A 120444-nucleotide genomic window follows, 5' to 3' on the forward strand; every position below is an offset into this window, starting at 1 on the left:
ATGAGATCCAAAATAGAAGAGTCATTGACCTCAAGTCTTTAAAAAAGTAGATAACCCCATGACTCGTTGAGAATCAATGTCTTTAAAAAACCAAATAAATTTAACCCCAACAATACACGCTTCACAAAAAGATTGTTCACTCTCTCCCTCTCTAGTCTCATCTCCAATTTCTTCTTCATCTCTTTGTATCTTTGATAACAATCCTCGACTACCACTGATTTGCTTTTAAACATGTCAGATTACGATTTCTCTTCCTCCAGAAACCCATGCGCTTGTCATTGCGTCAAATTCATAATGAGTTTAGGGGTCCTAGCTCTGATCCTCTGGCTAACTCTTCATACCACAAAGCCCAAATGTTCCATCGGAAATGTTTACGTGCGAGGCCTCGACAAATGGTCAAGTCCAACAACAACGGGACGACGTGGGATAAAAATCTGTCGTTTCAACTCAATCTGAAGAACAAAATGAAGGATAAAGGCATTCTCTACGACGACATTACACTTAAATTCTATTATGGTACAAACACTAGTTACCCTATTGGTAATTATACATTTGATGGATTTAAACAAGGCAAAGATAAAGAAGCTTCTAAAAGTAGCATGATTGAGACTCATAATATGCCATGGGATGATGCAATTAAGGCTGTTTCAAACGGATCTAAGGCAATTTTTAGAGTTGATGTGAGTAGTAGAATTAAGTACAAAATTATATTTTGGTATACTAAGAAATATCATTATTTTGTGGAGAATAAGGTTGAAGTTGATGATACTGGTAAATCTAGTGCACAACAACTTCATTGTTGTTTTGGGGTTTTTGGACTTACATTATTTGTTTTATCATTTTTACTTTAATATATTAGTCTTGGGGTTCATGAAGGAGAAGAATCTTTTGACTATTTAATTTAGAGTACTTTTTTGTCATTCTCTCTTTCCAGGTTGTAAAGGACTTGTTCCTAGAAATTGCATTGGTTAATGTTCATATTTTCCTTTCTTTTTTAACAATTATTATTGTTGGGGATTAGGTTCTCCATGACCTGCAAATATGAGTTAGTCCGTGCTATATACCATCACTTGTAGTCTCCATCCAAAGCAATTCAAACAATCCTTTTGAAATATTGTAGGAATTCCCTACACACATCTAGGAGCACCCCTTCCTGCATATCCAAATAGGACCCTAGTAGGCAGGTCGACGTCCTATGAGTCCGTGTCCTTTGTATTCAGCTACCGATATATGGTTACTTGAGATTTTTTGAGATTTTTTTAGTACTTAAGTACTTCAAATGATTGTCCTCTTAATTGAGGTCTCGTCCGATATGTTTCCGAGCTGCTTTCGCCTGATAATATTAGCATACGACAGAAAGCCGATGTAAAAGTAGTCTTTTAAATGAGGAAACACCAGACAGACGGACCTCTACTAAAATACACGATGGTACCAATTAAATGAGGCGACCAAAAATAGTACGCCCCGTGAAATTTTTACAAGTCAACTAGATTGATCTAGTAACTGGAGCTTTATTAGAATTGGGCTAGAGATGAACATTATCAAGAGTTGGACTCACCCAATTACTTGAATTATTCATGGCCTATCCAAAGCCCACTTACCACAAGAGTCAGATGCGTTTGGATTTTGGAGCAGATGAGTTAAGATTCTTCACTTTGGAAAGGAGAACATATTCCCCAATTTTATTTCGTTTTCTTTTGAAGAATTTAACTTATATATTGATAACGTAAAGGATATTTACATTATGACTGTATTAATTTTCACATGGTGCAGGTAATCTAGCTTTATTTTTAGGTTACTAAATTCACTTTTTATGAACAATTATGTATTTATTTTTAGGCGATTTGATAATTTAAAAATTACTTTTAACATTATATAAGTGTAAATACAAAAGTTACAATTTTTTGTGCAACTCCAGTATATCACTCCTGTGAGATTCTTTGCGTTAATATGCGATGGTAAAAACCATGCATAGTGTTGTAATTACCATTAGCCTGGGGTGATTAATTAGTGTTTATTCATTAATTAAAGACACATTATTGTTGCATCTTGTGTTGTTAATGTAGAACAAACACTTATATTAAAGAGGTAATCTCCAATTATTATTTCTAATCTTCACATAACAAGAGCTACAACGCCTTATTTCTCTATGAGAATGTGAGGCAATTGCTAGGTGCATGTATATTTGGAGGAAGTGATGTAATTATGGTCCAACAAGTTGCTATAGACGTCCGACATGTTGGGAGAAGTAGATAGAAGCGCATTTAGAATCTAAAGTGTCGATGAATTCAGATTGAGTAATAACTTCAATTGAATTCATAAAATCCATCATCGATCTGTTTTTAAAGAAAACTGTAATAGTGAATATATATCATAGACCAGGATGTAGAAAGAGTAAATTCCCTAAAAAGGTCACTCATGTATTGAGAATTTGTCTTCTAATATCACTTTTGTTTCTTATAGGACTAGAATATCACCTAATTATCACTATTTTCTGCAAATTATACTAAACACGCAAAACTCCCATATCCTCCTAGTTAGCATGCCATGTCACATAAAATTCTATTTTCATAATAATAAATTTATTTAACTCATCCAATCCATTTAACTCAACTCAATCCAAACTCATTTAACCAACCAACCATATCTTATACGCATATAAACCAATTAGAAAACATCAAACAAGCGTAACATGGTCCCAATTGCTGTATGATGTTAAGGGGTTAGCGGAAGCCAAAAAATTCATAGATGCCAGTTTTTCCTATAGTTCTCATTGTTGTCACAGACATAAAAAGCTATGGTAGAAGAACTCAGATTTGAGTTGGGACTTGGGAAGCAGTTGATAAACAAGTGAACTAGCTAGATAGCCCACGGGTACGTAGTACCTGATTCAAGCTCAATCCCTAAGGAATTAGAGGTGTTAAATTGACGAGTTAGATTGATCTAAACGGATTAAAATGGACTGATTTAATAAATAAACAGATTATTAATTCATTCAAAAGTTACTTGGGTTGAGATAAAATGAGTCAAGATGAGCTAAACAATAGTCATAATCATCCAACCCCCCACACCCCATATAGTTTTGATTTCTTTGTTTGTTTTTTAATAAGTTATTTAATCAACTAATAATTTTTTTAATGGTTTCTAACAAGGCTAAATGGGTATAAGACATGGGTTGGGCGGTTAAATGAGTTTGGATCGGGTTGAGTTAAATGGATTGGATGAAATAAATAAATTTATTATTAAAAAAATAGATTTTTATGTATATATATATATATGTAATAAGAGAGAGAAGAAAGGTTGTATGTTTAATATATTTTGAGCAAAATAGTGATAGTTGGGTGATATACTACTCCTAACAGAAACGAAAATGATATTAGAAGGCAATTCTCAATACATGAGTGATCTTTTAGGGAATTTACTCGGCGAAGTATAGCCTTAGCCTATTAGGTATACAAGTTAGAATTATGCTATTAGCTTTTGTTTAGACTTCATTTCCATACTAGTAAATGTATCAAATATATATAAATATTTAATTACGAATACAGTAACTAAAATGAGTTATAAATTTGATAAAACATTCAAAACCTATCAGCTTTAGATTAACTTCGATTACGAAACGATCTTGACTTTATAGCTAGGCCAGTAAAGGCTTTGCCTTAGGCCCCATTTTTGGGGGCCCCAGTTTTTATCAGAATAGGTTAATAGTGTTTTAAAAAATATTTGAATTTTCTAGTAAAAATAACAATTTTTTTGTAAAAATTAAAAGTGGGAATGGGAAAATTAACTTGGGCCCTTATTTTTACAAAGAATGGGTTTCTATTGATCGTGAATGTTGTTTATAATATAATCAGACACTTTGGTATTGATAATTTAGACTTACTTTATGAATTAAAAATGTTACGGAAAATATAACAAGTCAAAAATAATATTCTAATTGATATACTTAGTTGGATAAAAAGACTTGATTCTTTTTCAAATGCATCTATTGCTTTTATACAAAATTATGTTAAAAGTTGCTTCAATGGAAAGAACTTTTTCAAAATTAAAATTTATAAAATATCACCTAAAATCAATAATGTCTCAAGAGATAGCTATTTTATCAATTGAAAAAACATTATTATAAAGAATCATTATAAAAAAGCTAGAAAGATATAAATTATATTTTTAAGCTTGGGCCTCGATTAATTTTTGAGCCCTCCAACTATGTTGAGCCGCTTCTTCTAAATTATATTTTAGATTAAGCTAAATGCGGCCAATTAAATGAGGTGGTCAAATTAGGGCGGCCCATGATTTTATTTACAAATCAATAGCTTGATCTAGTCTCGAGCTTTGTTAGAGGCCAATGAACTTATGTTGAGCGAAACGCGATAGTTTTCCTTATTTACAAAACATAACGATATATTACAAAACATGACGGATATATATTTTTCGTTTTTTTTATTTTTTTCGGAAAATATATATTTTTTATAAAAAAAATATTTTTTATATATATTTTTTTAAATATTAATTTTTTTTTTTTTCAATGAAGCCAAAATGAAAATGTGTATGTGTGAGATTTTTTAATATAATTTTCATATACAATTTTGACTATTGTATGATTGTTACAATGTTGTTGTAGTTGTACCATTTATATACAAACAATGTGAATGAAATTCTAAGTCTTGGTCAATTTCATTAGCATAAAATTTTAAGCATAATGTTTAAGTCTTGATTTTATTTACAAATTATATACAATGTTGTTGTAGTTGTATTAATTTTACGAAATCTAACATGATAAGCAAGATACAAATTTCATATTGTTTTCATACACACAATTTTGAGCGGAGCTTTGTACACATTTCATACATTTTTTACACTAAATTTTGAGCTTTTTAAGATGAACATTATCATAGAATTGGACAAAAAAAAAATATTAATTTTTTAAAAAAATAAAAATAAATTTTAAAAAAATATTTTTTTCAAAAAAAAAAAAAAAATATTTTTTTAAAAAATAATTTTTTAAGAAATAAAAAATAATTTAAAAATAATTTTTTTTTTTAAATATAAAGCATGTTTTGTATAGGATTTGTAATGTTATGTTTTGTAAATATAAAAAAGCTCCAAATATTATGTATATATATGTCATCTTGGACTCAACCCAATACTTGAATTATTCTTGGATCTTATTAAAGATAACCTCCAAATATTATATTAGATCTTCAGATAACAAGAGCTGCGACGCCTTAATTCGCTATGAATTTGAGGCAATGTTGCTAGGTGCATGTATTTTTGGAGGAAGTGATGTAATCATGGTCCAACAAGTTGAGATAGTTGGATGTGGGGAGAAGTAATGGATGTGGGGAGAAGTAACTACAAGCGAATTTAGAATCTAGAGTATCGATGGATTCAGAATGAACAATAACTTGAATTCATAACCCATCATTGATCTGTTTTTTTTTGTTTTTTTAAATATAGTGTGAATGTATATCATAGACTAGAGCGAAGCTATAGTATTATTAGAATGATGCTATTAGCTTTTACTTAGACTCTGTATCCGTATTCGTAAGTTTATTAAATATTTATAATATTTAGTTACGAATACAGTAACTGAAATGAGCTATAAATTTGATAACAATTTTCAAAATCTATAAATTTCATATTCTAGGTGGCCAAATTAGGGCGCCCCATGAATTTTTTACAAATCAATAGCTTGATCTAGTCTCGAACTGGAGCTTTGTTAGAACTGGGCTAGAGATGAACATTATCAAGAATTGGACTCAACCCAATACTTGAATTATTCTTGGATCTTATTAAAGATAACCTCCAAATATTATATCAGATCTTCAGATAACAAGAGTTGCGACCCCTTAATTCGCTATGAATTTGAGGAAATGTTGCTAGGTGCATGTATTTTTGGAGGAAGTGATGTAATCATGATCCAACAAGTTGAGATAGTTGGATGTGAGGAGACGTAACTACAAGCGAATTTAGAATCTAGAGTATCGATGGATTCAGAATGAACAATAACTTCAATTGAATTCATGACCCATCATTGATCTGTTTTTTTTTTTTTTTAAAAAATGCAGTGTGAATGTATATCATAGACTAGGGCGAAGCTATAGTATAATTAGAATAATGTTATTAGTTTTTGCTTAGATTCTATATCCGTATTAGTAAGTTTACTAAATATTTATAATATTTAGTTACGAATACAGTAACTGAAATGAGCTATAAATTTGATAACAATTTTCAAAATCTATAAATTTTATATTCCGACTCCGATTCTAAATATAGATGCTATTGCTCATAATAGAAAACAGATTTAGAAGAGACCAAACTTAAACAACAGTGAAAGCGAGTGAACAATATTAATTGTATTCTTGATAAGTGCATTAATTCTGAGGTTTATTATTTGATATTTTTAAAGACCAGGATTCTCAAAAAGTCTTGGTCAACTCCTCTTGTCCAATATACTTTCTTTATCTTATTATCTTCGAGGCGGTTGAAACTTCAAAGTAATTAAACAGCAAGTGCTACGCCAGGAGTGTGGGACTGACAGTGAAATTTCGTGGAACCATTCAATAATTTTGTTTTATTCTTTTTTTTTTCAACATGTTTTATTCTCTTTCTCACGAGTCACAACAACATTTTTTAACATATTTTGAAAACAAAATTTCAAATCCCAAATTCTGGCTAAAATCTGTTTTTGGGCCAAGATCTATGTTTTGACTTTTTCAAAAGTTTTAGAAACTATCCCAAACTTTTGTATTTTATACAAAAGCACCGTCTATTTATAACTCAACTAATTATCTATTTATGACTTTAATAATATTCATCCTCCATTAAAAGTATTTATCATGTTTAACGATTAAAAGCGATGTCTTATAAAGTGAACGAGCTAAGTTGTGCCCAAACAGTAGAAAAATAAATCCTAAGGAAAATTGCTCTGCCATATCTAGAAATCTGTTGCAAAGATAAAAATGGATCTTTGTATTGTAATTTGAATTGTAGTAATAAATGTGTTATTAGCAGTTGTTATTAAAATATCATGTTCTGCATAATTTGAGACTAGCAAATATGTATGTTTTGTACAATTGGGTATTCTTGATAATTTTTAAAACTTATGGGTATAAGTAATGTATCATGTTTCCTAAAACAAAAAGTGAAATATGTTTTAAAAATCTATGGCCAAATACATTTTCAAAACTTGAAAAACTTCACCCAAATAAATTTTTTCAAAACTTTTTTGGGAATCTATGGCCAAACGCTAGCTTAGTTGATAGTCCACTCATTGAAACAACAAATATAGATTTGAAAAACGGTAAAAAGACACGTTAAGTAAATACTTGGTAGGTAAAGTTTCACTTAGAAAGAAGAGTGTCAAAGGAATATTTACAAGTTAAGAGAGGCAAAATATGTAATAAGCCTAAAATCGAAAAATTAGAAGGGAAGCGTTTGAAGTAAATGACATTTTGTTTTTCTATAACGCCAAATATTTCTAACTAAATTTAGTACTAAAACAATTGAGATATCTTAAATTGAAGAAGTGTCAGATTTGATAACTGAAACACATATTTTATTTATAATTCAATTATATGTCTTTAAGAATATAAAAAATTAGAACCAGCTAAAGAAAGGATATCTAAAATCATTAGGTGCAAGTAATGAATTTTATTTTAGTTTCTCGAGAAAACGTGTGTAAGCTTTTCTTTTTTATGAAAACTGACTTTGGATTGTCCTTTTTTTTTCTTTTAAAATATTTCCTTTGTTTCCATTTGTGTGACACTTTCATTTTAGTTAGTTTCAAATAAATGATGCATTTATAATTTAAAATAATTAATTTTCCATTTTATCTTTAAGAGAAGTTTTTATAATCATATAAATGTTATGACATATTTAAGGTCATAAATTTTAAAAAGTTTTATAACTATACAAATGGTATGACATATGTTAGTCTATAAATTTCAAAACTATTTATTATTTTTTTAAATCCCATGTTGTTTCAAACTATATATGTTACACAAATTGAGACGGAGAGTAAGTTTTACTAGATTCTTGGAAACTACTCCAACATTGTTGAATTGTTCCATGAAATTTCACTGGCAAGTAGCAACCACTATCTAAGGGCAAGGAAGAAAATAGCAAACAAAATGAGGTCCAAAATAGAAGAGTCATTGACCCAAGTCTTCTTTTAAGAATTAAATAAGCAGAAAACCGCATGACTTGTTGAGAATCATGTCTTTAAAAACCACAGAAGTTAATCTCAACAATGTACTTCTCAAGAAAATTGTTCCACCACTCCCCTCTACTCTCATCTTAATTTCTTCTTCATCTGTTTTTCTATCTTTGATAACATTATTCCATTGGAAAATAGTGCATTCAGTTGAATGTGTTAAGGTCAAATCTTGAACTTGTCTTTAACTTTTCAATATGTCTTATTACGATTCTTCCTCCAAAAACTCATCATGTGCTTGTCACTGCTTCAAATTAATAGTGAGTTTAGGCGTCACAGCTCTGATCCTCTGGCTAAGTCTACGTACCACGAAGCCTAAATGTTCCATCGGAAATGTTTATGTGCGAGGCCTCGACAAATCAATCAACTCCAACAACAATTCAACAATGCGAGACAACAATCTGTCGTTTCAGCTCAATCTGAAGAATGAAATGAAGGACAAGGGCATCCGCTACGACGATATTAACCTCAAATTCTACTATGGTACAAACACCAGTCACCCTATTGGTAATTTCACATTTGATGGATTTAAGCAAGGCAAAGATAAAGAAGCTTTTAAAAGTGGCATGATTGAGACTAATAATATGCCATGGGATGATGCAATTAAGACTGTTTCAAATGGATCTAAGGCAATTTTTAGAGTTGATGTGAGTAGTAGAATTAAGTACAAAATTACATTTTGGTATACTAAGAAACATAATTATTTTGTGGAGAATAAGGTTGAAGTTGATGATACTGGTAAATCTAGTGCACAACAACTTCATTGTTGTTTTGGGGTTTTTGGACTTACATTATTTGTTTTGTCATTTTTACTTTAATATATTAGTTTTGGGGTTCATGAAGGAGAAGAATCTTCTGACTATTTAATTTAGAGTACTTTTTTGTCATTCTCTCTTTCCAGGTTGTAAAGGACTTGTTCCTAGAAATTGCATTGGTTAATGTTCATATTTTCCTTTCTTTTTTAACATTACTATTGTTGGGGATTAGGTTCTCCATGACCTGCAAATATGAGATCACTTGTAGTCTCCATCCAAAGCAATTCAAGCAATCCTTTTGAACTATCGTAGGAATTCCCTATACACATCTAGGAGCACCCCTTCCTGCATATTCATACAGGACCCGAGTAGGCAGGTCGAGGTCCCATGAGTCTGTGTCCTTTGTATTCAGCTACCGATATACTTTTCATGGTTAATTGAGATTTCTTGAGTACTTATACTTCAAATGATTGTCCTCTTAATTGAGGTCTCGTCCCATATGTTTCCGAGCTGCTTTCGCCCGGTAATATTAGCTTACGAGAGAGAGCCGATGTAAAAGTAGTCTTTTACGTGAGGAAACACCAGATAGACAGACCTCTTCTAAAACACACGACGGTACCAATTAAATGAGGCGACCAAAAATAGTACGCCCCGTGAAATTTTTACAAATCAACTAGCTTGATCTAGTAACTGGGGCTTTATTAGAATTGGGCTAGAGATGAACGTTATCAAGAGTATTTGGACTCAACCCAATTACTTGAATTATTCATGGCCTGTCCAAAGAGCCCACTTACCACAAGAATCAGATGCATTTGGATATCCCCCAATTTTATTTCTTTTTCTTTTGAAGAATTTAACTTATATGTTGATAACGTAAAGTAAACCCGTCAGCAGATAAACGTTAAAACGGATATTAACCGGTTCGATTAACGGTATCCCATTTTTTGAAACCGGAACCATATTCGTATATATATATATATATATATAAGTATATTCCTATATTTCAGGTATATATATATATATATGAAAAAAAATTTAAATTAAAAAAAAAAAAAAAAAAATATTATAAATTGGTATTTCATATATATATATATATATATATATATATATTAGGATATATATACTTTTTTTATCCTAAGTATACTAATACATATATTGATATATATATATATATATATTCTTACTATATTTTAGGTATATATATATATATGTATCGTATATACGAATTTATAAACTTAGAAAAAAATAATAAATAACATAAGTTATAATATATAAGTTATAAGTATATATATAAGTTATAAGTATATATAGTATATAACTTAAACATATATCTATATATATATATATATATATATATATATATATATATAACTTTTATAACCTGATATATATATACGTATATTCTTACTATATTTTAGGTATATGTAGTATATAGTGTTAACTTAAGCATATAACTTAATATATATATGTATACACAATTAAAAACAAAAACAAAAAAAGGTTATTTTAAAAAATTAAACTTATGCCTATAAGTCGTAAATATTTAAACTTTACTTATAAACTTGTATAACATATGTAAATATACCTTTACAATATACTAATAAATACTATAATACATATATATAATACAAAAAACAAAAACAAAAAAAGGTTTTGGCATATTTAACGAAGATCACACCGATCGGTTTGAAAAAATATTAAACGGTTCAAGGAAAATACTAGGTTAATTGTTGTTAATTTTAAGTTATTTTTAAGTTTTTTAGCATTCCTCGACTAATATTTCCTTACCGGGTTCGATTAAACCGGTTAACGGGTATATTTACATTATGATAATTCTTCCAAAGTTTTCCATTAATTTTCACATGGTGCAAGTAATCTAGCTTCATTTTTAGGTTACTAAATTCACTTTTTATGAATAATTATGTATTTATTTTTAGGCGATTAGATAATTTAAAAATTACTTTTTAAACTATATAAGTGTATATAACTTAATTAACATATATTACAACTTTTTGTATATTTAGCTCTATATATATATATCACTCCCGAATTAGTCTGGATGTAGTAAGAGGCAGTTAATTGTTAAACACGAGAACACCCCGCATAAGAAGATTAAAATGCAAGACTTTCTTAAAATTCATTATTCGAGTGTATATTTAGGGTAAATTTTACTGTGTTCATGTACATATATTAACTTTTGAACACCACAAGGATACATATATTTACGGTTATATTTAGGCATTGCTAAAGAAGACAGCTTAATTAGTTATTTTTTTTTTTTTTAATTTCGTTTTTTATATATAGTGCACGAAATACCCGTTTAAGTTTAAAAAAAAAAAAGTGAAAATCCTGGATCATTAGGTCTTATTTTTCGAACACCACAAAGTGAAAATCACTTAAATTTGATGTAGATATCTATCACTCTTGTGAGAATCTTTGCCTTAATATGCGATGGTAAAAACCATGCATAGTGTTGTAATTACCATTAGCCTGGGGTGATTAATTAGTGTTTATTCATTAATTAAAGACATATTATTGTTGTATCTTGTGTTGTTAATGTAGAACAAACACTTACATTAAAGAGATAATCTCCAATTATTATTTCTAATCTTCACATAACAAGAGCTACAAGGCCTTATTTCTCTATGAGAATGTGAGGCAATATTGCTAGGTGCATCTATATTTGGAGGAAGTGATGTAATTATGGTCCAACAAGTTGCTATAGACGTCCGAGTAATAACTTCAATTGGGAAACCCATCAAGTAGATAGTGAATATATATCATAGACCAGGATGTAGAAAAAGTAAATTCCCTAAAAAGGTCACTCATGTATTGAGAAGTTGTCTTCTAATATCGCTTTTATTTCTTATAGGACTAGAATATCACTTAATTATCACTATTTTCCTCAAAATATACTAAACACACACAGGGGCGGCTCAACCATATCGGAGGCCTAAGGCCAAACTCTAATGAGAGGCCTTAACTTTTAAAAAATTATATGTATTTATTTATCTAAAATTTATTTTTCTAGCTTTTGAGAGACGCAAAATTACTAATAATTTTTTAATTATCAATAAATAATTCTATTTCAATTGACAATATAGCTAATCTATTCAATTTTTCTTGAGGCATTGTTGATCTTAGGTAAGACAATTTCAATTTTGAGAATTTTTTTTTCGGATAGCTAATAAAACTAATAATATGACAATATAGCTACAATCATAGAACTAATAAAACTAATAAAAAATAGAAAGATAGAACCGATTCAAGAGATGGATAACTTGAAAAATAATTTTTCGTCTTCCAAAATTCACAATCCTTGAAAACTTGAAAAAGAAATCACTAGTGTACGATCAATTGATTTTGAGCATATATAGAGAATGGAGATTGAAGAGTTTGGTTGGAGATTGAAGAATAAAAAATCAAAGAGAATTTGTATTTGATAAGTGATGAGTATTGAGGAAAAGTTAAATAGTGATGAGAAAAATTAAAAAGTTAAATATAAAGTACAATAATTTATTAGAGAAAAGATGTATGAGCTACATTTTTGGCTTAATTATCACTAAAATATTGCCTTTATGAATAGTACTCTACATCTTTCTATATTCTAATCCCAAACGGTGACCTCTTCGTCCTTTTTTATGTTTTTTATTTTTTTTATTCCCATTTTTATGCTAACAAGATAGTCGTGGTAATTTTTTTCTCTAAAAAAAAGAAATACTACATAGTATAAAATAATGTGGGGCCCCCACAATTGTGGGGCCCTAGGCAATCGCTATGTGGCATAGGTTGAGCCGGCTCTGAACACACACAAACCCTCATATCATCTTTAATAAACGCGACATAAAATTCTATTTTCATAATAATAAATTTATTTAACTCGTCCAATCTATTTAACTTAACCCAACCTAAACTCATTTAACCAACCAATCCATATCTTATATGCATATAACCCAACTAGAAAATATCAAACAAGCGTAACATGGTCCCAATTGCTATATGATGTTAAGGGGTTAGCGGAAGCCAAAAAATTCATAGATGCCAGTTTTTCCTATAGTTCTCATTGTTGTCACAGACATAAAAAGATATGGTAGAAGAACTTAGATTTGAGTTGGGATCTGGGAAGCAGTTGATAAACAAGTGAACTAGCTAGCCCACAAGTTCGTAGTACCTGATCCAAGCTCAATCCCTAAGGAATTAGAGGTGTTAAATTGACGGATTAGATAGATCTAAACGGATTAAAATGGGCTGACTTAATAAATAAACAGATTATTAATTTATTCAAAAGTTACTTGGATTGAGATAAAATCAGTCAAAAATGAGCTAAACAATGGTCATAATCATCCAACCCTCCACATCCCACACAGTTTTGATTTCTTTGTTTGTTTTTTAATAAGTTATTTAATCAACTAATTTTTTTTAATGGTTTCTAACAAGGTTAAATGGGTATAAGACATTGGTTGGGTGGTTAAATGAGTTTGGATCGGGTTGAGTTAAATGGATTAGATGAAATAAATAATTTTATTATTAAAAAAATAGAATTTTATGTGTCATGGCCTGCCAACTAGGAGAGAAGAAAGGTTATGTGTTTAATATATTTTGAGCAAAATAGTGATAGTTGGGTGATATACTAGTCCTAAAAGAAACGAAAGTGATATTAGAAGGCAATTCTCAATACATGAGTGATCTTTTAGGGAAGTTACTCGGCGAAGCTACAGCCTTGGCCTATTAGGTATACAAGTTAGAATTATGCTATTAGCTTTTGTTTAGACTCCGTTTCCGTATTAGTAAATGTATCAAATATATATAAATATTTAATTACGAATACAGTAACTAAAATGAGCTATAAATTTGATAAAACATTCAAAACCTATCAGCTTTAGATTCTGACTCTGATTCTGAACAGTGCCGACTTTATAGCTAGGCCAGGAAAGCCTTTGCCTTAGGCCCCCATTTTTGGGGGGCTCCAATTTTTACCAGAATAGGTTAATAGGTTTGAAAAAATATTTGGATTTTCTAGTAAAAATAACAATTTTTTTGTAAAAATTAAAAGTGGGAATGGGAAAATTAACTTGGGCCCTTATTTTTACAAAGAATAGGTTTCTGTTGATCATGAATGTTGTTTATAATATACTCAGACACTCTGGTATTGATGATTTAGACTTACTTTATGAATTAAAAATGTTACGGAAAATATAACAAGTCGAAAATAATATTCTAATTGATATACTTAGGCCCCGTTTGTCCATAGAAACTCAAAAAAAATTTGCTTTTTTTGGAATTTTGGAGTTGGAGTTGTGTTTGGCTATAGTTTTTGAAATTATAGTTTTTGGTGAAATGTAGTTGTAAAAAAGTGAAAAAAGTGAATTTTTTTGAAAAACAAGTTTTTTGAGTTTTTGATATTCCGGAATACAACTTCAAGTTGTATTCGGAATTCTTATGGCCAAAAGCTGAAAAGTGAAAAGTGAAAAAAAATTCTAGAATAAAGTGAATAATTCTTATGGCCAAACGCCTACTTAGTTGGATAAAAAGAATTGATTCTTTTTCAAATGCATGTATTGCTTTTATACAAAATTATGTTAAAAGTTGCTTCAATGGAAAGAACTTTTTCAAAATTAAAATTTATAAAATATCACCTAAGATCAATAATGTCTCAAGAGATATTAAATCAATAAGCTATATTATCAATTGAAAAAATATTATTATAAGGAATCATTATAAAAAAGCTAGAAAGATAGAGTAAATTATATTTTTAAGCTTGGGCCTCTGATTAATTTTTGTCTTTGCCCTCCAACTATGTTGAGCCACCCCTGATTCTGAATATAGGTGTTATTTCTCAAGAAGCCAAAATGAAAAAATCAGATTAAGAAGAGATCCAACTAAACGCCGGGGGGGGGGGGGGGGGTGTTACCGATTAAATGAGGAGTCCGGAACAAAAACGGTGTAAAAAAAAAATTTTGAACCAAAATATCCAACAAAAAAATATGTTACCAATGTACCTTTAGCGCAGTATTTTACTGCGCTAAAGCACTTAACCGTAACGGTAGCGTTAAGTGCTTTAGCGCGGAAAAATCTTGCGCTAAAGGAGTTTTCTTTTGGGTGTCCTATAACGCAAGATTTTTTGCGTTATACTATAGCCTTGAAAAAATCTTGCGTTATACTCTTCAACATAAACCGATCGGGTTCCACCACTTTAGGTCCCCCGCCGTTTTAAAAAAAAAAAAAAAAAAAAAAAAGGAAACCGCCATTGACGGAGAAAAAAGAGGTGGCCCCACTTCCAAAAACGTCACTTTCTATTAAATTTCGTCCGGAAAGTTTAGATTCTCGGTATATTCAAGTCGAGGAGCAAGATTCTAAGTTCAAATTTTGGGGAAAAGCGGCGTAGAACTCGATTAAATAACTCTACAAAAAATCTTCGATTAAGGTTTTTTACTATGAACTTTTGTTATTATTTTGTTATATACATTATATTCTAAGCATGCTTAACATTTAATCCTTGCTATGTTTCAAAAAAAAAAAAAAACAATTTTTTTTTGTTCTTTTTTCGGATCGGGCGTGTTTTGCCAATCGTTCCGTTTTTTTTTTTTTTGGTTTAATTCAATATTTGTTAAATGTTTATGAATTGTTAATTTGTTAAATGTTTATGAATTGTTAATTTGTTATATGTTTATGAGTTGTTAATTTGTTAATTATTTATGAATTGTTAATGAATTATTATCTTGTTAAATATTAATTATGAATTTATTAGTTGTTAAATATTGTTTATGAATTGAAAGAAATTGATTGGTAATGAATTATTATGTTGTTAACACTTTGATTGGATGATTGTTATGTATTATTTTGACATTTTTCATATTGTGTCATATTGTATAGGACCAAATCAATGGTTACATAAAATAGGACCTTTCGTCGTTACATAAAAAATTATCTAAAAAAGTAACAATCAAAACAAACATTGTATTTAAATTAATAACATAAAACAATACAATAGGTAACAACCATCCAGATAAGTTATAAATGATTATGAATTGTTATCTATATAATTTTAAAAGCGTGAATATATATATGTTAAATAAAAAAGATTATCTAAAAAAGAATAGTTAAAGTTCTTCTTTTCATAAATACATAAGTTAACGATAAAAATGTAAAGATTATCTAAAAAAGTAACAATCAAAACAAACATTGTATTTAAATTAACAACATAATATAATACAATAGCATTGAATCAACCATCCAGATAAGTTGTAAATGATTATGAATTGTTATCTATATAATTTTAAAAGCGTGAATATATATATGTTAAATAAAAAAAAAATATCCAAAAAAGAATAGTTAAAGTACTTCTTTTCATAAATACATACGTTAACGATAAAAATGTAAAGTATGTAGAAAAATATGTGGTCGACGAATATACTCTTTTAGTCTAATTTTATCGTAGCTGTGTTTGGTTATTTGGTCAACTAAAAATATATCACATATTCAAAATAGAGTTCTAAACAAATATTACTGCTTGAATTTCGATTCTCAAACTAATTAACTTAAGATGATTCTCAAAAAAGTCTTTGCCATCACATATGTGTCCTTACTATCACATATTAAATTTACTGCATATCCATGTTAATTATTCACAAGATATAATACTACATAATTCACATATTCCCTACAAATTATTAATTAGTTAATATAATTTATCTTTCATTTCAAGAATAATGACTAATTTAGTTTTGTACAGATCGGACTCTTTCATGGATCCGAATGTTCCCCCGGGCCGATGTTCCCCGGGGCCCGATGCTCACGCGGGGCCCTCTGTTCACCGGGACCTGCGATAGATCGCATTGTCTTTACAAGACAATCATAGATCGACTTATTATGGGTCGGTACTATAGGGATATCTACTAGCTCCGCCCGTAGGCCGGCAGAGCTTGGGCTCTTTTACGCGAGCACCCCCACACCCTCGCGTCTTGGAGATATTGTTTCGGGGCGGCATCTACCGTTGCGTGTCCGTTGGTCGAGTACAACATGATTGGGCGCTCATCACAGCCATGGTTGAGCGGTGGAGGCCAGAGACACATACCTTCCATCTTCGCACTGGTGAGGCCACGATTACACTTCAGGATGTGGAGGTCCTATTTGGATTGCGAGTAGATGGAGAGCCATTATACACTCGGTACGAGCCTCCTCCTGGTCAGACGTGGGCGACAGAGGCTCACCCACTTCGTGCCGTGCTGTTGCCTGGGGCCGGTTTCGGGACGGAGTCGGGTTCGGATTAGTGCGCTACGCACTTTTTTGGAGGTCTTGATCCGGTTGATGATGGCACCCAGACGCTCGTTGATCGTCATGCTCGTTTGTATCTGCTATTATATTCGGGGGCATCTTGTTCCCGAATTCATCGGGTGCCTTTGTCAGCTTACGTTATTTGGTTTTCTTAGAGCATCTGGACCGCCTGGGAGACTACAGCTGGGGGGGGGGGGGGCTGTTTTGGCGTATCTTTACAGATGCCTGTGCCGAGCGTCTATTGGAGTTGTCACAGATGTGTGTGGATTTTTTGTCGTTCTCCCGAGGTAATATTTTAAGTATGCCTTTCCTTTAATGTAGACAAAACTCTTGAAAAGACGACTTAAAAATCGTATTTTCTAATATCGTTGTACGATTATGGGCATGGGAGAGGATGCTTGCCTTTTCGGCCGTACCTAGGCATCACCTCGACATTGACATGCCTTATGCGAGGAGGTGGACAGCGGGTTTTGATCGGGATGTGGATATGCACCACAGTATTCTACCATTCCGGGACCAGCTTGATCACATGACGGACGATGCGGTAAAACAATTTAAATTTACATTAATAATTTAATTAAACGTCTTTTCGACTTGGTGATCACTGATTTGTATGTATATGTTATGCAGCTATTTATATGGACGCCGTACGTTATATTAGATGGTTTGCCGACCTTAAGGTAGCGGTGTCGGGGGTTTGGATGTCGCGGTGTCCATTGATACACCCGGACATCGTAGAGAGCACATGCCGAGCGTGTCTTACGACGGTTGGGCGCGCGTATACCCCCTCACGTCCGTCATGAGCCTCGACACTACCCGCGGGACGATCGGGCTGCCGTTGATGATGATTTTCTGGCTTTCATGCATGTTCAGCTCCACGTTGGGAGAACAAAGGGTTGGGCACTTTTAGTCGTCGACCATTTGACTCCCATTCGGCATTACATGCGCCGGGTATCATCGATCACTCGATTGATCGACAACCCGCTTTGCGTCCCCACGGGGATGTAGGATACTCGGCACTCGCCGCGGCACGAGGCATTGGTAAGTTTATCGTATTTAGATTTATTTAATCGCATTAAATGTTACGTTTTAAAAAATAACTTTTTTTTTTTTTCTCGTTGAACACAAATGCAAACAAGGTGGCCGTACGCGTTTACGCATGTTGGGGGTTAGAGCATATGCCTTACCCCGGGGCTTGCGGCGAAGATGGTACGGATATCGGAGGATGGTATCCGGCGGCGAGGGCGAGATTAGGCGCATGGAGGAGCCTATTCGGAGGGCGACTATCGAGCGGCGCCGGGAGGAGGGCCGGGTGCTCCCGCAGAAGGAGGCGGGCGTGGCCGGGCAGAGGACGCCGTGCTCGCCGGGGACGCCGTGCGCGTAGAGGCCGCGGTGCGTCGCCGCAGGACCCGGTGGTGGAGGACACCATCCGGTAGATGAGGCGGATGAGGCCGATCCCATTCCGAGAGGGCGTTCACGGTCTAGTCCATCCGCGACCGTTCCAGGCCGGTGGCAGCTCACCTGGGGACTCACCTACGTTTACGCCGGCGCTCTTGCTTGCTAAGATACCTGGGTCGTCATCACAGCCGAGCCAGAATGCATACATGAAGGAGCGTGATAACGTTGATTGGGCGGCGTTACGCGCTTCATTAGGGCGATGAGCGGCCTGTGAGGAATTTAGAGGGACCCAGGATTCTTGACTTCGATGAGTTTTTGATCCCGGTTAGTATTTAAAATGCTTATTTGTTCATTTAAATTATTTATTTAAATATATATATATGTTACTCATTATTTAGTAATATTTTATATTTTAGGATTCGGCGCCAGCGGGTCCACCAGAGCCACCCACTCGTGCGTTTTCTCATGGGTCCGTCGAGCCGGCGGTGTCTTCCCATATGACCACCGAGCCGGAGGTAAGCTTTTTATTAAAATTTCTTTTTATTCAACATAAGGTCAATATTTAATATATATATTTGATTATTTAAAGTACTTATTTTAAATATGTATGTTACTTATTATTTCGTTATTTTGATATTTTAGGATTCGACGCCGGGTCCACGGGAGCGACCCATTCGGGCATTAAATTCGGCCTGCCGAGGCAGGTGTGTTTTCTCGTGAGACTACGAGGCGCATGTAAGTTTTTTACTTAAAACTACTTTTATTCAATATAAGGTAAATATTTATTTAATTTTTATAACCTTTACTTGGACTTCGAACAACATCTCGTCCAGGAGACTACCTCATATTCACCACCACACCCATCCGAGGAGCCTACAGACCCATCTCAGGAGCCTACTCAGGCGCCCGTTGACACACGAGTTTGATTAAATAAATAACGTTAATGTATTCAATATAAATAAAAATGGTACTAATTATTATATACTTTTCGTGTTCATCCTTCGGCGCACCGAGGTGGCGACTCCGGACGAGGAAGTGGTTGAGTCTCCGGACCTAGCTCGGCCGAGGTTCGAGCGTGCCGGCGGGAACAGATCCCAGAAGAAGCATGTTCTAGTCAAGGGCGCACGGGCCAGGGGAAGAGGAGATGATCATGACTTGGAGCGTCCGGTTATTAAAAGGAAGAAGGACGATGGAGACGATGGCGAGGGCGGTGGGGATGGCATGAGCCTTAGGCCTAGGGATAGTCTCCGGCATACTACATGTGGGACCCATCCACGATAGTGTTTATACATTAGTGTTATACAATTTATCGTAAATATTATATATTTTTTGCATATTTATATATATTATCTTAGTTTTTATTATTGTTTATAGTTTCACATCCTAAATTGATAAAAAAAAAAAAAAAAAAAGTGACACGTTCGAAATAAAGTTAAGCATTAATTTAAAAATAAGACGAAACCCTAAAAGATAAATAACGTAAAGCTAATGACTACAAGTCTTCAAACAAAAAGGACTTCGAGCACTTTTCAACCACTAAAACGACAATCCAAAGTATTGCGTATTCTTTATGTATTGAGCCTATCTTATTAATTGTACAAATATAAGTAGGGTTCTATATAAAATATTGAAGTTTCGGAGTATCAAAGCATGATTAATATACGGCTAAACTACGTAAAAAGGAGTGAAATGGAAAATGGCGGACTACTATAGCGCAGTAAAATAATGCGCTATAGCTAAAACCCATCTATCTATAGCGCATTAAAATACTGCGTTATAGGGGAGAGAAGACAACTCCTTTAGCGCAGTATTTTACTGCGCTAAAGGTACATTGGTAACTTTTTTTTTTGTTGGGTTATTTTGGTTCAAAAAAAAAAAATTTTAAGCCATTTTTGTTCCGGACTCTTAAATGAGGTGGCCAAATTAGGGCGCCCTATGATTTTTTTTTACAAATCAATAGCTTGATCTAGTCTTGAACTGGAGCTTTGTTAGAACTGGGCTAGAGATGAACGTTATAAAGAATTGGACTCAACCCAATACTTGAATTATTCTTGGATCTTATTAAAGATAACCTCCAAATATTATATCAGTTCTTCAAATAACAAGAGCTGCGACGCCTTAATTCGCTATGAATTTGAGACAATGTTGCTAGGTGCATGTATTTTTGGAGGAAGTGATGTAATCATGGTCCAACAAGTTGAGGTAGTTGGATGCGGGGAGAAGTAACTACAAGCGAATTTAGAATCTAGAGTATCGATGGATTCCGAATGAACAATAACTTGAATTCATAACCCATCCTTGATCAGTTTTTTTTTTTTTTTAAATGTAGTGTGAATGTATATCATAGACTAGGGCGAAGCTATAGTATTATTAGAATGATGCTATTAGCTTTTGCTTAGACTCTGTATCTGTATTATTAAGTTTATTAAATATTTATAATATTTAGTTACGAATACCGTAACTGAAATGAGCTATAAATTTGATAACGATTTTCAAAATCTATAAATTTCATATTCTAGGTGGCCAAATTAGGGCGACCCATGAATTTTTTACAAATCAATAGCCTGATCTAGTCTCGAACTAGAGCTTTGTTAGAACTGGGCTAGAGATGAACATTATCAATAATTGGACTCAACCCAATACTTGAATTATTCTTGGATCTTATTAAAGATAACCTCCAAATATTATATCAGATCTTTAGATAACAAGAGCTGCTAGGTGCATGTATTTTTGGAGGAAGTGATGTAATCATGGTCCAACAAGTTGAGATAGTTGGATGTGGGGAGAAGTAACTGCAAGCGAATTTAGAATCTAGAGTATCGATGAATTCAGAATGAACAATAACTTGAATTCATAACCCATCATTTGTCTGTTTTTTTTTTTTTTTAAATGTAGTGTGAATGTATATCATAGACTAGGGCGAAGCTATAGTATAATTAGAATAATGCTATTAGCTTTTGCTTAGACTCTGTATCCGTATTAGTAAGCTTATTAAATATTTATAATATTTAGTTACAAATACAGTAACTGAAATGAGCTATAAATTTGATAACAATTTTCAAAATTTATAAATTTCATATTCCGACTCCGATTCTAAATATAGATGCTACTGCTCATAATAGAAAACAGATTTAGAAGTGACCAAAATTAAACAACAGTGAAAGCGAGTAAACAAATATTAATTGTATTCTTGATAAGTGCATTAATTCTTAGGTTTATTATTTGATATTTTTAAAGACCAGGAGTCTCAAAAAGTCTTGGTCAACTCCTCTTGTCCAATATACTTTCTTTAATTAAACAGCAAGTGCTATGCTAGGAGTGTGGGACTGACAGTGAAATTTCGTGGAACCATTCAATAATTTTGTTTTATTCTCTTTCTCACAACAACATTTTTGAAGAATAATAAGACGTTTACACCATGTAAATGTATATATAGCATGGATTTTTATAAATATATTTGTTATTTAATTATAATTAGGTAATACATAAATTTATTTTAATATTTAATTATTAAATTGAATAATTTGATGTTAACAAATAAATGTTTACTATTTCTAGATCTCTTGTCTTTTCTCTTCAATTATTTCTTCGATTCATCTAATCTACTACTCATCTTTTAAGGTTATTGTACACATTTTATAAAATATAGGAATATTTAACAACATCAATCGTACTAATGTTTATTTGAATTATTATTTTATCTTTCGTTAAACGTCTCACTTAGCTCCCGTTTGGCCATAGATTTTGGGAACATATTTTGAAGATTTGTTTTCAATTTTTTGTTTGGCCATATAAATTTTAACAGATTTTGAAAACAAAATTTCAAATCCCAAATTCTGCTCAAACCAGTTTTTGGGCCAAGATCTATGTTTTGGCTTTTTCAAAAGTTTTAAAAACTATCCCAAACTTTTGTATTCTATACAAAAGCACCATCTATTTATGACTCTAATAATTCTATCTACCATGTTCCTCTATTAAAGCCGTATTTATCATGTTTCCACAATTAACGCAATATCTTCTATAAAGTGAACGAGCTAAGTTGTGCCCAAACAGTAGAAGAATAAATCCTAGGGAAAATTGCTCTGCCAATTGTAGAAATCCTTTGCAAAAATAAAAATGAATCTTTGTATTGTAATTTGAATTGTAGTAGTTAGTAAATGTGTTATTAGCAGTTGTTATTAAAATATCATGTTCTGCATAATTTGAGATTAGCAAGTATGTATGTTTTGTGCAATTGGGTATTCTTGATAATTTTTAAAACTTATGGGTATAAGTAATGTATCATGTTTCCCAAAACAAAAAGTGAAATATGTTTTGAAAAACTATGACCAAACACATTTTCAAATCTTTAGTTAGTAAATGTGTTATTAGCAGTTGTTATTAAAGTATCATGTTCTGCATAATTTGAGATTAGCAGGTATGTATGTTTTGTACAATTGGGTATTCTTGATAATTTTTAAAATTTATGGGTATAAGTAATGTATCATGTTTCTCAAAACAAAAAGTGAAATATGTTTGAAAAATTATGGCCAAACACATTTTCAAAACTTAAAAAACTCCAACCAAATCAATTTTTTCTAAACTTTTTTGGGAATCTATGACCAAACGCTAGCTTAGTTGATAGTCCACTCGTTGAAACAACAAATATAGATTTGAAAAAATGTAGTAAATGACTTTTTGATTTTCTATAACGCCAACTATTTCGAACTAAATTTAGTACTAAAACAATTGAGATATCTTTAATTGAAGAAGTGTCAGATTTGATAACTGATACACATATTTTATTTATATTTCAATTATATGTCTTTAAAATATAAAAAATTAGAACCAGCTAAAGAAAGGATATCTAAAATCATTAGGTGCAAGTAATGAATTTTATTTTAGTTTCTCGAGAAGACGTGTGTAAGCTTTTCTTTTTTATGAAAACTGACTTTTGGATTGTCCTTTTTTTTTTTTCCCTTTGTTCCCATTTGTGTGACACTTTCATTTTAGTTAGTTTCAAATAAATGATGCATTTATAATTTAAAATAATTAATTTTCCATTTTATCTTTAAGAGAAGTTTTTATAATTATATAAATGTTATGACATATTTAAGATCATAAATTTCAAAATGTTTTATAACTATACAAATGATATGACATATGTTAGTCTATAAATTTCAAAACTATTTACTATTATTTTTTTAAACCCCATGTTGTTTCAAACTATATATGTTACATAAATTGAGACGGGACTCGGAGAGTAAGTTTTACTAGATTCTTGGAAACTACTCCAACATTGTTGAATTGTTCCATGAAATTTCACTGGCAAGAAGCAACCACTATCTAAGGGCAAGGAAGAAAATAGCAAACAAAATGAGGTCCAAAATAGAAGAGTCATTGACCCAAGTCTTCTTTTAAAAATTAAATAAGCAGAAAACCGCGTGACTTGTTGAGAATCATGTCTTTAAAAACCACAGAAGTTAATCTCAACAATGTACTTCTCAAGAAAATTGTTCCACCACTCCCCTCTACTCTCATCTTAATTTCTTCTTCATCTGTTTTTCTATCTTTGATAACATTAATCCATCGGAAAATATATAGTGCATTCAGTTGAATGTGTTAAGGTCAAATCTTGAACTTGTCTTTGACTTTTCAATATGTCTTATTACGATTCTTCCTCCAGAAACTCATGTGCTCGTCACTGCTTCAAATTAATAGTGAGTTTAGGCGTCACAGCTCTGATCCTCTGGCTAAGTCTACGTACCACGAAGCCTAAATGTTCCATCGGAGATGTTTATGTGCGAGGCCTCGACAAATCGGTCAACTCCAACAACAATTCAACAATGCGGGACAACAATCTGTCGTTTCAGCTCAATCTGAAGAACGAAATGAAGGACAAGGGGGTCCGCTATGACGATATTAACCTCAAATTCTACTATGGTACAAACACCAGTCACCCTATTGGTAATTTCACATTTGATGGATTTAAGCAAGGCAAAGATAAAGAAGCTTTTAAAAGTGGCATGATTGAGACTCATAATATGCCATGGGATGATGCAATTAAGACTGTTTCAAATGGATCTAAGGCAATTTTTAGAGTTGATGTGAGTAGTAGAATTAAGTACAAAATTACATTTTGGTATACTAAGAAACATAATTATTTTGTGGAGAATAAGGTTGAAGTTGATGATACTGGTAAATCTAGTGCACAACAACTTCGTTGTTGTTTTGGGGTTTTTGGACTTACATTATTTGTTTTGTCATTTTTAGTTTAATTGGTTGAGAGTTCATGAAGGAGAAGCATCTTTTGACTAATTAATTATTTAGAGTACTTTTTTGTTGTTCTTTCTTTCCGGGCTGTAAAGGACTTGTTCCTAGAAATTGCATTAGTTAATGTTCATATTTTCCTTTCTTTTTTAACAATTATTATTGGTTGGTTCTTTTTTGTTTAACCATTGAGCATTTGAATTATTAGTAGCACAATTAGTTCTAATTCGTGCCGCGTACGTAGGACCTACGAAAAAGTTTAATAGTGGTTAATTTGAATTCGCCTCGCTTAAGATTCACTAATGGTAGTGACAAATCAAGAAATTTCGTTAAGGGTATTCAAATAATTAACCTATTTATGCAGTATAATATTCGACAAAAAGTGTCAAACTAATCACCCTTCGACATAAATAGCTACGCCTCTACATAAATAGCTACGCCTCTAACTAAAGAAGAAACACTCCCTAGTAGGTAATTTTTTTTTTTTTATAATTCGAAATCGAGTCTCTGTCATTAGGAATTGAAAGATTTCATCAATTTTATTATTTGATGCTTCTTTTTTGTTTTTGTTAGCCATCCAGTATTTGAAATCCTACTAGTTCGACTAAGTTAAATTTTATTACACTGTGAAAACCTCCAAACACAAATGTGCATTCATACATATATTGTCAACCCTCCAGGTATAGCTGCTTGATTCACTTGATAGAAATATAGTATTTTTAATAATCATTCATTGAGGTCGCTTTTAAAAATTCATTGAGGTTATAATGAAGTATTTATTTAAAATTTCATTGAGTTGGCTAATAAAAATTGAGATCTACTTCCAGGTCATATAATTAATCTGGTTCACGGGGTCGTCGTTGTTATTATTATTACTACTATTAATTTATTATTATTCTTAATGATAATAATTAAAAAAAATATTGCTCATGTTGTCAAGTTGTAGTAAAGTAGGTAAGAAAAATTACTATTTACTGCTCCTTTGTCCGGTCAAGCCTCTCATTGATTTACTAAAAACCTTAATACATAAAGAGTGACACATGTATAACTTTTTGTAAGAAGTATCGATATTTTTTTTAAAAATAAACAAATTATAACCATATAGAAATGAAAAGTTGAGAAGAGTAACAGTAGCAAATTCAGTCACGCAAACTTTGCAAATTATAGGAAAAGAAGAGTAACTTTTTGTTTAAAAAAATTATGATATAGATCTGTTTTAGTACTAAGATATATAATTGCTTTTCATAACTCTTTCTAGTTATTTATCACTTTAGTTAATGCGCAACAAATTTTGGTGCATTGATCTAAAGGAAATACTATTCTACTCCCTCTGGTTCCAATAAGTGTCCATTTACCTTTTTTATTTTGCTCCAAAATAAGTATCTACTTACATAAGCAAGAAGGATTTAATTATTTTCTTCCAAAGTTACCCCTATATAGATAACCATGTTTTTATGTAATCAAGAAACTTATAATAATTAGTAGTTAATATTTAATGAAGAGTAGTTTAGTCAAAATACCCATCTAGAAGTTAGTATTTTCTTAAGGCTAAGCGGAGACTTATTTTGAAACGAAGAAAGCATTAGTCAGACGCTATTAATCGGGTTCGAACCTTCCGACCTTGGCAGGTAAGAAGCTCACCAAATGAGCTAGCCTTCAAAAGCTCACCAAATGAGCTAGCCTTCAATCTCTTCAATGATCTTACTTAAGTGTCACGTATCAACAGTATTAATATTTTTTACTTTTCAAAAAATTTACTCCCTTCGTTCCAATTTATCTGACACATTTCGGTTTCAAGAATCAAATTTTTTTATTAGTGAATTCGGATATACAATGTTTAAGTTTTTGAAAAAATAATTAATATATTTAAAATTAAAAAAATACTATAAAACATAATAATTAATAATTAAAAATTTTAAAAATTAATAATCTAAAATATTTAAAGAGCATATGAATAAATTGCGGAAAAAAAAATTTATTCTTGAAAAATGTCACATAAATTGAGATAAAAGAGTATTTTATTAGCTAAAGATTGCATATGGCAATTGATTCTTTATAGATATTCAAATGGCCCACATGTGCCATGTTTATAGCCATAAACTATCCACGTGGACAAGAAAATCTCATACTAACAAATCAAATTTGCCAAACAAAAACAATCTTGAAAAGTTCGTTGAGGTTGTCCTTAACGGTTTATTATCATACACACAAAATCCCTCCCTCCAAAAATTTCCCAACAATGGCTACAGTTGAAATTGGGAACTTGGGTCTTGGATTTAGGCCACAAATTGCAATAAATCCAACTAGAAAATGGCCATGCAAGAATTTTTTTGGTCAGAAAAAGCAAAACAAGAAGAGAATATTGCTTGTATGTTCTGTTGCTGATAAAAAAGAAGCTAAAGTTAGTTCATTTAGTAAAGAAGAAAATGATTTAATTGAAGCTCTTATTGGTATTCAAGGTCGTGGTCGCTCTGCTTCTCCTCAACAACTTCAAGTTAGTTCACCCTTTAATCACAATCTTTATATATATACATTTATTTTTCCTGAATTTTGTTCAAATTTGTGGTATGTTATGGTTGGTGTTGTGATAATATTATATGTGTGTGTGTGTGTGTGTATTTCATTGGTTATCAAGTGGGATTGAATAGTTTGAAGCTATGTTGTTCGGATTCTCCAAAAATGTTGCAGTGCCTGTGTCTGATTCTTCAAACATGCACTACTTTTGGAGAATCTGCCACGCACACGTTGATATTTTTGAGGAGTCCAACCAACATAGGTTTGAAGTAGTTAGTATTAGATAAGGTGAATTATGACTTTGTTTTTTATTTCCTTGTAATGAACCAATGACGGGCAGAGGCAATCTAGAATTTGAAGTTTATGAGTTAGTACAATGACTTCAAGTTATTTTGTCTGTTTTTTGTTCTAGTTGTGCTCTGTTGTGGTTGGTGTTGTGATAAGGCTGATTTACACAAATGTCCATTTTTTGACCACCATTTAGATTTTGTCCCTATATTTAGAAGCTGTGCAAATATATACCTTGGAAATTATCCTTTCGGACAATATTAGACTAGGGTATAGTGTTTGCTCATATATTGCTCAACCTCAGACAAAGCATTAGATTGTAGGCTAATGTTTGTAATATTACATACAAAATTTTAGACAATGGTCTAACGATTTCCCATAAGATTTTCAGTTTGCTTAAAAGGAATTTTTAGACCATGGTATAAAAGGTCCATAAGTTGCAAGTAAAAGAAAAAGAGGGACCATCAACAAAACGGCTGTCCAATAAGGGACAACCTCCTTAACCAGAGGTCTCGGGTTAAAGCCCTGGGTATGGAAAAATCCTTAGTAGGGAGCGCTTCCCCGAATGGTCCCTATGCGGCGCGAATCCGAACATAGTAGGGCTCCAATGCAGGTACCGAACACCAGGTGAGAAACCAAAAACAAAAGTGATATTGTAACGCAGAAATCTAAAATGCATGGTCTATGAAGTGGATTGAATATTTTGAAGCATTTACTGTTACAGTGAATTCTGAATTTTTTTCTGAGATTGACATCTTTTAGGGTCATTTTGTGCAGTGAAAATATAATACGGTGATAAATCATTATTTAGAAGTAAATGTACATAAATTACTGATAAGTAAATGTATGGTTATGCAGGAGGTTGAACGTGCTGTTAAAATTCTTGAAGGATCAGAAGGTGTTTCTGAACCAGTGAGTATTGTGTTAACTATTTTCGCTTTCATTGCATTCGTCTTGTACCCGTTTCTTAGTGCTGATTACGATAATTGTGGCTAAATATGTGAGAGAAAAATATATTAAGAACAGTAATTATGCTGTAACTTTACGATGTCGTGATGTAATCAACAAAAAGGGATTTCAAAATTTGCAACTTTACAATTTCATCCGTGATATATTCACATGGGTTAATATCTATAGACGAGTTCGAGTTTGATTGAGGGTCGGTGGCAGCTGATGTTCACGACTAGGCCAGGATCAGCATCTCCTATTCAGGTTAGATGCTATACTTTTTGTGAAAAGATGTAGATTTCGAATTTATTTTTTTTCGGAATATTGTAAGGCGTTCCATAAATTAACTGTGAGAAAACTTTCAGTTTACTTTCATTGAATAGTTGGTAAGGAAGCAAAATTTTCTTAAAGTTACTGGAAATTGTTTTCTTATAATTCTTTTATTTTGTTCTGTGTAAGTGTCCCTGTAGATACGTCTTTGTAGTTTAACAAGAATGAAGAGTGGATGTCTAACAAGAAAGACGATATTCCTACATTAGCAGATAATCAAATTTGAGACTTTGTCTAAAATTGTCCCTATATTGAAGATTAAGAGTAGGTTCTATATTGTAACAAAATGAATATTTTTCCAAATTTTTTAAGTTGTCCTTATTCGTTCACCTTGGGAATTAATCATAACATCAGAAAATATCTTCTCTTCCTCGGGGCCAAAAGGTAGTAATGTTAAAAACCACTTTGCAGAGAACTTTTGTTGGGGTTGACTCATTCAGCGTATTTCAAGAAGTCTTCCTTAGAACGAACGACCAACGTGTATCCAACATTGTAAAGTTTTCTGAGGCAATAGGTGAGCTGAAAGTAGAGGTATGTATCTTTTATCGTTTTTCCTGAATATTGTAAAGTTTTTTCTAAAGCACTCAATGCCTGTCTTATCAAATTTGTCAGTTTCTGCTTCATACATGTATAGTCTGTCCTTTATTTCTTCCTGAATTCTTGGTTGGATAAAAACTATGTCCAATGATCTTGGCAAGGGTAAAATATTGCATCGTCAGTTAAAGTGAGATGAATGATTTTGGCAATGCTAAAATATTGCCACATTAGCGAAGTGGCGAGATTTATCACCTGAGTGTACTGAGTGACTTCGAGTGTGAAATGACGAAAAGAGAGTCACTTTTCTGTTACAAAAGAAAAAGAAGTGACTTTCTTGCATAGTTTCTATTATTTGAGTGACCTTCTTAGTAATCAACTCATCTGGCCGTCGTCTGAAAAGTTGAAACAATAGGTTATCACAATGCTTACATTCATATTCCAACTGGCTTTCTAGTTGAACCAACATTGTCGTCATTTATCACTTAAATTGTACAAATTTATCACATGGGCAAACACATAGTTTATCCTAAAGCAAAAAAGGAATCTTTACACAAATAGCCGGTTGGATTCACTGCTTACCTTTCCTTGCCAGTATACCTCGATTATGCACAACTACACACATATGATACATGAATTATATATGTATAATATATCCGCCGGCTATTTTTAGTTTAAGTGTGGGCTGGGTGGCTATCTAGGTTCATTCTTCAAGAGAAACGAGATGATTCTGCATGAGGTTATCAGTACAAGCTTTCTTTGCATTACCGCAGTTTCTAAAAGTGAACGAACAGTTCTGACAAATTCACTAACAGGACAAGCTTTATTTTTATTTTTTCTCCGATATGATCCGTTCATACTGAAATTCATCCTTCTGTGGGGTAGGGAAAAAAAAGTTGGAAGTTGTCTCCTATTTTAAACAGTAATTTGGCTCTTCAATATCTTACTGAATACAGATATTTTGTTCTTCAGGCACTTGCAACGATCAAAGATGGAAAACGAATTCTTTTCCAATTTGATCGAGCAGCTTTTTCGTTCAAATTTCTACCATTCAAGGTTCCGTACCCTGTACCTTTTAGACTTCTGGGAGATGAAGCTAAGGGCTGGTTAGACACTACATATTTATCCCCATCCGGGAATCTCCGTATATCAAGAGGAAACAAGGTAGGAGAACATCATTAGCTCCTCATTGTTTTTTTTTTCCTCTTTTCCTCACTGTTATATCATACATGGCATACTTCCTGCGCATATCCAGTAAACTGTATCTCAAATTTTCTTGTTAATCGATAATCAGCTAAGGAATTAAGGGCCACGTGCTATACTGCTATAGTGCAGGGAACTACATTTGTGCTGCAAAAGGAAGCCGGACCAAGGCAGAAATTGCTCTCATCCATTTCAACGGGTACAAGAGTGGAAGAGGTATATATATGACTAGCTTCCTATTAAATCCTGTTGTAACTTGTCTAGGTTCAATATAATTGAATAATAATTGGTGTTTCTTTAATAAAACAACAGGCGATTGATGAGTTTCTCTCCCTCAACCAAAACGTTGCAAATACTGAACTGGAACTTCTTGAAGGGGAGTGGCAAATGATATGGAGTTCACAGGTATTTGTTCAAGTCAAACTATTTCTTTCCCTTTAGAACGCCACAACTTTATCAAAATTGAAAAAAAAAAAATACTATTTCTGGACTTGCTTATCACTCGGACATACTTTTAGGTGAAAATAGCTTTATGCCACCCATTCTTTATTTATTTCAAATGTCACATTGTTAGCACAATTGAACAGCATATCATTCCCTACTTGCTTATTACTAGGACCAATAGTCATAATGTGAAAGATAACCTCAATACGCATTCTTTTCTACTATGGCACATGGACATAGTAGTATATGATAAGATGCAGTCCAAAAGAGCACAAGAAATGAGGATTAACACAAGCAATTGAAAGGTTGTAGCAGGGGCGGAGGGTGGAAGGGCCAAGGGGGTTCATCCTTGGCTGAAAATTGCACTGTTTATACATGGTAAAACTACTTTTGATGTATATATAGTAGTCGTTGAACCCCCTTTGGCTTCTTCGTGTGTTTATTTTTTTCATATTTTGAACTCCCTTAGTGAAAATCCTGGCTCTGCCACTGGGTTGTGGTAGATATTGAGATTGTCCTCCGTACAGATAAGTAACCTCTAAACAAAACCTGAAATTTGATAATGAAAAGAAAAATATTTAGACATTGCTTTTCTTCTGCATTGAGCTTTCACTATCAGTGCCCGAGTTGTTCTCGTGAAAGGAAAATTCCACTATGTAATCACTTCTTTTGTTCATTTATTGCTGCTAAAGTTTGGCCGTCTTCTTGTCAGGTTGAAACAGATAGTTGGATAGAGAATGCTGGGAATGGACTCATGGGCGAGCAGGTTCATAGGACTCTTCATGCCTTGTCCTTTATTTTTATTTTTCCAATCTACTTACCGTGTATGAAGGGGAGCCTTGGCGTAACTGGTAAAGTTGTTGCCATGTGACCAGGAGGTCACGGGTTCAAGCCGTGGAAACAGCCTCTTGCAGAAATGCAAGGTAAGACTGCGTACAATAGACCCTTGTGGTCCGGCCCTTCCCCGGACCCCGCGCATAGCGGGAGCTTAGTGCACCGGGCTGCCCTAATCTATTACTGTGTATCCTTGGCTATTTACTAATTTTATGTTCTGAATTCTGTGATATTCTTCTTCTTAGATTGTCAAAGCAAACGGACAATTGAAGTTCCTGGTCGACATATTGTTCGGGGTTAGGTTCTCCATGTCAGGCAAATATGAGTAAGTCCCTGCGACATTTCATCCAGTAATGTTGTTTCTCTAGCCAAAGTAATAAAACAATCTGGTGGATTCTTCTAGTTAAATCAGTATATTTTTCATCTGCACTTAAGATTTTTTAGCTACTTGAGTACTGTAATTATTATCACCAAAACCTCTAATTTTAGAGACAAATGAAGTGGATCTCTGTAAACCATGGCCTCTTTCCCAATATGTTACAAAACTATCATGCTGAAACATAGTGCACTGCTAAACCTTGAGTTGTATTCTTTCCTCATCATATATCTCTCGACACTCTAGGATTAAAATGATTATGGTAAAGCAAGAAAGAGTCAAGAAAACAAGAATAAATAGGTGTTCAATGAAGTCGGAAAAACTGTTAAAAGATTTATGTTTTATGGTTAAGCTCAATTGCTTGTCTCCTAATACAGGAAATCCGGTAGTAACACGTACGATGTCATAATGGATGATGGAGCCATCCTAGCTGGAATGTATGGAATTCCGGTTGAAATGGAAAGCAAGTTCACCATAGAAATACTGTAAGATATCGATCTATTGCAAACACAACATTGCCTTTCTAACTATTTTAGCTTAACTTTGCCATCATTCGTTATGCTAAGTAAATTCAATTGTTTTCATTTGTATAATGCAGATATACTGATGACAAAATCAGAATTTCACGGGGCTACAACAAAATTCTCTTCGTCTATGTACGCGTAGATGGATCCAACAAGAAGTGATCATCAAGATTTGCAAAGTTACATTAAGCCAATTTGCTATGTTAAAACTGCCAACCATAGTCAAATCTTTGTCAAAGTGTAACTTTATATTCAACTTGTCAAGCACCTTACTCCAGTTCATATAGTGCAATTATACAAATGTTTGTAGGGTGAAATCCCATTGGTAACTCACCATACTATTAGAACTTCCTCAATGTTGGTTTTATTCTGCTCCTAATTTTAAAAAATAGATGCCAAAATGCAGTGTTTTGACCTCTTTAGGTTAGTGTTTATTGTTGAGTGATTGCTCGAATATTTGGAAAGATGACTCGGAAGCTGTCTCTTTCTCGGGAAGTAAGACGAGATTACCACTTCCTTTGTTGATAAACTTACTTGTATTCTTTCTTTACCTTAGTCATTCTTTGTTAAATGATATATTGAGGTAAAAATAAACATTGATTAGTCATTGGTAATATAATAGATATATCGGACCAAGAAAGAATGATAAAAGTACAGTCAGACCTTTCTATAACGACACCCACATATAACAGCACCTCTATATAACAACTAAGTTTTTCCAGAACCGATTTTTTATGTTATATTTTACTTACTATATGACATTTCACCTATAACAGACAATAAAGCTTTATAACGATGCTCTCCTTTAAAATTATTCCCCATATAGCATCTATCTTCTTGTTTTGATAATATAATAACTAACCATCTTTATAAAAATAGAATATCTATGATTACCAATAATAAGTGTAGAGATTTTGACCAAATATTTGATCATTTAATGCACTATTTATAACAAAAAATATCATATGAATATATATGTTTCATCATTAAACGATTTTCTTTCATTATACAAAGTGTGCTTAAGCTTAGAATTTGACAATTAAAAATGAAAATTAGATTTTATGCATCTTTTTTGCCTATAACAACTAAATATTATTTAAATGTCAATGCTAAAGGTGTATAACAGTTTTTTATTTTTTATTTTTTTTATTTTGACCCCTCCCCCCAGGAGCTCTCTCCTTTGCTCCCTTGGTGACTCGAACTCACAACTTTCGGGTTGAAAGTGGAGGGTGCTTACCATCTGAGCAACCCCCTCTTATCAAAGGTGTATAACAATCATTCTATATATAACAGTTGAAAATTTTCGGACCCAACGATGCTGTCATAGAGAGGTTTGATTGTATATGCAAAAGACACATGTTATGTATTCATTAATTTGATGCAATTTTCTTTTTCTTCTGGACTTACCAGTGTGTATGAAGGTGAGGCTGTGAGGTCATATACCCACTTGGCTTAATATATACTCTATATATTTGACCGTGAACCCAATTATTGTTGTTTCTTGAGGTCGCCGTTAGAACTAATAAACTTCAAATCCTGAATCCGTCTTTGAACACAAGAGCATTTTTCGTCAAGGCGCGTTGTGTGTAAAGTTTGATTATTACGTAGAAAATGACATAAATAGTCCCTTATATTTGAGGATAAGTTCAAAATAGTCTCTTGAATAAACCTATGAGCATTTTATCCCAAACTTAAAGGACCAAAATTGCTCAGTAGTATATTTTAAGGATAACTTTGAACCTACCTCAGACATAAGGGACCATTTTTGTTATTTTTACTTAAAATTAATTGAAAGTATCACTCCTTCCGTCCCAGTTTATGTGTCACCATCTAACTAGGCACATGATTAAGAAAGAAAATGAGAATTTTTGAAATTTGTGGTTCAAAACAAGGCTAAGATATTTCGGTGGCCGTAAACTATTTCATAAGGTTCAATTATTTCTAAAAAATGTAATATTCTTTTTTGAACAGACTAAAAGAAAAAATGTGCCACATAAATTGGGTCGGGGGAGTATTTTATATTGATATTAAAGGTTAGGTTATATTTTTTGCATTTTATCCAAAACAATGGGATATATAATGATAATTCCTCAACTTAGCTCCATTTTCAACCCGAAAGCCCAAACCAAGATCCGACAACCCGATAAATACACACACACACATTGTAAAATCAAGAAATTTGATAAAATTGAATCTTTGAAGGAAAAGTACGTTCTGGGTCTTTTAGATTTTTAATATTTTTATTCTTATTCATAATTTGATTTTTTTTTTCTGTTTATTGAGTTGGTTAATAATTTTTAATTTTTTTTTTTAAATTTTATAGGTTTCTGAGATCTTTGAGGATTTTTGTACTTTGAAGTGCATGTACCAATGGAAAGTTCTGTAGTTGCAGAAAATGACACTAATGCCCCAGGTAAATTTCCTTAACAAAGCTAAAGTTTTTTTTTTTTTTTTTTAATTTGAATTTTATGATTTTTTTTTTTTTGCAAAATTATTTGAGTGGGTCGGGTTAGATTAGCTATTATAGCTGAATTAGATGATTTTTTCTCATCAATCATAGTCCTAGTGGATTGAGTTAACCGGTACCTGTGCTGGTGGGAGGTAGTAGGTACCTGTGAAATTAGTCGAGTTGCACGCAAGCTAACATTACGGTTACTAAAAAAAGAAAGTTAAGGTCTCAGGTTCAAATCTTAGCTGAGGCAAAAAATTTAGGTGATTTTTCCCATCTATTAAAGCCCTGGTGGACTGAGTTACTCGATATCTGTGCTGGTGGGGCTAGCAGGTAATTATTCGAGTTGCACGCAAGCTGAGACGGACATAGCAGTTGTCAAAAAGAAAGTTTAGGTCTCAGGTTCAATCTCAGCCGAGGCTAAAAAAATAATGTGATTTTTTTCATCTATCAAAGCCTTGGTGGACTGGGTAAAGGACTGGGTTACCGTGTTACCTGTGCTGGTGGGAGGTAACAAGTACCCGTGAAATTAGTTGAGTTGCGCGTAAGCTGGCCAAATTAGTTGAGTTGCGCGTAAGCTGGCCAAGACACCACGGTTATAAAAAATAAAAATAAAAAGTTTAGGTCTTAGGTTCAAATCGCAACAGAGGCAAAACCACTAGGTGATTTTTTTTCCATCTATCAAAGCCTTGGGGGACAGAGATACCAGGTACCCTGTGCAGGTAGGAGTAGCAGGTACCCTTTGGAATTAGTCGAGATGAGCGCAAGCTGGCTCAGACATCGTGATTATCAAAAAGAAAAAGTTTAGTTGATTCTGCTACTCGACTGTGTATTTATAGGCTTACTTCTTGAAAGCAATTTCCTGTAAAGAGTCTTAAGCTGAAGCACTGTGTGAAAGCACTATGGCTAATATTAGTCGAAACGGAAAGCGTGTAATGTAGTGCTGTGTAAAGGTTTGATTTTTAAGAGAAGGCTGCAGAATAAGCTGAAATGGTTGATAGAATTTGAGATACATGTTGGAATGTAAACATTGTAGCAATACTGCAATAGTTCATATTCGTTGAAAATTTAAATGGCATGGTGTGCTGGCTAGTTGACCACGTCCTTTCCAGCTTGCTGTTTAAGTTTCTCGATTTTTGGATTGTGGCCATGGGTGGTGAGGATAGTTGGCAGTTTGCTTTCAATTCGCTTTCGTGCATTTGATTTGGATAAATCATTGTCCCTTAATTTATAGAAAGTGGTTCAATTTGATCTTTTGGCTGAAGAAGTTCTCCTGGACTTTGGTTAGATGTGGTAAATTTTCTATGGCAATTTTCTTATGTACTATAGCTCTTAAGATTTAGCCTGTTCTAGTGTGTTTATATCCATGCTTATCTGGCTCACTCTTACTATTTAAGCTTCAGTTATTATCGTGAAGAACCAAAAACATTTATCTCGTTGATAACTACTTTGTGTTGAGGTCAAATATCACTCACAAAACATGGGTTAAAAAGTTAGCCATCAAAGTCAATTTGGGTTTCGTGCTTCGTTTACCCTTTTATTCTTATCAAGATGTTACTAACACATGGTTTAAATGTTTATTGAATTGTTGCTTTGTTGTCTGTTTCAGAGGATGATGTGAAGGAGAGGTGTTGGGACCAAAGAGAAGCACTACCGGACGAGCCTCGATGTGTTATATGTGGCCACTATGGGGAGTACATTTGTGATGAGACTGATGATGATATTTGCAGCTTGGAATGCAAAGGTATATTGTTGTCTCGACTTGCAAAATCGAGGCAACCAACTGGTCGTCCATGTCCTGTGAAGTTACCAGCAACTGATGAGTGCTATTATGTTAGGGATAATGATAATAAATCTGAAGTGAAACCACTAACAACTGATCAGACTGAACTCATGAGAAGGAAACTTGATATTCTTGTGCAGGGAGACAAAACTACACCGCCTCCGATCTTGTCATTTGCTTCTTGCAAGCTACCTCAGAAGCTTCTAGATAATATCGAAGTTGCCGGTTATGAAATGCCAACTCCTGTCCAAATGCAAGCAATCCCTGCTGCTTTAGCACGGCAAAGCTTGCTTGTTTCGGCGGAGACTGGTTCTGGTAAAACCGGCTCTTTTCTAATTCCTATAGTTTCTCAATGTGTAAAAGTTAATGAAGAGCATTTCCCGAACCAGCAGATGCCATTAGCTATGGTCCTCACACCTACTAGAGAACTCTGCATACAGGTAGAGGATCAAGCTAAGGTGCTCGGGAAGGGTTTGCTCTTCAAAACGGCTTTGGTTGTAGGTGGTGACGCCATGGCAGGACAGCTCCACCGCATCCAACAGGGAGTATCTTTAATTGTGGGAACTCCTGGAAGGCTCATTGACCTTTTAATGAAGCACGAGATTGAACTGGATACTATTTCAATTCTTGTTCTTGACGAAGTAGATTGCATGCTCCAAAGAGGTTTCCGTGAGCAGGTGATGCAAATATTTACGGCTTTGTCTCAACCTCAAGTGTTAATGTTTTCCGCAACAATTCCTAAAGAAGTAGAGAAGATGGCAAGCACAATGGCCAAAAAGGTCACTGTCATCTCTGTTGGGAAGCCAAATAAACCTAATCAGGCTGTTAAGCAGTTAGCTATTTGGGTAGACTCGAAGCGGAAGAAGCAAAAGCTTTTCGATATTTTGATGAGCAAGCAGCATTACAAGCCACCAGTTATTGTATTTGTGGGTTCTAGGCTCGGAGCAGATCTCCTTTCTGAAGCAATAACAGTAAGTACTGGGCTAAAAGCATTATCAATTCACGGTGAGAAATCCATGAAGGATAGGAGAGAAATCATAAGGTCATTTCTAGTTGGAGAAATTCCAGTTGTTGTGGCCACAGGGGTATTGGGTCGAGGAATCGATCTGTTGACTGTGAGACAGGTAATTGTGTTTGATATGCCAAATTCAATCAAGGAGTATGTGCACCAGGTTGGAAGGGCATCTAGAATGGGGGAGGAAGGTACGGCAATTGTCTTTGTGAATGAAGAGAACAAGAAATTGTTCCCCGAGTTGGTTGAAGCTCTTAAAACATCTGGTGCTGCGATTCCCCGAGAGCTTGCTAATTCAAGGTATTCTGTTAGCTCTTTCTCTGCTGGCAAAGGTCAGAAAAAACGAAAACATGGTTTCTGAAGATGTTGGTCTCCCTTCCCCCTCTGTTGCATAAAGCTCCCCGTGCTAAGAATTAAGAGTACTTATTAGACCTGGTGGTCAAAATTGTCTTGCTTGAACATTAGCCTCCTTTTATGTTCACAAATTCTCTCAGGCAACTGGATTCTGTCAGAGACACAGTATCTAGGTCCATAAGTATTTATACATGTATATACTGTGTAGCGTGCATATTTTACACGTGATGATTTTTCTCGTGCTAAAAGAAGATGTTTCTGATTTGGAACTGGAGAACTGAAAACCTGCTGGGGCATTTTGATTATTGAATTGATGGGCACAAAGGGTGTGCTTCTCAAAGCTGAAGCAGCCGCTGTTGCTTACTCATCCTTGTGTTGCTTTCGTCAATCTTCAAAGTCAATAAGGATATAAAGTTTTGGCGATGCTCGGTTGTATCTGCGGTTGGACTGGTAAACAGTGTCATTAACTGCTTACTGAAAGTTTGCTTGTCTAGCATAGCATACATAACTGTTTTTGAGAGATGAATGATATTCACCAATGTTCTCGTGTTCTTCCTTAATCAGTATATCCTGTGCTATCCAAGACTTTGCACGGTTGGCATCAGAGAGTATAGACGCTTTTGCAGAATCCTGATAGGACAAGACTGCTGCAGGTTTAATAGTGCGGGTAAATCAGGAGATTGTAAATGTCGAAGGCAGCTATCTACTTGTCGGTTAGGAGCAAGCGGGGGAAAAGGAGGAGATTTGGAGGCAACAGTTACTTGTTGAAAACTGTTGATTTTGAGATGCTAATACTAGTTGTCAACTGTGCACAAATGTTTAAAACACTCAATTTTCCCTGGTTAATAGGTAGACTTCAGGCGGATAAATGAGCACGTTACCAATTGCTTTGATGCTTGGAAGAGGCTTTTGATTTGATTCTTTATAAGAGGAAGCAACAATTAATTAAGTCCAAAAAATAGAGAAAATGGAGGAGAACTTCAACAAATTCTATCACATCTCAGTTGTACTGGTTTTGAAATTTAACTAAACCTCTTATAGCTTCTGTATAAATTATTGCAAGCTTGTGGTTTAATGGGGTTAATATCTTGCAAAACATTAGAGATCTTAAGTCTCAAGCTAGATGCCAGATCTTCCACAAAGCATAAGTAATAGATTCGTTTGAACATTAGCACATCTATTGCCTATGATTTGTGGAAGAAATGCATGAAATTTGGCATCTGGCTTGAGACTTAGGATCTTTAATGTTTTGCAAGGTATCAAGCCCATTTAGCCTGGAGCTTGCAGAAATTTATTCAGGAGCTATAAGAGATTTAGGTAAATCGCAAATCTATTATAAGGAGATGTGAAAGGATTTATTGGATCATTTTCTCTTGAGGATTTGTCGGAGTTATTAAGTGATGTGGCATGTTCATTGATGCTTCCACTTATTTTAAATTATAAAGGATCAAATAAAGCCTCTTCCGATCATCAAACCATTCAGTAACTTTGCTCATTTATCCGTCTGAGAGATCTGTATGTTGACAAAGGAAAATTGAGTCATATATATAATCATATGTGGTGCAAAATGTGGAGTGCAGAATCCTTGAATGGTATCGTGTTGTTTTAGATATTCCCGAAAGAAGATAGATGAACCATCAGAAACAAATCAATTTTGTCATGATTTTCTTTTTATGCTTCCAGACACAATTGTATCTCTAGTTTTTGTTTTTCTAACTTGAATCGTAGTACGGTATAAATGTAGAATGATGTTAGAGTTTGTTGAGAGTTTATAATGTATGATACACAAAGATCATTTACAAAAACACCTGCAGCTAACCTCTCACTTTGCAGCTACATCATATAGAAATGTTAAGAAATCAAAAAATTCTGTAAAAGACTCCCCCTTTCCTAGTTCTACTTTTTTCTTTCATTGCTTTCCCATGTCGTCGTTCTTCCATTTGCTCTTTCTTAAACACAAAAACCAAGATAAATGAAATTTTTTTTTGTTTGGGAGGTTGGATTGGAACATAGGCTGGAACACCACTTTATAAAGCAAGTAACCCAACTATGTACATATGAAATCACAGATTAGTTCACATCAAAGAGGCCATTCTTGAGTAAAGAGGGTTCCAATTTCTCCACAATTATTCACTTAGTAAAGTGATATATTTCATGTGCAGAGAGGAGTCCATGATAAGAACATTTGACACAACAGCAACCTTTTATCTCTTCAGAGGATCAGACACGTAACCATCTTAAGTACTCGTTTGTCCACATCAAAGAGGCCATTCTTGTTATAAAAGCATACACCCCTGAGACAAAGAATGCAAATGAACTAGCAAGGAATGACGCAAGAATGGTAAAGAAATACTGCAGACAAATAATTAGAGACACACAAACATGCTAAAAAATTATCACACCAGTAAGGCCTCTTTCTACAGCTCATGCTAATTACAGATCTAAGATTGTAGTAAAGACTAAAGAACTCGTTCACTTCAAACTAAAATAAGTTGGACTTAGTTCCTACTTTGAATATGGAAATCTTGACAATCATAAAATTTTCATCAGGCCTTCACTGGAGCAAACTCAGAGAGATGAAGTACATTGAATTATGTCACCTACTCTAACCATCGAGGTAACTGGAGCAACTCAGAGAGATGAGTTAATTATGTCACCTTTTTAGTTTAACTGGTAGTTTCTGGTAGAGGGAACAACTCATCTGAAACAAGAAACCCAGATACAGTTGCACAGAAAACTTGTAATTTTCCTGGGCTACTGTTAATTGATCTTACTCCTCCAACTTTAATCATTGACGTCTGGCTACTCAACAAGAACTTCATGGTAGTCAGTCAGAGATTTAGACGAGCAAATTAGTCTAGTGTGCCCTTCAACACTAATAAATAATACAAACAGAAGTTAATTCTTTTCCTATTTATCGAAAACTACATAAAGTTTAAGATGCCCAACAAATTCAGTTTAGCAAAAAGACCATTTATTCTCCAGTGAAGAGAAGCTGCCAACCATCTCAAGAGCCCAGAAACAAGTAAAGGTTGAGTGCCTCGAGCAAGGAAGCAGAGACCTGCTAAACTCTACCTGACATGAAACACTTCAAAAAGACTGTTTCAGAAATTCATCAGTTGCACAGATTGAGATTCCTCAGAAGAAACACATACTTGCTAGAGCGAAAGATATGCAACGATTAAACAGCATATAAAGACAGTTTCTATGAAAAAAAATCCAAATTTCATTCCAACTTCACAGATTATTACAGTCTGATATGATGTCCTGAGGAAGACACAAAACTAGTTTCCTTCCTACAAACAGCTCCAAAAACATAACTCTGAACAAAAGAAAAAAGAGAGGCCATATTACAGAATCTGCAAGAATGCTACATCCTATGCACTTGTGGAAGGTCTACAATCACAGCATACAGAACACTATTTCCTTCTTTTGTCTATAAAAGAAACGTCAAGGTTTATGTACTCCAAAAACAATGTACCCGACACGAGATAAAATGTCAGCCAAATTGCAAGAAAGAACTTCACAAAAAAGAGATTTACAATACTGAGGTAAACCTAGACAAGTCACCATAGTAAATGCTCTTCTTATCTGATCATTCATTTTCCTGGTTCTTCGTCAACTGTATTTGCCTGGACTACCAGTTCAACGTCAGGTCGAGAAGCCTTATCAATAGTTTCATCTCCAACACATGCATTATCTGATGAGTTATTCTTTCTTCTATTATCTTCATTTACTTGAGTAGCATTAAATTCTTCATTTCCTTTGTCCACTTTCTGCTTCTCCTGTACAGATTCAATAACCCCATCATTCACCTTGTCTTCCTTCGCTTTCACATCTCCATCTACTTCTTCCATGTTTTGTTCAACGCATTCCACATTATTGTCATCTCCAAAATGGGACTCTCCACGGCTTCCACTTTCCTCGGAATAATTCTCCACTACCTCCTCATTAATCTCCTCATATCCACAACCCTGCCTCTCAAGACTTTGCAATCTCCTCTTCAAGTCACCAAACTCTCTCTCCATCAAGAACAACCTCTCCTTCAAAATCAAATTCTCTTCCTCCAACTGAGCAATGTGCGAATCCTGATCATCTACACGGTTCTCCAAAACATTGCTATTATTCGGGTAAATCATCTCGAACCTGCTCAAATCATGATCCAATCGCCTTTCCACCTCCACATGTTCTTCCACATCGCTCTCACTTGATCCTCCTCCCTCCTCATCCTCCTCTTCCTCGTGTACTTCCATATCATGTCCTGGTGATCTCAATCTAATCAAACCATTCATCGATCCATACCCATCAACCCCCCATTCCTCCTTTGCCATATCCACCAGTACCTCCCTCGAGGGAGAAAATTCTGGGGTCGGCAACACTGCCGGAGTCACGGGACAAGGAGATACCAACGAGGCAATTCCACCACTCTTCTTTGCCCTAATAATATAGGATGACGTGTTCCGAGGAGCAAAAGGAGCACCCTTGTTACTACTATTATTATGATAAAATTTCTTCTTAGGGAAAAATCTCTTAGCTTTTAATCTATTCTGATATTGCAACTCATTAAGTGTTGGTGGGTTATATCCACCAAATCCTCCAACATTTCCAATATTTCCAACACCAGTCATATATCCAGTAGTAGCCATCAAAGACTTCTCTTTTCTCCTACCACTATCCACCGCCCTCCTATCATTCTTATTGACCTTTTTACCCTTCCAATTACTCCTAGGTCCTAAGTTTTTCGACTGTTTTCCTCCGGCAACAAATCCCGGACCTTTCATTACATTAGGATTTTGAAAGTTCATCTGTTCAGCTCCCATTGCCGGCGGCCACATCCCATAGCTCCGATTCATCATTGGTGGTGGTTGTTGTTGCATCTGTGAATGAAACTGAGGTTTATCAGAGTAATGCTATACATTTGGCCATGAAAATTATGAAATTTGCAAAAAAAAAAAAAAAAAGAGTAGTTTTTGTTTTCAAAATGAAAAATGAGTTATTTGGAAATTGGAGTTGTTTTTTGGATTTTTGTGAGTAATTTTGAATGAAAGTAAAAATAACTAGTTGGTGTTCTTCAAAATCCAGAATTCAACTCCGGAAAAAAATACTCCCTCTGTCTCAGTTTATGTGGTACACTTTCCTTTTTAGTCTGTCCCAAAAATAATGTAACTTTCCATAATTAGAAACAACTTTAACTTTAAAATTCCCCTTCTACTCCTAATGAAATAATTTATAGCAACACAAATGTGTAAAGGTATGTTTTAGACCACAAATTTCAAAAACCTCCCTCTCTTTGTTAAACTTGTGGCTTACTCAAACGACGCCACATAAATTGGGACAGAGCAAGTAAAAATGGGAAACTTCCAATAATATACAATATTATACAACATTATACCTTAGGAAATCATTATATATAATGTATCAACCTTGTATAAATGGTGTTTATACACAAAAATGTACTGCCTCCGTCCAATTTATGTGGCACCATTTGACTTGACACGGAGTTCAAGAAAGAAAAAGAAACTTCTAAAATGTGTGGTCAACAACACGCCCATATAAATGTGTAATGAAATCATCTCATAAAGCATAAATAAATAATGCGACATTCTTTTACGAACTAAAAGAAAATGGTTACAGATTTAGAGAGTACTAAACATGGTAACAAACTCAAAATATGGGCTAAAGCGTGTAAATTCATGGCCAAACGGCCACTTAATAAAAATTTTCATTATAGACCTAAACGATGTCGTATTAACACACTATAAATATTATTTTTAAATTATCGAATTAATTAACAAATTACCTGATGTTGTTGAAGATGTGGATTCATATTCATCATCATTTGTTGTTGTTGTTGATTCAACATTGGTAATTGATCCTTCATAATCAAAACCCTAACCCTACAAAATTCAAATTATTAAAAAAAAAAAAAAAAAATTAATACCAAAAACCTCACAGATCCACAAAAATTTCAAATTGAAATTTAAAAAAAAAAAATGAAAAAAAAGCGCCAAATCAATCGCAAATTAATCTAAATCTGTACCTTTCAGAATTATTGATTAATTACCAAAAAAAATATATATATAGACAGATTCAAATGTTTTTTTTTCTAATCGAATTGTTGATTTAACCGAACAAATTAAGAATTATTCAAGCAAATTTTGAGGATTAATATTTTGCAATTATTCTTTGATTAAAGAACTTTTTTTGTTTGCAGAATTTTAATGATGAAGTGAAGAAATGGATTTGGTATAAGGTGAGAGGGTTATATATAGGAAGCGAAGGAGATAATGGACGGTTAAGATTGTTTTGGTGATAGAGGAAGAGCTGGATGGATGACACGTGGTGATAAAAATAGAAACCGACTCTGTTTTGTTTGTTGAATTACAGAATTGCCATTGTGAGTTTTTTTTTTTTTTTTTTAAATTGTAGGAGGAGTCCATCTAGATATACATATGACAAATGAGTTCAAGGAAGTTTCACAAATTGCTTTATATACCTTCATTATGGTAACTTCTTTTATTACAAAGGGAGTCCATATATATGTGTGTGTGTGTGAGATAAATGACTTAATAAGTTTCACAATTTGCTTAATGTACCTTCATTATGTTATTGTTTTTGGTTTCACCTGTTGTCTGGTATCAACTTTGAAATCTGACTAATTCGAACTTGCGCCGCAAAATCTCATTTTTGGTAAAGTGCTCTCTATCAAAAGTAATTTCATATTCAAGTTATAAACTCGAGATATCATATTAGGATGAATATAGGATGAAAGAATATTCATCACTTTACCACAGCTTGTTGACAGTTTCTTTATGGTAATTATCTCTCTCTAGCCAAAATTATTGTTACTTTTACTATTTTGGGTGTCGAACAAACTTACAAAGTGATCTTTGACTAGTATTTTGACAAAGTTTATTGTCATTTACGAGAGAAATTGTCATTAGTGTACCTTTTGCTTAAATTCTACATATCTAATGTTGATCTATCGAGACAGGTGAACTAATCTACTTAATTATCCACTCTACGTCCACATTTTTTTTTTTAATTTTTTTTTCGCCTTGCTCCTATTAGATTATTGATGGTTCACCATTTTAACCTTTTTTCATTACACTAACTTACAGCTGAAGATACCAACTAAATTAGGATAAAAACAGTGCCAAAAGTTTTTTCTTGTACCAAAAGGCCAAGTTCAATAAGGTCCATTTAATAGTTGAACGAATTGCCCTTCTTTTGGGGTGGTCTTTAAATTTTGCGCCTCATATTTGAAATCTTTAAATTTTGCCCTTCGGCTAAAACTCATAGGTTCCAGGTTCAAACCTACACACAACAAAATTTTAAAAAAAAAATTCGCATAGCGCAGAGTTTAAATTTCGCGCATTTCCCCAACTAAGATACTGCGAAAAGAATTACCAAAGTTACTTATGCCTTATATGGGCGTACTTGGTATAAGATGTCGGTCCGGATAACTTTGATAATTCCTTCACAAGTTTATGCCCTGTCCCGCATAAAAGTTTGCCCATTAAAAGAGGTTCCCCCACCGCATAAATTTGTGAAGGAATTACCAATGCCGAACCCGCATACTTACGCCTATGGGCAGATTCTGGGTATTGGCATGCGGTCCGCATAACTTTGATAATTCCTACACAAGTTTATGCCGGGTCCTAAGATAAAAATTTGCCCATTAAAAGTATGCCCCCACCGCATAATCCTGAAGGAATTATCAAAGTTATGCCGGGAGCATACTTATGCCAAGTCCGCCCTTAAGGTACGAGTGCAGCGCTGTGTCCCATAAAATTTGTAATTCCTTAACAAGAGTATGCCGGTTCGATACACGCGACCCAAACCTTGTCTTTGCAATTTTTTTTTAATTTATGCTTGAGCGGTTCGAACTCGGGGACCTCATGATTTCTCGCGTGAAAGCTCAAAGTTGAATGCGAAGGGCAAAATTAAAGACCACAAATATGAGGGGCATAATTTAAAGACCACAAATATGAGGGGCAAAATTTAAAGACCACCCCAAAAGAAGGGTAATCCGCGCAAAAAAAATGAAATTTGTAAAGGAATAATTACGGCCAATATCCATAAGTGATCTAGTTTATCAAAATTAGCCCAATAATCCACTTTTTACCCTAAATATTTCTTCACCAATCTAGTTTGCAGCCAGACCACCACTTCATACCTTTCTCTCTCACGGCTCACCTCTCTTCTCTCTTCCTTCTCTTCATGCTACACCATTCAGACACACAAAATCACCATATACAGAAGAACCACCAAATCGAAACTCATATTGTTCTTTGAAATCCAGTTGTTTCAATCAATTAGAATTGACCAAAAATGTTAGAATTTGAACCACATACTCTAAACAATTTTTTTAGGTTTTCAGATCAGAAGTTGAAAAATGCAATTGGGTTCTAATTTTGCTTCATTTTTGTCTTTCATTTAATATTTGAAGTTTCTAGCATAACCAGGTGAAAATACGTTGGTGCCAAAGTGGATTTTGTTAGTCCTCGAGGGAGATGCATATATCTTGTATAAAAATATATAAGAGGTGTATATATGCACCATTATACACTATCATACATTATATATATATCTTTTATACAATGCTTATACAACTTTCTAGAATACAAGGTAGCATAAATACACTGTGTAACAATATATAAGAAGTGTATATGCACCTTTATACGATATTATATTCATACACTATATATATGTATATTTATACATTGTATATAGATGTGGCTTGGTGATGGATTTATAATTGGTTCTTTATCTTCTCTTCTCTATTTGGATTTTTCTTTTTCCCTTTGTTATTCAAAATTTTTCACATTAATTATTGTAAGTCGTGAAGGTGAATTATGGTGTTCTCTAGTGATTGTTGGGTAGACCTTTCCTTTTCTTTTTATTGCAGATTGGGGTTGTTGCTTCGGTGTTGTTGTCCTGCTGGAGATGCTTGGCTAAGGTGGTGGTAAACTAGATGTCCGACATGTACATCTCTGTCATTTCCCCATTTGTAGACTTTATCAACATAGTCAATTACTGTTTGCGCGAATATCCTTTTTTTCCTCAAATATATGATAAAGTTCTTTATCTAACCATTACACGTTCTTAATCCCAACTATTTTGCATGACTTGTGTATCTCCTGTTCTCATCGATTCAGACAAATATCTTTGCTAATATTAAAAGATTATTCTAAACCCAACGGCTGTGTGCTAGAGAGTACATAGCAATCCAGATTGGAATTTTTAGTCAAAAAATGATCATAGCCACCAACATCGGATGGACTTCAAAATAGTAGAACTCTTAACAATTACTCTACTTATTTCCCGTAGAAAAGAACATATGTACCTTGTTTTTCTGGCACAAACCATTTCTCACAAGAGGGAAAATCATTAGAATATTTCTCAATTAGGAAAAGATTAGACAGAATGCAAACAATCCACATAAAACTTCCAGCAGTCCTGTCGCCAGGTTGTGTCAACAACAACCCAGTGTAATCCCAGGTCTAAGGAGGGTAGTGTACACAGACTTACCCCTACCATGGGAGGTAGAGTGGAGGTTTCCGGTAGAAAGATATATATACAAACAATAAATCCAATTTCATTTTTAACGAGAAGGAAAACAGAAGATTCTTGTAAAAGTTTTTTTTTTTTTCCAATCAACTGATTGACAAAATCTAGTGGCAAAGTTGACACATCTCTTCCATTGAGTGTAACAGTAGATTGAACACATTTAGCAGAAAAAGTCAGCTACTCATGTAAGTGCAAATAATCAGTGGCAGCTCAAAATATAAGTGCAATAATAGTGAGGGAGCATATACAGTGCCTAGTCAAAATTATAATGGATAGACTACACCTAAAATAGCCATTATCTAATACTCATTCATCTGGTATAGCTCAACATATCCTAAAACTATACATTGACAGATTTACAACATAGATAAACGAGGAAAAGACTCGGTTCAATAATTACTAATAACAGAAAGTTCTCTACCAAAAACTCCTAAAACTGATACAACAATATGAACTGAACTACTTTTCTCTGTACAAGATCAGAGGAAGGTAAAGAGATTATAAACCAGTGTTCGGATTGTTTCCAGCAAGGATGAGAGATATCTCCAGCCCTCGACTGAACGCTTGGTTGAACATAAGCCGGGTTTGAAATGTTGAAATGAAGGGGAACCAAGAAAATAGTGCGATTGGGATGAAAATGAGCATCCCCATACCCGCATCATACAAACGAGCAACTGAACGGAAAGACTTCCAAACACCTATTTTCTTGACTAGAGGCTTCCATGCTGCAGCAATCTGTCGAATGACGAAACATGCATTTACAGGAAATTAATAAAGCACGGAAGGGATAAAGAAAGATGTGCAAAATCAAAGACAAGATCTGTATACAAGGTATAATGTCGTAGTTTCGGCGAACATTGGTATATTGTTCACAACTTGGCAGGGGAACTCGAATTTATCCTACTTTAACTTTTATCCTTCACGAGAGCACAGGATGGTCATACTGCAATCCGTAGTGATGTCAAAGCTACGAAATTACGGAAAAACCATATTCCACAAAAGCCTAGACTTTTCTAGTCTACTTCAAAACATTTCCACCAAGAAAGAAGAAAATAATATACTATGCTCTACACTTTGACAAAATACACAGACAAACAGCTCTTCACAGGTGCTAATCAGGTAGATGATGCTAACTCGTCTATCCAACTGAAACTAAGGGAAAGTTACTGATCCTGGCTTTAGATTTTGCACTTTGTTTGATTATTTGTATTTAGAGAAATTCTAAATATCAGTGAACGTTTCTATCTTTTTATAATAAATATATTGCGCAAAATGTTATCAATGTAATTACGGTACCAACCGTACCATAAGACATGTAATATATGCAAGAAGCAAGAGAAGACTGGATTTGGGGGAAAAGAGGACGTACTGAGAGAATTCCCCAGCCAGTGGGTATGAATGCTAAGATGCATGCAAAAACATCCGTCACAGTAAGTTCCGTCAATATAATAGCAGCAGCTAAACCAGCAAGGGCAAGCAAAAACGATAGGCCTTGGACAAAACGCAACACCAACTGGAAATTAACTGATATTTTTTGGCTGAAAGTGAACACCTGTGGCATCCCAAAATAATGGTTCTCGTTTTAACACCGTCAGACACAATTTGATAAAACTAAAAACATGTAACAAAACTTGGTTCAAACCTTGAAGAGGAGTAAAATGACAGCAAATGCAACCCATGAAAAACCGTACACCTGACAACAATAAATCCACAAGGACCAGCAGTCAGCAATCACTCAATAGACAGTTACTGATAGTCATATCAAAATTGATTGTACATGAAGACGGCAATGAGAGCAAACGTGGCAGAGAGTAACATCAAGAACCAGGTTTTCTCCGGCTCGGCCTCTCATTACTATGACTTCTAATGAAACGTGTGTGGTTCACAATTGAATCTATATACTTTATATAGATACATATCTTGTGCTTAATTAGATTGTAAGACCTAACAACGAACTTCGTTCCCTCATCAATGATTGAGTGGTAGTGAAACTTACTTCCACACAACATCAACTTCATTTTATTTTTTGAGAAAGACAACATCAAACTTTATGAGCAGAAACTTTGGGTAACAATGATTTGGGTTCTTCAGACCGTGGTAGATGAAAATTCTACCTGTGTATACTGAACATTTTACAATTTGATGACAACTAGGCCTTTCAAAAATAGATAATGGTTAGAATAAGCTGGCTCCATCAGTAAAGTAGGTATGCTTCAAAAGATGGTCCCCAAAAACACTAACCTAGTCTTGTAATTCCAAATTAAGGCAAGACAGGAAGGTATTAAGGAAATTTTTTAACAAAGACGAATATAAATTAGGAAAAGAGTAACAGTAATACCGTTAAAGATGTATTTGTTCCCTGAGCATCTAACTTGTAGACGATGCCATATTGGAATATAAAAAATCGTAAGCTAAGAATGGTCTCCATCACCCTCCCTCCAAAGGTTCGAATATGAGCCTGTCAAACAACACAAAGGTGACATCAAATTCCTTTAGAAAAATATGAGTGATATCAGGAATTGCCAATAGACCAAAGCAGCTACACATCAACAGTTAAGGAAAGAAGCATTAATGTACTCATCACACAATGAAGAAATTAAAAAAAAAAGGGCAGCCCGGTGCACTAAGCTCCCGTTATGCGCGGGGTCCGGGGAAGGGCCGGACCATAAGGGTCTATTGTATGCAGCCTTACCTTGCATTTCTGCAAGAGGCTGTTTCCACGGCTCGAACCCGTGACCTCCTGGTCACATGGCAGCAACTTTACCAGTTACGCCAAGGCTCCCCTTCCACACAATGAAGAAATTATAAAGCAGAATTCAAAGAATCACATGTCTCAAGCACATGTACCTATATTTCTTAAGCATTGTCAGTATTCCCACATCTAATTTTGATAATTTATATGCAGGGTCAAAAGCAAGAAAGACGGACATAAATATAATCACAAAGGGGGCAAATCAATCCTGTGTAATTAAGTTTGCCTGTAAGTAGGAAAAGCAAAAAATAAAAAATGAAAAACAAGAGTAACGACACAAGTCCACCCCCTTTTGGACTTCTTACAATCAGTTGTTTACCTTTATACTTTCCCCAACTCATAACAAACCAATATAAATTCTAGAAATATGCTTTAGAAGCATTTGGGATGAATTAATGAAGGCATTATGACAGCTAAATCGGTCATCAGTTGAATTTCAGACACCCACAGGGACATGACATAGGTGGCAAAGACCTATTTAAAGCATTTACATCAGCAGTTTAGTATAAAACTAAACTATCTATCAGGCTCAGAGAATTGATTACCCCTATTTTATTATTCATTATAAAATTGATGGAGAACAATAGTGAAGGTCAATAACTATTCATATCAAAGTATAGTTCATACCAGTTCTTCATCCCACCAGGCTTCCCAACTTTCTTCCCCTTTAACACCAATTCCACCTCTATAAAGGAGCCAGTTGGTCCAGTCACGGAAGTCTTCTACCGTCCTATAGAGGAAGACAAGAATGATGACAAGAAACAAGCAACAATATATGGAACTCCAAACATAATAAAGCATTACTTACTTCTGCCATTCAAATCCTGCTGGGTTAAACAAATATGGAGCAAAAAGCCAAGAAACAGCCAAGAACCAGCTGCTAACAGTGAGAAGTATGTAGGATAAAGCACCACCCTCGTTGTATCCGTAAGCAGCATATACCACCAATAGAAGTACAATTTCCATGCTGAAGGACAAAGATTCGTAAAACTAATTGATATTCCACAAGGACAGAAAAGAGCTATGACAAAAGATGACCACCTAGAAGTGTGCAGATGCGCGCATATGCACTCATACCAACACACATACAGAAGAGAGGGGGAGAGAGATACCCCTTGACGAAATGACTGCGGGAGTAGAGCCTATAATTCTCCGTAAACTTGATGTGTTTAACGACAAATCCCCTACCGGTTGCATGATACTGTTATAAAATAAAGTTTACTGATTAGTTTTACACCAAGAAATAAGAATATTTGAGTAGCGAGGAGGAGGGGACCTACTTTCGCACCACCATGGAGGATAGTCCGACCAAAGTAATGTGTCCTGGTGCCCAGGGAGAACGTGAAAAAAACAGTGCAGAGTTGAAACTGCATAGTGACAAAACCGACAACAGCCTGCAGCGACAAGAATGATCCCAGTCAGAGCAGAGAATGGACAGGCAGTTAGAGGACATGAAGAGAAACATAGAATACTAGATTTGAAATGTAAAAGACCAAAACTAAAAAGTAGCACAGAATTCTCCATAGATATCAGTGGTGTTCTCCACGATTTTATATTGAGCTATTGCAAAACCTTTTAGCAAAAGACTTGTTTGTTTAGCTCTTCAAGAAGTTTTTCTTTTTAATTTTAAAACTCTTATTTGAAGAAGTGGTTTTGAGGGTGTTTTTCAAGAGAAGTTCTTTCCACTCACAAAACACTTAGAGATCTTCAAAAGCACTGCAGCTACCAAAACACATTTTCTTTTTAAATAAACCTTTTTTAGAAAAGAAAAAATTGAAGTTGTCAAAACAATATATCTTTGAGAGAATATCGCTGGATCGATTTGTGGGGGTAAGATAAAAGCAGAAGGAAACTAGGAAGGTAAAGTAGGTGCAGCAAACAAGGAGATTATTTCAAAACGAAAGATAAGAAGCTAAAAAGGTGAAAAGATAAGCATCAATTCTTCCAGGATATAAGGAAAATACTCAATGATTACTGAAACAAATCTTTTAGCATTTCAAGAAATTGCCCAATTATTAGTCCATCATGAACTCATTTGGTAAAGTAATGGAGCTTCTTTAGGCATAACAGATCCAACTATGGCACAAGGACTTAAGAAACATACCCTTAGGAAACCTTGTTCCAGAATGAAACCCAGAATCATAGGAACCGCTGTAAAGATACCAATCTGAAAAAGGAATTGTGCGTTGAGAGCAGCGCTAAGAGCATCATTCTGTAATATATTAGCTCTATCCTGAATACTTGCACCAACACCAGATAATGCCTGAAAAAGAAAATGGCAGATTCAGAAAGAAACAGGCCACAAATATTAAATACAGATAGTTCTTGAGTAGACTAACAAAAGGTTCATACGAATAGCACGTAAAGGAAAAGATCAACAAGTCAAAAAGGCGTGAATGGAAGATCCACCCAGTGAAACTGAAGTGCCCCTCCTCTCCCAAACCCCCCAAGAATCCACAATTTGAAGAACAAGTTTATTTGCTCCAGAATTATCAAATGCTAACTGCACATGAGAATAAACACTAGTGCAAATAAATAAGTCAACTAAATGCATAAATCTTGACTTACCTTGAAAGATAAAACTGTGTAACCCTATCTATAATAGCTTAAACATCTGGAGTTATAACGTGTACCATAAGTACCTAAAAGTTAAAACTTGTCGGTACTTACCAAATATGCCTTGCCATAGAGAAAAGCGTAAAGACTAAGCACTGTCAACTGCACAAAAGTTAAAAGGATCTGTCAGAATTATCATCATATACCTGGAGGTGATAGCTGCAACAAGCATATATATATATATATATATATATATATAAGTGCAACCCAGAATGAACCTCATGCAATAAACTCTAAGAGATCATAAGTAACAACAGCGACTTATAGCATTAGAATGTGAAGTGCTACCATTGTGCAGAAGTAGTATCCGACAGTTGTAAAGTAGAATGATAACATTCTGAAGAAATCAAACAGCTGCCCAAGCCTGTAAATATCTCTACTTAGAACTTGTTCACCATTACCACCAGCAACTTTGCCTTCAAACAGTGCAATCTGATTGAGTCCGACATCTCGCCCCTTGCCGACCTGCATGGTCTTAGTTTAGGCACTGCAATCATATGTATTCAAAGACAGAACCGCTGGAAAAAAGTTACCTGGATGTACTCATGGTGAGTAATATTTCCCTGCCGTAGAGTTGAATTAAACCCTGCATTTACACTTGAAAACTGAGTATTTAAAAAATTTAAGTTCATTTACTGTTTGGCTGCTAATTTTGAGATGTGCCTTTTGGCCAATCTTTCCAAATAGTGATCTGAAAAATTTATTATGAGAGACTTTAATCAAGTTCTTCAAATTAAAAAAATAGAGAAAGCAGGTTTATGCGTCTTTGGTCGTAGATGGATTATCGACAATGCATAAGGTTATTTTTGTTTGTATTATGGCATAATTTTCTAAGAGTAAATTTTTGGTAAAAAACTCATTTGTTCTGGAAATTTTTAAAGCAGCTTATGATCATGCTTTCAAGGAAAAGCTACACTTCAGTTTCTTCCACACAACAGAAATCAATCTACTGCTACTCGAAAGATATCATTTTTTCAGAAACTTGTCCAGACACCTTAACTCGTCAAAGTAAATATCTTTTCTTATAAAAGAAATAAAAGCACTTCTAGTTTCACAAAATCTTAGTTAAACAGACTATTACTCATAGTCATGATACAATAAAAGCTAAGCTCATAACGAGGACATTGCATAACTTTTTATACACGCAGCAGATTATTAGGTCACTGACTTTTTCATGTCAGTAGCAGGTTGTAGATTTTAGAGAAATGAACTAGAAGTACAGGATGCAGTCTAAATTGAAGAAGACACAAGGGGACATGCTAGCAGCAGAGAAAAATCATTTGAACCTATAGTCTATAGTAATGTATATTAATCTAGGGGATATCCTCTTATATGAGAAAGCTTCTAACCAAGTGGATGTAAAGTGGAGACGCGCAGCACCCATGCTGGTGCAGTGCTAGGGAGCAAACTGGTTACCTGCAAAGATGTCTTCACTGATATTAATCACACGTGAGGCTTTGCTGATACCACCTCGAGTAATATGGAAAACTCTGTCAAAGACGTCTGGATGTCCATAGTGCATACGAACTCTGAAGAATTTCATAATCTGTCACAAAATGACTCCATTTGCAATAAAAATATCATAGTAAAATATGTGCACTCACTTCAAAGGATTTGCCAGAACGCGCTGGCCCATTGTCACAAAGCTACCTTCTTGGTTAGACATGAAGGATGCCAACGAAGAAACACTGAAACACATAAACCCATATGAGACGACTGTTTAAGAAATACAGACATAAGAATATTCATTAGGTCCAAAATTACCTGCCAGTGAACACATGCTCCCTAACACCAAGAATTGTCGGAGGATGAATGCCATAATCACGGAAAAACTCCTCGAGAAGATTTCTCACCTTCAGAGCCTCTTCAAAATAATTATCCTGTGGTGGATCAAGACAAAGTGATAGGTCAAGGTAAGATGGAGTATATCAACAGAAATGGAGTCACACATATTCTGTTATTGGGGATATGAATATGTAATTCGACTCTAACAATCAATGATGAAAGGTTTGTTTGCTTATCCGTGATTCGTAAAACCTATAAAGGCTAAGAGCAGCAACTCAAAAAACATACAGAATAAGAAAAAGAATGAAGAGAAAAGAAGGCTCGCTTGCAAGTATGCAACATCTCAGTATCGATGTGCAATCAAGTTGCAAAAGAAAATAAAATAAAACAAAACTATAACACTAACAAAATAGTACGAATGGAAAAATTAAGCGAGAATATCATAAGGACAAATACCAAGATAGAGGGACTATATGGAGGTGATACTAAAAGCTGATCCCATAAATACATGTATAAAATAAAGATGTTATTATAACAATGAATTACTCAAATAGTCAACAGAAAAGATAAATTTTCTTATTGGAACTGTAAAGAGTAATTAGAAGCGACTGAACTCAAGTAAATACAAAACACCTGGATGAAGATAGTTGGGATCAGCTAGAATCCTCATTAATAAATAAAAGGATAAAAAATAACTGGTCCAAGGTGCTGAAGTAGGAGAATATGGATTGGGTAAAGGGGAAGGAGGACCGATTGGGGGCACACTAGATTACCAAGAATGGGATATGGAGAGGCGAGCAGACGGAAGGGCAGAGACCCCTCAGAGAGAGAAGCTTAAACACTCAGATTGTGTCCAAGATGCTTATACCCCTCCTTGCCTTTGGAAGGGCATAGGAAATGTGTTAGATTCCTACATCGGTAGTGAATTGGGGACTTGCTATCATTATTATATGAGAGAGATGCTTCGCCGTCCTGCAATTTTTCCTGCTAGTCTGTCACTATCCAACAAGTTCGTCAATCAGTACTATGCACAAACCAGTACCACTGGGAGACACCTCTCAATTATGCAAACCAGCCTAATCAAGCCCACTACCGGAAAGTGCCTCACGCGCCTCAGGCGCTTCCACCAGCACCTACCTTCCAGCATCATGAGCCGACGCGTGTGGTCTTTTTGGCCACTCTCTTCACACAGTCGGGTCGCCTCATTCAAAAATCACACATCCAGGCAGTCACCTTTTCCGGCGAGGTCTCCCAGTTCCCAGCAAGTGTTCTGATTGATTTTCATTGTATTGTTGGGACTCGGTATCAGAGCCATACCCAGCCTGATACTTTGTTTACCCGATGTTGGGCCAGATATTATACTGTTCACTCTCAAGTTGGAAAGCCTAGGCGTGCGGGGATGTTGGATACCCACATCGATATGGGATGCGAAACTTGGTCTCCCTATATGGTCTCGGGCAATCCTCACCTCATGAGCTAGCTTTTGGGGTGGAGTTAGGTCCAAGGCTTATTTCTTATCAATATGTATATAATGAAGAAAAATGAGGTTAGATAATTAAATGGTTCCCAGATGTTGACAAAGGGCTGAACCATTTACTTCAAAGAGTTGCTAACAGGATAATTCTATAGATCTATTAAAAGAATTCTACACTTCATTTCATCACCATTCTTCACTATGGTGTTTTTCTCATCACCTATTTATTGCATGCCAAAGGAGCTCAAAAAAGGGCCATTTGCATGTTGTTATATTCATTAGATATATAGTACAGACTAACACAGCCAACAGAACATTAGATTCTTGGCTACCTGATTCATGTCAATTGTTTGCACTGCATTTCCACGAGTAAAGATAATTGCATGATTTTGATTTTCAGGTTTTCCTTCACCAAGTTTAGGATCTCCAGGCAATTTAATCGAGTAGATTTCCTGCACTCATGTAGAAGCAAAAAAAAAAAAAAAAACAAGTACAAGTGTTACAATTTTGAATGTACAAGGCAAAAAGCCGACCACTGAAAACGATATCTTCTCAAATAATAATTCAGTATCTTATATTACTCTACATAAAATTCCTGCAAATGGCTGAGGAAAGAACCAATCAGAAGATAGCACCTCTCATCTTACTTTTGATGGTTTTATAATAAGAATAAAAAAGACTACAGTCGTAGCAAATTCTTACTATTGTACTTCATATTCTTATGCTATTGTTTGTTAATCAATCATTACTCTATCTCCATATATCATAATCAACATTGCGATTGTCTGATCCAGTTTTTTTTTTTTTAAAAAAAAAAAAAACCTTATAAAATAAAGCACAAAGCTAGCCCTAGAACACTTGGTCCAAAAAGACATGACTTTTATGCTTAAGTGCTAATGACCCTGCAATCAATTCATTTTGCTTCCCTTCTCCTACTAACATCAAATTTGTTTGGTTTAGAATCCAAAAATCACCTTCAAAGGAGGAATATCCCCGTGGACCGTAGGTGATGAAGGACTCTAGAGGTAAAGCTTATACAGTGTCCAAGGCAACTTCCATTTAATTCTTTGCAAATGTAGCACCTTTTTCATTTTTGGATCAAGTAAATGTTGCACGTAGCCCATGATATTTCATTTTAGCCCACTTTTGTTGCCCACTTGAGTCCAGCTTGTACATTTCCTCAACTCTTTTTACTGTTTGGAATAACATGAGTCGAATAGGTCCAAGGCAATACTTAAAAGAACCATTTTTTTTCATTAGACAACTTAAAGAACTGGACAGATAAGGCTGGGATATACTCCATCTAGGGGTGTTGAAAGTTGCAATAACCAAAAAAAGGACCTCTAGGACTAATTAACTCCAGGTCCCAACTTATAAAACCATTTACGTCCTTTTCCCATGTAAGTAGGAATTTTTTGGTTTGAGCTACAACACAGCCTCATTTCCCCACGTTGATGTTTTAGAACCTCAACACAAGCTAAGGTAATTGGAAATATAGCAAAATCCTAACAGGAAAAGAACTCACTAAACAACACTACTAGAGCAGGCCCAGCTCCATTCAGACTATGCTCCAAATTCTAAAGAGCTGATGCAATTTTTTACTAACTTCCTGAACTCCAAAGCACAAATAGTTGCATATTTTTGCACTGTTCTTACGCATATTACATGCTAAAACAAATAGAACGAATTTTTAAGTAACGACTAAAAAGAAGAAGCATAATGGAAATGACATGGACGCCTTAAGCAGAAAGGATGGCACCTTATCTTTGCCGTTGATGTCAGCTTTTACAAGCTTTGAGATATATTCTTTATTCCCCCCGTCTTTAAGAGTTTCAACCTCATCAATGAAAGCAACACGAAGAGCCTCATTTCTACAACGGAAGTCGATCCCAAAGTCAGCTAAGAGGTTCTGACGTCAGCTCTAAAACAGAATATCCTATTCTTCTTGTTCATTTTTTTTTTTTTTTTTTTTTTTTGATAAAGGGAAAAACAAAATCTATCCTTACATTCATTAAAATCTAAATGAAAAAGTATCACCTTTGCATTAGCAATGCAATATCTGCAGCCTCAGGTTTTTGCTCTTCTTTCTGTTTTCCGTATATCTGGCAAGTGACAACATATGTAAATTTCAGATCTGCCTGTGCTCTTGATTCAGGAGACAAGTCAAATCCTTGAGGATCCGTAGTTTCACTTGGTGTAATTCCTGCTTCAGTATCTAACAAAGTACAGAAGATGAGAACTGGTGAAGGAAAAGCTAATCAACTAAATCATTTGTTTTTTGGGGGGTTTTCAGAAAAGCAAACCTCCAGTTATCATCCCTTCCAAATATGATTGAAGCATTAGTGCTTTCCTGTAGTACATCATTCCACGAACTGCAAAACTCCAGAAGGGTTGTGTAAAGGAAAGAAATTTATAAGGAAAACAAGCAGGTATGCAACTTTATCCAGGAAAGGAAAGCATGAGAACCTACCTAGCACAAGCATGCAAAAGGGATATTACTTAGTAAGTACCTATATACATTTTTAATAATCGTTTACCATCGATTACCAGTTTTAGAGCATTTGATCTTTTCTAATACACGTTTCAGTACCTAGCATCCTGAACTTCCACTCCTAAAAGTCTGCCTCAGCAGCCCATCCATCAACTTTTCCATCACAAGACACAGAAAGTTTAACTTTGAACTTCAAAAAAAAAAAAAAAACCAGCCCTCTCCCTTTGCATACTTTATCAGAAATTTAAGTCTTCTGTTTTTCAAAGTAAATATATGTTCAAGATATCTCTTGTACTAATCATGTCAAGTCATACATCCCTCAAGCAAGATCACTCTTTTTTTACCAGATAAAACCAAACAGGATCATCTTAAACTCACACTTCGTGAAACACCTACAGTTTATCCTTTCTGTTGAACAATTTGTTCCAATCATCTTGAATGTCTAGTATAATTCACATAACTTGTATTTTGACTCTGTCATCCATGCCTTTGCAGAAAGATTTTGGTAAAAAGACTTCCATCTAAAATCAACTGCAAGTTAATACACTCCGCATGTTTCTTAATATCTTTTGTTTCGAGTGCCACAATAAGACAAAGTATAGGTTAAACATTCCCTCCTTTGGAAAGGTGGAAATACACATCTTAGTTGAAAAAAGGGGAAACTATTTCTTGCTTCTTTTAACTATTACACGTTCTTCCTACTTCTTCTTCTTTTTTTTTTAGGTTTAGTGATTGTCAATTTAGTGATTGCCAATTTAACTTGTTCTTAGAGTAGGGAAGTGTCAATTAAGGATGCCAATTTTGATCCGTTAATGTATAAGTGTAACCTGTCCAACTTGTCTAAATTTAGATAATTGAGTGACTGCTATTAGTCATGCAAATGTTAAAATGGGTGTAATCTAAATCAAAACCACTTAAAAGGTTGAAACGTCTTAAAAGTTATTAGCTCAAAAAAAAATCCAGAATAGACTTTTACCATTATCCTGGGTTTAGGGTTTTTTTTTTTTTTTTTTTTTTTTTTTTGCTCGGAATAGCAAATAAGAGAAGAACAGGCAATGGCAACCCTACTTTCTTCCCATTTCTGGTTGTGGCTACGAAGAACTTTCCATCAACAAAACTGATAGATGTAATCATTTTTTGGCCAAAGTATCGATTTAAAAGATAGCGCCCTAACATTAGAAAGGAGAATCAGCAGTTTGTGGCTGAAAGGGGGTTTGGAAGGTGTAGGGTTTAATATTTATCCTGAAAATCTTTCATGAATTTGAATTCTGGAGATTTGTGCGAGTAATATACGATACTAGTTTTTTATCTTATGTATCAAACTACAAGTGAGCTTGGGATTTGTAACTCCGCCTATGTGAGCTTGCTTACATTGTCGGACTTAAACCCGGATAAAGAAGGAGGGTTGCAGTGGAGGGAATCCCCTGGAAGTTCCCCCCACCCCTTGAGTGGTGCCAAATAAATGACTACACGAGCCCGGATTTTGAGTATAAAGATTCCATTGACCAGTGAAAAGTGGGTCCAGCCAACGTAAAACTTGTCATTCCGTGTTGAATCCACATGATACACTAGTTTGGGATTGATGCGGAGTTGTCGTAGCAGTAGCATCAAAATAGAAGTCTCACAAAGAGTAAGACAGGCAAGTAGACAGCTTGACCCTTGACATTTTTAGTCCAAAGGAAACATACATGATCTATCCCAAACCTAAATCAGGTAAGGAATCAATTTGATGTAACGCCTCGACGTCATTCCTCAAGTCAGAAGTGTAGGTATTAAACATTGAAGGATATAGCATATACTGAAAATTATAGAAGAGAACAGAGAAATAAGAAGTACCAGTTCTGGCCAACGTTTGCCCACGGTATGAAGCCCAGAACCTAAGTTCAAGAATGTCATTTGGATTATCATTAAGTTCGTTCTCTGAGATGTTCTCATCACGACCAATTCGAGCAAGAAAGTTTTTCCATTCATCTGCATTCAACAATTTCTTTTTCCTCAGTGAAACGACAACAAAGAGGAGACTTACGTTCAAATGTAGTTTCTCAAGACAATGAGATGACTAATCAAGAAACAGTCAGAACTGCAACAAAAAACTAGTGTTCAAACAAAGACAACACGTACGAAGAAAACTACCTATGGTTTTAGACACTTAAAAGCCTCCTGAAGACGACAACAACAACAACAACAACATAGACAGTGTGATCCCACAAGTGGGGTATGGGGAGGGTGAGATGTACGCAGACCTTAACCCTGCCTGTGTGAGGCAGAGAGGCTGTTTCTAAATACATGTCTCCAACTAATCAGATGTAGACCTACAATTAGCTATAGATGATTAATTGAAGACGTTTGATTACAACATTCTCAATACACGTCACCAACAATCAGTTTTTGTCTTCTTCTCTGTTTCCAAAGATAATAACACGGGATACTATAGTTTCCAAGATCTAAGAACCAAAGGAGCATGTTTCAGGAAGGACATAGGCAAACAACAAATAAGCAAATACGAGTGTTCAAGAGTCAGCATCTCACACAGCATCCCCGCCAGAAACCCAGATCCTCAATGGAAAGAGGATAGAATCAATAAGACATATTTTGGATATTAGGTTGAATGTCAATTTCCATCATTTAAGACACCATCTACACTGACAAATCAGAAAAGAAAAGGAGAGCCATCAATAAAATGCATAGCCTACACAGCAAAGGACACAGAGACCAGAGTCATGTACCATGTGTTTCACCCAAAAAATTCAAAGAAAAAATTTCTTGGACAAAGACCATTAGATCATGCTTTTATCCTTCTATATAATTTCTTACATGGCCTAAAATATACCACCAAAAGTGTTGATCCCGACAAACAAAAGCTATCAAGATTACCGACTAATATAGCTTCAATCTAACTCAACATTGCAGGACATAAAAGACCGTAAATACGCATTTACCTAGGAAAGGATGCAAGTCAATTAAATCTTAACATTTTGGAGCTTGATACAATTCACATTTTATCTCAGAATTAGCAATCTTAAAGTTGACCTTAAAATACTATAGGAAGATATGTGTGTTGAACACTAAGAACCACAAAAAAAATTAGGACACTAAGAACAAAATTGTAAAAGCCAATCAGTTCACTGCCAATTAATTAGAAAGGAGGAAAAGAGCAACATCGCTTTTGTCATCAAAAGTAATGAGTTATATTAACAGTTTAAAAGCTCAGCATAAAATTGTATTCCGTCAGTTAAATGAAAAGCAGAGAAATAAGATCAATTGATGCGAATGGAAAATACCCTCTATTTCTGCTTACAGCTTTGCACAAAAAAACAGAGATTACCTGGATAAATCTTCTGGAGGTAAAACAGAATAGAAATTCCATCTTCATTTTTCTTAAGGAGTTCTGACATGCTGTAAAGAACGGTTTCTGAATAATATGGGGTGAACACACTGCAAGAGTAGAAATTTATCACACAACGGGTCTGAAGATGGTAATATAAACAATAGCAATGTGAAAGAACATACCTGAAGGATAACATCTCACGGACAGGTCTTGCTAAAGGCATCTCCATGAAAAGTGAATTGGTAAAAAACTCTAACCGACGCCTAGCCTCAAGATTCTTGGGTATGTTGGCAGAAGATTCTTTAGAAGTTATGAGAGAATAAAGTCTATTAATCAGTTCCTTCTGCATAATTTTTGTGCATTTTTAGGAACCTTAGAGTGAACTCAAAGAAAAAGGAGCAGAGAGGTGGCAGAAAAAAACTAACAGAACGGAAAAGGAAACCAGATGCAAGCCTACCAACTCAGCATCTCTCGGCCACTTTAACTTTGAGAACAACCGGCCTTCATTCCTTGCTTTTGACAACATGTTCCATGTGTCAAGGTGTTCTCTAAAATGACATCATAGTAATTATGCACCCGACTCAGAGTATAATAATCCCAGAAATATGATAAGTTATCCAAAGTACCTCATGTTGAAGCGAAGTACATCAAGTCGCAGAACATCATACAGATCTTGAATAGCTTTTACAGCCCCAGTTTCAAGCTCTGGTGTGTGCTCCTTTTTCTACGTGAAAGTATTTCAACAGTTCATAAGCAGAAAGGCAGAAAGATAAATATCCACTCAGTCCTTTTAAAAACTGACAATGAAAGAGGAACCTCTCAACTGAAATAAAAGGTCACCTAACAATGGACCCAAAGAAGACAATATGGAAACATATTGCATGTTTGCAGTTTCCTGATATGGAATAAAAGAAATATGCATCACCTATTGAAAGGCCTTCATGCATGCCCCGTAAACCAAGTATGACAAAGCATACCATGAACATGTGGATATGGGAGTGTTGGAAACTCATTAATTTCATCTTAACTACAATGAAGAAATAGGGTGCCCACACGGGGATGAGGGGACTGGCGTGCAGAGGTAGGACTTGGTGAGAGCAGCAGAGACTCGGAAGGTCACAGACCATGCGCAAGGGGAGACCCTTTGATTTGAGTCTTTGGACCATTTCTAAGGGAATATATTTGCTAAATCTGTCAGGAAAAGTAACAAGAGCTTCGCACGCCTCTTAGATATCACCAAAGCAGATCACTGATTTTCAAACTTAGTCCTAGCAAAAGTTCAATACGATCTACTCCCCAGTGTTGGTGATGGAAAAGACACCGGCTAATAGGAAATCCCAAAGGAACACAGTAGACCTTATGTATCATCAGTATAATAGTTATAAAACTTGAAAGAACATTTACCAGTATTCCCATTAGTGCAGTTACTTTCTGAATCACCAGTGGCAGCTTATTCAGTTCAACGTCCACATTAATATTCCTTTCAGTTATGCTCCCACGAATGTCCTCATCTATTCGTTTAACCCTAACATAGTAAACAAAGCAAAGAATATAAACTGACTATGCATAACTGTAACTAACAGTTACTTGCGTGAGTTCATTATAAACAGAGTGACTCTGACTAGTTTGAAATCTTACCACTTCTTTCCTTCATCATCTAATATGGATGTAAGAATAAACTTGATGGCGTAATAGCACTCTTCAACCGCATATTTCATGTAATCGTCCCTTGAAATCCTATCGTATAACTCATCTTGTGAGTCTTTACTCTCCACAGCTATATCTTTAGCAAGAAATATCTGCACATTCAGCATAAATGTAAAGATATACAGCCTTCGACATGACAGTTACCAGCATAGATCACAGTTTATATTAGGAAAAAAGAAAACAAAAGGAACTGTCAGCACTGTAACAACTGGTCAACCTTGCTAGCTAATAGGAAAAGAGGCCACTGAACTAAGGGCAGACTCCCAGAATTCCTAGGCATCAAAAGCTGTTCCATCTCCCTGAAATATGATAATCCATCCATCAAAATGTAAGAGGTTGAAGATATCAATTTACTAAGTAGCAAATAGAAGTGAAATAACAAACGACAGTCACTCACAAATTAGTAATGCAGTCTTCTTCCCTCAAGTTCTTGACAATTTCATTCCAGAAAGGTGCAAATCGAGCAGCATCAGCTTTGTTTCTTTCCAAAACCTGCTTTTTACAACAATATATAATTAAAAAACAAAATACAAACCTTTGAATAAACTAGCACGGAAGATAGTTTACAAGAAAAGCTCCAAGGGAAATTTTTCCAAAATAACCCAGAAAATCCTTTTCAAGTTGGCTAGCCCACCCCAATTGTGCTCGCTAGTGTTAAACTCGGGGGAGTATGGACCCGCCCCCTGTACCCTCTACTCCCACTTAAATATTAGGCTTCACTCAATGACAACATTCAAGCTCGTTATGTGCACCTAAGCCGCACTTCACGCGCTGCCTCCTTACCACTTAACCACACTGGGGGCGAACTCCATAATACATATTTCTAAGCATACGATGAAGTAAAATGTAAAATCATAATACCCCTGCTTTGGCTAACCATAAAATATAAGACAAAGAAGAATCCAGAAACAGACACTTTGTCAACGTATTTTGCACAATATCAGAAAACTCCGTTTAAGTAATTTTATACATCAAAAGCGAAAAAGAAGCTTCAGTCTGTGACATAAAGACAAACATTAAGTTGCACTATTTAATTGATTAGAAGGCAAAGCAGCTTTGGCAAATGTCAAATATTTGGTGAGATTTCGTCGGTATATTTTCGAACCATCCCTGTAACCCTTGATCAAAACCTCCAAAAGAGATTGAGGGGAGTATAACTTAACCTAAAAAAGTATACAGTAAAAGTACCACTAAAAAGGTCAGCAAAGCTAACAGGATACTAATTGCAACTGTTGCAAATTCAGCACACGAGCAGTTGTCCACTTATAAAACAGTAACTTAACCAAGTGCCACATCAGACATCAGTAAAGACAAATATCAATGCGAAATGGAAAATCAATAAACTCACCCGGCCAGAAGACAGGAGTGAAGCCCTACAAAACAGATAGGCATTTAGACCCAATGAGAAAAAGATATGTGAATCAATTAACTTGGTCATTCATAAATGATTAATTGCGGAAAATAAATGAAGACACCTGTTTCTAAGAGGCACGTGAAGACTATCCATAAAAGCCTCAGGAAATCTCTCAAAAAGTTTATGCATAGCATCCAGTGATCTTATCTGAATATCATCGTCAAAATATTGTTAGAGGCTGGCATCTGGAGTGATCCACATATGGTCTTACAATAAACCAGAGATTTGAATTGTCCCATTCATTACAAATGCGAATTATAAACACAATATATAAATAAAAAACTGCTTACCTCCCCAAGGCGATCTCGTGCTCCTAGAAGAAAGCCCCATACAGCCGATATAACAGTGTAAAATAGATGAGTGTCGAACAGGTAGATCTGCATTAAATAATACAACAATGAGATGATGATATAAAAGCTATTCAACAAGCACCTTTGCACCCACAACATTATCTGATTGATTACCAATTGGCAATAAGCAGTGACCAATCGTAAGTGCAAAGAAGTCATATGACCAACACAGGCCATTTATGTCACAAAAGCTCAAAAATTCAAAAAGCAAGATCCATGAATCACTAGGCGGAAAGTGATGTAAAAGGAACATAGAGTGCACTAGTGCGAGTATTCATCTTTGTTAGACATAGTTTGAGAGGAGGAAGATTAAATTTTGGCAGTACATTTAGTCATCTAATTTAGTTGCATGTACATCCCCTTCACAAGAATTCTCTGCAATTAGACTGGTACATCCAAAAACATCAAATTCATCTGAGAATACAAATTCCAATAATCAACCAAAGAAAGTCTAGCGTGTCCTATTGGCGCTCAACCCCAACATACCACATGCAACTTCACCCAGCATTGGCAGGATGCAATTTTAGCCTCCTAAAAAGTCCACAATCAAAAGAACTACCTATACAACAACAACAACAACAACAACAACCCAGTGAAATCCCACAACGTGAGGTCTGGGGAGGGTAGAGTGTACGCAGACCTGACTCCTACCAAGGTAGGACGGCTGTTTCCGAAAGACCCTCGGCTCAAAAGAACTACCTATACAAGGGGAAAAAACACCTGAGGATTGACAATCAAGCCGAAAGATTAGCACCTCATGCTTCTTCTTTTTTTGAAACTGGTAACTGTATCTAGATTCCATAATGAGCAAAACAGTACATAGGTTTTACTGAAACCATATTTACAAGAGCACTCCAAAAATCTACTGTCATGATTAGCACCTCATGCTTTATTCACCAAAGATGGACAAATATTTCCAATTACTGGCATACTTACCTGTTCTCATGCCAAACGAATATACCACCTTTCCTATTGGTGGACAAAACCAATGAGCCACTGAGGAACCCAAACAAATGTCGAAACTACAGTATAAACTAGCATTGCTTACCCATTTCTAACAAGTATATGAGAAAGCATACTTGTGGAATTTCTCATTATCTAAAAATCACAAGGCTAATTTGGTTAGTCGATTCAGATTGTGGCTATTGGCCCTCATATGATTTTCCATTAACATCCTCTTAACAAGAAGATACTACCACCTTCCCTATAGGTGTCCAAAACCAAAGCAGTTAGACAACCAACTATGGCGGACATGAATACTATGTGAATTGCAACTGAAAATAAAAATCATGAGCAACAACTACAAACCTGCGCGCACAAATGTATTATCTGAAACAAACAAGCTTACATCCAACCTCTCCCTTTTTTTTAACTTTAATAAGTTACCAACTTCTTTTTTGCAAGTTCAATGAGAAGAAACACATTAAGCAATATTGAAAGAAGCAGAGAGTTAACAAGATAATTGCAGTTTTAGAGGCTGTTTGGATGGGCTTATGCCTATAAGCTGTTTGCAGCTTATAAGCTAAAAAAAATAAGTTGGGGTAGTCTAACTTATTTTTTTGGCTTATAAGCTGAAAACAGCTTATAAGCTGCTTTAGATAAGCTAAGTCAAATGGGCCCAATTATTTTTTGAGCTTATTTTAAGCACAAAATGACTTTAAGCTGGCCAGCCAAACACTCAAAAAAGCTGAAAACAGCTTATAAGCAACTTATAAGCCAATCCAAACGGGCTCTTAGATATGAGGATTCCACTGCTAGGTGCAGAAATACCTAATCTACTGCCTAAGAAAAATATACAATTAAAAGTGTACCAGATGTTATTACACCAACAATATGAAAGCACAATATCTGATCTGCCTTTAAACAACAGAAGAGATTAAAACTTACAAGAAAAACTGGTGTCCATAGGCTTGCAACTGTAAGTGCATTATGGTTATCTGTCAAAAGAGTAACTTGCATTTAATGGAAATGGAGATTCAGATATGATACTCTCAATAAACCTTGACCACAGCACAGTGATGGCAAAGGATATTAGTATATACATAAATACTGAAATCAACAAAGATTCTAGAAAGAATTTCAATTCAACCATAAACTCATGCAACAACAGCGAGACCTACTTTTAGAAACAAAATCGTGCCAAGAATACTGCACAATATCCATATCCACTATCTGTCTTGTCGGCTTCACCAACGGCCTAATCTGCAACATGGAACCAAAGCTAAATCAATAAATCACCAAGAAAAGCTATTGATCAATGTCAAAATACAAACTGACACATACCAGTAGAAAATATGCAAAAGCAAATTTTGCTCCCAGGACAACAAGCCAAAAAATCATATACCTACACCAATGAAATTTCTCAGATGAGATTTCAGCACTGGCTGATTAACTGGATAAATCAGCTAAATAGTTATCATCAACCAAGCAACATGGAGAATAATAACTAGACCACAGCATTCTGACTAACAACCAAGAGTCGCATCACGAAGGAGTCTAGTTGCATAAATGAGAGGCCGCCTGATCGTAACAAATGCATAAAATGGAAAGGCATATAATTATACAAGCAAAAGTTCTCTGAAACTGGATAACAAAAATAGAACTCTCACCCAGGGGATTGGAGTGGAAAACACTGAAGTGATAGGAAGGTCATGCATTAATTCTCGCAATCACAAGAGTAAAAGGAACTAATGGACTGCCAAGCTACATACAAAATTAGCTCATATAACAAAGAAACAAATGATCCCTAGTCAGATTCATGAACGTCAAGGGCCAAAATTAGCTACAAGTGAAACATTGAGATAATTTTATAATTCACAACCCTACATAAAAGCAGAAGTGTTGGTACCATTCAGATGGCTACCCTGATTCAGAAAGATTAAGTTTGTCTTGCTTAAGCTAAAAGTACATTCAGCATAAAAAATGGAAGTAACCGATGACAGATCCTTTGTTCTTCATTTCTCTCTCTCTAAAGATTTTGTTGTTGTGGGAAAATGAGAACTCCACATCGTTAGAAAGAACATAAACACAACATAGGATTTATACAGAAGGCAGCAAAGATAAAAAGATTACTTGATGAAGTCAGTGGTTCTCTCATACATGCCCCGACCAACATAATAGTGTTCCTTCAGACAAAAAACGGATAGAAAATTACTGATTGAACATCTCACACAAAGGGCACCAAAGAGTGATCATCCTTCAAGAAAATCTGATTTAAAAAAAAGTGAAAAAAAAAAAAAAAAAGTGAAACCTGGTGCATCCACTTGATGAAACGGACCACAGACCAACTATCACATCGATTTGTCAAACGATGACAAGCTGGAAACCGCAGCAGAAAGCTGACAAAAAAATGAATTCCAGCATAGATTGCAAGAACAACAACATAAAGTCTGAAGACAGTTGAGTTGGAATTTTGGTTGCTATTGTCTTCAAGCGCCTTCCTGTCACAGAAAACATGAGCACACATTATTCCTGAATACAAAGGGGTGGATTGCCACAAAAGAAGAAAAAGAACGAAAAAGGAGAAGAATCAAAGTAAGAAACTTTGTGCAGCCCATAAAGAAAAAGAAGCAACATACACGTAAAGGAAACATATGAACACAGAAGCTACGCTGAACCAAGCAAAACGAAGGAAAATCCGACTGACAGCTACGTGTCTTGATGTAGAGTATGCACCATACATCATGATAACATCCAGAACACCTACAATAGGTAAATGCGTCAGCTACAGTTAGAGTTCAATACTCATAAATAAGGAGCACCCTTGGAGAACAGAGAAGCCAGAGAAACATACTCTCAATAAACTTCATCACAACATACGTAGGTCCAAGACTCAAAACTTCCCTCAGTGTTTTAGAATTGAATCGCCCATTATTGAAAGCAAGGATGGTCAGTCCCTGTGGATATGGGAAAAGAGCGGCAAACAAACTGAGTTAGGAGGAAATAGGCACTGAAGATAATCTCTTGAAAGAAAATAAATGCCAAGAAACAACACCCCATATCAAGCAATCAAACTGAAGTAGAGCAAACTTAAATTCCTTGCTCTCATAAACAAAGCAAAGTGAGTAAGATAACTGCTCACAACATAACAAAGATCCACAAGAAAAAGCAAAGGAAGAAGTTGATAAAATGCATTCTTAATCCTAAAACAAATAAAGGATGGGACGAAGTAACCTAAAAAATCACAAGAAACCGCAGATTAAGAGAAAAGAGGACATATCATCGGTATCAGTGACGAGTAGCAGACCTGAAAAAACATGAAAAGAAACATCCAAAGGCGATGAAAACTGTGATAAAGATGGAGAAAAGTCCGGTGCTCAACAAAAGAAGTTTTTCCCCTGCGCTTGCCACCTCCAGTTTTAAGAATGTTCTGTAACAGATAGAAAAAGGTAATCACAAGCTAAAAAATTTGAACCCAAGAAAACTATAAAACAGAAATTAGCAAGCTACAAGAGAACTATGTTTCGAACTATATTAATATTAAAAATATGTTTCACACTAGAGACGGGAAATACGTATGAAAAACAGTAGAGGACACATGCTTTATGTCTACTGATACTAAGGAGGCGTTTGGCCATAGGATTTGGGACCCCAATATCAAATTTTGATTTGAAATCGGCAATTTTTTATGAAATCTACACAAAACTTCAACTTCATTTCAAATATCCAATCCCCAATTCTCCAAAAAGTAGGATTTCAAATTCCAATTTGTGATTTCAATTTTTTTAAAATGTAAAACGTGACCACCAAGTTTATATTTTGTAAAAAAAACCCATTATTATAAATTTGCAAAAATTGACTCATGCTCGACGTGAAGAAATTGTTCATACCATGTGGAAGGTTTATATTAAACAATAGCTAATTACTACTATTTTTTGTTTTTTGGACCAGTGGATCTTTGTAAAATTATGTGTATCTGGAAGTTTGTAATAGCATGTCATTGCAAGCATTTATTTATAAAAGGAACCTGGACATATGCTATTTATTAATGTGACGCCTTAGGATATTCTGATACCTTGTTTATGAACTATGGCTTGCTCATTTGGTAAGATTGTATAAGAGTAGCGGAAGTTTTAATAGTTTTCGCAAATTGTGGGGTTTTCATGTTATGAAAAAAAAGTACAAAATAAGAAATCCACATTGCATGTCCAAACAAAATTTCAACTTCAAATCATGATTCGAAATCATGTCCAAACGGACCCTAATCCCTGGCCACCTAGATCTAAGATCAACTATTGTTGGGCACCCATAAATCTAAAAGGATAATGAAAAATTATGCAAATACACCCTCATTTGAAGATTACGATAAAAGATACTACACATGGAAACAGAAAAACTGCCTTTCAGAAAGAATAAACGGGCTATCCGAACAAACATCAAACATATGGAATCTCCCTCTTAAAGAAGGGGTTTATGTTCAAATCCCAACAGAGGCAAAATCACTAGGTGATTTCTTCTCATCTGTCCAAGCCTTGGTAGATAGAGTTACCTCGTACCTATTCTGATGGAAGGTAGCAGGTACCCTGTGGAATTAATCGAGTTGCGTGCAAGTTGGCCCGGACACTACGGTTCCCCACAAAAAGGAAGGTGTTTGTGTGTGTGTGTGTGTGTGTGTGTGTGTGTGTGGTGTGGGGGGGGGGGGGGGGGGGGGGGGGGGGTCGTTTTGGGTTTTAAGAATATTCCTTTTCAGTGAAAGGTTGCATAAGCTCTCATAATAGGCAATTTAACCAACCACATTGTGGGGCTTACAAATGAATCTACCATCCTTAGTACAAATACCCTTCTGGAGCAATATTTCCACTTACTTCCTTTCAAGAAATACAACCTACATTTCTTTGCAGCAGAATGTATACTACAATTACAAATAGTGGACAGGAAGCTCTTTATTTTCATGTTATAACCTGAAAAATTATACAAGCATACCTACAGCAATATCTAATAAAAACACATATCACTGTTTAACATGCATAATGCTACCAAGAGAAAATCTCAAACCTTTGATCTGCGTGTTGGCTTCAGAAAGAAAGAACAATTCGTCCGCCATGGCCAGCCAAGCTTGAAGCAATGACGGGACCTGCAGAGCAGTAGAAGGGTCGATGAGAAAGTTGAAGCAATGGGAGTCCTACACCCTTGGGAATAAAGCTTACCAGAAATACTCATTAAAATCATCATAGTTTCTCCAAGCAGAATGCGGTGCTCGGCCATTCTCATTGTTTCCAGCCTCCTGTAAGCTAACAAATTAATAAGCATCCCAAAGCCCATGGATTTTGCATATCACTATCAGCCCTTCCACACCTCCAACGCCCACAATTCCAGCAGGGAAAAGAAGGAAAACAAGACTAAGATCATGAATATTGAAGGTTAATATTTAGCTGGTTCTAGATGTTAATCTACAGGAGGGAATATTTAAGTCTCTTAAGCATTCCATAGTAATATGAAGCTCACAAACATGATATGTCAGCACTATAGATGTGTTGTTCCTGAAAATGCTTATTGATTAGACTCTTCAACATACAGATGGAAAGAGTAAAAAGCAACTTAACCTGGTGAAAGATCAAATCTGAAGACTTATAGTGTGTTCCAACAGTATCCTCTAATAGCGAAAAAAGAAAAGGAAAAATAAACTAGTGGAAACGGAAAGAACTGCGCTTGTTGTAGTAAAGGTAGGTGATTCCAACAGTATCCTCTAATAGCGAAAAAAGAAAGGAAAAATAAACTAGTGGAAACGGAAAGAACTGCGCTTGTTGTAGTAAAGATAGGTGATGGTTTTAACCAATTCACAAAGATGGGTAAAAGTAAGTAGGGATGACAAAACGTCACAGCCAGTCACGTATATAAGGAAAAGATGATGAAGGTAATAATCTGACAAAACACGTTGCACCACAAATCTACGAGGCTCTTGGTAAGTGTAACCCGACAAAACACGTAGTACCACAAATCAACCATTAGCATGTCAATTGAGATTTAAGAAGAGCAATATATGTCGAAAAGAATCTGAGAGGCCTTTATATGTATACCGATCAGTGTTTTAAAAGGCAGTTTCAAGGCTCGGCCCAGGGCTCGCCTTGGGGCAAGGCAATGGCAAAACGCCTCGGGGCTCACGTGCAGGGCTTAGTTCCTGTGAGGCTTACACTCAAAACGGAGCCCCTGTGAGGCTTACACTCAAAACGCCTGATTTTACGCCCTAACACGCCTAACACCTAACGCTCGGGGCTCGCCTAACACTTTTTACACAAATTATATGTTAAATTCCTTAATTAAAATCGTTGACCCTCATAATTCTTTAACAGATGGATGATACTTAACCGTTTACATCTATAGAAATAAGAAGATTGGGTTTAACTCCAATATCAAGTCGTAATATTGCATATTTAGTATTTGAGAACATCGTGAGGTTGAGTATCACTTAATATCTCTTTTAAAAATACATAGTTGAATGATACATTTTCACTTGTCATTGGTCTTTTGTCCTATGTATCAAAATTATCATAGTTTATTATTTCGCTATTTGAAAGTAATTTTATTTTTATTTCATGAAGGAGTTGCATTTTAATTATAATACTGATAAAGTTTATTGATTATTTTCTTATAGGGAGATAAAATGAATAATATGATAGTAATATTGTTTTAAGAAATTGTGTTTTTTTCATTGTTTCAAAGTTAAGATGTTTGACACATAATAGCTTTTATTTCATTGTATTGTTTATATTTGTAAAATTATGTTATATATATTTACAAGTTGTAAGTGGCGTATAATGGATTACTTTAATTAGTTTCTTGTGAGGATCAAGCACACATACATATAGGGAGAGAGAGATTTCATTTATTTATAATTTTTTTAATGTAATTTTACCTATTTAAAAATGTTTATTATAATTATATTATTTTATAAAATACTAAAATTAAATACGCATGGGGCTTACGCCTCACCGAGGCATACATAAAACGTCCCGCCTTACGCCCCCGCCTTTTAAAACACTGATACCGATGACAATGTCACCACATATTATAATAGTAATTATCAAAATCAAAAACAGGTTTGACAAGTTCGAGTATGCAGATGTATGCAGATACATATTTAGGAAAAGTTTACATGTATGAGTGTCTGTCAATTACATTTTAGAGACAGAAAAGTAGACTAAAATAGGGGAAGAAACAAAAAACATACCGCCGCAATGGCATCATAAACAGGGCGTATAACTTGATCAAGAAATGACACGCCATTATCAGACATGCAGCTCTTAGCTGGCGCTGCAACCTGTTGTCGTAGTATCTCCTCCAGCTCCCTTCCCATCTGTCATGAAATTGATTGTTCCCAACAAAGCAAAAGTAAGAATAAAAAACTTGGGATGACGTAATCACAATAATTGCTTCTCTTTCCGCCTTTGCCCTTTTTCATTTTTAAAAAATCTATAGCTCACCCTCTTAGCCCATAGTCCCGCATACCCTCCCACCAAAGAGAACACCCTCGAGATGAAGGGGAAATTACACTTAAGAAACAAACTTAGAACATACTGACAGGCCAACCCGGGAGTACTTCCATTATCACAAGAAAAAAACACAGGAAATGGAGATCATAAAATCGAAAGGATGTATACTCTATGGAATTTGAAAGTACATGAGTCAATAACTTAGCAGCAAGACTTCACAAATGGTCAAGAGACAAAAGGCACACCAAATTGACCTACATGATGAAATATGTAGCACAAGCATTCCGGAATGAATCGGATGTTAGCAGCTTCACCCCAGATTAAGAAATACAAAGAAATGAATAACAACTTCTTCTCCTTGCTAACTGCATCCAAACTGCAAAACCAGAAGCAAAGAATCAGACACTCAAAGCAGAAAACCAACAGTGTCAATGATAGTTATCGGCTATGTTAAGATGAAAGGATTTGTGCAAGTAGAAAAATTCTAGCAATTCTCACTGCATTAAGACGAAATAATTTTACATCGCAAGCTCAAAACACACTGGACGTAAAACCTTACTTGCTCCAAAAAGGTGGGGTGTCCAAATAGTTGCACCACTTGATATAGTTATCAAGGGACTTCAAGAAGACCTTCTGTACAGCAGCCTCATCCAATATCTAGAAGTTAAAGATACAAGTCTGGACTTAGAAATGAATTCATGAAGGTAATCGATAACGTGCCACCTCTACATCAACTAGATAAATAGAACAGTTGAAATACTATCTCAATTCACATACCCGGTTGTACCAAACGTCGCTAAAAGACGAAGAAATAATTGACAAGATTTCTACACATCGCCAGTTCAAGGTAATATAACATCAGCAATTGCCAATATTATCTTGGATATTGAAATTTAATCCAGATATCGTGGTTTGTTAGAGTGCCAACATTTGGTAACAGCAGCTGACAGGGGCGGATCTACGTGTTGTCAAGGGTGTTCACCCGAACACCCTCGGCAAAAAATTACAGTGTATATATAGGGTAAATTTTCTGTGTTTATGTGCATATATTAACTTTTGAACACCCTCGGCAAAAAATTACAGTGTATATTTAGCTTCTTCTTTTTTTCCGAACACCCTGAATGAAAATTCTGGATCCGCCACTGGGCCAGCTGAACCAAGACAGTGAAACTACCACGTCTCACAGTATCTATTTTCCTAGTTCTGTAACTAAGATAAAAGTGGATAAGCAGGGACAAGTAGGCCTAAACTGAATGTAAGCAAACTAATGAAACAAAATTTACAGCTCTCATCGGGATCATCAAGGAAACAACTTCGAGAGACGAATGGCTTGCACCTCATTGATGTTATATGATATGCAGAAAGTAGATGATAAAATGTTCTCGAGCAACATTACAACCAAACAACACCAAATCACAGCCTACAAAGCACCTTTATGTAAGAGCTTACCATTTAATTAGACAAATGATTTTCTTCGATAGACGGAGATTAAAACGGCTTAGTGATATAAGGTTCAACAACAAGAGAAAGCAAAAACACTAGCTGCATGTCCAAATGTAAATCTACTAAAGGTATAACACACTATAAAACCTACCGGTTCAGGTCCTTCAGGAATGCGAAGCCGGGTCTGCTCATTTGCGAGGAGGTGGACAATATGTTCTCGCTGATTGGAAACATTGTCTTGCTGCCAAATCAACAGAAATGTGATCACCAAAGCCATAATAGAAACTGGTGAAGATGAAACAAGCAACGGATGGAAATTGCAGCATAAAAGAAACAAGATAGGGCAAAAGTAAAACAAAGATTAACATGTTTGTATTTTGAAATTGTAAAAAAAAAAAAATAATAACAAAGAGAAAGAAGAAGCAAGCAAGTCCTGCGCCACAAAATCAAGCACACACACCATGAGCTCAAGAATTTATTTTGTGTGTGAGTAAAAAATAAGTATATTTTCTCAAATATGAAGGTTACTTGTCAAATAAATTAGTGGAGAGAAACTAAGACAACTACTTAAATGTGAGGCAAGAATTAAGAAGACAAAACTTGCTAAAATGATATAGTTCCTTTTTTTTCTTCGGCAAGCATTAAAATGATATAGTTAGCTTAGCCATTGCAATCCAATTTACAATCCCCCGACAATATAATACTTTGTAGACCTACATCTAATTCCGCAGTAGTATAATTCCATAAATAATCCGATCCAGTCTAGATATTGGAACTAGCATTAATGAATAACCCTTTGACTTTAACCATCCCCATTGAAGCAACTTCAATCTAGATATTGAAAAATCTAAATACTCATTTTCTATGCCAGTATGATTTCAAATTATAAAGAACGTTTTTATTGATGAGGAAGGATTTGAAAAAAAGGATAGAATCCATCATAGTTCGAAACTCGGGGGATAACTGATCCGTCACTTTTACCATTTCCACTTAAATACCAGGCTTTTGTCTGCAGTAAGGTTTGAACTCGTGAAGCGTATATAACCCAAAATCACAAGTTGCACTCTTACCCCTAGACCAAAGCGCTGGAGGCTAAACCACGCCAATTAGTAGGAATTATGTTTTAGCCATGTTAGTAAGTTTGCTTCAAGTCCTATGTTTCCTGGGAACCTTTTAATCTTGTGCGGTTTTCTATGCCAAAAGAAAATATGTAGAATATCTAGTACTTTTATTTTTACTTCCATTTTCTATAATATTGGTCTTATCGTCTTGAGATGAGGTTAATACAACATGATCGTGAGGATACCACATAGCCGAACCCACCTTATTTGAGATTGACACGCAATTGTTCTTGTGATTGTATATAGTTAAGAACAGTAATTAAAAGAGCCAGCAGGATGAATTTCACTCGTCGATCAGAAAGGGCTGTGGATTATGGAGCATACAGAAAGACACTTTGAAACAAAAACAGAAGTTTAAAAAGCAGTCAGTATACCAACCTGAAATCCAAAAGTATAATGCAGTAAATCAAACAAATCAATGCTCCTTGTTGATGGCAAAGAAAAATCTTCAGGTAATTTTGGTAGGCCTCTATAGTACTTCAGAGCTGATACTGCTGTGCGTACCTGACATTTAGCTGAATCACATCAGCACAAATAAGCAAGAGTTTTTAAAAAGTGATAGGGAAAGGATTATCAACCTCATTGAAAGACACAATTTTGTTTGTAGTCGAAGTGGTATCAAGGGGAATAATATTGTAAGCAATGTCCTCAGTCATAGCAGCATCTGATTCCATCATTCGTTTTAGCTGCATGCAAAGACACAGCACCAAAATGAGCATTTCAGATGCATGTGGAACAACAAGAATATAAAAAGATGAATGACTGCACACGCATCAGGAGCAAGACCAAGTATTGAAACTATTTGAACGCCCATGCATGTGGAACTGCACCAGCATGTAGAAACATATCATGCAATCGCCCAGAGACATTTCACAAGAAGTTTCAGTATGTGCTCTAGTCTTTACCACGTCAATTTTCAGATACATCTGGAATCTTAAGAAACGATGAACACTGACCAATAATTCCAAATAAGCTGCCTCGACCTCTTTTCTTTTCTTTTTTTTTTTTTTTTTTTTTTTTTTTTTTGAAGAATGGTAACAGTTTTTTTATTTATTTTACACCATCTTGTAGAATGAGGTCCGTTAGCAACTTGCTACTATGAATAGGAAGAAAAAATCAAATGCCATGCACAACTGATGAAGGGCTTGGAACATAGTACAGCTTGTGTTAATGTGGGTAATGTGGAGAGAGAGAAATAGGAGAGCTTTTGAAGGAGTGCCCTCGAGTTTCTCTCAGTTGAGGAGTACCCTCCGCTCTCTTATTTTCATTTGGTGTCAACGGAATTTTTTTATTTTTTGATCACACAACACTTAATAGGGGCAAATCTGAAAAACAAGGTAAATTTTTTCTTGATTTGATAAGTGGACACTCTTTTTGACTCAAGAAAAAAATGCTAAGTGGCCACTCTTTTTGATCCTAAGGGAGTAATAAAAAGTACCGAGAAGTTACAACAAATGGGATTTGGAGTACAATGGGTTAAATGGATGAAATTTTGCATATCGACTGTCAGATTCTCAGTCATCATCAATGGTTCTCCAGAAGGATTCTTCTCTGCTCAGAGAGGTCTCAGGCAGGGTGATCCCTTGTCACCTTTTCTTTTCATAATAGCTATGGAAGGTTTGAACAACATGGTCAAAACAGCCAAACTTAATGGGTGGATTAAAGGCTTTGAGGTAGCCATGAATGGACACAACATTCAGGAGATTACGCATCTTCAATATGCTGATGACACCTTAATTTTTGTGATGCAGAAGTGGAACAACTGAGAACTTTGAGAATTATACTGGTCCTTTTTGAAGGCATTTCTGGGCTGCATATTAATTGGAGAAAGAGTCATCTCTTCCCAATTAATGAAGTAACAAACATGGAGGATTTAGCACTGATCTTGGGGAGAAGTGGGGACTCTTCCTACTACTTATCTTGGCATGCCACTGGGGGCCAAGTCAAAATCTACTGGTATATGGAACAATGTCCTGGAGAAATGTGAAAAGAAGCTCTCAAGATGGAAGTGTCAATATTTGTCAATGGGAGGAAGGCTCACTCTGATTAACTCTGTATTAGACTCTCTACCAACCTATATGATGTCCCTTTTTCCCATTCCTGTGGGGTCATTGAAAGATTGGACAGCATAAGAAGGAACTTCCTGTGGCAAGGTAAAAAAGAAAAAAAAAGCCTATCACTTGGTCAAGTGGGAAGAGGTAATTCTCAGCAAGGCTCAAGGTGGATTGGGAATTAGAAATTTGAAGAATCACAGCAAAGCCCTCAAGTTGAAGTGGTTATGGAGGTACTCTCAAGACCCTCAAAGCTTATGGAGCAAGGTAATCAAGGCCAAATATGAAGTAGAAGACAACTGGATGACTAAACCAGTGAACTCAACTTATGGAGTTAGTCTTTGGAGGTCTATAAGGGTACTATGGCCAGCTCTAAAGAGTCAAGTTTCAATCAGAGTGCTAAATGGTAACAGGACATCCTTCTGGAATGATAATTGGCTGGGGAATGGAGCTTTGAAGGATCTATTCTCTGACATATATGCTCTAGCTCATCACCAACAGAGATCTATAGCTGAAATGTGGTCACCTCAAGGTTGGGAATTGATACTCAGAAGAGACCTGAATGATTGGGAGATAAGTAGAATGGCTGAGTTCTACAAACAACTGGATGACTTCACAGGAACTCAAAACGGGATGACACATTGAGATGGCAGGGACATAGTAGTGGAAAATTCAGTGTTAATGCAGCCTATAAAATGATAAACCAACCAACACCCCAAGTCACCAACTGGCCCTGGAAGCATATTTGGTTGTGTTGCAAGACCAAGATACCATGCAAGGTTGCATGCTTCTCATGGTTACTGGCAAAGGAAGCTGTGCTCACACATGAAAATTTAAAGAAGAGGAACTGGACTATGTGCTCAAGATGTTTTTCTCTGTGAAAAAGAAGTAGAGACAGTTGGTCACTTATTTTTGCACTGCAGGATAACTGATCAGCTATGGAAGATCTTCATTAATCTCAGAGGCATAGCCTGGACAATGCCTAGAAAGATTACTGAAGCTCTCTTTAGTTGGGAGGCAGCTGGAGCTGGAGCAGATGACATAAGCAGATGGAAGATGGTCCCTGCTTGCATTTGGTGGGCAATTTGGAAAGAAAGGAACTCTAGATGCTTTGAGAACAGCAGCAACACAATGCAGGAGATCAAACTTAACTGTATTAAGCTTTTTTTCTTTTTGGTGTAACCAGATCTACCCAGAGGATACTATATCTATCCTAGACTCATTAGGTTCCTGTTAGAACTGTAGACTGGTTTCCACCACCTTCTTCTGCTCACTTGTAAATATGGTTTCAGTACAACCCATGTACTGTTTTGTGTTTAATACATACAACATGTTACCTTCTCAAAAAAAAAAAAAAAAAAGTACCGAGAAGTTACATAAAATTACAGGAAAAAATATCGCTACAATAAGATCAAGTTATATACTGATCCATATTATCTAGCACATTCTTGTCACACCAGAAAAACAGATTTTGAAGACATAAGTTCTTCTTGTTCTCAAAGCAAGCACTATTTCTCTCATTCCAGATGGTCCAGAGAATACACAAAGGGATAGTCCTCCAAAACTGTTTGCGTATACTTGAAATCTTCTGCCCATTCCAACTTTCCAGTAGACTTCTAACATCTGAAGGCATTACCCAGACTACACGACACAGATTTAGGAAGAGCTCCCAGCATTGCTTAGCCGTCTTGCAATGAATAAAGAGGTGACTAACTGATTCCAGATTCTCTTCACAAAGACAACATCTATTAATTAACATGAAAACTTTGTTCTGCAAATTATCTTGGGTTAAGCAAGCTACACTAATGACGGAAAGTTTCTTGTTGTATAGAGGATTATTCTTGATCTTTTGGTATACCCTTTGTAGACGGCTGTTTTGGCAATGTTTATGAAATGAACACTTCTACTTGATCCAAAAAAAAAAAAGGTGAAACGACCCCTATCGTGTAGTGAAAAATACAAAACATTGAAATCTAGAACAAACGGGGAAAAAAAAAAAAAAAAAAAAAAAGGAACACAATTGAATGCAGAACCTATCCAGCATTCCAGCTCACAGGCATTAGAAACCTGCTAATGGTATGAGAACATCAAATTCATAAAATTGATTTGCCATATCAAAAAACAAATATAATCTTCACTAAATCAAGAAAATAAGTGAACCGCACAATCATGGAGTGACTAATCTATCTATGCTATTACAAAAGTGGGAATCCCTAAACTAAAAATTTGAAAGATCAAAATACCCTTTTAGTATTTTATATTTAACTATAACAATAATCAAATAATAATAATCAAATAAAATCTGTACGTATATTTATATATACACATATATATATTACTATTTTTTTTTATGACAAAACACATATATATATATATATATTACTATTATCAAAGTAGGAAGCCCTAAATTAAAAGCTGAAAGACCAAAATATCCTTTTTAGAGTATATAATATATTCAACAATAACAATTAAATAAAATAGCAGCATTTGAGCACTTGTACGAAGAACTGGAAGAGTGAAACCTGAATCTAACTCTCTCTCCCTCTCTCTCTCTCTCTATATATAGGAGTGTGTGTGTGGGTGTAAAAATTGTAATTATTAGCAAGTGGTACAGCGCACGTAACGAGTTGATAGTGTTTTCTTAAAAGAGGGAATTAATTGAGTTGAGGGGTGCTGACTATGGATTAGTGCGCACCCGAAGGGTAGCGGCTGCGGGTTCCCATGTCATAAAAAAAAAAAGGGGTGCTGACTATGGATTATATGAAGTAGATGTCTTTGTTCTTTTTACCTTTTGTTTCTTGTTACCAAAACATGTTAAGAAAAGGTGGGAGAGTAGCTGTCTAGGACAAGAGTCAGATGAGTGTCCTTTTCTAACTGTAATAGTAACACATAAGAAAAACAGATGCACCCCTGATGTCAAATTTTGCAACATAACAGAAGTACCTCCATCGATTGAGTGATTTACCCTCAATGGGTACTGATAAGGCTATTCATAGCAATTGCACGCTGCAAAATGTGAATTCTATTTTAAGGAAAGTTCTCTCACGAAACTTTAAAGTTGGAAGACTTTTAATTAAAAGGATCATAATGATAAATCAACATGCAAAAGAAGAGGACTCCAACAGCCATTTAGACATACAAAGAATGCTACGAACATTAAAAGCAAAGCATTTGCACACTTAAATAAGAAGTACTAGTAATAAAAGACCAAACCTCCTCGGGTATTAAGCGATCCGCTTCTTCGGGGGAAACCTCCTTGGTCAACTGTTCGAGGACATGTCCCAAAACCTTGAGAGTCGCTAAAACCTTTTTCCTTTGGACAGTCTTACGCTCCAATCTATTTTAAGAATAAATAGAAACATAACATGTCAACCAACTAAAATAACATCTCAGCAAAAGAACAAATTGATAATCTTTTATACGGTAAGTGAGCTTATTAATAATAGAAAAATCTGCCGTGCACCAGCAGTTACAAAAGGATAATTTTTTTCTAAGATCTACTAAAAAACTAGTCAAATGGGTCCAAACACAAGTAAATTGCACTCAGTATTATCAAAAGCGCAAAAAAGCTCTAAGGCAGCTGGGCTTCAAGCGCTTTAGTGTGGGCTTTAATGAAAAAAGGCGAAACGGTGCAAAAATACAATTATATTTATGTTTAGTCCAAGAATAATAATAATAATAAGCACGAATAACAAATATATGGACAAAGAAATTGTAAAAACCTTATGATAAAGTGAAATATCAATCATTTAGTGTCACCTCTTCAAGAGAGGCTCATTGGCAAGGAAAAGTATGTCTTAGAGCCTTGATTATGACGACACTGAAGCGCACATAAAGTGAGGCGAAGAGCTCAACATGTTTTGAGCCTAGCTTCCGGGCTTAAGCGCGCCTTTGACAACACTGATTGCACTCTTGGCCCCAGTCCCCCCACCTCCGTATCTAAAACAAGTTTGAATCAGTCCATATTCTTGGCAATTACTTCTACCTGAAAAGTCCATTCAAGGAGGACTATGACCTCCCATGAAACACTTATTATGGGATGGGGTCATTCGGGCCTACCTAAATAGATACTATGTTTACATATGGATCCCTACATCGTTACATTCCATTTAGGATTAGGAATATGCGTAACCGGACCTGCTTCCCCCGAGGGAACTGGACATGATAATTTTTAATCATGCAGCCCGAGCAAGAATAAAAAGAACCAAATGAATCCATATATCCATATAAAATATATATACATATATGGTACCTGTATTTACACATACACATATATGATACAGGAATGGTTCAATGTAAGAAAAACTTGACTGAATTCTTTTTTACGGAGTTGCAACTAAGAATTCTGTTCTTACAAGTAAATACGCAAGACCCAAGTAGGCTTACAAATCAGATCATGATATGATCAAGTGATTTCCACACTGGTTGAGGGAATGGTTTGTTGAGCTAACTTTCAGGGCAAGTTAGGTCTCGCGTCCATTTCCTTAACATGGTAGTCAAACCCATCCTCATTCCTGTCAAGCTCCAAATATTCAGCCGGGGGCATGTGAGGGGGTGTTTAGTTTCTCACATTGGTTGAGGGAATGGATTGTTCTTTTTTATTGTCTAGGTAATCCTCACCTCATGAACTAGCTTTTGAGGTTGAGTGAAACCCGGTGTTCATTTTCCCAACACAATCCACACTCAGTATCCTCTCAAATAGAACATGAGAAAAGATTGGAAGCGTGCACTTTGCAATTTTTATTCAGAGAATTGAAGAGTAATAGCTCATGCTAAGAGAACTAATAAGAACAGTGCTTACTCATGGAAAAAATTTCAAAAAAGTCAACAGTTGAGAGATGAACAGTTACTAAGAAATCGGCAATCAAAAATTTAATGAAGTCAAGTAGCTCCCTATTACGACTCAGAAATGAAACAGAGATCAGAAATCTCATAAAACACATTACTTAGTAGACCATTCAGGCTTTATGGTAATGGTACCTGGACTAATCAGCCTTGTATATGTCCAACATGTATGTGTCATTACCATTGTATGAGGATTCTGTTCCTTTATAGGGGCAGAGTAAAGACCATGTACTATCTTTTCAATAATCCAGGTCATTGACAAAGTAACCAAGAGAGAGATACACAATAATCATGCACCAAAAGAGGCTTCGACGACAATTAACAGAGATAAATGTAGTTAATTGATTTCATATTCTATGCTGACTAACTCTAATTCACACTTGCAAATGCATTACTGATGGATTCAAATACAGAACCCTAGAAAAAGAAGTCTGACTCTGACATAACAAATATTCTACTAACTTAAAGCATTAGAGATGGGATGAACAAAGCCGCCCACGATCAGCCCAAAACATCAGAAAATGAAAGTTTGACACTGACATAATAAGGCACACTTTAAGCATTAGATGAGGGCCACCTACGAAGGAAAATTATAAATGGGGGGAAGGTGAAACAGAGATCCTTTTGGTTTGACCAGACAGGAGAAAGAGAGATCCGTGTACTTCTATCACGCCTTCTTTATTCTTCATTGAGGATGGACAGACTACAGAAGGTGAAGGGAAACTATCACGTCTCGCAAGCTAAAATATGTTCCATTGTTTTTCAACCTAGAGCATCAAATACTATTTATGGAAAACAGAAATTTCATTTCCAAAGCAAGAAGAGATGCAATTCTAAGCAGATATGACGTCATAGCAAACAATAAATATTTAAAATGTAATTCTGACCGCCATGCAAGAAGTAAAACACAACCACAGAGGTCTTCTAGAGGATAACAACAGCTAAATAAAAGAAAGCTGTGAGTAACTTCACTTACTCTCCCAGATTACCACTGAAGACACCAGATTCCCTCAATTTCAGTTCTTCCTCTCGTAACTTATCCACGTTATGCCTTTCTCTGTATTGTTTGTAGAATTCTTGTAAGAGAGTAATGTCCTGGCTTCTATCAATCGTCCCACCCTCCCGTTTCGCTAGCTTTTGCTATAAGATCAGGCAAGAGAAGGGAAGGAAATCAGAACTGCGCCACTATCCAAATAACTGTAAACACACCATAAAACATGTAAAAATTCAACTGTCGGAACTAATTTACAATGCATCAGCTAAGTGGAGTTCCTGCACGTCTCTAGGATTAGAAGTCCTGACACCAAAAATTATACAATATATATAAAATGAAAGAAATAGAGAATTGTCCAAAACTCCAAAGTTACCTGATAGTCACCAAAATCAGTGAAATCTATCCAAATAGTGATAATGCCACTCAGAAGGACCAAACATTTCATATATCCAACACAAGAAATATTTGAATACTTCGTGAAAATCCCCTTTTTCCTATTCCTATAACAAAGTTATCCATATCATGAGTACACAAAAGAAAGTCACACACATACCTTGATTACAGACATCAAACCAGTCTTGAACTGCAAAACACCCCTCCCCTCACTGTTAGGATCCAAATTTTGAGCCAAAGAATAGGCATGCTCACATACTGCAGCAAATTCAGCAAAGTGCCAACAGAGAAGCAAGTTCATTAGTCCAAGCATCAGAAGACTGAATATCAGCTTTCTAAATCAATCAATCAATCAACTATGTCTAAATCCAAATTTAGATAAGGTCAATTATATTAACCCTTTAAACCATTCCACCCTATTCATGTTTCAAAAATCCGAGAATTCATCATATTTAGACAATTCTTACATTGGTTGATGGCCAAGCAACCACAACCCTCCTTTATCTGTGTTTGGGACCCTCCTATGCTTTGTGAAGCTCACATAGACTGAGTTTGCATATAGCTTTTCAAGAAAACGAAAAAAGGATCTAAAGAAGTAAAACTAGGACAAATCTAACTTCAAAAATCTAGCCACAAACACCACCATAGAATCAAGAGGAAGAATTCTCCAAAAGATTTGTGGATACCCTTCGAATGATGGGTATGAACATATGCAAAGTGAGAGCAGATGAGCACTGTTGTGCAACCAGATGAACCAGCAAAATATACAAGTGGAGCAAAAGAGATAAAAACAAAAATAAAATGCATATGGTACTTAAAAGTCTAAGACAGAATGGGATAAAACTCTAGTGGGCTACAGGAAACAGATTATGGATGTAAACAAATTATACTTGGAATAGAGACGCCAGAAGGTCGGCAAAGTATGAATCAAAGAAATTGTAGTGTGTTATTTATGATAGGAGATAATGCGGGTAAAATAGGTGCAGAGAGCGACTGCTTATTTCCTGATAATTGTTTGTTAGTCTATGTTTGATTGGTCGTGCACAAGTTCACAACTCTTTACATTTTAGAAATAATATAATCTCCTTATTTTTATAAGAAATAGCTTCTGACCAAGATACTCGAAGAAAAAAGTATCCACAAAATATAGTCGTAAACTTTTTGGATTCAGTTCCAATAAAGGGCATATGATCAAACTAAAGAAGAATCCAATGCTTTCTTACAAGAAAAGGAGAAATTGATAGATGAGGTAGATCAATATACAAAAACAAATACAGAGGAAAGTCACATCAATCAAAGCAAGCCCTTCAGTCTCTTTGATTCAACTTGAAATATCATGAAATAGGTGTTCTTTTTAACACCGAAAAAGAGGAATAAAAAGGCCACTCAATCCCAAACGCCAGAATGGAGTTAGGAGTGCCATGAAAACGCCCTTTATTCACATACACCATAGGAAACACATTGAATGACCTAAAATTTTACAATTCCTTCAGCAACCAAAACCCAAATGGTTTCTTCGTTTTCTAAAATGAGGAACTGAGACCCCAAAGTTACCATCAAACATATATACAATGTGATGGCAGAAACATTTAGTCCTAATTACTTTGAAGCTTCTCATGCCACATTTCGCTATATCTTTAATGCATGCCAAGATAACTGACAAAACTATAACTATAAATTACAAATTCTACTCAAAAAGACAGTTCAAGCTGTCATAATTCGATGCCATTACAAAAGAGAGAATCTCGATCATGTCCCCCACAACCCCCCCCCCCCCACCAAAAAAAAAAAAAACTTAGATATTATAAATTAAAAGTTCTGGATATTTCTATTTTATTTTAACAGAGCAACTTAGAAATGAGCTCAGCACATATTTGTGTGCCAAGCATGAAAAGTCAATAAGGCTCATGAGAAGAGATCACTTACAAACTCTGGACACATTAGGGGCCTCATCTTGAATCTCATCCGCAGCTCTTAGAATGTCATCTATATCCCTGTTATTCGCAAGCGAAGATGGGACATTCGCAGAAATCCCTCCTGTCGTTCTCCCAGCGGCAGCCCTGTGTCCACGTAGTGCTGCTCGCACCAACCGTTCCCACAAATCTTCCACTTGAGACATCTCCTACAAAAGATCAAAAGATAATCAACTAGGAAACCATTGGTACCAGTGGAAATCACAGCTGGAAAAATACAAAGAACAAATTCTAGCATACCAGAGTGCAAAAAAGAAAAGGAACTGAGTAAAAACTCCAACATCTAATATTTCAAATATTAAATTCAGTAGCAATTTAACACCCAAAATAATGAAAAACAATGAACTCCGTCATCAAAATGTTTGTTACTGGAAATCAATCTTAATCCAAAACATCTTCAGATGCTTCAATTTGCCTTGTCCAGCAAAATGAAAAGCTCAAATAAAATACTACTACTTTCGTTTCTATTTTTGTTTGTCTTACTTTCCTTTTTAGTTTGTTTCAAAAAGAATGCCTCTTTTCTTTTTTGGAAACTCTTTAGTTCTACCTTTCCACCTGGCATGTATAAGACCACAAGATTAAGGACATTAAAATGAAGATTCAAAATTCAAAAATTAACTCACACACGAAGTAAAATATTACTAACATTTGTCCTCTAACAAAAATAGATGTCCATTTTTACTTGTCAAAAGATAATTTCCATTCCATGAAATTAAAATTGCGGTGTTTGATTGATTTTAAATCATTAGATATGACTTAGTCATATTAGGATATGGTAAAATTGTCATTCCAAAGCAATACTGGAAGAAAACAAAGTAAAAAAAATGCTGAATAAAATAGCACTAAAAAACAAAAATAAATTGAAATAAATTAAAACTTAACAGTCTCAAACGTTAACTTTTAACATGAACATAAAATCAAACATTAACTGTCCATATTCCCTCCACCCAAATTTTAAAAAAAAAAATATATATATTATTAGGAAAAAAACAACTGGAAGAAGTAAAAAAAAATTCCTACTTAACACTGGAACAAGCAAATGGCCAAATTGCGCATTAGAATGAAATTAAAATTAACTCTAACCAAGTAGAATATTAACATTTTACGAACAAATTGCAAAAATCCATGAAATTAAACGGTGAAATCACAATTATTAGGAACAAGCAACTGGGAGAAGTAAAAAATTTCCTAACTAACACTAGAACAAACAAATGACTCAAATTGCGCATTAAAATGAAATTAAATTCAAAAATTTACTCTAACGAAGTAAAATATTAACATTTTACAAACAAATTGCAAAAATCCATGAAAAATCCATCAAATTAAACAACGTAGAAGCCCTAAAAGCTCTAAATTACACTAGAACAAACAAATGACCAAATTACCCATTAAAATGAAATTACATTCAAAAATTAACTCTAGCAAAGTAAAATATTAACATTTTACAAACAAATTGCAAAAATTAAACAACGTAAAAGCTCTATAGCTCTAAAACATTAGAACAAACAAATGACCAAATTGCGCATTAAAATGAAATTACATTCAAAAATTAACTCTAGCGAAGTAAAATATTAACATTTTACAAACAAATTGCAAAAATTAAACAACGTAAAAGCTCTATAGCTCTAAATAACATTAGAACAAACAAATGACCAAATTGCGCATTAAAATGAAATTACATTCAAAAATTAACTCTAGCGAAGTAAAATATTAACACTTTACAAACAAATTGCAAAAATTAAACAACGTAAAAGCTCTATAGCTCTAAATAACATTAGAACAAACAAATGACCAAATTGCGCATTAAAATGAAATTACATTCAAAAATTAACTCTAGCGAAGTAAAATATTAACATTTTACAAACAAATTGCAAAAATTAAACAACGTAAAAGCTCTATAGCTCTAAATAACATTAGAACAAACAAATGACCAAATTGGGCATTAAAATGAAATTAAATTCAAAAATTAACTCTAACGAAGTAAAATATTAACATTTTACAAACAAATTGCAAAAATTAAACAACGTAAAAGCTCTATAGCTCTAAATTACATTAGAACAAACAAATGACCAAATTGGGCATTAAAATGAAATTACATTCAAAAATTAACTCTAACGAAGTAAAATATTAACATTTTACAAACAAATTGCAAAAATTAAACAACGTAAAAGCTCTATAGCTCTAAATAACATTAGAACAAACAAATGACCAAATTGGGCATTAAAATGAAATTACATTCAAAAATTAACTCTAGCGAAGTAAAATATTAACATTTTACAAACAAATTGCAAAAATTAAACAACGTAAAAGCTCTATAGCTCTAAATTACATTAGAACAAACAAATGACCAAATTGCACATTTAAAATGAAATTAAATTCAAAAATTAACTCTAACTAAGTAAAATATTAACATTTTACAAACAAATTGCAGTAAGTACGTATCTACACGAACGTAAATCGGTGAAATTAAACAATGTAAAAACGGTGAAATCGTAATTATTAGGCAAAAATCAAAAAGAAGGCTTACCGAATAGGAGATCTCGCCGGAAAAGTTGACGGAGAGACGGAGATTAAACCCTAGAGATTAATTTGGAGGTGAAAAGGAAATGAAAGATAATTTGAAGGGTTAATTGTGTAAAGAGAGAGAGATTTGTGGGGTTGAATTTGAAATGGAATTGAAACTGAGAAGAAATTACATTACAGGGAATATAGGAGGAGATTGAAAAGAAGAAGAAAGGGGATTGACCGGTTAATTACCGGGTATAGCCGGTGGGTTTTACTGAGTCTCAAAACGTTCAAGAGACGTTTTCTTTATTTGGAAATTGATGGATTTTGATTTGGGTGACTAACGCGGAGAAGAAATACACGTATTTTGGGATACTTTTGGGACCTTCGTGATTAAGGAGCTTTTCTCTTTTTGTCATAAATCATTGTTTTTTTAATCAAAATAAGGCTAGATATAATATAAATAACGGTAAAGAGCCAAATATACCCCTGTACTATTGGAAAAGGACCAAATATGCCCCTCGTTATACTTTGGGTCCAAATATATCCCTATCGTTATATTTATGATTCAAATATACCCCTCCTCCGTTAAAGTTGCTCAAGGTGGACATCCAATCCTACGTGGCACTCACATTTGATAAGGTAGATGCCACGTGGCATGCTACCTCATCACCCTTAACCCATTTTACCCCTCTCTTCTATTTGTTTTTCCACCACTAAAATTTTCTTTCCCTCCACCGTCATTGTCACTATTACTGCCATGTATTCCGATTAGAAAAGAAGAATAAATTGCCACGACCCAACTAGGGCCATGACGGGTACCCGGGGCTGACCATCGAGCACCACTCATTTTATTACTCATCCTGCGTTCATTCATGTCTCCTATGCTCATAATCATGGAAAAACTATTTTCATTTGAGATATATTTACTTTATATACATAAGCCCTTCGGCTATCAAAATAATATATATATATATATATATATATATATATATATATATATATATATATATATATATATATATATACATAGAACCGTGAGACCATATCACCCACACTACGTATCTACGAGCCTCTACTAGTAGTACTAGACATATATGGACGGACAGACCCCGTCATGCCCAAAATATATATATATACACAAAAGAATAATCAACAAGACCTCCGGACAATGGAGTGCTCTCGCCGCCCAATAGCTCCTACGAGCACGGATCACCTCCCCGTCTACCTCGTGGGTGAACACAACGTCCAAAGAAAACGAACGCGCACGAACATTGTACTGAGTATGTACGGCATAAACAATAATAATATGTCAATAAAATAAGGGAGCATTAAATGAGGAGCAATTTGTAACTGACTATCAATTATAAGAGAAATAATGCATGCTGGCTTACTTCATAATCATCATCATATCATGTATGCATATATGTATAAGTCGCCCGACCATATAGGTACGGTGTCATAATCATTAGCTCGCGTCCGTGCCTCCCGCGCGTCCGGGGTACCATCTCATGCCGCCCACTAGTGGTGTCTGCCCCATGCCATCTAGATATGGTGTATACGCTGCCCGCCTTAGCGGTGCCTGCCCGGCTATATAGGCGCTATGTAATATCATCATCATATACTCATCATAATGCATGCATAGAACTCAAGACAACTAACTCTATCGGGGTGACATAAGGTCGTGAACCCCCGATTCCATTATGGGGCATTTATAAGCATTCTGCCTCAGCTTGAAGGAATTAGCACATAAGGTGAGTGTATATAATAAACAACATTAATGGATTATAGATAGTATCATTAGCTTTATAGGAACATTATATCATGGACTCTAGAATCTTTAGATTTAAGCTCATCATCATCATTATCATGCTCATAATGTATCTCTTATCTCGTATGGCTATTCATGAACATAGACTCTTAGTTTTTCCGGAATGTAGGAAGTTCATGGAGAAGGAGGAAAAATCATGCTATAGGATTCATGCCTTAGAAAGAAAGGACTAGCCTCACATACCTTTGTCGTTTAACTATTCTATCGCTTGCTTGTTCTCCTTCAATGCCCACGTTTCTACCTTTAAGAGAATTCGTATTAACATTAGCTAATCGATTACATAAACGTGCTCACTAAAGCTAGAGAAAGTTGGGCAGCATTTCCTTTGTTTATACAACTTTCCTCATATACGATATCAACTCCCAAACATTCCTAACAACAATCACAATACCATAGGCAACAATCATCATTCATCTACATTATCCACATTTCACAATTTCACTTCAATTCCTCCAAACCATGGTCATAATTCACTATCGCGTTCTTTCACATATAATACTCATTCCATATTCTAAATGTCATTCATAACCTACTTACAATCACAACATATCTATATTCATGATTCATTTCAAGCTATGGCTCAACAATGACACTATTCCCCATTTATGACCCATTTTCTATATTCTTCTACAATCCAAGTGTTTCAACTTTTCAATACCTCAAACGTCATGAAAATACCATAAAACTCACCTTAGACATTATAGGGACAAGCCTTGAGTGGCAATACTCTTCTTGCACCAAAACCCTAGTTCACTTCTCTTGGAATTTCTTGGCTTGGATGAACTTTAATGTGTTTCACACTCTTGATTTTGTTGGTTTGATGAAGTTGATCATCAATTTCCCTTGGGTTCTTGTGGATGAAGAGTGGAGAAGATTCTAGAGGGTTCTTGAGTTGTGGAGGAGAAAAATGAAATGAAATAAAATGAGAGAGAGGTCCTTATATCATTTTAAAATCATCCGACCATGATCTACGGACCAACATACGGTCCGTATAAATTATACTGACCGTATGTCTGGCCGTAGATCTGGTCCAGTGAGAGGTTGTTACACCTAGGAAAAATTTTCGTTAGTGCACAGTGAGTAAGCTAATGAAGAGCACGAAGTATACGATGTTTCGATAAGTAAGAAATAGCATTTGATGATTCTAAATAAGATTTGAAAGACATTCGAGGTTAGACGAGAAAGTTGCCAAGAGAAGGCCATGTATGCGATAAGTATCGGAAAAGATTTATGGGTAGCAAGTTGATGACAACTTAATGATGTGTTGGGGGAGAGTTATGACATCCCTTAGATTGTTAATGAAGTGATAAACAAGTGATAAGAAGGTTCCATGGGGGATTGGAGATCAAACGAGACGACGGGATCGAACTTGGTGAAGCAGTGAGTTTCACGGCTGGGTACCACGGCCAGCATTGTGTTCCACGGACCGTGGATGGGTCCGTGGAACTGCCAGCAGAGAAGACAACTGGCTGGTCGTGAACCACATTGTCATATGTTACTCCGTATATTACGGGTCGGTTTAGAGTCAAACCGGAGTCGATTAAACCTTTTGAGGTGTCCACCCCCGTCGGTGAATCGGTAATAGCTAGCCGAGTATATAGAAATTGTGTAATTGTGATTTGTGATCGCCGTACTATGATTGACTTGCATGAGCTAAAAATGGTGAATTTTGATGTTATTATGGGCATGGATTGGTTGGCTTCTTGCTACGCCAATGTCGATAGTAGAATGAAAATGGTTCGCTTCCAATTCCCGGGAGAACCAGTTTTAGAATGGAAAGGAAATACGGCGTCACCAAAAGGTAGGTTTATTTTCTATCTAAAGGCAAGGAAAATAATTACAAAAGGTTGCATTTATCACCTAGTGCGGGTCCAAGATGTAGAAGCTGAACCGCCGACTTTTCAGTCAGTCCCTGTAGTGAATGAATTTTCGGATGTATTCCTGGAAGAGCTTCCAGGCCTTCCTCCCGAGCGGGAGATTGATTTTGCCATTGATGTGTTGCCAGACACTAAGCCTGTATCTATTCCTCCTTATAGAATGGCTCCCGCAGAATTGAAAGAGTTGAAGGAGCAATTGAAAGACTTGCTCGAGAAAGGCTTTATCAGGCCTAGTTCATCCCCGTGGGGAGCACCCGTATTGTTTGTCCGAAAGAAAGATGGCCCTTTGAGAATGTGCATTGATTATCGACAACTAAATAAGGTGACGATTAAGAATAAATATCCTCTTCCGAGGATTGATGACCTATTTGATCAATTACAAGGTGTCAAATGGTTTTCCAAGATAGATTTGAGATCTGGGTATCATCAAGTAAGAGTTAGGGAGAAAGATATCCCTAAGACAGCTTTCAGAACAAGATATGGCCATTTTGAGTTCCGGGTAATGTCCTTTGGGCTAATTAATGCACCGGCAGTGTTTATGGATTTAATGAATAATGTGTTCAGGCCCTTTCTAGATTTGTTCGTGATTGTGTTCATCGATGACATCTTGGTGTATTCTAGATCCAAGGCAGAACATGCGGATCATTTGCGTATTGTCCTCAGAGTTCTTCAGACTCGAGAGTTATTTGCAAAATTTTCTAAGTGTGAGTTCTGGTTGAACTCGATACATTTCTTGGGCACGTTGTTTCGGTCGATGGTATTCGGGTAGATAGCCAAAAGATTGAGGCCATAAAGACTTGGCCAAGGCCTATAACTCTACGGAGGTACGTAGCTTTTACGGGCTTAGCGGGTTATTACGAAGATTTGTTGAAGGTTTTCTTCTATTTGCACCACTTACAAAGTGACCCGAAAATCGAAAGTTTCAATGGACGGATGCTTGTGAACGTGGCTTCCAAGAGCTAAAAGATAGATTGACCTCTGCACCAGTCCTGACACTTCCAGAGGGATTGGAAGGCTATGTTGTTTATTGTGATGCTTCAGGCGTTGGGCTAGGCTGTGTATTGATGCAACATGGTAAGGTGATTGCGTACGCCTCAAGGCAGTTACGGAGACATGAAAAGAATTATCCAACCCATGATCTTGAATTGGCTGCAGTGATTCATGCATTAAAGATATGGAGACATTATTTATATGGCGTCCATGTAGATATTTATACCGATCATAAGAGCCTTCAGTACATCTTCAAGCAAAAAGAGTTGAATTTGCGGCAACGACGATGGTTAGAATTGTTAAAAGATTATGATGTTGATATTCTATATCACCCCGGAAAAGCAAATATTGTGGCCGACGCTCTTAGCCGCAGATCCATGGGAAGTTTATGTGATGTACAATCAGAGAAAAGAGAAATGACTCGTGAGCTCCAGCAGTTAGCTAGCCTAGGAGTTCGAGTAGTGGACTCGAACGGCGGGGAACCACCATTCGACCCGGCGGTTTCGTCGCTAGTAGTAGAAGTGAAGGAGCGACAATACGAAGATCCCATGCTAGTGCAGTACAGAGATGCACTCCCTCAGAAAGAGGAGTCATCATTTAAGATTACAGGAGACGGAGTTCTCCGATGTCAAGGCAGGTTATGTGTTCCTAATGTGGCAGGTCTACGCCACCAAATATTGAGAGAAGCTCATTGTTCCCGTTATTCTATCCACCCGGAGCAACGAAAATGTATAATGATCTTAAATCCATGTATTGGTGGAATGGGATGAAGAAAGATATAGCAGAATTTGTAGCTCAATGTCCCAATTGTCAACAAGTGAAAATCGAGCACCAAAAGCCGGGCGGATTGTTGCAAGCTATAGAAATTCCAACTTGGAAATGGGAAGTGATTAACATGGACTTTATTACAGGTCTACCCCGTTCTCGACGTAAGTATGATTCCATATGGGTGATTGTGGATAGACTTACTAAGTCAGCTCATTTCTTACCAGTCAGAACGACGCATGTAGCAGAAGATTATGCAAAGCTCTATGTTAAAGAGATAGTGCGACTTCATGGTGTTCCGATGTCTATTATCTCCGATAGAGGCACTCGGTTTCTGACTAATTTACGGAAGTCCTTCCAAGAGGGTTTAGGGACTCATGTGAGCCTTAGCACGGCATTTCATCCATACATTGATGGACAAGCTGAACGTACCATTCAGACTCTTGAGGATATGTTACGAGCATGTATGATAGATTTTAGAGGAAATTGGATGATCATTTGCCACTTATTGAGTTTGCTTATAATAATAGCTATCATTCTAGCATTCAAATGGCACTGTATGAAGCCTTATATGGGCGAAAGTGTAGATTCCCAATTGGGTGGTTTGAAACAGGAGAGGCTAAATTGATAGGGCCGGATTTGGTCCAACAAGCCATAGAGAAAGTCGAAGCTTATACAAGATCGGTACATTAGCGACCAAAGTCGCCAAAAAGTCCTATGCGGATAATCGTCGAAGGGACCTAGAGTTCCAAGTTAAAGATTGGGTATTCTTGAAAGTGTCGCCAATGAAAGGCGTTATGAGATTTGGCAAAAAGGGGAAGCTTGGTCACCAGTATATTGGGCCTTATGAAGAAGTTGTGCGCAAAGTGGGCAAAGTAGTTTACGAATTAGATCTACCTCCTGATTTGGAGTCAGTCCATCCAGTTTTTCATGTCTCGATGCTTCGTAAATATGTTGGAGATCCTACTAGGATCGTCCCAGTAAATGATGTTCAAGTAACAAAAAAGTTAGCTTACGACGAAAAACCCATTGTCATATTAGATAGGCAAGTACGGAGGCTTAGAAACAAAGAAGTGGCCTCAGTTAAAGTTTTGTGGAGAAATAATAATCGAGAAGAAATGACATGGGAAGCGGAAGAAATCATGAAGTCCAAATATCCGCACTTATTTCAGCCCCCAGAAGAGGGCCAAGATGAGACGTCAAGATCATAAGGTATGTATGCTTTTCTTTTATGTATTTGGGTCGTGTGTGGCCAAATTATATTACTATTATGTTGTGGCCCTGTGCGGCATTGATATTATGGGTTGTTGTGACAGCATGGTAGTGCCATATTATAGGGAAAACTCTGGCGAAATTTTTGTAGAATCCTCGAGTGCTTAACATTCGAGGACGAATGTTCTTAGGGGGGGAGAATGTTACACCTCGGAAAATTTTCCGTTAGTGCACAGTGAGTAAGCTAATGAAGAGCACGAAGTATACGATATTTCTATAAGTAAGAAATAGCATTTGATGATTCTAAATAAGATTTGAAAGACATTCGAGGTTAGACGAGAAAGTTGCCAAGAGAAGGCCATGTATGCGATAAGTATCGGAAAAGATTTATGGGTAGCAAGTTGATGACAACTTAATGATGTGTTGGGGGAGAGTTATGACGCCCCTTAGATTGTTAATGAAGTGATAAACAAGTGCTAAGAAGGTTCCATAAGGATTGGAGATCAAACGAGATGACGGGATCGAACTTGGTGAAGTAGTGAGTTTCACGGCTGGGTTCCACGGCCAGCATTGTGTTCCACGGACCATGGATGGGTCAGTGGAACTGCCAGCAGAGAAGACAACTGGCTGGTCGTGAACCACGACCAGCTTCACGGACAACACTGGGTTCTACGGACCGTGGAACACCCGACGGGCTGAAATGTTTCAAGTCTTTAAATGTGTTTCCAACTTCATTATCTCATTCCCAACATCTCTCCAGTTCTCTCTAAAGTCTCTAGGGCTTCATAAATATTTCATGAACAAGAATCCAAAGGAAATCAAAGGTTCTTATCATCAAACCAAGTGAATCAAAGTAAGAGAACCCATTAAAGTCCATCAAAAAACAAGGAATTCAAGTAAAGGAAAATCTAGGGTTTTGCTTAAGTGAGGTATATGCCACCAAGTTTCAATCCTACACCATCTAAGGTAAGTTTTATGATGTTTCCATGTTGTCTAAAGTATTTGGAAGTTGAAACACTCGGATTACAAAAGAATACAAGAAATGGGTCATGAATGTGTAAATAGTATCACTTTTTAGTAAATGTTTGGAATGAGTTACGATTCTTGATGCTTTGTGAATATGAGCATGTTATAAACGATAGTGAGAGTATGGAAATCGACATTGTATGTGAATGAACGTATTGTCAAGTTATGACTATGAATATGGATAAAGTGAAGAGAATTGTGAAGTAAGAGTAATGTAAATGACTAAAAGCTGTTGTGATGATATTGTGAACGTTATTATTGATGTTTGGGAGTTGATATGTAATACGAGGGAAGTCGTATAAATAAAGGAGATGCCGTCCGACTTTCTCTAGAATTAGTCATGAATGCTAAGCTATCTAGTATCTAATATGAGTATGCACTTCAATGAAGGTAGAACATGAGCCTTGAAGAAGAACGCTCAAGTGATAGAATAGTTGCACGAAAAGGTATGTAAGGCTAACCCTTCTTTCATAAGGCATGGTTCTTTGGCTAAGTATCTCTCCTTCTATGAGCCTATGATATTCTCTAATGGTTCTATCTCTAGAAGCTATTAAGCTTATGATGCTCAAATGATACGATTGTACTAAGTTCCTTATATGACGAGTAATACTCTAAGGATAGAAGGTAATGAATGACGATAGTAAAAAGGCTAAAGATAGATACGAGCTTATATGTATGTGTGCCCATGAGAGGCTATTGTGAACCCCGAGCTTATATGGCCGGGTAGAATATAGTAAGTATGTATATATGTATATCTATATGACGACGCGCACACACCACTGCAGTTGGGTATGAATAACACTGAGCCTTGGTAGGGCCAGGTACGTGAAACACCGAACCTTCGTGGTCGGGTACGCTATATAAATGCTATGTATATGACATCTATATGAGTACGAATAAGCTATGTATATGACATCTATATGAGTACGATTATGCTATGTATATGACATCTATATGAGTACGATTATGCTATGTATATGACATCTACATGAGTACGATTATGCTATGTATGTGACATCAACGGGAGTACGAATATGTTAAGGCCATGTAAGTGCCAAGTAAGGGCTATGAATATGCTATGTATATGATATGAGCATGAGTATGAAAGGAGATATGAATACGAATATGAAAATAGATACGAAAGGTAAATGAGCAAGAATACGAATGTATGTACACGAGTACGCAATAGAAATGGAACGTCCCTATGGAAAGCAGGTAAGAGCTATGATGATGATGCCATTATCTCCCATCTTATGTTATTTCATATGTTATCCATTATGCTTCCATATCGATGCTGATCATGCTTTACATACTCAGTACATTCTTCGTACTGACGTCCTTTTGTTTGTGGACGCTGCGTCATGCCCGCAGGTGGCCAGGGAGACAGATTTGATCCATAGCCGTATTATCTCAGGGACTACATAGCAGAGCTCCATTTCATTCGGAGCTGCAGCTTTTGGTATAGATTCTTTTGTGTATATATTCATGGGCACGGCGGGGTCCTATCCCGCCCATATGTTATGATATGATGTACCCTTCTTAGAGGCTCGTAGACATTGTGTATATGGTTAGATATGCTCGGCCTTGTCGGCTTATATTTTGGGATGTTGTTTTGATCGCCTCGCCGGCGCATGTACATTTATATGGGCATAGATGTTATCAATGATATAGATATGTTGTTGCTCAATGAGATTAGAATGATGAATGAGAAGCATGATATAATTACATGGCTCACCTAGAATGTGATGCATAAGTACGTTAAGGGGTGCCCAGGTTGTTATATCCCGTATTTCGTACGTCGGGATAATCCAAGTCAACTTTGATTAGTTGAGGACAAGATGTAACACCCCGTAAATTTGGGTTAGGTGTAAATATGTGAAAATATAGTGTCAACATGATATTATATCTATAAGAATCAATTCTTGATGAGTTCGGGTGGAGGATGGTCGTTTTGAAGTCAAACCAATTAGTGAAGTTCTTAAGGCCTCTTAAATTCGCCTAAGTTTTGGTAGGTCTTTCTTACGGGCGATTTTCATGAAAATATGTTGTGAATTTGGAAACACTTCCTCAATGAAAGTTGTAGATCTTTGAAATAGATTTCCAACGGTAGGTCGCCCAGCCCAAACGGAGTTACGTACAAGAAGTTATGTCCATTTTACCGAACAACGTGCGAACCGACACACGCCGCCTTTTCGGTGCGTGGGCGCGTGCGAGGGACATGCGTCGCGCGCCGATCGCACAAAAACCCCTTCTCGAATATTGACCTGCAGATGGTAGTGCGATAGCCATGCGTCGCGCGACCATCGCATAACGAGGCCGGTTTCGGTCAAAAATCGGGTTTACGCGTTTTAAGTTATATTTAAGCTTGGGGTTTATTTCCCCAACAACCCTAGTCACGAAAAATCACCCTAAAGTCAATAAGAACAAGTCCCAAGCCTCAAGAACCACACAAGGTAAGTGATATCATGATTCTAGGTTGAATTCAAGTTCCTAATCCCTTTCTAACATCAAACCCATGATTCTTAACATGATTTTGTGATCAAAACCTAGGGTTGCAACATAATTCTTTCCAAAGTAATTCAAGCTAGGGTTTGGGTGTTCTTCATTAGAAAAGTGATTTGTTAAACTCTCGTTTAACAAATTAAGGTATGTCTCTTTTGAACATACTCTTTCTATCGGTTTTACGAACTTTTTGGTTGTGGTTTGTATGTCTTATCTAAAAATCATATTTTGGCTATAAGGATGATTTGTATGTCTCCCTTTTAAAAACCTTATTTTGAATGTATGTCTCCCTTTTTAAAATCTTATTGTGATTTGTATGTCTCTTTAAAAATAAAATCCTTTTTGGAATATAAAGGTAATTGATATGTCTCTTTTGCAAACTCTCTTGAAAGATTGATTCTTTATAAAAGCATGTGTTGAATGATATGATGAATTGGTTATACACTCTCGAAATTCATTACATGTTTTAATTAATGGTTAATGTGCGTGAGGGGACAAGCCCACATTAAATCTAGATTGTAACAAACCCTATATATGTATGTGATATTATGAATCATTTTCTTTTATAAGAGATGATCAGTGATGATGGTTAATTTTTGGTATTGATGATTTTACAAAGGAACAATGATAAAGTAATTATCTATGATATTATGGATTTTCATAATGGCATAATGAACTTTAATGCTATTTGATGGTGTGACTATTTTGAGACAAATTGTGAATCGGCTTCTATGCTATGAATTTTGTTGTTGTGTTTGGCCTAGCTACTCGGGAGGAAGGGTAGCCACTATGGATCCTAGTGTGTCATTGCCTAGCCATTCGGGAGGAAGAGTGGCCACCGCTGGGTTCGCTACCTGGGGTGTGATGTATGCCTAGCTATTCGGGAGGAAGGATAGCCACCGCGTACTACATAGTCCGGTGTGATGTATGCCTAGCTATTCGGGAGGAAGGATAGCCACCGAGAATTATATGTTCCGGTGTGGTGCGCTATGCGCGATATGCTTGATTCTTGGGCCTGTATTGGCATGTGTGACATTCTTATTCTCTTATGGGATTGTTGATGACTATCTTAATTGATTAAAAAGGGCATATTGAAGTTGTAACTTAACAAGAGGCTTTATAAATGGGTTTTGATACTTATTATTGAGATACATAAACTGAATAACTGCCCTTACGTTGATTTCATATGATTTTCAAGACTGATTTCTTCATGTATTATTTTACTTTATTTTCGTATTATTCATTGTCCCCGAGGCACTCACTGAGTACGAAGTACTCAGGCATACCATTGTTGTTTTTGATGGTATGTTAGGTAACGAGAAGAAAGGTGTTCGTGATACTCCGTGTGCTTAGGAAGGACTTGCTGTTGCGGATAATTTGGTGAGCCCACACATTCGTTCGTGGGACACCCTGTTGATTTACTTATTTGTTACATTAGTTGTCCGGGCTGCGTCCCGATGAGTCAGACTATTAATCCTTGATCTTAGAAGCTCCCTAGTATTCATTTGTGGGTAGTTATTGAGTTATTGATTAACTCTTGGGCACGTTGTTATGTTTGACAAGCCTAGATAACTAAAGACTTCCGCTGATTTAATTCTTATATGCGTGATTCGTTTACCTTTATTTTATAAACTGTTGGAGGCGAATGTTGAACCTGGCGGGTTCAAATATTATTATGGTGTTGCTTAGGTTCTTCCGATGTTGTTCATGACGTCGGATGCCGGTCACGTCTAGGGTGGGTTTTGGGGCGTGACACAAGACCATTCCGAGATATGAAGTAGAGACTTTTGTTCGCTTTAAAGGCTTGAATTGTGTATGATTTTATTGGTATGGAAATGTTAAGGAAACATTTGGTGTTAAGTTCCATTTTTAGTAGGTATTCTATTTTAGGAAAGTTGGAAAATTTCAAAAAAAAAAAAAGAAAAAGAGGGGCATGTGGCCGGCCACATGGGATGTGGGCCATGACCACATGGAAGTTAAGTATATGTAGTGAAGGATGAGTAATTTGGTCACATTTTTCATCATCTTCACCACATAGAATTTTCAAGAAACTTTGAGAGACAAAGAAGGCCATATTCGGCCAAGAGGGAGAAAAAGAGAGACCAAGAATTGATCAAGAAAAAAATTATTTCCGCAAGCAAACCTACTAATTCAAGGGTGCTTATTAACGTGGAAGTGTTGTTGGAAGCGTTGGATTGCTCGTTTTCATCTTTGACCAACTTTAGGCAAATTGGGAAGTTGAAGAAGAAATGTGAGTTTCAATCTTGTTTTATGTGTTATAAGTGGTTTATATGTGTTGTAGTATGTTACAAAGGAAGAAATTCATGATAGAAGTGGAGTTGAAGTTGGGCCGTGTATGTCTTGATTAGCCGTGTGTGTATGTGGTGTTATAAGTGATGAATTAATATTAGTTAGCATGTTTTGATTGTTGTGGTGTGAAGAAAAGAATGGAAATCATTTATGAATGTTTGTATGGTGTTGGCCGAAAATGTCCCCTTTGTGTAGTTGTGAATGAACAATCGTCGTTAGTATTTTCGCTATCGTCGTTACGGATTTTATGAGGAAAAATTGCAAGTTTAATGACTTAGAATAATGTTACGTTGGTTATGAGATGATTTGGAAGTTTATGCGAATTTTATGTAATTTTTGCATTTATGAATATTGCATTGTTAGTGTGTGGCTTAATGGTGTAAATTATGAATTAGGAAGAAAATAATGGATTTGATGTTGTTTTCGGGTTTGGAGACAAATTCGGGTGAGTTGGAGTATGGTTTGAGTTGTTTGGAGAATTGTGTGAATTGCTTAAAATGTTCTTGAATATTGTTTGGATGGTTTTGGATTAGTAATCGAGTGTGTAAACGTTGATATTAGTTTGATCGTAAGTAGTTGAAGTGACTATATTATGAGTAGTGTTGAATGTTGATGGAATATTATGAATGTTGTTGAATTATGTAGAAAAAGAGCTATTAATGTTAGAATGTATTTTGAGTTGATTGTTGATGTTGTAGCTTGGTTGTTGGTTTGGTTGTTGATGAATTTGGCCGAGTTGAAATCTCGGGGTTGGTGTATTTACAGGGGAAATGCTGCCGAAATTTCGGTAGAATTTAATGTTCGTTTGGAATTGAATTCCTAAAGGCTTATGGCTAATGTTAATATATTTGGCGTTATGTAGATCTTGGCGTATCCGAGAGTTGAGGCTTGACTTAGCTTACGAGCGGACAAGGTATGTAAGGCGTTACTTTCTCTTCTTTGGCATGTCGTAGTACTACTAGGCTATGACCTGAACCTCGGGTAATTCCACTCTTAGAATCCGAGCCTAGATGCGTATTTTATTCGTGCCTAAAGACTTATTCTTTGATGTAACCAAACTAAGGTTCTTATGTTTCCAAAAGATGGAATTTCAAAAGTCTTATAAGGAATTTCGCTATTAAAAGGTTCCGAACTTCAAACGCCCGTAACTTTTGCATATGAGCTCGGATCGCCCCGAAACATAATAGGTAACTTCATAAGACATAACATTCCCCTAACTCTCGTGGCCGGGCTCGGATGGGGTCGGCACCCGTCCGTGGGGCCCGCAGCTTTTTATGATTCTCCCTAATGACCTTTAAGAAAGATTTAGTATTATTTTCACCTTGATCTCCGAGCATGGATTCCCTACTTATTTAGTAAGTTTAGAATTATGATTTGTATGCATTTTAAATAAGGATTGTTACGCATATGACTTCGATATGTAATTATGATTTCCAAAGTTTGTTTGATATGTTCCCGAATGGCATTCAAAAGGAAATTTGATTGGACTATGTCCCTAATCTGTAAATAATGGTTCGTTCTGATTAATTTACTAAACTTTGGTGAATGTTTATGCTGCATATGATTTATGAATTTGGTACATTGTATATGATTCCTACGATTAACAGCGCTCGTGCATAATATTGTTACTTCCTTCGCCGAGTCCCGGGCCGGTTATGTTCGTGCGCACAATTCGAAGTATGATGAGATTCCGAAGTATGATGAGTTTCTGATATATGATATGATTCTGATATATGATGCGATATGAAGTATGATTCTGATATATGATATGATTCTGATATATGATGCGATATGAAGTATGATTCTGAAATATGATATGATTCTGAATTATGATGTGGTTTGGAGGAGATGTTCGGAGATATACAAAACTTCCGAAGTATGATGAGTTGTGGCGCCCAAGGCAGGAGGGGCGACCACGTTCCGTCCGCCGGGTCCCATCGTGGACCACACATGATATATGTTTTGACACATATGATTTATGTTTAGAAAGTAAGCATTTTGTTGTTCTGATTATTATACTTGTTTTCTGTGCTTCGTACATGATTTCCGGTAAGTGACATGTGTATGATGTATATGATATCTCACCGAGTCCCTCACTAGAGGGCCGGGTACGGTATGTATGTGCGATGATACAATACTCTGATTATGATACGATTTAGCTTATTGACATATGTATATATACGACTAGCGCTCAAGAAACGAATTATGTTTTTTCCGGTTTATACTTATTTCTATAACCCTCATTCCGGTTTGATTCGTTTAATGTATTTCTGCTTTACATACTCGGTACACATTCCGCATCGACCCCTTTCTTCGGGGCCGCGTTTCGTATGCCGCGCGGTGTACAAGTACTCGATTGGGTGAGCTCTCTCTCTCTCTCTCTCTCTCTCTCTCTCTCTCTCTCTTTCTCTCTGCTCTCTCTCTCTCTCTCTCTCTCCCCGAGCCCACATTTGGTATAGACCCTTCGTTATATATATATATTTGCGCATATTTATTCCGGGTACGCGGGGCCCGTCCCGTCATATGATTCTCGCTATGACTCTTAGGCTGTAGACATGTACGTGGGTTGTGGGTAGCATCGTTCGGTTATGTTTGTGTTCTGTACATTCCCAGATTGTATGTATGGTCTGTATATATATATATAGTTATGTATATGTATCACCGTGGTTGTTTTATATAAATATAAGTTCCTAATAAGTTACTATGAACGGGTTATGATTTGTAAAGGGTACGAGTGCCCAGCTCGGGCACTAGTCACGACCTACAGGGCTGGGTCGTGACACAGGTGGGCTAGCACCGGGTGCTCGTCGCGGCCCTCAGGTTGGGTCGTCACAGAGGTGCTCTTCTGGGCTGATTATACGGCCAGACATACGGTCAGTATAATTTATACGGCCAGTATGTTGGGCCGTATAATGCCCAGTTGTTCCGAAATCATTCTCGTCGACTCGTTTGATCTCCAATCCTTATGGAACCTTCTTGGAACTTGTTTAACACCTCATTACAAATCTAAGGGACGTTATAACTCTTCTCCAAAGCATCATTAAAACATCATTAACTCGATACACATAAATCTTGCCCGACACACAACATATAACTTGCTTTCCTTGACAACTTTCTTCCCTTACCTTAAATGTCTTTGAAATCTCGATTAGGGTCATCAAATGTTATTTCTTACTTATCAAAACATCGTCTACGTTATGCCCTTCGTTAGTCTATTCACTGTACGCTAACAGTAAATTTCCAAGGTGTAACATAAATAAATCTCTGAATTCTAAAAATTGCTCATTCTGGTGAAAATATGCAAAATCACTAAGATATAAGCACATGCAGAGAACACAGTTGCTTAAATTAAGTTATGCTAGCTAACCTAAGGGCTCAATCAAATGCGTAAAAGTGGATGAGGAAACAAACTGTTACAGATTGGCCCTCAAAGTATTCGCTAAAGTAAGGTGAAAGGTCTCGCGAGAGTTCGAAAGGCGTACAGGAAGGTAACATTTAGGGGAAGCAACAAATGGGGGACCGGCCAGAGATAACAGCAAGCAAGGCAGCTGACGGTAATGGTGTATGGTGGAGGGGAAGAAATTTTAGGTGGAAGAACAAATAGAGGGGAGGGTAAAATGGGTTGGGGTGATGAGGTGGCATGACACGTGGCATGCACCTCATCAAATGTGAGTGTCACGTAGGATTGGATGTTCACCTTAAATAACTTTAACGGAAAAGGGTATATTTAAACCAATAGTATAACGGTAGGGGTATATTTGGATCCAAAGTATAACGAAGGGTATATTTGACCCTTTTTCCAATAGTACAGGGGTATATTTGGCCCTTTTCCGTATAAATAAAGTACGTATGGGTTTTTTTTGGTAACTGGTTAAAGTTATGCCCATATTAGTTAGTAATAGAGATATTAGTTATGAGGTAATCTACGTACATTATTTAATGGAGGGTTTAGTTATTCATGTACTCTCTCTGCTCCAGAAAGATTGTCTTACTTTCTTTATTAATTTGTCCCAAAAAGATTGATGACATATTTCTATATTTAAAAATAATTTAACTTTATGAGATGACTTACAACCACAATAATATCTAAGGTTTATTGAGTATTGACGACACATGTCAAAAATCTTCATTTATTTCTTAAAAATTTGTGTCAAGTCAAACTAAGACAATTTTTTTGGGACGGATGGAATATTAGTTATTCCACCTTCTATATTACATGAAAAATACATAGATTCTCTCTTAACTTAGACATATATTAGTTGGGTTTCTAAATTGCAAACCAAATATCGTATTAATTTTATACATAAATGACTTAAATCAAAATAAGGCTAGATACAAGGTAGTATGGGTTAGAGTTATGCAGATATTAGGAATATAGTCATTACTTATTAGGAAATCTATGTATTATTTAATGGAAGATTTAGTTATGGAATAATTACGTATGTTAACTATGGCAACAATGCTACCAAAATTGACCCACCTTTTAAAATCATACAAAAACTGACTCACTCTCCCCTCCTCCTCCTCCCCCCTCCCCTCCCCTCCCCTCCCCCTTCCCCTCTCTCTATGCACCCACTCCCTCCCTCTCTCTCTCTCTCTCTCTCTCTCTCTTCGCCCAATGACACCGCCACCGGGCCGATGGTCGGTATCATCGAAAAGGTCAGAGAGAGAGAGAGAGAGTCGGCCGATCTGGTGGTGGTGTGGCTGGTGGTGTGGTTGGTCGGCAACGTCGAAAAATTCTCTCTCTCTCTCTCTCATATCTGGTGGTGGTGTTGGAGTTCGCCGGAGAACGGAACTCCAGCGATAGCTGGTTGCTATTGTTGCTCCGTCGTTGGTGGCGTTGGAGTTAGTTTTTGTATAATAGTATATAATATTGTATAATAGTAGTACATAGGTGTATACACACCTCTTATACATTTTTATACACCCATATACATAATATATCCATCTTGTATGAAAGTGCAATTCTTATTCAAAATCAAACCAGATCTATGTTTATACCCACTTATACAATATTATATAATTGTGTATAAATATTTATAAGTGCGTATTTTCGTATATAATATTGTATAATAATATTGTATAATTATATTTTTTAGTGTATATACATACATATTATACACCTTTAAACACCTATATACATAATGTACCTATCTTTTGTGTTTATGTGTATAACACTCTATAAAAGTGTTTTTGGGCCAAAGCTTGGCAACATAAGTTTTGGGCTATTTTTTCATTTTCTTTTTTTCCGTGGATCATCCCTTCATTTGGGCTTCAAATTGGTGGTCTTTAAGTTTTGTCCTTCGCCTATACCCTGAGGTTGTGGGTTCGAATCTCAGCTCAGTAAAAAAAAAAAAAAAATCGCAAGGCAGAATTTGCAAAACTCTGCCTTGCGAATTTTTTTAAAATTTTTGACTGAGCGGGGGTTCGAACCCGAAACTAAGGGATTTTTAGCGAAGGGAAAAAGTTAAAGACCACCAATTTGAGGGCCAAAAATTAAAGACCACCACAAAGGCTAATCCTGCAAATTGCCCCTACTTTTTTGCAATGTAAGTGAGCAAATTGTAGATTGCTGAAATTTTTCCTTTAGTTATTCCACCTTCTATACTGCATGAAATAATATATAGATTCTCTCATAACTTATACATACATCTATTAGTTGTGAGGGGTTCTAAATTACAAACCAAGCGGCATATTAATTTTATACATGAGTAGTGGTTGTGAGATGAGGAACTCTTTAGTTTGTAAGCTTTTGTGTTCGTTAGTGGTAATGTTTACAGTGTTACCAAAAAAAAAAAAAATACATGAGTAACTTACCTCTTAACCAGCTACCAAACATGATATGACTTATGTAAGATTTAATACCTGCATAACTCACCTCCAAACCAACTGCCAAACCAATCTTACCCAACATGTTAAGCTTTTCATGTCTTAACCTTTAGTATGCTCTCTCTCATACTTCATTCTATGCTCAATTTAAATGTCATGTATATTGCTTTTCTCTGTCACCTCCATATAGCTTTTTATGTGTTATACATGTAATTTGCTTCTATCTATTATTTATAAATCCTCTTATATGCATATAATACATGTTAAACTTACAAAGTCATTACCTGTTAAATAATATTTCTTTATAATACTTCCACGTTTAATTTTTATATTTATACGTGTCTTATTAATCTTCGCTTTCACCAATACGATTTCTTTTATGTGTTATACATATAACTTGTTTCTATCAACTATGTATACATGCTCAAGCCATTTCGTCTTTGTCAAGTGAAAATATTGTTCTTCGTTGTGAAGATCATGTCAATTGTGTAATCCTCTAGAGTCTAGAATATTTAAGGCTGTTTTATTTGCTAAAGTTGTGTCATGCGTGAGAAGATAACAAGATGGTTTTTGTTGGGAAAGAATGAAACTCTTGTAACATGTATGTGTTTCGTAAAGTGCAAGCTATCAATGTGTGGATTTCCATGGAAGAAGAACTCCATGCATATTTGCCTGAACTTTAGTCATACGTACTTTAAGTTCATGCACAAGTGTTTGAACTTCAACATGTGCAAAAAATTCAATCATATGTGTTGCCTCTTAACTTCAAACAACTTTTAACTTTCAGACATAAAATTTAACAACTTCAACCCTGCATGTCTGAAGTTATTCCAAATAACTAAACTTACAAAATGTTACTCTATTAGCTTAGAACATACACCTTCTGTCCCGTAATAAGCGTCACCTTAACCAAAAAAAATTATCCCATAATAAGTATCACCTTAAAAAATCAAAACATAAATTGACTAATTTTTCCTAACTCTACCCTTAAACTAAAATGACAAGTTAAAGTAAGATGATTGAAAAAACCACATAGTAATTTAATATTGTTGAATTGTCAATGTCAAAGGAATTACTACTTGTGCATGCTCTAATCAAAAGGAAAAAATAATTTGTCTCTATTATATAGGAGCAATTTAGTAAACTTCACAATGCATTTTTGATTTCTTAATATGCGTATTTTTAGCTAAGGTAACACTTATTATGGGATGAAGGGTGTAACTTAAATAGGGGCCCCAAAATCAGCTATTTGCGCACTCCTCCCTGACTTGATGACATTGTTTTTTAAGAGTCCTAATAACAAAATCACTCTGGAGGAAAGTTGCCTCAAGTAACTGTCTAAAATCTTTTTGTTCACGGTGCTTCTGTTTTCAATGCATGCAAGTCAGCTATAAATTGAGCATCTTTCCCCTCACCAATGCAAAAGAGATTTCATTAAGAAATTTTTCAATGGCTTTTACAAAAATGGAATATGGTATTGCCCAAAAATACTGCCATTACCACTACATAATTACAAAGGCAGCAGCTTACAATAGGAATGAACAATGACAAACATTGAAGGATGAATGTTAATAATGTAGCTCTGTTCATGCCAGCAATTCTAGTCCTTGTTTCTAGATGATCGATCTTTTCGTTGTCCACCAAGAATACGAGAAATCTGAAGACCTCTACTGAACGCTTGGTTGAACAGCATACGAGTTTGGAACTCAGACACAAATGGAAACCATGCCAGAAAAGCAATTGGAGTGAACAGAAGCAATCCCATCACAATCTCGTAGCCACGAGCTAGAGTCCGAACTGATCCCCAGAATCCAAATCTCCGAACAGCAGGCTTCAATGCTTGAGCAATCTGAAAATAAGAAGATACAAGCAGAAGGAAATTACTAACAGGCTAAACTGCAAACAGGTTTCCTTCATGCACAAAGGCTGTAATGCCATCTCAGGTTCTTAAATAGTCGTACCAATATAGATGTTGTATTTTAAAACAACCACCAAATGTGAACCTTCTAATGTATATCAAGTGTTATCCTATTCTCCTTTTATCAGAATTTTTAGATTTTGATCACCATAACTCTGCTGTGTTTACACATCTTTGGTTGAAGTTCACAAAAAGAAAAGAGTACTTGGAACTTAACGTTGTGTTTAAACATGAATTTTACTTGGGAAAAAGTTAAACGAATTGTAAGTACATGCCATGAATTTTACTTGGAAAAAGTTAAAAGAATTGTGAGTACATGCCATTATAGTACTTGAAATACTCAAACAAGTTTTTCACTATCTGCAAATACTGAATTATTATCTATGGCGAAACGGTCTACTTAAAGCTTTTCAAAGGGTATGTTTGCTTCCGATTGTTTAATGAGTAATATGTTTGGTTTGCAACAGCATTAACTATATTTTTTAAAGTATAACTGCGTATTAGATCCCTTGCACTCCATGTAAATGGGAATTTTACTTGTCTCTATACTGGTACAGATAGCTTAGTTTATGCAGGCGTTAATATTGACTAATTCCTATCGACGAACAACATTTAAATGCAGCCAACAAAGAGGAGTACCAAATAGGCCCTAAAATTTCCTTATACAACCAGTGTTTTAAAAGGTGAGGGCGTAAGGCGGGGCGTTCTACATCTGCCTCACTGCCTCAGTGAGGCGTAAGCCCCATGGGGTTTTAATTTTTAGTATTTTATAAAATGATATAATTATAATAAATACTTTTAAATAGGTGAAATAGCGTAAAAAATTGAAGAAAACTATAAATAAGTGATATATATATATATAAAACCTAATTAGAACAATCTATTATACGCTACTTAGAAGTAGAAGACAAGATAAATAATTGGAAAAGAACATATATTAGGCATTCTAGCAATAAAAAAAGGTTTTGACTTTTAAATTTAATGTTTCAGTTCCTTTTTAAAACATTTGAGTAATTACATGTTGACTTTGAGAATTTGGGCATTATACTGAGGACTTATTTAACAATTTTCGTTTTAGTTTGAAGAAGTTTTCTGGGCTTACGCCCCAACACGCCCCAACAAAAAAAAACTCGCCCCAAACCCCCGGGCGTACGCCTTTTGAGACTTTCGCCCCGACCCATCGCCCCGGGGCATTTTTGGTACGCCCCGCCCCAGGCTCGCCCCGAAAACGCCTTTTAAAACACTGTATACAACGAGTACGCCTCAATCCCAAGCAAGGTGGGGCCTAAATTTTCTTCATTGCAAGAAAATCACGCGTCATATTTGTATCCTTTTCTATTCTCTGCTCAGTTATTATAATGGATCAACAATTCCGAGTAGAATAAATAGCACCAAAAGAACACTTGCTGGTGCTATGACATAAAAGCCGCCGAGTATGGAAAATTTTATTGGATCACCGAAATGAGATGTTAATGTTTAAATCTGGATAAGAAAAACATAAAAAAGGATGATGACTAACCAGAAGCATGCCCCAGCCAGTTGGCAAGAAAGCGAGAACACACACCAGCATGTCTTTAGGAGTCATATGGAGAAGTGTCATCAGAATCACCAGTGTTGCAATAAATGTTAAGAATATCAATCCCTTTATAAGACGGAACACGAGTTGCAGATTTGCACTGAATTTTCGCCGACCAACAGATATTGTCTGAAAAATATAGAAAAATAAATCAGAAAAAGATCAAAGCATAATAATACTTGTCAGGGTATGTTAATTTAAAGGGGTGGTTATTAACACTTTGTGTTGATCATTGTTATCAAAGCAACAACAAAGAGAAGTCAGATGAGCCCATCCTGTTTCATTTCGAAGCATTCCATATTTTTCAGGTAAAAAAGTTGAAAGTATCTCAAGTTTGAAAACAGCTTTCAGGTATACAGAGATCCTTCCATTTCCTTTTGGATATACAATGAACCATCGGATGTCACAAGCAGAGAAAAATGCTCATTATTTTTGTATCATATGAAGAATTTGGTCTTACCTTCATGACAAATAGTACCAGAAATATTACCAGCCATGATGCACCATAAACCTGTAATTCATGCAGAAATATTAGAATAGTGAACTGACGTCTATTTTAGAGCAAAAGAAGAAGGGTTGATCCAAGGCATACCAGGAAACTCTGATTTTTTATTGTGATCTTCAAGTGATAGACGAGCCCATACTGATAGATAAAGAAGCGCAAAGACAACAGAATTTCAGCAACAATACCACGTATTCCGGAATGCCTAAGATGCTCTTGTTCCTCCTCCCACCATGATTCCCAACTTTTCTCTGGTGGAACACCAATACCTCCTCTGTTACTTATCCATTTATTCCAATCAGTCCAATCGTCAACTATCTTTTGCCATTCAAAACCAGAGGGGTTGAAGAGGAAGGGAGCAAAGAGCCAGGTTCCCACCATGAACCACATCGACACAGTGATCAAGATATATGCAATAGCTCCTCTATATTCTTGTCCAAAAATTTGATACACAAGTAATAATATCATCAACTCGAGTCCCTTGACAAAGTGGCTACGAGAGTAGAACCGATAATTATCAGCAAACTTGGCATGAAACACCACGAAACCACGACCAGTAGGCCTGTATTTTGCACCTCCGTGAAGCAATGTTCTTCCATAATAATGAGTTTTTGTTCCAAGTGAAAACGTGAAGAATACTGGTGCCAACTGCAGTTGCATCAGTATGAATTCACTGAGTGCTGTGCGGAATCCCTTTTCCAAACCAATCTCCATCATCATAGGGAGGGCCATCAAAAACCCAATTTGCACAAAAGACTGCGAAGCAAGAGCCACTTGAAGAGGTTTGTTGTCCCGGATAGCTGGTTCATTACTGAGCCCTTCCTCAAGTCCACTGAGGACAAGGTAAAGGCGTCCATAGAGGAACACATACACGGTGAGGACTGTAATCTGCAGGGCCAAGCAGGAAAATTTATTTTTAAAAAAAGAGCACTTTTTTCATTTTTGGCCCGTATGCAAAAATTAATTACAGGCACTAGCCAAAAATATACAAAATCTATACATTGACTACGTATATGATATCTATATTAAATGTATATTTATGTATATTATGTGTATATATATATACTTGATATACAAGATATATACATTTGCCGGATTATTCTTTAGAGCGGTCCAAAAATGTAATCATCCCTTGGAAAAACCAATCAATAAACAGTGAAGGTTGAGCTAACATACCAAGGTACTGAAATAGAATCCAATGGTAGTGAAATAACATGATAACATTCTGAAATAATCAAAACGATGTCCAAGCCTGTATAAATCTCGACTCAGGGTCTGTTCTCCATTGCCATTGGCAATTTTGGCCTCAAATAGAGATATCTGATTAAGTCCCACATCCCTCCCTTTACCAACTTGAATGTATTCATGGTGAGTAACATTGCCTTCACGAAGTGTAGAATTAAATCCTACAAGAACCATAATGAAGAAATTAGGCTCTCAAGTCAAATTTCATAAGTAGGAAAAAGACAACCATTAAGGTAAAGACGTTCAAATTTCACAAAGTTTGTGGACCTACCAGCAAATATATCCTCACTTAAGTTGATAATCTTAGAAGCTTTACTAACTCCACCCCTTGTAAGGTGGAAAAGTCTGTCAAAAATATCAGGGTGGCCATAATGGAATCGAACCCTGCAGAAATATAAAGTGGAAGTTATTAAATACGAGTCGGGAAAGAGCCAATATTCATATCGGAGATCGGACTTTGACTTGGACAAATAGAAACAAAGTTCTGGAAATTTTAAATGAAACAAAGTTCTCTTTTATAGAATATTTGTTAAAAACCTTGCTAAATTAGAAACAGAAATAAGGATGAGCACTGGAAATTTAAAGTTCTTACTTCAGAGGGTTTGCCAACAGTCTCTGACCTATTGTCACAAAACTTGTCTCTTGATTTGACATAAACCAAGCGAGAGAAGAAACACTGCATCAGACCAAACAAGAGATAAGTAATGTTCAAATAAAACAATTTAATATACTATTAATACTGAAAAAGATTCAGGACATACGAAATACTATTATAACAATTGTTACCTTCCAGTAAATATGTGCTCCCTCAGCCCCAGTATCGTAGGGAACCTCACACCATCATGTTTCTTAAGAAATTCTTGGAGCAAATTCCGCACTTTTAAGGCTTCCTCCATATAGTTATCCTAGAAACAGATATTTAATGTCATGAATTGGAGAGATTGAAATCAACATCTCGTATTGTTATAATGACATACCTGATTCATATCTATAGTCTGCAGCCCTTCTCCGCGAGTGAATATAATAGCATGATTCTGGTTTTCAGGCTTTCCCTCACCCAAGATAGCAGTACCTGGAAGTTTTATGCGGTAGATAACCTAAAAGCAGAAAACAGATTAAAATTTAGAAGGTATTGCCAATAATTATAGAAAAAAATATACCGTTCTGGCTAGTGCAACTTCACAAGAATGTCTAGATTGCTTTGTAAATGGCATTTCAAAAACTGCCTTTTGGGTTAAGCTATATGACTCCTCAGTGACCATGTTGCTCCATTCATAGGGAATGATATCTTGACTCTTTTCCTACTAAAAGAAATATATGTAATAATCATGACAGATTATTTCACACTTCCTTCTTACCTGATCCAAGTTTTGACCAGGCTCAGTAGAATGTGAATTTGGCAGGGCAGCTTTGACCAGAGTGGAATAGTAGACCCTTGGATTAATTTTCTTGGACTTGTCTTTGCTTGGTGCTTCAATCTCATCAATATAAGCAACACGCATAGATGGGTACCTGTTAACGAAAATATATAGAGGTCGTTAGCACATTGCCTTATCAGATGGACTATCTAAAAGAGTTGACACATACGTTGTCATAAGCCGAAGAATATCTTGTGCACGTGGATCACCAGATCGCTTGTGAATACCATATAGCTGGCATGAAACAACATATGTGAATTTCATATCAGCAACTGCTTGACATTGTGCCCACAGAGAACTCTCTCCCTTCATCTGATCCTCATTTAATTCGATAGCCTTATACCCCTGCATCAAATCTGTTATCGAAAAAAGTAAACGACTTCTCAATTCAGGTGAATACGATGTTAGAAGGTAACTCAAGGATTCTTTGATAGTAGCCAATTACCATCATCCTGGGCCATATCAAGGAAAGCTTGAAGCTCTAGAGCTCTGCGGTAATACATCATCCCTCTCACTAGAAATCAGACAATGCATCAATGTGTCAACAAATTGTAAAGGAGTCTTACTATGAATTGCTGGTGCAAGTTTAGGTGGAGTGAGGAAAGGATTTCAGAAGAGGAAGGGGATGAACTAGAAAATATCAGTGTAATAAAATGCAAGAACATAGACTTCTTTATCCTCATATGCACCAGACAAATATCGACTCCATACCAGTCCTTGTTAAAGTTTGTCCTCTATATGAAGCCCAATGACGGAGGTTTTCTTCCTCAGTAGACCATTTATTAAACCTAAGGTCGTCTTCACTGGCGCACCCCGCACGCTCAAGAAAATTGTTCCATTCATCTGTACGCCACCATTATCAGTTTAGTGAAAAAGGAGAAGGAACCAGAATATTACATTTATATATTTAACAGACAAAGGGAAAAATTACTAGCAGTAGATTTTGTGACGAGCATCTTGAGAAATCAAGGTTAGCAACCAAACCTGGATAAATTTTCTGCAAATAGAACAGAATGGAAACACCATCTTCATTTTGTTTATCCAAATCATCTGATGAGAAAAGCACCTCCTCCGTGTAGTATGGGCTCAAGACACTAAAGTAAGAAAGATCAAGAAACAAGTCATCAACCTCTTGTGATAATATAAAATCTCCAAAAATAAACTACATTCTGCATTCCATGACTTCAGTTAATATGAATAAGATAAACCAACTCATTTATGGATGAAGCTGTTGAAATTGTGTGAACATCCTAGTATAAGCTTGATATATTAGAGAAAACACACTTTCACTTAATTATGTCTTCAACACGGCCCCTCATGTTGATAGTGATTTGCACATCACATGTTAGGGCCTGATTCTTTTTCATGGGACCAGGCGAAAATCCTTTTGATAATGAGTGGTGATGAACTTGAAACCAAGATCTCTGCCTGCTTTGGTACTACTTTAAAATTGAGGCACCATCTTCATCTAATAGTTTATTAAACCGTTAGAGAGCACACTTTTATTTACTTAATTATATCTTCATCTCCTATTAGAATTGTCCAACAATTGCTTATTCTCCCCGCTTTATACTGTAGTTTGTTGTTTATTCACAATATCATTCTGAGATTGCTGCATTTATTAAGACGTTTAGTGGATAGTAGTGTATAATCCTCTAGTTCGTGTTGTGCGAAGCTTTAGGCTTTAAATGAACATTCCTTCAATGATCTCTATGAAGATGGATGACACTAATTGTTAAGAGAATGGACCTTGGGCCTAACTCAAACCCCAAAGGCTAGCTCATGATGCAAGGACTGTCCAAAACAATAGTAAGGAGAGAAAACAACTCATCCCTCCACCAATGTGGGATACTTAACACTCCTCCACCAAGCTTGCCAACTAGAGCTTGGAAAGCTAGCTCATGAGGTGAGAATTGCCTAAGACCATATAAGCAGAAACAACATATCCCCCTCAGCCCAAATGAGCATGTCTAAATGTTTGCATTTCCTTTACAACAAATAATTCTCAACCCTCACTCTCCAAATGCTACATTTTTCAAAGCTTTTAGAATTTTTCAATGGCGGTATGCGAGTGGCTCAGCATGTCAACCCAATGAATTAAGATAAAGTGCTTTTACATTATAACTCACTACCCATTTCCTTACTTTCTGTAATTTCTATTTCAATATTATCTAAGATTTTCTGCTTTTGGGACAAGCACTTTCCCCCTTAAAACCCCCACTATGTAAATATAAAGACGATCCGTCCACTATAGGCACACCATGAAACCTCATTTGCTCTGCCCGTTTTCCCTAATAATGAGTTCCTGCCTCATTGACTTAATATACACTACAACCCCGATGTTAAGAAATGAATGTTGGTCCTAACTCACCTCAAAAGCTAGCTCATTAAGTGAGGATTGCCCAAAATAGCTCATAAGGAGACAAGCAACCCCTCCCTTAACCAATGTGGGACAACTTAGCACCTCTTCACACGCCCGGGCCTTCTAGTTGGGAGTGTGGACGTGTGGACACATTAATATGAGGCCCAACATTGGAACACACAATTGGAGATAACAACATTGTCAAAACTACCTATAATCAACCTCCATCTTCAGCAACAATCACTAACCAAAAGTAATTGTGCAAATAAACATGAAATCACCATATCGTTGGCGTGCACCTATTGATAACGGGAAAAGATAAAGACCATCAAAAAACAAGTCACGAGGACTTACGAGAAAGAAAGCATATTGCGGACTTTTGGTGCTGAGGGCATGTCCATGAACAAAGAATTGGAAAAGAAGGATATTCGCCTCCTAGCTTCTAAGTTGGATGGTACATCCATTGCGGACTCCTTTACTGTAAGCAGCAAATTCAACCTTTTGATCTGTTGAAAAATAACAACGGTCAAAAAAGGAAAATGAACACTAACTGCAAATATATTTCCCCCGACTTGACCTACCTTCTCTGTCCAAGGTTCTGATTCAGGAGGGGGGAATTTGATAGCTCCAGCAGAAGCAAATAACTGATATTGCTGATCGAGAGGGACCACTCCTTCATATCCTGGGACTCCATGTATGGAATCTACCAAGCTGTTTGGTTGAAAAGAAAATGTCCAAACAGAATTTATTCACCAAATTCATGAATAACCTGTATGATTAGCGATTATAGGCCAGAGAAAAACCTTGATACGTGATCTTCCATCATAATATCTCGCGTAACAACTTCTAGCATATCTTGGAATAGAAGTACAACTTGATCCCTGTCATCCTGATTATTTTCTAGCTGTAAATTTAAAAAAAAAAAAATCAGTTTCAGTTCAATATTCCCAATCTATTAGCAAGAAAAATTGGATGTGTAGAGATATCCATAAAAGTGACAATGAAAAGAATTCAACAAGAAAAAAGTGAAAATGAAAAGAATTCAACAAGAACGGACTTTGAAAACCTACCAAGTACTTGATGAGCTTAATAAACAGCTCATAGAGACTGGGAAGAGCACTCATCCTGAATTCACTAATTAAGTCACCAGCCTCAATATGCTTGTCAACTTCTGAAAAGATATACTCTATAACCCTAAATAAAAACACAGATTGAGAAGTTACAACATGCGCAAAGCTTTCAGAGCAAAGGAATAGCAGCATTAATCACAATATTCTTGTAGAAACTTACTCCTTCTCACGATGACCTGAAACCAAAACTTTTATCACATTGCGAAACGAAGCATAGCACTCACAAACAGCAGATGACATATATGGATCAGCCTCAATCCTCTTTTTTAGCTCACGGTCCTTTCCATTGCTATCCTTAGCCATATCCACTGCTATTGGAATCTATTCATACAATTCGAATGAGTCAGAAAATCAAGTGAAACAAATATGCTATCAGCTACTGAGTTTTGGATGAAGGCAGGAATAATCGTTCGGAATACACAACTATAGTAAACCCCACAATACATCAATACTAAAAAGAAGACCAAATAAATCCGGTCTAATCAAACCGAATGCACAATCATTTACCAACACTGCGAAATAAGTTTCCATTTTAGTGCCAAATTTAAAAAGTAAAAATCTTTTATTGAGATGCAGCAAGTATGAGACAAAAAACTACCCCTAAAAAGAGAGAGAGAGAGAAAGAAGAAAACCTTGCTAGCAAGCAAAAATGGTGGCCACTGCACGAGATCCAACTCACGATCAGCCCAGTAAGGAACAAGCAAAAGGTCCATCTCACTGAAAATGAATGCAAGCATAACAGTAGTAAGTAAATGCATAATTTCAATTGACAAATAATGATGACGGAAGGGCCAAAATGATGTGTGTGACATTTAGAACTTACCGATTGCTAATAAGATCTTCCTCCCTAAAACTTGTGATTATTTTATTCCATAATTGAGCAAACCTTGCAGCTTCCTTTTCCTTGTTGGATGGCTCCTAATATATGATGACATTACACAAAACTCACAAGTTAAACTTCCTGATCACTTCCTTTTCGTTATTTATATGCTTAAACAAGTTTAGATATTAGATATTAGAGACCAATGACAAGGGAAAAGAAGCCTAACCCTGGCGAAATTTCGAGAGAATGTTGCTTTTAGTCCTTTCTTTTTAGGTTGCTCACTCTTCTCCTCTGGTATCAAACAAGCATTAAAAGCACCAGGCAAAGACGAAAACCTGGACCTCAACATTCCTAGCGTCCGAATCTGAAAGCAAGACAAGAAATTAGAGGCCAACAAATAAACGTATAATATTTCCTGAGAGCAATCAATCCATATGTAATTCTAAGTTAAAACAATAAACATCAAAGTACAAGTCTGCAAATAGCTGCTGGTGAGGTTCAAATCACAATTTGTCCAGAAACAACTAGCAACAGCAATTGGATTAGCCTCTAAACTTTACCATGCCATGGCAAATAAGAACGAAAACTGAAAAGATTCTAAGCTACTGCACATAAATTAAAACCAAGCATATGATTCCTTGCATAGCTTAAAAAGAAACGAACATAAGTTGGTTACATGTTCAGCATTTTAATATGAGATTTTGTTACTGGCACTATAGTCAATCAGGTTGCTAGAAAGCCAACCCAAAACAAGAATGGTCACATCTCCTGTTTATTAATGACAAAAGCAAATCTAAATCTATTAGCTTCTCATCTTATTTTGTTAGAATTTGCAGAAACAGCTTATACTTAAAAAATGAGCAATCTATATTATGTTCATTTTTCAATTAGAATCCAAGATTATCTACCCACAAAAAAATCCAAGATTAAGAGACAAAAAGACCACAGAAGTGAAGCAGTCAGTTAACCACTAACCTCTCCAAGCCTACGGAATGCTCCATAAATACCACCGAATATTGTAGAGAATATGGCATACCATATCTGAGCATCCATGAAATAAACCTACAATAAAGTAAATCCGAGCAGTGTTTTAGCTAAATTGGAACAAACTACAAGTATCACACCATGCCTCTGTTAAAGATTATCCAAACGAAGGAGGAAAATCTTACAAGGATAACTGGAGCCCAAAGAGCGAAAATAACACCAATGTTGCTGCTTGCTGCAAATCAAAATAGCCACATTAGGATCACGAGGAGAGCAGCATAATATCAAATATCTCAAAGTTCAAGTCAAGTTCATTACCATGGGGGAAAAATTCATGCCACTGGTAAGTGGTAATGTGGACACTCATAATCTTTTTTGTTGGATCCACTAAAGGCTTTATCTGCAGCAAACAACTT

At 35.7% G+C, this 120444-nt stretch overlaps 7 protein-coding genes and 1 pseudogene across 11 annotated transcripts in view; 5 read left to right on the forward strand and 3 right to left on the reverse strand.

The window, feature by feature from the left end:
* The first annotated feature begins 171 nt into the window (after positions 1-171).
* LOC132032754 (protein NDR1-like) lies at positions 172-1001 on the forward strand (annotated as a pseudogene).
* Positions 1002-8150: 7149 nt separating this feature from the next.
* Positions 8151-9164, forward strand: LOC132032753 (protein NDR1-like). The gene has a single exon (XM_059422454.1). The coding sequence runs from the start codon at positions 8413-8415 to the stop codon at positions 9031-9033; it is 621 nt and encodes a 206-aa protein (XP_059278437.1). The 5' UTR covers positions 8151-8412; the 3' UTR covers positions 9034-9164.
* Positions 9165-23941: 14777 nt separating this feature from the next.
* Positions 23942-25005, forward strand: LOC132035175 (protein NDR1-like). Its single transcript, XM_059425465.1, has one exon. The coding sequence runs from the start codon at positions 24282-24284 to the stop codon at positions 24897-24899; it is 618 nt and encodes a 205-aa protein (XP_059281448.1). The 5' UTR covers positions 23942-24281; the 3' UTR covers positions 24900-25005.
* A 2049-nt stretch (positions 25006-27054) lies between these two features.
* On the forward strand, positions 27055-33304 carry LOC132032761 (probable plastid-lipid-associated protein 12, chloroplastic). The gene is made up of 11 exons (XM_059422467.1): positions 27055-27385; positions 28552-28605; positions 28831-28905; positions 29383-29502; positions 30478-30669; positions 30841-30924; positions 31021-31113; positions 31865-31918; positions 32232-32311; positions 32740-32847; positions 32961-33304. Exons 1-11 carry the CDS (start codon positions 27131-27133, stop codon positions 33046-33048), a joined length of 1203 nt encoding a protein of 400 aa, XP_059278450.1. The 5' UTR covers positions 27055-27130; the 3' UTR covers positions 33049-33304.
* Positions 33305-34955: 1651 nt separating this feature from the next.
* LOC132032755 (DEAD-box ATP-dependent RNA helicase 41) lies at positions 34956-39864 on the forward strand. Of its 3 annotated transcripts, none has more exons than XM_059422456.1 (4): positions 34956-35093; positions 35210-35299; positions 36945-38430; positions 39049-39864. In XM_059422456.1, the coding sequence occupies exons 2-4, from the start codon at positions 35257-35259 to the stop codon at positions 39116-39118; spliced, it is 1599 nt and encodes a 532-aa protein (XP_059278439.1). In that variant the 5' UTR covers positions 34956-35093; positions 35210-35256; the 3' UTR covers positions 39119-39864. The 3 variants fall into 3 exon arrangements, 2 of the variants coding, with proteins under 2 accessions (XP_059278439.1, XP_059278440.1); XR_009408590.1 differs by having other exon boundaries at positions 34957-35093; positions 36945-38934; XM_059422457.1 differs by lacking the exons at positions 34956-35093; positions 35210-35299 and having other exon boundaries at positions 36942-37079; positions 37174-38430.
* A 1822-nt stretch (positions 39865-41686) lies between these two features.
* Positions 41687-44721, reverse strand: LOC132032756 (uncharacterized). 2 transcript variants are annotated; one of them, XM_059422458.1, is made up of 3 exons: positions 44525-44721; positions 44285-44381; positions 41687-43361 (listed from the first exon to the last, which is right to left on the reverse strand). In XM_059422458.1, the coding sequence occupies exons 2-3, from the start codon at positions 44363-44365 to the stop codon at positions 42084-42086; spliced, it is 1359 nt and encodes a 452-aa protein (XP_059278441.1). In that variant the 5' UTR covers positions 44366-44381; positions 44525-44721; the 3' UTR covers positions 41687-42083. The 2 variants fall into 2 exon arrangements, with proteins under 2 accessions (XP_059278441.1, XP_059278442.1); XM_059422459.1 differs by lacking the exon at positions 44525-44721 and adding an exon at positions 44445-44463.
* Positions 44722-48247: 3526 nt separating this feature from the next.
* On the reverse strand, positions 48248-89780 carry LOC132032758 (callose synthase 9). 2 transcript variants are annotated; one of them, XM_059422462.1, is made up of 52 exons: positions 89751-89780; positions 87177-87372; positions 85411-85508; positions 84840-85003; positions 82232-82355; positions 77546-77653; positions 77346-77471; positions 75998-76087; positions 74963-75060; positions 74662-74779; positions 74142-74267; positions 72121-72197; positions 71969-72047; positions 70221-70343; positions 69768-69870; positions 69553-69676; positions 69225-69414; positions 69047-69099; positions 68258-68318; positions 68095-68176; positions 67862-67911; positions 65915-66001; positions 65686-65771; positions 65559-65583; positions 64608-64702; positions 64428-64509; positions 64142-64302; positions 63908-64028; positions 63130-63227; positions 62961-63051; positions 62686-62846; positions 62501-62610; positions 61012-61146; positions 58988-59056; positions 58722-58899; positions 58444-58555; positions 57017-57136; positions 55190-55305; positions 55030-55113; positions 54842-54954; positions 53959-54011; positions 53714-53890; positions 53480-53527; positions 52914-53072; positions 52090-52203; positions 51922-52010; positions 51618-51776; positions 51437-51539; positions 50396-50515; positions 49700-49750; positions 49427-49609; positions 48248-48792 (listed from the first exon to the last, which is right to left on the reverse strand). In XM_059422462.1, exons 2-52 carry the CDS (start codon positions 87367-87369, stop codon positions 48556-48558), a joined length of 5724 nt encoding a protein of 1907 aa, XP_059278445.1. In that variant the 5' UTR covers positions 87370-87372; positions 89751-89780; the 3' UTR covers positions 48248-48555. The 2 variants fall into 2 exon arrangements, with proteins under 2 accessions (XP_059278445.1, XP_059278444.1); XM_059422461.1 differs by having other exon boundaries at positions 62501-62846.
* A 19705-nt stretch (positions 89781-109485) lies between these two features.
* The window catches only part of LOC132032757 (callose synthase 3-like), an 18338-nt gene continuing 7379 nt past the window's right edge, over positions 109486-120444 (reverse strand). Inside the window, 25 exon segments of the mRNA XM_059422460.1 lie at positions 109486-109919; positions 111508-111693; positions 112025-112075; positions 112157-112954; positions 113243-113472; positions 113583-113695; positions 113904-113987; positions 114098-114216; positions 114289-114408; positions 114670-114823; positions 114899-115085; positions 115175-115243; positions 115441-115572; positions 115714-115823; positions 117446-117597; positions 117673-117802; positions 117895-117995; positions 118162-118285; positions 118382-118542; positions 118854-118938; positions 119045-119139; positions 119271-119408; positions 120020-120106; positions 120214-120263; positions 120347-120444. The exon segment at positions 120347-120444 is cut by the window's right edge and continues 100 nt beyond it. Coding sequence (XP_059278443.1) covers positions 109671-109919; positions 111508-111693; positions 112025-112075; positions 112157-112954; positions 113243-113472; positions 113583-113695; positions 113904-113987; positions 114098-114216; positions 114289-114408; positions 114670-114823; positions 114899-115085; positions 115175-115243; positions 115441-115572; positions 115714-115823; positions 117446-117597; positions 117673-117802; positions 117895-117995; positions 118162-118285; positions 118382-118542; positions 118854-118938; positions 119045-119139; positions 119271-119408; positions 120020-120106; positions 120214-120263; positions 120347-120444 — 3823 coding nt within the window. The 3' untranslated portion in view covers positions 109486-109670.

The sequence above is a fragment of the Lycium ferocissimum genome, chromosome 10 (assembly GCF_029784015.1).
Source record: "Lycium ferocissimum isolate CSIRO_LF1 chromosome 10, AGI_CSIRO_Lferr_CH_V1, whole genome shotgun sequence".
NCBI lineage: Eukaryota > Viridiplantae > Streptophyta > Magnoliopsida > Solanales > Solanaceae > Lycium > Lycium ferocissimum.

Coding starts and splice junctions, on each gene's coding strand:
- LOC132032758 (XM_059422461.1), bottom strand. CDS start 87,369: ATGTCTCAAGTGGAAGATTTGTGGGAACGGTTGGTGCGAGCAGCACTA. Junction 70,344..71,968: donor AGCCAACACGCAGATCAAAG/GTTTGAGATTTT, acceptor TATCTGTTACAG/AACATTCTTAAAACTGGAGG. Junction 51,540..51,617: donor GCAGGATTTGAATGGCAGAA/GTAAGTAATGCT, acceptor CTTCCTCTATAG/GACGGTAGAAGACTTCCGTG.
- LOC132032755 (XM_059422456.1), top strand. CDS start 35,257: ATGGAAAGTTCTGTAGTTGCAGAAAATGACACTAATGCCCCAG. Junction 35,300..36,944: donor AAATGACACTAATGCCCCAG/GTAAATTTCCTT, acceptor TGTCTGTTTCAG/AGGATGATGTGAAGGAGAGG. Junction 38,431..39,048: donor CGAGAGCTTGCTAATTCAAG/GTATTCTGTTAG, acceptor TTCCTTAATCAG/TATATCCTGTGCTATCCAAG.
- LOC132032756 (XM_059422458.1), bottom strand. CDS start 44,365: ATGAAGGATCAATTACCAATGTTGAATCAACAACAACAACAAATGATG. Junction 43,362..44,284: donor CACATCTTCAACAACATCAG/GTAATTTGTTAA, acceptor TTTCATTCACAG/ATGCAACAACAACCACCACC.
- LOC132032753 (XM_059422454.1), top strand. CDS start 8,413: ATGTCTTATTACGATTCTTCCTCCAAAAACTCATCATGTGCTTGTCAC.
- LOC132032761 (XM_059422467.1), top strand. CDS start 27,131: ATGGCTACAGTTGAAATTGGGAACTTGGGTCTTGGATTTAGGCCACAA. Junction 31,919..32,231: donor ATGGACTCATGGGCGAGCAG/GTTCATAGGACT, acceptor TCTTCTTCTTAG/ATTGTCAAAGCAAACGGACA. Junction 32,312..32,739: donor TCCATGTCAGGCAAATATGA/GTAAGTCCCTGC, acceptor CTCCTAATACAG/GAAATCCGGTAGTAACACGT.
- LOC132035175 (XM_059425465.1), top strand. CDS start 24,282: ATGTCTTATTACGATTCTTCCTCCAGAAACTCATGTGCTCGTCACTGC.